The 144179-nt window shown below is 43.5% G+C and overlaps 1 protein-coding gene across 2 annotated transcripts; it reads left to right on the forward strand.

The window, feature by feature from the left end:
• Nucleotides 1-60683: 60683 nt before the first annotated feature.
• On the forward strand, nt 60684-108761 carry N4BP1 (NEDD4 binding protein 1). 2 transcript variants are annotated; one of them, XM_029201835.1, is made up of 7 exons: nt 60684-61127; nt 87312-89005; nt 96281-96411; nt 97983-98079; nt 100214-100321; nt 101996-102103; nt 103929-105238. In XM_029201835.1, the coding sequence occupies exons 1-7, from the start codon at nt 60930-60932 to the stop codon at nt 104284-104286; spliced, it is 2694 nt and encodes an 897-aa protein (XP_029057668.1). In that variant the 5' UTR covers nt 60684-60929; the 3' UTR covers nt 104287-105238. The 2 variants fall into 2 exon arrangements, with proteins under 2 accessions (XP_029057668.1, XP_029057661.1); XM_029201828.1 differs by having other exon boundaries at nt 60694-61127; nt 103902-108761.
• Nucleotides 108762-144179: the final 35418 nt, after the last annotated feature.

The raw sequence follows: 144179 nt of genomic DNA on the forward strand, positions 1-144179 counted from the left end.
AGGCACCTTGTACACTGAAGGACCCTATATTTCTTGATTATTATTAAAGTATCAAGTAGATTCACGCCCTAAGGAATATCAGTGAGTTTCTTCAGATTTCTGTCCAAGGAGGTAACGGGAAATGGGTTGACATTACAGTATGCAGTATTTGAGTTAGCTGTAAGACAAATATTTAACAAATTTGAACAGTCAGATTGTGTTATAGAAGATTGTGGAATCTTATATTCTGGAGTTTCATTAAAAACAGAGAAGCTGACTTTTTCTTCCCTCTCTGTTTCCTGGTGCGCGAGGAGAGGGGATTAAGAGCGCTGCTTAAAGGAGCTCCAGAGACGGGCACGAGCCGTGGGTAAAAGCGCGGACCCCAGAGACGGGCGTGAGACGCTAAGGCTGCTGCTGCTGCCACCAAGAAGCCTGTGTGCGAGCACAGGTCACTATCCACACCCCCCTTCCGGGGAGCCTGTGCAGCCCGCTACTGCCAGGGTCCCGGGATCCAGGGACAACTTCCCCGGGAGAACGCACGGTGAGCCTCAGGCTGGTGCAAAGTCACGCCGGCCTCTGCCGCCGCAGGCTCACCCCGCATCCATACCCGTCCCTCCCCCGGCCCGAGTGAGCCAGAGCCCCCGAATCAGCTTCTCCTTTAACCCCGTCCTGTCTGAGCAAAGAACAGACGCCCTCCGGCGACCTACACGCAGAGGCGGGGCCAAATCCAAACCTGAGCCCCGGGAGCTGTGAGAACAAAGAAGAGAAAGGGAAATCTCTCCCAGCAGCCTCAGGAGCAGCGGACTAAATCTCCACCATCAACTTGACGTACTCTGCATCTGTGGAATACAGGAATAGACAACGAATCATCCCAAATTGAGGAGGTGGACTTTGAGAGCAAGATTTATGATTTTTTCCCCTTTTCCTCTTTTTCTGCATGTATGTGTATGCTTCTGTGTGAGATTTTATCTGTATAGCTTTGCTTCCACCATTTGTCCTAGGGTTCTATCCGTCCTTTTTTTTTTTTTTTTATCTTTTAAAAAAATTTTTTTTTCTTAACAATTATTTTTTATTTTAATTATTTTACCTTATTTTATTTTATCTTCTTTCTTCTTTCTTTCTTTCTCTTTCTTTCCTTCCTTCCTCCCTCCCTCCCACCCTCCTATCTTTCTTTCTTTCATTCTTTCTTTCTTTCTTTCTTCCTTCCTTCTTCACTCAGATTTGATGGAGAAATTAAAACATTTACAGACAAGCAAAAGCTGAGACAGTTCAGTACCACCAAACCAGCTTTACAATAAATGCTAAAGGAACTTCTCTAGGCAAGAAACACAAGAGAAGGAAAAGACCTACAATAACGAACCCAAAACAATTAAGAAAATGGGAATAGGAACATACATATCGATAATTACCTTAAATGTAAATGGATTAAATGCTCCCACCAAAAGACACAGATTGGCTGAATGGATACAAAAACAAGACCCATATATATGCTGTCTACAAGAGACCCACTTCAGACCTACAGACACATACAGACTGAAAGTAAGGGGGTGGAAAAAGATATTCCATGCAAATGGAAACCAAAAGAAAGTTGGAGTAGCAATTCTCATATCAGACAAAATAGACTTTAAAATAAAGACTATAAGAAGAGACAAAGAAGGACACTACATAATGATCAAGGGATTGATCCAAGAAGAAGATATAACAACTGTAAATATTTACGCACCCAACATAGGAGCACCTCAATACATAAGGCAGATACTAACATCCATAAAAGGGGAAATCAACAATAACACATTCATAGTAGGGGACTTTAACACCCCATTTTCACCAATGGACAGATAATCCAAATAGAAAATAAATAAGGAAACACAAGCTTTAAATGATACATTAAACAAGATGGACTTAATTGATATTTATAGGACATTCCATCCAAAAACAACAGAATACACATTTTTCTCAAGTGCTCAAGGAACATTCTCCAGGATAGATCATATCTTGGGTCACAAATCAAGCCTTGGTAAATTTAAGAAAACTGAAATTGTATCAAGTATCTTTTCCGACCACAATGCTATGAGACTGGATATCAATTACAGGAAAAGATCTGTAAAAAATACAAACACATGGAGGCTAAACAATACACTACTTAATAACGAAGTGATCACTGAAGAAATCAAACAGGAGATTAAAAAATACCTAGAAACAAATGACAATGGAGACACGACGACTCAAAATCTATGGGATGCAGCAAAAGCAGTTCTAAGAGGGAAGCTTATAGCAATACAATCCTACCTTAAGAAATAGGAAACATCTCGAATAAACAACCTAACCTTGCACCTAAAGCAATTAGAGAAAGAAGAACAAAAAATCCCCAAAGTTAGCAGAAGGAAAGAAATCATAAAAATTAGATCAGAAATAAATGAGAAAGAAATGAAGGAAATGATAGCAAAGATCAATAAAACTAAAAGCTGGTTCTCTGAGAAGATAAACAAAATTGATAAACCATTAGCCAGACTCATCAAGAAAAAAAGGGAGAAGACTCAGATCAATAGAATTAGAAATGAAAAAGGAGAAGTAACAACTGACTCTGCAGAAATACAAAAGATCATGAGAAATTACTACAAGCAACTCTATGCCAATAAAATGGACAACCTGGAAGAAATGGACAAATTCCTAGAAATGCACAACCTGCCAAGACTGAACCAGGAAGAAATAGAAAATATGAACAGACCAATCACAAGCACTGAAATTGAAACAATGATTAAAAATCTTCCAACAAACAAAAGCCCAGGACCAGATGGCTTCACAGGCAAATTCTATCAAAATTTAGAGAAGAGCTAACACCTATCCTTCTCAAACTCTTCCAAAATATAGCAGAGGGAGGAACAGTCCCAAACTCATTCTACGAGGCCACCATCAACCTGATACTAAAACCAGACAAGGATGTCACCAAGAAAAAAACTACAGGCCAATATCACTGATGAACATAGATGCAAAAATCCTCAACAAAATACCGGCAAACAGAATCCAACAGCACATTAAAAGGATCATACACCATGATCAAGTGGGGTTTATTCCAGGAATTCAAGGATTCTTCAATATACACAAATCAATCAACATGATACACTATATTAACAAACTGAAGGAGAAAAACCATATGATCATCTCAATAGATGCAGAGAAAGCTTTCGACAAAATTCAACACCCATTTATGATAAAAACCCTGCAAAAAGTAGGCATAGAGGGAACTTTCCTCAACATAATAAAGGCCGTATATGACAAACCCACAGCCAACATCATTCTCAATGGTGAAAAACTGAAAGCATTTCCACTAAGATCAGGAATAAGACAAGGTTGCCCACTCTCACCACTCTTACTCAATATGGTTTTGGAAGTTTTAGCCACAGCAATCAGAGAAGAAAAGGAAATAAAAGGAATCCAAATCAGAAAAGAAGAAGTAAAGCTGTCACTGTTTGCAGATGACATGATACTATAAATAGAGAATGCTAAACATGCTACCAGAAAACTACTAGAGCTAATCAATGAATTTGGTAAAGTAGCAGGATACAAAATTAATGCACAGAAATCTCTGGCATTTCTATACACTAATGATGAAAAATTTGAAAGTGAAATCAAGAAAACACTCCCACTTACCATTGCAACAAAGAGAATAAAATATCTAGGAATAAACCTACCTAAGGAGACAAGAGACCTGTATGCAGAAAATTATAAGACACTGATGAAAGAAATTAAAGATGATACAAATAGATGGAGAGATATACCATGTTCTTGGATTGGAAGAATCAATATTGTGAAAATGACTATACTATCCAAAGCAATATACAGATTCAATGCAATCCCTAACAAACTACTACTGGCATTTTTCACAGAACTAGAACAAAAAATTTCACAATTTGTATGCAAACACAAAAGACCCCGAATACCCAAAGCAATTTTGAGAACAAAAAACGGAGCTGGAGGAATCAGGCTCCCTGACTTCAGACTATACGACAAAGCTACAGTAATCAAGACAGTATGGTACTGGCACAAAAACAGAAACATAGATCAATGGAACAAGATAGAAAGCCCAGAGATAAACCCACGCACATATGGTCACCTTATCTTTGATAAAGGAGGCAGGAATGTACAGTGGAGAAAGGACAGCCTCTTCAATAAGTGGTGCTGGGAAAACTGGACAGGTACATGTAAAAGTATGAGGTTAGATCACTCCCTAACACCATACACAAAAATAAGCTCAAAATGGATTAAAGACCTAAATGTAAGGCCAGAAGCTGTCAAACTCTTAGAGGAAAACATAGGAAGAACACCTATGACGTAAATCACAGCAAGATCCTTTTTGACTCACCTCTTAGAGAAATGTAAATAAAAACAAAAATAAACAAATGGGACCTAATGAAACTTCAAAGCTTTTGCACAGCAAAGGAAACCATAAACAAGGTAAAAAGACAACCCTCAGAATGGGAGAAAATATTTGCAAATGAAGCAACTTACAAAGGATTAATCTCCAAAATTTACAAGCAGCTCATGCAATTCAATAACAAAAAAACAAACAACCCAATCCAAAAATGGGCAGAAGACCTAAATAGACATTTCTCCAAAGAAGATATACAGACTTCCAACAAACACATGAAAGAATGCTCAACATCATTAATTTTAGGGAAATGCAAATCAAAACTACAATGAAATATCATCTCACACCAGTCAGAATGGCCATTATCAAAAAATCTAGAAACAATAAATGCTGGAGAGGGTGTGGAGAAAAGGGAACACTCCTGCACTGCTGGTGGGAATGTGAATTGGTAAAGCCACTATGGAGAACAGTATGGAGGTTCCTTAAAAAACTACAAATCGAACTACCATATGACCCAGCAATCCCACTACTGGGCATATACCCTGAGAAAACCAAAATTCTAAAAGAGTCATGTACCAAAATGTTCATTGCAGCTCTATTTACAATAGTCCGGAGATGGAAACAACCTAAGTGTCCATCATCGGATGAATGGATAAAGAAGATGTGGCACATATATACAATGGAATATTACTCAGCCATAAAAAGAAATGAAATTGAGCTAGTTGTAATGAGGTGGATGGACCTGGAGTCTGTCATACAGAGTGAAGTAAGTCAGAAAGAGAGAGACAGGTACCGTATGCTAACATACACATATGGAATTTAAGCAAAAATAAATGTCATGAAGAACCTAGGGGTAAGACAAGAATAAAGACACAGGCCTACTAGAGAATGGACTTGAGGATATGGGGAGGGGTAAGGGTAAGCTGTGATGAGGCGAGAGAGTGGCATGGACATATATACACTGCCAAGCGTAAGGTAGATAGCTAGTGGGAGGCAGCCGCATAGCACAGGGAGATCAGCTCGGTGCTTTGTGACCACAAAGGAGGGGTGGGATAGGGAGGGTGGGAGGGAGGGAGATGCAGGAGGGAGGAGATATGGGAACATATGTATACGTATAGCTGATTCACTTTGTTATAAAGCAGAAACTAACACACCATTGTAAAGCAATTATACTCCAATAAAGATGTAAAAAAAAAAAGAAAAAAAAAACAGAGAAGCTCCTGGGACATCAGCATGCAAAGGGCAAGAATTTAGAAAAAAATGGCATCTTGAGTCACTCCAAGGGCATAGTTGGATACAAAACCTAGATGTCTGGACCTAAAATTGGCATCAGAGGGAGGACAGGTGGGCTAGCTATTCTCTGGGATGGGAAAAGCATTGACCATGGAAGGATGTGAGTCCTCTGATCCACTCTCCCCACTAGACAGAAAAGCAGGAGGTAAAGGTGATGCATCTGCCTGGCCACAGGCCAGAGTCATCCTCAGACACCAGGGATGACCCTGCAGAAAGCCCTGTGTGGTCAGTAAATCTATAGAACCTCCCACTAACTGAGGACCCATCACTAGCCTGATGCAGGCTGGGCCATTCAGGGGATAAACTTCTGCACGTGGGGCTCTCTACTTACCTGATGGACCCAGATTCTTTTTCAATAACCAGTTTTACTGTTCAAAGATGAAGGAGAGTGCCCCGTGGACAGGAGAAACCAAATCCGTGCAGAATTCAAATGGCTGCTGCATCCTCTTCGTAGATTCAAAATATACCAGCGAACACTGTTTCCCTCTTATGAGGAGCAAGCTACTAACTAGACCGTTCAAGGGGTGTTCCCTAAGTCTCAGGCTAAACTAAAGCCCAGACACTCATTAGGGAATTGAAAAGTTCATAAGTCTAGAGCCTCAAACTGGAAAATAAGAAAAACGAACCAGAATTGTAAAAGGATGGAAAGGCAAGACACTCATGCAAGTATTCAGAGCCCAAAGTGGTATTGTGATAAGATCAGGGGCCTCGTGAGCCTGAGACCTGGGTTCAAATCCTGATTCTACCCCCTTATTAGTTTTGTCATCTTGTCTTTCCTTGCTTACCCTCTCTTTGCCTCGCCTTCTTTTTCTATCAGATCTAGTGATACCTACTCTCCAGGTATTTGAATCAAATCTAGTGACATCTACTCTTCTATTCTTCAACACTGTGAGCATTAAAGAACGGAGGATATCAGTAGCTAGTGTGCCTGACACATTGTGGGCTTTCAATAAACAGTCACAGTTAATGTTAATTCACCAGAAATGCTACTTTAGGCTTGCATTAAAACACACTGAATAATTGTTTTGCAATCCAGACATACAGCAATGAGATTATAATCGAAGGAACAACATAGTGTGCACTATGTAGAAGCTCTAATTCCGTGCTACCATTTGGTTTAGAATTTAACGTTTTCATTTTTATTTTATGCCCAGTGCAGAAATGCCTCAAGTTTATTTACCAACTAGACGCTAATGTGCATTCTAAGGGAAATTACCCTCACCAGGATCTGACTATGGTTGTAAAATTATAAATAACAAATCACTTAGTGAAAAAAAAAACATTCTTTTTTGCTTTTAAATAAAGGTGAGAGAGATATTGGAGCTCATAAAATAAGTCAGCTCTGTGCTTTGCTCTCTTCAACATGTCACTAAAATCCAGGGTCCCCCTGTCTCCATTTATCTTAAACTGAACCGAGGCTCCCAGCTCCTGAAAATGAGACGACAAATGATCAATTACATCTTAGTGCATGAAGGCAAAGGTTAAATGTATTATTGCTCACCACAGGTCGACCCTAACTTCAGGATTAATGCCATAAACAAAAAAGGAAAAATATAATTAGGCCTGTGAAGGTACCAGCTTTAGTCTCCAAAGAATTACAAAGGGAAATGGTGACCCCTACTGGTAGAAAGTAGAACAGCCAGCCCGCCTTGGGCACACGGAGGGAGGAAAGGACTTTTCAGATTCAGACTGAGGCCCACTGAGGATCTCTGTGAGAAGAAAAGGATTGGATCTTCTCGTGTAGGTTGGAGCTGTTTTTGTATTTGCAAAACAGAGACTGAATGAGAGGGAGTGTTTCGGCCCAGGGTGTGAAGCCCGAAGGCAGGCTCCTTATGGACGCAGATGGACTCTTCCGCCTCCGACTCTATCCTGTCTGCCAAGGCTGAGAGGAAGGCAGGCAATGCCGCCGCCCACCAGCCCCTTCCCATACAAGCCCTGATCTCAAAGCCCAGAGCTCACTTTCCAGCTTAGAGGTTCAAGGCCCCAGGTGCAGATCCCATTATAAGGAGTCTCTTCATGGGCAATTGAGAGGGACGCATCATCCCTTAAAGTGCCCTGGAGAAGGGAAAATCCATAATCCATTGAGCCAGTCTCTGAACAATTGTGGAAGAGGATATAGAACAGGCAGAGTGGCCAAAGATGACAGTAGCCGTCACCAGGACCACTCAAAGAAACCACACGTGGGAGTACACGGGGCTGCTCACCCACGAGTCCTGGCTCTCTACTGTCTGGGCACACACTGGAAGCATACTTTCTGGCCCACCTATGGCTGGATGGGACCTTGTAAATAGTTCCAGGCAGCTGTTTGAGCAGAAGTCAGAGCGTTTAATCATGGGTGCAAAACCTTCCAGAGTTCTTTTATCCACAGTGAGCAGAGTTCCCCCCGTGCCCAATCTGCAAGCACCATGTACTATAGTAGAAAAATAAAACTTGAGATTTGGGGGTTGTTTGTTATGCAGCATAACTTAGTCCATTATGACTGACTCATCGTCTAAGCTCACAGGTTGAGAACTTTCTACTCAGAAGAATGTTGACATTCAAAGAGGATTTGTGAGGCCATATCAGGCCAGCCAGGGCTTAGCTGCTTCTTGAATTGATTAGAACACAAGTCAGACTGGTGCTGTTTTTGGTTCGGAAGGGCACTTCCCTGCCTTTTGCACATCTTGGCACATGTAGAAAATGTTAATATGTGTATGGCACCCAGGGGTAAACTGAAGGAAAATTAGGAATATCTATATAGGATTTGGCGAAAACTTCATTTTCTTTTCTTAATGTTATATAATTATAATATGCAAAGATTTAGGGAACATGTTTATTATTAAATTTGACAAACCCTCCCTTTAAAATCTTTTTTAATATTTTAATGGAGAAACTTGGGCTTGTTTTGGTGAATATAACTTTTTTTGCATTACATTTTATGCTTGAAATGGCCATACACAATTCCTGATAATGAGTTGTTAATGATTATTTCTTCAAAGTCTTGGTATTCGCCATCCATGAGAAAATTTGTATATGCACAGGTAGTGAGGAAATTTTTAGATTATCTTTACAACAATTCCAAAATTGTTAAAGTTATTCTTCTAGAATTGAATGGCTCTTTTGAATGTTGAAATTTCCTGTGACAATGCAAATGGTTTCTTCATTCAATGGAGCTTTTTCACATCGTGTATTTCAAAAGTGATGAAACTCTAATTTGCAAAACACAACACACATATGAATTGTTAGAGCTGTCACCCTGTGTCTAGCTTGGACACCAGGGAGAGAGCTCATCAGCCACAAATGGACAGAAATATCCAAGATCCATGATGTTTCTATGTCAGGGTTTCCACCGTGAGCTGCGCCCTTCTTCAACTCCTCATTGCCACCCCATTCGTCTTATAAAGAAAGCCAATCTCCTCCCTGCCCAGCTGACAAAGCCCTCCGTTCTGGCCCTAGGACGTTCACACAAGCTATTTGTTATCTCTGCCTGGAACATTCTTGCCCTGCTTTCTCCCACCTAACCCCTATTTATACATCTAATTGCTCAGAATGCCTTCTCTGACCCCCAACCCCAATAAAGTCTCTCAGATGGAGCCTGAAGTGTCACAGGCCCATCAGACTAGGTTCATGTTTAGGTTTTAAATTAACTACAAGGAGAGTGTCCACTTCTACTGCATCAGGGGAACATCAGGCTGGAGATTTGGGGGGAGATCTTTGAAATCACAAGAAGAAATTTCCTCCATGCTAAGGGGGTGGGGCGAGTACCATATCCATCTTCTCATTTATCTAATTGAATGATCCATCCATTGATCTACCCATCCAATGATCCTAGCATTCCATCCTAATTGAACGATCCATCCATTGATCTACCCATCCAATGATCCAATGAGAACTTACTGTGTGCCAGACACCATATTATTGACTTATTTTATTGTATTTTAATAACTTTTACTTTTCCTTTGTGGCCCATATTACAATTATAAATAGATATTTATCTAGGTGTATTTGTTTCCCACTAGACTGTCAACTCCATAAGACCAGAGAGTGTGTCTTTTCTTGTCTACTACTGTATACCCAAGACCTGACACAGTCCCTGTATTAATATATATTTGTTAAATGAATAAATGAATTCATGCAAGAAGAATGCACTTGGCCATGGAAATTCTACACAGCAGAGAATCCACATAAAATAATGGAAGAGTGAATCTGAAAGAGCTTAAAATGCTAACATAAAATACATTTGGCCTACTCCCCTTGCTACCGACTCACACCCACTCTGCCCTCCTGCCTTCCCTTATTCACTATTATCCCTTTCTGCTCCTGAATCTGTTTCTCTGGCATTCTAAGTTTCTCTATTCTCTGTAGCATTCACATATGGCATCTGGTACACACTGGTACAGAGTAAGTGCTTATTAAATACGTACTGAATAAATGCTAGGATCGTTGGATGGATGGATGAATCAATCGATGGATGGATCATTGAATTAGATAAATGAGAGGATGGATATGGTACTCTCCCCCCCCCCCACCCCTTAGCATGGAGGAAATTTCTTCTTGTGATTTCAGAGATTCCCCCCCAAATCTTCACTCTGATGCTCCCCTGAACCAGTGGAAGTGGACACTTCCCTTGTAGTTAATTTAAAACCTAAACATGAATCTGGTCTGATGGGCCTGTGACATTCCAGACTCCACCCAGGCAGCCTCTCCGTTACTCCTAATGACCGGCCTTGAAATGGAATTACTTCATTCTTCAGAGGAGAGTGCAGGAAGTTTTTGCCTCTCTGAACAGCAAGCACATACTGCAAAGACATTCTGCTTCTATAAATATGCTTTCCTAAATGTTAAAGGGTTAGCGCAATTTCCAAAGGTCTCTGCCTCGAAGGAGCCCTTAGACGGTATTTAATTGAACTACTTTTTTCTTTGAGAAGTGAGGAAACTAAAATGAAAGGAGTGGAAAAGCTTCTTGGTTTTATGTCAGAATATAGGCTTCTAGATAAAATAATGGAAAGAGAATTTTCTGTTATTAAACTCGGGAAAATGAACATAAACGGCTCAACCAAGGAGAGAACAGTATGTATAGGATTTTTATAGGATAGTTGGAGGAAAAACAATCTCCTTTTAAACTCTGTTTTCAAACACTTGACAACTGTTGAAGGCACGTTTGCTGAGAAAAATCATTAGAAATCTCTCTCCCTCCGTTGGCATTCAAAAGTGAACATTAAATATAAACACGTCTACAGCAAGTTTAAATATTAACTTCTTTCATAATATCCCTAAGTGTTTCCAGAGCAAATTCCTTTGATCAGAGAAAACTGAATTTTGTAAAGGTCGAAAAGAGATCACCTAACGGAAGCAAGCTCTCTGAAAACAGACAAATGATCGATTTGTCATTTTGTATTTCTGAAAACATTTGAACGACAATTGGCATACTTTCAACCCAAGTCACATCAAGGAGCCAGCAATTAAATCCTCGCTCCTGTTCGATGTATTCAGAATGTTCGTGTAATTCTGAATTTGATGTGATGTTCTCTGGAGACAAAGAGAACTGGGGACTGCTGGGTCAGCATTCACAGGATGCTGAGAAGAGAAGGTGAATGCGTGCACTGGTTTTGATTACCGCACAGTACAAGCGGCTGTGCACAGAACCTGGCGGCACCTTTCATTTAGACCACAGTGCAAATGGCGCCCCCTGGATTCTGCAGTGAACAACCTGCACATCTGTACTTGGTGCAGTTTGTAAGTGGTACTGTTGTCTTTTGTTTGCCTACCTGGCACGGAAATATTCTTTCAAGTTGAGGGGAACCCAAACCACAGGACCCCAAACCCCATTATGGTAGCCAAAGGGGATACGTATTTCCCCTTCCCCAGAGCTTGGATCTGGGCCACGCTCAGTCAAAGTAAGCCAAAGTAAGCCAGTGCTTTTGCCCAGAACTCTAAATCTAAAAGCAGTGACACACACACAAAATGAAAGCATTAATTTGCAAAGATACATGCACCCCAATGTTCATAGCAGCGTTATTTACAATAGCCAAAATATGGAAGCAACCTAAGTGTCCATCAACAGATGAATGGATAAAGAAGATGTGGTATATATACAAAATGGAATATTACTCAGCCATAAAAAAGAATGAAATTTTACCAGTTGTAACAATATGGATGGACTTAGAGGGCATTATGCCTAGTGAAATAAGTCAGACAGAGAAAGACAAATACTGTATGATATCACTTATATGTGGAACCTAGTATAGAAAACAAACTAGTGAATATAAGGAAAAAGAAACAGACTCACAGATTTAGAGAACAAACTGAGGTTATCAGTGGGGAGAGGGAAAGGGGGAGGGGCCAGATAGGGGTAGGAGATTAAGAGGTACGAACTACTATGTATAAAATAAATAAACTTCAAGATATACTGTACAGCACAGGGACTATAGCCAATATTTTATAATAACTATAAATGGATACAAATTACTGTGTTGTACACCTGAAACTTACGTAATATTGTACATTAGCTATACACCAATTTAAATAAATAAATAAGTAGTGAAACAAAAAATGCAGGCAGGCTGAATGGAAATCATCAAAGACCGCAGAAGTGGAGTTGAGAGGCCAGCAGTGGTGGGTCCAGCGGGCTGCCACGGACCCCTGCTCTAGGGTGGCCCCTGCCTGGGTAAGGACATGTGGGGGGCTGAATCCAGGCCATGCTCTGCTCACCAAGCTGGTCCTCTAACACGTGGTTGCAAAGCAGGCTCCTTTTTCTAACCCACACAGATGAGGAGCCGAAGTCCTGAGCAGGAGTTCAGGTGGAGGCACCAGCAGTTTATTCCAGGGCATAACACTGGCTGTGTCCTCAGCCACCCAGCCTCCCCTGGTCTCTGGTCTCCAGCCTTCCTGTGGAACCTGCAAGCTGCCCGTTACCCTCCCAACACGTCACTTTTCTCCTTAAGGCTGCAAGAGTCAGTTTCTGTTGTGTGCACATCTGGCGTCTGTCCAGCGGGGACCCCTGACCACACACCCCTTCTTAACAACTTATCCCACCTTGCTTTGTCACGTAAGGGTCCCTGGCAAAGGCCAGAATTAATGGGGTGTGTGGAATTAGAAGGGAATGAGCATGTTGGACGAGACTACTGTTCCACTACCCAGATAATAGGAACTGGTCTCCACGTACTGAATTTTTTAAACAGACAGCGATGTTAGAGAATATCTATCAGATATTGGCAGATGAAACCCAGCAGAGGCAAGTGAGTTGTGGAAGGTCACCTAGCTAGTTAATAGCAGCTTCTACAAGCCTCTCTACCTTGGCTGCTCAATTGCATTATTTCCATGGACACCAGGATGTGGCTGGAGTTGAGTCAAAGAGGGGCATCACTTCCGCTCACCAAGCTGTGCCAAAATGCTCACAAGATGCTTTGCTGAAATCAGTTTGCCTTCAAATTTTAACCCTGGCCCAGAAGTGCAAACCTGAAACCTTAAGGGCAATGTTGTGAGATGTTTTCAACATTAAAAAATTAAGATCTACAGTATAGAGCTGCCTCCACTTGTGGTTCCTGGAATAAAATAACAAGGACCCTTGAGGTAGAATGGGAGGTGCATACATGAGAGAAGCGATGAACCGCTATTCGTACAGTCAGACATGTGCACCTTTTCTCCCAGAATAAAAAGAACCTTCGTCCCACACATGCTACAGAAAATGTGGGAGGGGAGCAGTAATGAAGGGCAGAGGGGCTAATCCAAGACAAGTTTGGTTTCAGTGCCTCGCTTGTCTTAGTCTTGGTTCACAGGATACAGGACATCAAGGAAAGAATGAAAGCATATGTTGCATTTTCTCAATTACTGAGTGTGTGTTTCTTAGTGAGAAAATACAAAAATTCATCAGACAGTGTTTCAACTGTTATACCTCACACAGCAGTCTAATAAGACACAAAGGGTAGGAAGGTTTAGCCCCATCACAGAGATCGGCAAACTGAGGCCTGGAAAGGAGACCACAGAAGTAGCGGTCTTTCTCCCCGAGCTTCATCCAATAGACCACAGAATCCCTACAGTTCAGAGATCAGGAAAGTTTTCAATAAAGAGCCAGATGGTAAATATTTTAGGCTGTGAAGACCATACAGTCACAACTACTCAACTCTGCCCATTTGGTAAAGGCAGCCATAAACGTAAACTAATGGGTGTGGGTGTGGTCCAGTAAAACTTTAAGAAACAGTGGCCCAAATCTGGCCCGTGGCCATGGTTTGTTATGGTTGATCAGAGTGTGCCCTCCGATACCCACCCGCTGTATCATCACAGACTCTCTAACTCAACCTCGAATGTTTTCGAGGTAACATCATCTCTCAGATCCAGAGGTGGTAATTACTGCCATAAGAGACAACATCCTTTGATTCTCATAAACAATAACAGGCAGAGAGCCGTGTCAGAGGATGGTAAACCTTTCGGACACACCCCTGTTGCTGAGACAATCTCCTCTTACCAGGAGGCCAAAAGCCCCTCTCACTCCCGCCATGGGTCTCTCCATATAGCATGTATAATTCGATGCACAGAATTAGTATGTGATATCTCCTCTCCCCTCGCAAGCATTTTTGCCTGAAAAACCAGACAGCAGTCTCAGCGTGACAGCACGAGAATAACTTGTCATCCTGGTAATGGTCTAACTGCATACAAGTGTCTGTCATAATGAAAATTGGTCTCTTCCATTTCAATTCATTTTGTCAACAATCCAAGTGGAACCCGAATATATCTTCCAACACCACTGCACACAGAGCAAATAGGAAGAGAACTTTAAAGTGGACCTCATCATCATACAACTAAATATTTACATTAAAAAAGATCCTCTCTTCTGGAAGACATCCCAGCTCCACCATGCTCCCCTGCCAGCACACCTGCAGCTTTTCGTAGCTAATTAAGAAACTCCAGAAAATGCATTCAGAAGGGCCTCAGCAAACAGATGCCCACTCCATTAATTAAACAAGCCGGAGCAATCACCCAGGCTGTAATTGGAAAATGTGCTTCCTTCCTCCACTGTAAGGCAATCACAGTTATTTGCAAATGTTTTCTGATAGCTTCTCAAAAGACAAAGTAGGCTCTGGCTTCCTCTAGCAAGGGGCAAGATGTTTAGGAAAGGTTAGAGGTAGGAGACAGTCACCCAAGTTCACTAATTAGCTCTTCTGCCCCTTCCTCTCCCTCCAGAAGACTGTGCTAATGAGAAAAGGAAGTTTAAGTGTTAAAAAAAGAAAGGAAGCTTGCTAATACTACTTAATGGCGTAAAAACGTTCCCATGCAGTGCACTCTTCAGAGCTCTAATTAGGATGCACTGTGGTCCAGTGTGTGTAGAAAGTAGCCACAGCCCAGTGGTCCTCCGTTTAGCTGAGTTCTCACCAGTGCTGGGAGCAGGAGGGAGGTGAAGAAGGCCACCTGCGGAAGGAGGAAGGAAACAAAATAGCGGGGAGTCTCTCCTATCATCTCGTCTTTGGGTTCCAGGCAATGTTTTAGGGGAGCCCTGGTCTTAAGTAAAATTCCCTTAGTCATGGATTATCCTTAAGCATCTCATTCAGGGCTTACAGATGCCATGGCCTCCAGGAGCCAGTACTCAGGTTATTAAGCTATTGCTCTGAGCAGTAAACCCACCCTTCTACACTCTCCTCTGTGGTGTGGGGCTAAGACTTTGCAAATCACTTCTCCTTTGCCAGCTGGCTTCCTGTTAAGTGCCACTGATGGAGGGCACTAAAGGGAGACTGAAAAGCTGGAGGAGTAAAAAAGGACCTGCTCTTTCCTGTTTTGCTGTTTCCTGTTGGCATCAACCAAGTGATGGCCCTTCCCCTCAGCAACAACAGTGGGTCCCATTTCCAAGCTCCTTCCGGCCCTCCCAGATATAAACTCATGGCATCCTCCCTACCCACTCAGATACACCAGCCCCAGCTGGTAGCACTTCCTTCTCAGAGTTCTGAGTCCCAGTTCCATAGGGCCCCTTCTCCAAGAACCTAGGTTCCAATAGCCCCATGTTCTTAACTTTGTTTCTCAAGCCTTAAGAATAATCCATGCTTTGTGCAGTTACTACCTTTTGATACCTCAGTATTCCCTTTTTGCCCTTCAAGTCCCTTTAAAAGAGAGAATTTAAAATAGAGAAAGCTAGTGAGGTTTTTTTCTACTGCCTTGACTCTGACTAATCCAATATTTGATACCGAAAGTGGTCTTAGGAAGCTGATCCTCAAAGATGGGATTCTGGGATTGGTTGGGTCATCTTGTCCTTGGTCTGTTGAAAACAGTGCTGTGGTCCTTGAGAAATGGGATATTAGTACTAGTAACCTCTAGTGAGCAGTGACACCATGATTAATCACATTATCACCTGTAATTATTTCCTTTCACAGTTTCTGCGAGTCAGAAGTTCAAGGAGCAGCTTAGCTGGGCAATTCTGGCTCAGGGTCTCTTATGAAGTTGCAATCAAGATGTCAGCTGTGGGCAAATCAAGGGACGGCTTGACTGCGGACTGGTGTGCTCTTATGGCTGGAACGTTGGTGCTGGCCGTCAGCAGGAGGCCTCAGTTCCTCTTCACATGGACCTCTCCACAGGGCTGCTTGAGTGCCCTCACAATATGGTGGCTGGATTTCCCAAAAGTGAGTGGTGCATGACAGAGTACAAAGAAGACACAGCCCCATTCCCTAGCCAGGGTTGGACACTGACCCAGGAGGTGTCCTGGAGGGAAAAGTTCTGCTTAAAAAGAGAGAGAGAGAGAGAGAGAGAGAGAGAGAGAGAGAGAGAAAATGGGAACCTGTCAGATCCTATCCCTCAGGAATTTGATCAGGAATATTTGGTGGTCAGAGCCTAATTCCTAAGGGTACACACTGGAGGGGTGCTCTGAAGCAGCAGGGTCTATAAGTGAACTCAATTTATGCAGAAGCAAAAGCCATCCAGAGGAGAAAAATATTTGGAGGGTAGAGGGTACACAGAGACTCAGAGGACAGGGAAGAAGGATGTCAGTAACAGCAGGAATAGTAAAAGCAAATATTGTGAGATGTTACATTACTTGAAGGTAGCATATCTACAAATTCCAGTGGAGGGGCCAAAAGAATCTTGCTGGTAGAAAGGCCTCGGACCCTTTCAGTCCCTGAACTATGCCTCACTCTGACTCTCTGACAACTCCCAGGACAAGCCCAAGTCTTGTCTCTTTTTTGCCATGTTTCTTCTTATTAAAACCTCATTGCTGCAGTCATCTTTGTAAGGTACTCTTCCTTATACCAAAGCAACCAGATAAGCCAGGGCTTTTAATCAAATAAAACATCTTAGGGTTTACACAACTCTCTTACAGCCCACTGGCATCAAATCCTCACAGCAGCTCAGAGAGGGAGGCAGAACAGTGATGGCTCCATCCCACAAATGAGGAGACTAAGGCTCACAGAGATTGAAGGAATCGACCAAGTTCATGCAACTAGTAAGGTAAGTCAGGGCAAAGCTCAAATCCAGTTCTACCTGCCAACCCAGTGCTCTTTCCCATGTGACCATATAACTACTAGATAAAGGAACGACCGAAGAGACGCTGAGCCACCGAGTACCCTCCACAAGACAAGCACAGTGCCAGGAGTTCAGAAATATTAGGGAACAACAGAGAAAAAGATTTCTGCCTTATGGAGCTTCTGTTCATGTGTGTAGCCATGGGAAGCAAACTACAGATGTAAGGTGAATTCTCAAAGCCCACCATGAAATCTGCCTCTTTATCCTGCCACTTCAGCATTTCAGGCCTTGTACATAATTATTAAATACACACATGCAGCCTTATTTATTTATACACATAATTGCTATAACTGTGAGCTAGGTGAGCCACTTCACCTCTCTGAACTCCGGTCATCCTACCTACAGAATGGAGTGCAGTGACATCCATGCCTTTTGGTTTGTTATGAGAATTCAGTGGTGTGTTGCACTTAGCACTGTGCCTGACACATAGTGAGCCCTGAATAAGCAATACCCAACTGCTGTCCTATCATCTTCATTGTTGTTACCTCTGAACTCCAGTGGGTGACAGCCAAGCAGATTTAATTTTGAAAATATGCAGATTTTATTAGGAAAATAAAAAGCGTGGCCTGTTATGTCATTAGTATTTCCTATTTGCCCCCAGTTCTGATATGGCAACTGTGAGGAATGTTTGACCCATGGGAGATGTTCAATGCAATTTTTAATTAAATTAATTAATATGTTGCCTTGAATTAATTAATTCATATTCAAGGTCCCTTTCCCCATGCCACCTTCTTCCTCACTTGCCCAGGAAGAAGGAATCTCCATGGACTGCTCAGATCTGTGAACACTATCGGGCTGAAGGGTAGAGACACCCTGTAGTAGGTGAGAGGGGTAAGGAGACTGGAGCTGAGATCCAGCCCCTCTCCTCACCTCCTGCCTCCTCTCCCACATGGCACCAGCCCTGGCACAGGACTAAGCCAGCCTGGTACCAGGCACTGTCTTTCTACACCAGCTCTTCTTGTAAGTCTTCTGGCTCTAGAGGGATGGAATGAATCAGCCTTCCTTCTCGACGATAAGAACTCAGCCTTCAGTCTTCACACTGAGGGACCACATAGGCAAAGCAGGACCCATACTCCACTCCATCTCCATAGTAGTCTGTGTAAAAGGGTTGGTCCACGTTGCCCAGGTCAGCTTGCCAGAGTGTTCTGCATTGGGAGACAAGGGCCAATTCCCATTTACCACTGCTCATTTCCCTCAGGGTTCTGGTGGGAAAAAACAGGCAGAATTTGTTTTTCCTCACTTCTTGGCCAAACTTCACCTTCACACTATCTCTCACTAGGATATCTCACAGAATGAACAAATAGATGAATATGCATTTATTTATCACAGTCCCTACCTCAGGGAACTTATGCTCTGATTACGGGAGCAGAGCTGGCTTCTAGAACACTCTCCAGTGCTCTCTTTTCCCTTAGAGACTGAGAGGACCATGGGGTCCAGGTGATGCCGCTACAAGAAGATGGTGACTCTGGTTCCCTGAGTGTCTATGTGGAGAAGAGCCCCTTGCCAGCCCACATGGCCCAGGGCTGTTTGTTAACACAGCATAACTTAGACCATCCTGACTCTGTGGTTTAGGTGTGAACTGCTTAATTTCAAAGACATGCTGCAGGTTAAGTATCAATAAAATCTCCTGAGAATCTGTCTAGTCTGTCTTAATTTCTTAAATTATATTATTCCAGGATCCTAGGGGCCATGGTGAAGAGACAGGTCCTAGTAATCAATACAAAGCAGCCAGGAGGGAAAAAAAAAAAAAGTCACCAAAACAGCAACATAATGAAAGTCACCAGAAAAGCAACATAATGAAAATTACATTCTTGGAAGACCCTCTTGTTCTGATACGAAGATATATCGGTGGAGGTAGGGACTAGAGGGGTATAGAACAAATTCAGCTAGGAATGATAAAGACACAGGAAAAAAGAGGCCATGAAATGATGCTGGAGGAACCATGAGACTCATGGAAGATGGTGGGAAGAGGGGCCTGGAGACTCCAGGCAGCCATGTGAACTTTGATCCTTCCTTTGCCCATATTCCTAGAGTCCCCAAATCATTTAGCTTCTCTGTATCTGCCCTTTCCTTGCCATCCCCACAAACATGACCAAGCCTAATCATTTTAGGCAAAGCACCATCTTCCTCAGCTGATGAAACAAACTTGCAACTCATCATAGCTGCTACTATCCACATGGTCTTGGATCATATCTCCTTTTCTTTATTGGAGATTCCGAGAGCTTTCAACTTTCTGTTTTGGCAGATTCTGCTAACAGAGGTGAACAATAGTGGCAAAGGAAAGCTTCCTTCTGAGGAGAAAATTTCCAACATAGAAAAATAACTGTCCATTCCCCCAAGCCATTTCTCCTTGTACCCGGGTGGGAATAATACATTGAGTCTGCATAATAGGTCTAGCTAACTTCAATAAAGAGAGGAGGACTTTTAGAATTGAAGCCATTTGTTAGGATGGTGGAGGAAAAGGGGGTAAGGAGTGGTTCCCTCATGACTTTGTGAAGCCTGCATGTTTACCTTCAGATTTAATTTACATAAGAAAGAAATTTCTACCTGTTCAAAATATTCTTATCTTGGGTTTTCAGTTATACATGGTTAAATCTAATTCTTACTGGTACCATGGGGCTTCCTACTTCCTCCATTCTTTATTGGAGAAGAAAGTAAAATATATGCACTGACCTTTCATATCACAGCTAGTAGGCAGCAAAAAAGCGCCAACCAAGATCTCTCTGACTCTGAAACCTAAGCTTTCCAGAGTTGCCACAGAGCTGCTCTGACTAGCATTTTGATAAGCAAAGAATGGCACACCTGATGTCAGCACAAAGTACCAAAAGCAGGGAAAGGTACCAAAAGTGAGTAGCTTTCCTAAAGCTACATTTTATTATATAAACAAAGGGAACTGTCTTAAACAGTATTCTTTCAGATGTAAAAGAATCTCCACTCAAACTAGATTAAACAAGGAAAATTTAATTAGTTCAAAGAACTGGGAAGTATGCAGATTTGCTACCTTCATGCACATATGAATCAAGGGACTTAATGTTGTTCTCTGTCATATATTCTCTATCTTTATCTCTGTCTCTTTGTCCTTCACCCAGTATGTTGATCTCATTCTCTTCTATAGCAGTAAATCTTTCTCTGTTAGGCAAAGGGAGATGGTCCTTGACAGTCCCAAATTTACATTCTCCCAGCCTAACACACTCAGCCAAAAGAGCATCCCTTTGCCTCAATGTCCCTATATCAGTCCCAGAGAAGACCATGATTGACACTGTCTACCCCTGGAACAATCACTATTGCTATGAAATGAGGTACCAAGATTGGCTAGGCAGGGTGGGGTGTATAGGATTGGGGCAAGGGATGGAGACTGACATTTCCATTAGAATGTAATGGGGGAAGGATGGCTCCCAAAGTAAAGGACAAAAGAGCAGGAAAAACATTGTATATTCACTCCAGGAGTCACTAAATATTTTTGAGCAAGGGAGTAACAAAATGAAACAAGAAAGAAACAAAATAAAAAGAAACATGGGGACTTCCCTGGTGGTGCAGTGGTTAAGAATCCGCCTGCCAGTGCAGGGGACACAGGGTCAAGCCCTGGTCTGGGAATATCCCACATGCCACGGAGCAACTAAGTCCGTGTACCACAACTACTGAGCCCACGTGCCACAACTACTGAAGCCTGCATACTCTAGGGTCCACGTCCCGCAACTACTGAGCCCATGTGTTGCACCTACTGAAGCCCACGTGCCTATAGCCCATGCTCTGCAACAAGAGAAGCCACCACAATGAGAAGCCACACACTGCAGCAAAGAGTAGCCCCTGCTTGTCACAACTAGAGAAAGTCCACGTGCAGCAGTGAAGACCCAACACAGCCAAAAATTTTAAAAATTAAAAAAAATATAAAAACATGAATGCCCTGGGCAGATGTGTTGGTGGGTAAAAGGAGGCAGCTTTTAGAATAATCAGGAAGGGAGTAATGAAGGGCTTAACCTGAGGAATGGTAATACACAACAAAAGAAAAGAAGGGTCAAAAATGCCAGCCCCATGTCTACTTCCAGCCATGAGGGAATAACAGTGTCTAGACTAACCCCTCTAGGGAATTGGGAAACTGTACAAAATATATTTCTGGATATTGGGCAACAGGCAACAAAAGACTGTGATCCCTGAGAGAAGAGAAATAAACAAAGTGAATTCCATGATCACCCCAAATTTCTGCCTGGAGTCAATTTCCAGATTGTGGCAAAGAGAAGGGGAACCTGAATAGAGCACAGTGGGTATTGTTGAATTGAGGAGTCAGAGATCAAGAGTTTTAGGGAGCTGAGTTAGCTAAAATTTGTGGGGCAGAATGTCAAGAAGGAGAGAGCTTTTATAAAATGAGTTCCAAATATGTGCACAGGGACCGCCTTGATTCTTTGTTCAAATAACAGGCTCTGTATGGTGAAACTACATAAAGCTGGGCAAAGGACAAACTCTGGGGAAAGAATAATTACTAAAGAGCTGTAGACTAGATAATTCCCAGAGTTCACCCTGGACCTGGAATCATTCAAGTTCCCACCAGCAATAATGGAGAGACCTTACTGAATCACACAGTCTTTAGTAAAAGGCAAAATAACCCCAGTGTCTTAGTAGTGAAGCTAAACTAATCCCAGGGGAAAATTACTCTAAAGTCACCCTTAAAGAGCTTAAAAACGAGTCTCAAAAGAAACAAGCTACCTTGAAGCGATCAATGCAACACTCAATGATGCAAAATATACAATGTCCAACTTCAATAAAAAATTACTAGACATCTGTAGAAGCATGAAAATGTGATCCATAAGAATTTTAAAAATCAATAGGAACAGAGGTAGAAATGACAAAAACTATGTAATTAACAAGGGTCCTAAAACATCTCTTACAAATACATTCAAAATGCTTAACTAGTAAAAGGAAAGCATTAACATAATAAGGACAGAAGTGGAGGTCATAAAAAAGAATCAAATGGAACTACCAAAGATGAAAAAATACAATATTTCAAGAAAAAACTTCACTGGATAGGAATAACTACATAGTAGACACTGCCAAAGAAAAAAACTATAAAATTGAAGACATAACAACAGAAACTATACAAAATAAGGCACAGAACAACAAAAGAAGATTGAAAAAATGAACAGAGCCTCAGTAACCTATGGAACAACATCAAACATTTTTTTTTTTTTTTTTTGCAGTACGCAGGCCTCTCACTGCCGTGGCCTCTCCCGTTGCGGAGCACAGGCTCCGGACACGCAGGCCCAGCGGCCATGGCTCACGGGCCCAGCTGCTCCGCGGCACATGTGATCCTCCCGGACCGGGGCACGAACCCGCGTCCCCTGCATCGGCAGGCGGACTCCCAACCACTGCATCACCAGGGAAGCCCCAAACATTTTAATGTATGTAAAATTAAAGTCCCAGGGAAGAGGAGAGATAAATGAGCAAAGAAAAAATGTCTGAGAAAATCACAACAACAACAACAAAAAAATATCTGATATGGGAACAACCCAAATGACCATCAACAAATGAAAGGATAAAAAAGATGTAGTATATATACACAGTGGAATATAACTCACCATGAGAAAGGAGGATATCCTGCCACTTGCAACAACATGGATGGACCTTCAGTACATTATACTAAGTGATATAAGCAGACAGAGGAAGACAAGTACTGTAAATCACATATATTTGGAATCTAAAACAACAACAATGTTTTAAAAAAACAAAATAGGGACTTCCCTATTGGTCCAGTGGCTAAGACTCCACGCTGCCAATGCAGGGGGCCTGGGTTCAATCCCTGGTCAGGAACTAGATCCCACATGCTGCAACTAAGAGTTCTCATGCCACAACTAAAGACCCTGCATACTTCAACTAAAGACCCTGCATGTCACAACTAAAGATCCCACATGCCACAACAAAGATCCCACATGCAGCAATGAAGATCCCACATGCTGCAACTAAGACCCAGCACAGCCAAATAAATAAATATTTTTTAAATAAATAATGTAAAAAATAAAAAAACAAAACAGAGTTAAACAGTGGTTACTAGGAGATGGGGGGTGGATTGATGGTGTTTAAGGGTACAAACTTGTAACAAGTTCTAAAATAGCAATAGATATTTAATGTACAGTTTATTGTACTACAGGTATGTAATGTGATCAATATCATTACAACTGCAACCATATTACAATATAGAAATGTATCAAAATAACATGACCTACACCTTAAATTTATACAGTGTTACATGTCAACTTTATCCAATAAATAAATAAATAAATTTTAAAATGATAAATTTGATGAAAATTGCAAACTGACAGATCCAAGAAGCTCAACAAGACTCAAACAGGATAAACATAAAGCAAAGTATACCAAGACACGTTTTAATCAGATTCCTGAGAACCAGAGGAAAAAGACACATTACATACTGAGGAACAAAGAGGAAAATAATTTCAGACCTCTCCTCAGAAACCCAGAAAACAATGCTAAAAGAAAATGCTAAATGAAAATGCTGAAAGAAAAAAATTATCAACTTAGAATTTTATACACAGTAAAACTATATCTCAAAAATGAAGGCAAATAAAGATATTTTCAGGAAAAAACTGAAATAATTTATCACTAGCATATCTGCACTGTAAGAAATGTTAAAGAAAGTACTTCAGGCAAAAGGAAAATTAGGCCAACTAGAAGCTTACATATAAACAAAAGACTGAAGAGACAGAAATGGTGAATATAAAAGTCTTTTTTCTAATTTTTAAATTTCTTTAAAGATAATGGTTTGAAGAAAAAATAACAATATATTTGGGGATTTATGACATATATAGAGGTAATATATATGTGCAAAGTATGGGAGGGGGATATGGAAGTATATTATTGTAAGATTCTTATATTGTACATGAAGTGGCATAATATTATTTGAAGGTAGTCTGCAATGTTAATTATGTATATTTTAAATCCTAGAGCAACCATTTAGAAAAATATTGAAAAGGTGTTTAACTAATTAGCCAATAGTGGAAATAAAATGGAATACCAGAAGACACTCAACCCAAAAGAAGGCAAGAAAGAAGGGGAGAGGGAATAAAGAGCAGATGAGACAAATAGAAAGTGAATATCAAGCTGATAGACTGAAATCCAACTTTTTAAATTATTATATTAAATTTAAATGGTCTAAACATTTCAATTAAAAGGCAGATTGCCAAACTGGATTTAAAAAACAAAACAAAAAAAAAATGATCCACCTATATGCTGAATTCAAGAAACTCAATTTAAATATTAAAATACAAACAAGTGTAAAAGTATAGAAAAAGATACATGATGTAAATAATAATAATAATAAAGTTGGAATGGCTATGTTAATATCAAACAGAGTAAACATCAGAACAAGGTCTATTGCCAGGGATTAAAAGGAATTTTTCATAATGATAAAGAGTCAATATATCAAGAATATGTAACAATACTAAATTTTAGTGCAAATGATAATAGAGCTTCAAAATATGTGTAGCAATAACTAACAGAATTGAAAAACAAAATAGAATAATCTACAATTACAGTTGGATATTTCAACACTCTTCTCTCAATAATTAATAGAACAGTAGACAGTACATCAATAGAGGTATAGGACACTTAACACTTTCAATCAACTTGACATAGTTGACATGTATAGACTACTCCACCCAATGACTGTGGAATACACATTCTTTTCAAGGGCATATGGAACTTTCAACAAGACAAACTATATACTAGACCACAAAACAAGTCCCAATAAATGTAAATGGATTGAAATTATACAAAATATGGTCTTTAACTACAATGGAATTAAATAAGAAATCAATAACAATATGTGGAAAATTCCCAAAATATTTAAAAATTAAAGAACACATTTCTAAATAACATATAAGTAAAAAAAGAAATCACAATAGTAATAAGAAAATTTTGGACCTAATGAAAAGGAAACCACAACATGTGAAAATGTGGGGAGTACAGCTAAAACAGTGCTGAGAAGGAAATTTATGGTTTCAAATGCTTTAAAATTAATGATCTAAGGTTCCACCTTAAGAATCTGGAACTCCACTTCTTATTTGCTACAGGACTTAAAAGACAAATGCACTAAAAAATTATAAATCTATGTGATTGGTACAAAATATATAAAGATATAATTTGTGACATCAATAATATAAAGTAGCAAGCACAAGTGAAAAGGAGTAGAGTCTTTGTATACAACTGGTATTAAATTGGTACCAATTTAAAATAGATTGTTATAAATTTAGGATGTTATATATAATATCCACAATAATCCAAAGAACATATCTATAGAATATACACAAAGGAAATGAGAAGAAAATCAAATGTTTCATTACCAAAAAAAAATAAAATAAACACAAAAGAAGCAGTAATGGAAGAAATGAGGGATTAAAAGTCACAAGACATACAGAAAGCATAACAAAATGGCAAAAGTAAGTCCTTTCCTATCAGCAATTACTTTAGATATAGATGAATTAAACTCTTTAGTCAAAAGGCATAGAGTGGACCAGAGGGCAGACAGCAGAAGCAAGAAGAAGTAAAATCCTGTAGCCTGTGGAACAAAAACCACATTCACAGAAAGACAGACAAGATGAAAAGGCAGAGGGCTATTAAGGAACAAGATAAAACCCCAGAAAAACAACTAAATGAAGTGGAGATAGGCAACCTTCAGAAAAAGAATTCAGAATAATGATAGTGAAGATAATCCAGGACCTCAGAGAAAGAATGGAGGCAAAGATTGAGAAGATGCAAGAAATCTTTAAAAAAGACCTAGAAGAATAAAAGAACAAACAAACAGAGTTGAACAATACAGTAACTGAAATGAAAACTACACAAGAAGGAATCAATAGCAGAATAACTGAGGCAGAAGAACGGATAAGTGACCTGGAAGACAGAATGGTGGAATTCATGGCTGTGGAACAGAATAAAGAAAAAAGAATGAAAAGAAAGGAAGACAGCCTAAGAGACCTCTGGGACAACATTAAATGCAACAAAATTCGCATTATAGGGGTCCCAGGAAGAGAAAAGAGAGAGAAAGGACCGGAGAAATATTTGAAGAGATTATAGTCGAAAACTTCCCTAACATGGGAAAGGAAATAGCCACCCAAGTCCAGGAAGCACAGACAGTCCCATACAGGGTAAACCCAAAGAGAAACACGCTGAGACACATAGTAATCAAATTGGCAAAAATTAAAGACAAAGAACAATTATTGAAAGCAGGAAGGGAAAAATGACAAATAATATAGAAGGGAACTCCCATAAGGTTAACAGCTGACTTCTCAGCAGAAACTCTATAAGCCAGAAGGGAGTGGCATAATATACTTAAAGTGATGAAAGGGAAGAAACTACAAACAAGATTACTCTACACAGCAAGGATCTCATTCAGATTTAATGGAGGAATCAAAACCTTTACAGACAAGCAAAAGCTAACAGAATTCAGCACAACCAAACGAGCTCTACAACAAATGCTAAAGGAACTTCTCTAAGTGGGAAACACAAGAGAAGAAAAGGACCTGCAAAAACAAACCCAAAACAATTAAGAAAATGGTCATAGGAACATACATATTGATAATTACCTTAAACGTGAATGGATTAAATGCTCCAACCAAAAGACACAGGCTTGCTGAATGGATACAAAAACAAGACCCATATATATGCTGTCTACAAGAGACCCACTTCAGACCTAGGGACACATACAGACTGAAAGTGAGGGGATGGAAAAAGATATTCCATGCAAATGGAAATCAAAAGAAAGCTGGAGTAGCAATACTCATCAGATAAAATAGGCTTTAAAATAAAAAATGTTACAAGAGACAAGGAAAGACACTACATAATGATCAAGGGATCAATCCAAGAAGAAGATATAACAATTATAAATATATATGCACCCAACAAGGGGGAGCACCTCAATATATAAGGCAACTGCTAACAGCTGTAAAAGAGGAAATCAACAGTAACACAATAACAGTGGGGGACTTTAACACCTCACTTACACCAATGGACAGATCATCCAAAATGAAAATAAATAAGGAAAGCGAAGCTTTAAATGACGGAATATACCAGAGAGATTTAATTGATATTTATAGGACATTCCATCCAAAAACAGCAGATTACACTTTCTTCTCAAGTGCACATGGAACATTCTCCAGGATAGATCACATCTTGGGTCACAAATCAAGCCTCAGTAAATCTAAGAAAATAGAAATCATATCAAGCATCTTTTCTGACCACAACGTTATGAGATTAGAAATGAATTACAGGGAAAAAAATGTAAAAAACACAAACACATGGAGGCTAAACAATACTCTCCTAAATAACCAAGATATCACTGAAGAAATCAAAAAATACCTAGAGACAAATGACAATGAAAACACAATGATCCAAAACCTATGGGATGCAGCAAAAGCTGTTCTAAGAGGGGTGTTTATAGCCATACAAGCCTACCTCAAGAAACAAGAAAAATCTCAAATAAACAATCTAACCTCACACCTAAAGGAACTAGAGAAAGAAGACAAAATATGCCCAAAGTTAGCAGAAGGAAAGAAATTATAAAGATCAGAGCAGAAATAAATGAAATAGAAACAAAGAAAACAATAGCAAAGATCAATAAAACTAAAAGCTGGTTCTTGGAGAAGATAAACAAAATTGATAAACCATTAGCAAGACTCATCAAAAAAAGAGGGAGAGGCTTCCCTGGTGGCGCAGTGGTTGGGAGTCTGCCTGCCGATGCAGGGGACACGGGTTCATGCCCCGGTCCAGGAAAATCCTGGGAAGAGGCTGGGCCCGTGAGCCATGGCTGCTGGGCCTGCGCGTCCGGAGCCTGTGCTCCGCGGCAGGAGAGGCCACAGCAGTGACAGGCCCATGTACCACCAAAAAAAGAGGGAGAGGACTCAAATCAATAAAATTAGAAATGAAAAAGGAGAAGTTACAACAGACACCACAGAAATACATGCACAAATTCTTAGAAAGGTATAACCTTCCAAGACTGAACCAGGAAGAAAAAGAAAATTCTATCAAACATTTAGAGAAGAGCTAACACCCATCCTTCTCAAACTCTCCCAAAAAATTTCAGAGGAAGGAACACTCCTAAACTCATTCTATGAGGCAACCATCACCCTGATACCAAAACCAGAGAAAGATACTACAAAAAAAGAAAATTACAGGCCAATATCACTGATGAATATAGATGCAAAAATCCTCAACAAATTACTAGCAAACAGAATCCAACAACACATTAAAAGGATCATACACCATGATCAAGTGGGATTTATCCCAGGGATGCAAGGATTCTTCAATATACGCAAATCAATCAATGTGATACACCATATTAACAAACCGAAGAATAAAAGCCAAATGATCATCTAAATAGAGGCAGAAAAAGCTTTTGACAAAATTCAACACCCATTTATGATAAAAACTCTCCAGAAAGTGGGCATAGAGGGAACCTACTTAAATATAATAAAGGCCATATATAATAAACCCACAGCCAACATCGTCCTCAATGGTGAAAAACTGAAACCATTTCCACTAAGATCAGGAAGAAGACAAGGTTGCCCACTCTCAACACTCTTATTCAACATAGTTTTGGAAGTAGTAGCCACAGCAATCAGAGAAGAAAAAGAAATAAAAGGAATACAAATTGGAAAAGAGGAATAAAGCTGTCATTGTTTGCAGATGACATGATACTATACATAGAGAATCCTAAATATGCCACCAGAAAACTACTACAGCTAATCAATGAATGTGGTAAAGTAGAAGGATATAAAATTAATGCACAGAAATCTCTGGCATTCTTATACACTAATGATGAAAAATCTGAAAGTGAAATTAAGGAAACACTCCCATTTACCACTGCAACAAAAAGAATAAAATATCTAGCAATAAACCTACCTAAGGAGACAAAAGACCTGTATGCAGAAAATTACAAGACACTGATGACAGAAATTAAAATGATACAAATAGATGGAGAGATATACCAAGTTCTTGAAAGCCTTTCCTCTAAGATCAGGAACAAGACAAGGAGGTCCACTCTCACCACTATTAGTCAACATAGTTTTGGAAGTACTAGCCATGGCAATCAGAGAAGAAAAAGAAATAAAAGAAATACAAATTGGAAAAGAAGTAAAACTGTCACTGTTTGCAGATGTCATGATACTATACATAGAGAATCCTAAAGATGCCACCAGAAAACTACTAGTACTAATCAATGAATTTGGTAAAGTTGCAGGATACAAAATTAATACACAGAAATCTCTTGCATTCCTATACTCTAATGATGAAAAACCTGAAAGAGAAATTAAGGAAACACTCCCACTTATCACTGCACAAAAAGAATAAAATACCTAGGAATAAACTTACCTAGGGAGACAATAGACCTGCATGCAGAAAACTATAAGACACTGATGAAAGAAATTATAGATGATACCAACAGATGGAGAAATATACCATGCTCTTGGATTGGAAGAATCAATATTCTGAAAATGACTATACTACCCAAAGCAATCTACAGATTCAATGCAATCCCTATCAAACTACCACTGGCATTTTTCACAGAACTAGAACTAAAAATTTCACAACTTGTATGCAAACACAAAAGACCCCGAATAGCCAAAGCAATCTTGAGAACAAAAAATGGAACTGGAGGAATCAGGCACCCTGACTTCAGACTATACTACAAAGCTACAGTAATCAAGAAGTGTGGTACTGGCACAAAAACAGAAACATAGATCAATGGAACAGGATAGAAAGCCCAGAGATAAACACACACACATATGGTCACCTTATCTTTGATAAAGGAGGCAAGAATATACAGTGGAGAAAAGACAGCCTCTTCAATAAGTGGTGCTGGGAAAACTGGACAGATATATGTAAAAGTATGAAATTAGAACACTCCCTAACACCATACACAAAAATAAACTCAAAATGGATTAAAGACATAAATGTAAGGCCAGACACTATCAAATTCTTAGAGGAAAACATAGGCAGAACACTCTATGACATAAATCACAGCAAGATCCTTTTTGACCCACCTCCTAGAGAAATGGAAATAAAAACAAAAATAAACAAATAGGACCTAATGAAACTTCAAAGCTTTTACACAGCAAAGGAAACCATAAACAAGACCAAAAGACAACCCTCAGAATGGGAGAAAATATTTGCAAGTGAAGCAACTGACAAAGGATTAATCTCCAAAATTTATAAGAAGCTCACGCAGCTCAATAACACAAAAACAAACAACCCAATCCAAAAATGGGCAGAAGTCCTAAACAGACATTTCTCCAAAGAAGATATACAGATTGCCAATAAACACATGAAAGAATGCTCAACATCATTAATCATTAGAGAAGTGCAAATCAAAACTACAATGAGATATCATCTCACCCCGGTCAGAATGGCCATCTTCAAAAAATCTAGAAACAATAAATGCTGGAGAGGGTGTGGAGAAAAGGGAACACTCTTGCACTGTTGGTGGGAATGTGAATTGATACAGCTACTATGGAGAACAGTATGGAGATTCCTTAAAAAACTACAAGTAGAACTACCATATGACCCAGCAATCCCACTACTGGGCATATACCCTGAGAAAACCATAATTCAAAAAGAGTCATGTACCAAAATGTTCATTGAAGCTCTATTTACAACAGCCAGGAGATGGAAGCAACCTAATTGCCCATCAACAGATGAATGGATAAAGAAGATGTGGCACATATATACAATGGAATATTACTCAGCCATAAAAAGAAAAGACATTGAGTTATTTGCAGTGAGGTGGATAGACCTCGAGTCTGTCTTACAGAGTAAAGTAAGTCAGAAAGAGAAAAACAAATACCGTATGCTAACAAATATATATGGAATCTAAGAAAAAAAAAAAAAGTCATGAAATACCTAGGGGTAAGATGGGAATAAAGACACAGACCTACTAGAGCATGGACTTGAGGATATGGGGAGGGTGAAGGGTAAGCTGTGACAAAGTGAGAGAGTGGCATGGACATATATACACTACCAAACGTGAAATAGATAGCTAGTGGGAAGCAGCCACATAGCACAGGGAGAGCAGCTCAGTGCATTGTTACCACCTAGATGGGTGGGATAGGGAGCGTGGGAGGGAGGGAAATGCAAGAGGGGAGAGATATGGGAACATATGTGTATGTATAACTAATTCACTTTATCATAAAGCAGAAACTAACACACCATTGTAAAGCAATTATACTCCAATAAAGATGTTAACGAAAAAAGAAAAAACACCATAAGAACCTGTTCATTTAATATCTTAACATATATTCAAATATATACAAAATACAATTTACTTTTATAAATATGTGATATTTAAAGCAATAGAAAATAGGAAAAATCCTCATTGTAACGTTAATTTTTTAAATTGTGTAGAATATATGATAAAAATATAAAGATTCTAATATCAAAAAAAAAGAACTAAGTAAAATCAGCCACTTTAAAAAAAAAACTGTGGGATGCAGCAAATGCAGTTCTAAGAGGGAACTTTATAGCCATACAAGCCTACCTAAAGAAACAAGAAAAATCTCAAATAAACAATTTAACCTTACACATAAAGGAACTAGAGAAGAAGAACAAACAAAACCCAAAGTTAGTACAATGAAAGAAATCATAAAGATCAGAGCAGAAATAAATGAAATAGAAACAAAGAAAACAACAGCAAAGATCAATAAAACTAAAAGCTGTTTCTTTGAGATGATAAACAAAATTGATAAACCATTAGCAAGACTCACCAAGAAAAGAGGGAGAGGACTCAAATCAATAAAATTAGAAATGAAAAAGAAGTTACAACAGACACCGCAGAAATACAAAGCATCCTAAGAGAGTACTACAAGCAACTCTATGCAGAAAAAATGGACAACCTGGAAGAAATGGACAAATTCTTAGAAAGGTATAACCTTCCAAGGCTGAACCAGGAAGAAATAGAAAGTCTGAACAGACCAATCACAAGGAATGAAATTGAAACTGTGATTAAAAATCTTCCAAGCAACAAAAGTCCAGGACCAGATGGCTTCAGAGGTGAATTCTATCAAACATTTATAGAAGAGCTAACACCCATCCTTTTCAAACTCTTCCAAAAAATTGCAGAGGAAGGAACACTCCTAAACTCATTCTATGGTATCACCCTGATACCAAAACCAGACAAAGATATTACAAAAAAAGAAAATTACAGACCAATATCACTGATGAATATAGATGCAAAAATCCTCAACAAATTACTAGCAAACAGAATCCAACAACACATTAAAAGGATCATACACCATGATCAAGTGGGATTTATCCCAGGGATGCAAGGATTCTTCAATATACGCAAATCAATGTGATACACCATATTAACAAATTGAAGAATAAAAACCATATGATCATCTCAATAGAGGCAGAAAAAGCTTTTGACAAAATTCAACACCCATTTATGATAAAAACTCTCCAGAAAGTGGGCATAGAGGGAACCTACCTCAACATAATAAAGGCCATGTATGACAAACCCACAGCTAACATCATTCTCAATGGTGAAAAACTGAAAGCATTTCCTCTAATATCAGGAACAAGACAAGGATATCCACTCTCACCGCTCTTATTCAACATAGTTTTGGAAGTAGTAGTCACAGCAATCAGAGAAGAAAAAGAAATAAAAGGAATACAAATTGGAAAAGAAGAAGTAAAACTGTCACTGTTTGCAGATAACGTGATACTATACATAGAGAATCCTAAATATGCCACCAGAAAACTACTACAGCTAATCAATTAATTTGGTAAAGTTGCAGGATACAAAATTAATGCACAGAAATCTCGTGCATTCCTATACACCAATGATGAAAAATCTGAAAGTGAAATTAAGGAAACACTCCCATTTACCATTGCAACAAAAAGAATAAAATACCTAGGAATAAACCTACCTAAGGAGACAAAAGACCTGTATGCAGAAAACTATAAGACACTGATGAAAAAAATTAAAGATGATACCAACAGATGGACATACCATGTTCTTGGATTGGAAGAATCAATATTATGAAAATGACTATACTACCCAAAGCAATCTACAGATTCAATGCAATCAATATCAAATTACCAATGGCATTTTTTACAGAACTGGAACAAAAAAATCTTAAAATTTGTATGGAGACAAAAAAGACCCCAAATAGTCAAAGCAGTCTTAAGGGGAAAAAAACGGAGTGGAAGGAATCAGACTCTCTGACTTCAGACTATACTACAAAGCTACAGTAATCAAGACAGTGTGGTACTGGCACAAAAACAGAAACATAGATCAATGGGACAAGATAGAAAGCCCAGAGATAAACCCACATACCTATGGTCAACTAATCTATCACAAAAGAGGCAAGGATATACAATGGAGAAAAGACAGTCTCTTCAATAAGTGGTGCTGGGAAAACTGGACAGCTACATGTGAAAGAATGAAATTAGAACACTCCCTAACACAATACACAAAAATAAACTCAAAATGGATTTGAGACCTAAATGTAAGACTGGACACTGTAAAACTCTTAGAGGAAAAGATAGGAAGAACACTCTTTGACATAAATCACAGCAAGATCTTTTTTGATCCACCTCCTAGAGTAATGGAAATAAAAACAAAAATAAACAAATCTGGCCTAATGAAACTTAAAAGCTTTTGCACAGTAAAGGAAACCATAAACAAGACAAAAAGACAACCCTCAGAATGGGAGAAAATATTTGCAAATGAGTCAACGGACAAAGCATTAATCTCCAAAATATATAAACAGCTCATGCAGCTCAATATTAAAGAAACAAACAACCCAATCCAAAAGTGGGCAGAAGATCTAAATAGACATTTCTCCAAAGAAGACATACAGATGGCCAAGAAGCACATGATAAGCTGCTCAACATCACTAATTATTAGAGAAATGCAAGTAAAAACGACAATGAGGTATCACCTCACACCAGTTAGAATGGGCATCATCCGAAAATCTGCAAACAACAAATGCTGGAGAGGGTGTGGAGAAAAGGGAACCCTCTTGTACTGTTGGTGGGAATGTAAATTGATACAGCCACTATGGAGAACAGTATGGAGGTTCCTTAAGAAACTAAAAATAGAATTACCATATGATCCAGCAATCCCACTACTGGTCATGTACTCAGAGAAAACCATAATTCAAAAAGACACATATACCCCAATGTTCATTGCAGCACTATTTACAATAGCCAGGTCATGGAAGCAACCTAAATGCCCATCGACAGACGAATTTATGAAGAAGATGTGGTATATATATACAATGGAATATTACTCAGCCATAAAAAGGAACAAAATTGGGTCATTTGTTGAGACGTGGATGGATCGAGAGACTATCATACAGAGCGAAGTAAGTCAGAAAGAGAAAAAGAAATATCGTATATTAACACGTGTATGTGGAACCTAGAAAAATGGTACAGATGAACTGGTTTGAAGGGCAGAAGTTGACACACAGATGTAGAGAACAAATGTATGGACACAAAGGGGGGAAAGCCGCAGGGGGTGGGGGTGGGGATGGTGGTTTGATGAATTGGGCAATTGGGATTGACATGTATACACTGATGTGTATAAAATTGATGACTAATAGGAACCTGTTGTATAAAAAAAATATATTTAAAAAAAATTTTTTAAAGGCATAGAGTGAATAATCGAAAAGAAAAAGTTCCAAATATATGACATCTACAAGAGGTTCATTTTAGACCTAAGAAATACGTAGACTGAAAGTAAAAAGATATAAAAAGATAATTCATATGACTAATAACTAAAAAAGAGCAGGGATGGCCACACTAATACCAGACAAAATAGACCTTAAGTTAAAAAGAAACGTTGCAAGAATCAAAGAAGAGCATTCTTTATTGATAAAGGGGTCAATTATTCAAGAAGATATAACAATTACCAAATATTAGAGCTCAAAAATATATGAAGCAAACATTAACAGAATTGAAGAGAGAAATATACAGTTTTACAATAATAGTAAGAGATTTCAATACCCCCACTCTCAATAACAGATATAACAGCTGACAGAAAATGAAGAAAGAGAGGACTTAAACAACATTATAAACCAATTGGACCTAACAGTCATATACAGGACACTCCACCCAGTAATAGAAGAATACATATTTTTCTCAAGTATACATGGAACATTCTCCAGAAGAGATCATGTATTATGCCAAAAATTTTTAATAAAATTTAAAAGATTGAAATGATACCAAGTATCTTTACCGATCACAATGGAATGAATCTAGAAATCAATAGCAGAAGGAAAACTGGAAAATTCACAAATATGCAGAAATTAAATGACACATTCTTAAATAACCAATTGTCTAAAAAGGAAATCAAAAGGCAAATTAGAAAATATCTTGACAGAAATGAACATGATAACACAACATACCAAAACATAGGATGCAATGAAAGCAGTACTAAGGGGAATATTTATAGCTGTACAAAAGAGAAAAGGACCCCACATCAACAATCTAAGTTTATACCTTGAGGAACAAATAAATAAATAAATAAATAAACTATAACCAAAACTAGCAGAAGAAAGGAAATAATAAAGATTAGAGCAGAGATAAATAAAATAGAGAATAGAAAAACAATAAAGAAAATCAATGATACCAAAAGTTGGTTCTTCTAAAATGACAACAAAATTGACAAACCTTTAGCTAGATTAAAAAGAAACAGAAAGGTCTCAAATTACTAAAATCATAAGTTTAAAATGGGAACATTATTATCAATTCTACAGAAATAAAAGGACCATAAAAGAGTAGTATGAAAAATTGTATACCAAAATAATTGGATAACCTAAATGTAATGGACAAATTCCTAGAAACACACACCCTACCAAAACTGAGTAATAGAGAAGTAGAAAATCTGAACAGATCTACACTTACTAAGGAAGTTTAATTCTGTAAGTTAAAACTTCTCAACAAAGAAAAGCCATGAACCAAATGGCTTTAATTCTATGAAACACTTAAAGAACTAACACCAATCCTTCTCAAATTCTTCCAAAAATTTGAAGAGAAGGGAACACTTCCTCAATCATTCTACAAGCTCAGCATTACCATGATACCAAAGCCACACAAAGATACTACCATATATTTGTGTGTGTGTGTGTATATATATATATATATATATATATATATATATATACACACACAGACCAGTATTGTTTATAAATATTGGTATAAAAATCCTCAACAAAATACTAGCAAACCAAATTCATCAGCATGTTAAAATGATCACAAAACATGACCAAGTGGGATTTATTCCTTGAACGCTAGGATGGTTCAACATATGAAAAACAATATGATACACTACATTAAGAGAATGAAGTGAGAAAAAAATCACATGATCCCCTCAATAGAGACAGATAAAGCAAATCCATACCCTTTCATGATAAAAAAAATGAATTCAATAAACTCAGAATAGAAGGAAACTACCTCAACATCAGAAAAATCATATATGAAAAAACTACAGCTAACATCATATTCAATGGTTAAAGTTGAAAAGCTTTTCTTCTAAGATAAGAAACAAAACAAGGATAACTTTCATAAGTTCTATTTAACATAGTGTTGGAAATTCTAGCCAGAGCAATCACATAAGGAAAAGAAATGCAAGGTATCCAAATTAGGAAGGAAGAAGTAAAATTATCTCTGTTCACAGATGATATAACCTTATACGTGGAAAACCCTAAAAATTCCACAAAAAAAACCTGTTCGAACTATACACAAATTCAGCAAAGTTGCAGGATACAAAATCAATACACAAAATTAGTTGCATTTTTATACACTAACAGTGGACAATATAAAAGGAAAATTAAGAAAACAATCCCATTTACAACAGCACCAAAAAGAATAAAATACTTAGAAATAAACTTAACCAAGAAGGTGAAGACTTGTACACTGAAAACTACAGAACACTGTGGAAAGAAATTAAAGAATATACAAAGAAATGAAAACACATATTCATAGACTGGAAAACTTAATACTTTTCAAATATCCATACTACCCAAAGAAATCTAGAGATTCAATGCAATCTCTATCAAAATCCTAACAACCTTTTTGCAAAAATAGAAAAGTCCATCCAAAGTTTCAAGGAACCCCAAGTAGTCAAAACAATCTTTGAAAAAAGAACAAACTTAGAAGTCTTATACTTCCTGATTTCAAAATATATTACAGCTACAGTAATCAAAACTGTATTACCAGCATAATGGCAGACCAATGGAATATAATAGAGAGCCCAGAAATAAACCCTCACTTATGTGGTCAAATGAGTCAAAAAGGGAGCCAGGACTACACAATGGGGAACGAAGAGTCTCTTCAACAAACAGTCCTGGGAAATATGAACATCCACATGCAAATGAACAAAAATTGACCCTTATTTTATACCACAGACAAAAGTGAACTCAAAGTGGATCAAACCTAAACATAAGAGCTAAAATCATAAAACCCTTCTTAGAAAACATAAGGGTAAAACTTCATGACATTTGGCAGTGATTTATGGATATGACACCAAAAGTACTGACAACAAAAGAAAAAATAGATAAGTTGGACTTCATCAAAATTAAAAATTTTGTGCATCAAAGGGCACTACCAACAGAGTGAAAAAGCAACTCATGGAATGAGAGAAAATATTTGCAAATCATATACCTTATAAGTGGTTAGTATCCAGAACATATAAAGAACTACAACCCCACAACAACAAAATATACCATTAAAAATTGGGGAAAGGAGATTTCCAGTGTCCAATTCCATAAGAAAGGAGCTGAATAGACTGAAAAATTAACAACTCTTTTTGGATCCATAAGAGAGGTAAGATCAAAGGGCAAATCAATGTTGAAATTGTTACCTCTAAAATCAAGAACAAGAGGGAGATGTCCACTCTCACCACTTTTATTCAACATAGTACTGGAAGTCCCAGCCAGAACAGTTAGGCTAGAAAAAGAAATAAAAGTCATTAAAATCAAAAAGGAAGAAATAAAACTCTCTATTTGCAGATGATATGACATAGAAAACCCTAACGACTCCACCAAAAAGTTTGTTAGAACTAATCAAAGAATTCAGTAAAGTTGCAGGATACAAAATCAATATACAAAAATCAGTTGTGGGCTTCCCTGGTGGCACGGTGGTTGAGAGTCCGCCTGCTGATGCAGGGGACACGGGTTCGTGCCCCGGTCCGGGAAGATCCCACATGCCGCAGAGCGGCTGGGCCCGTGAGCCATGGCCACTGAGCCTGAGCGTCCAGAGCCTGTGCTCTGCAATGGGAGAGGCCACAGCAGTGAGAGGCCCACGTATCACAAAAAAAAAAAAAAAAAGACTTGTACACTGAAAAGTATAGGACATTAATGAAAGAAACTGAAGACACAATAAATAGAAAAATATTCCATGCTCATGAACTGGAAGAATTAAAATTGTTAAAATGTCCATACTACCCAAAGCAATCTACAGATTCAATGCAATCCCTATCAAAATTCCAAGGGTATTTTTCACAGAAGAAAAAGTCCTAAAATTCAAATGAAACCACAGAAGACCCTGAATAGCCAAAGCCATCTAGAGAAAGAAGAACAAAGCTGGGGGTATCAAATTTCCTGCTTTCAAACTATATTACAAAGCTATACTAATCAAAAGAGTATGGTACTAGCATAAAAACAGACACATAAATCAGTGGAATAGAGAGTCCAGAAATAAACGCATGCATATATGGTCAACTAATTTATGACAAAGGAGCCAAAATTAACAATGGGGAAAAGATAGTCTATGCAATAAATGGTGTTAAGAAACTAGATATCCACATTCAAAAGAATGAAATTGGACCCTTATATTATACCATACATAAAAGTTAACTCAAAATAGTTTAAAGACTTAACTGTAAGACCTGAAACCATAAAACTCCCAGAAGAATACAGGGGAAAATCTCCTTGATACTGGTCTTGTCAATGATTTCTTGGGTATGGCACCAAAAGCACAGCCAACAAAAGCAAAAATAAACAAGTGAGACTACATCAAACTAAAAAGCCTCTGTAAGCAAAAGAATAAATCAGCAAAATGAAAAGGCAACCTCACGGCATTCACAAAGATTAACCTGAAATGAATCATAGGCCTAAATGTAATTGTTAGCTCTCAAAGAAATCATAGACTATTTTGAAGTAAGAGTAGGCAAAAATTTTTCCAATAGGATACAAAAAGCACAAATCATAAAAGAAAAACTATGATAAAATTAGATTTCATCAAAATTAAAAACTCCTCCAGGATTATGTAAAAACTCCTTAGATGTGCCTTCACTTCCCATACCTTAAGCTCTTTGGGGTTACTGGAGGTTAACCCACCCAGAAAGCCTAAGTCTCAGCCCTGGGCATTTGAGGTGAAATTTGAAGCTGACACATGCACTGTAATAGATGACAATAAATTTTAAGGAAGTTTATAATGCACGCAAGAACTGCTGTTTAATAGGTTGCTTTGAAAACAATAAAGATACTTTTGGAATTTGTATAGTTATCCATGTTTACGTTTATTGTGCTTACAGTTGAATTTGTCTTCTGGTGAGTCTTTGAGGTCTTCCTCACATCTTACAGCTGGAAAGAGGGAAGTGGGGAGGAGGAGGGGGCAGGAAAGGACCCCAGAAGAAAGATGGAAAGAAGAGAGGGGACAGAAGACAGGAGGAAGGAGCAAATAGTGTGATGAGACCCTTCATCACCTAACGGACCAGTAGGGGATCCACAGGGGGAAGAGGGTAAAGATGAAAACAAGTGTTTCCTAAGGTGAGGACCCCAGGCACATGGCTGAGAGGTGGGATTCTCCCAGCCTCCTGCCCATAGACCACAAGCACTTTTGCCCTTGTCTAGGGATGGAGAACCATGAGGGACACTTCTCAGCCACAAGTTAGAACTCCTTGTGGACCCTGAGAATGGGAACTGTCTGCCTTCTTCCCACAGTGCTGGGCAAGTAGGGCTCTGAAAGCCACTAATATTCTGCAAATTCTTAGACATTAAAACAGACAAAGTCCCTGTCCTCAGAGACAGTCAAGTGGGAAAGACAGATAAATGAACCCACCAAGATAAGATTACAAACCAACATAAGTGCTACAGAGAAAAAAAGAGGATATTTGTATTTAGATTCACAGTGTCAGATGTTGCAAAGGTAGGGCCCCAGCAAGGACAGAAGCCTACCCGGCTTACCTGGGATTTAGCTCTGGCCCCTCTGCTTGGCAGCCTCCAGCTGAGATGTCAGGGCCAAGGCACTTCCTAGCTGGCATTACTGACTGGGAGCAAGTCAGGGAGACAGATGGATTCCTCCCATGCAGTGTGCTTGGCCAGAGGAACACTGGGGACTAAGGCATGTTATGTGAACAAATAAATAGCCTTCCCACTTCTCAGCACCAAAATAAATTTTGAAAATTAAATCTTGAAAATCCACTTGGCAGAAGAAAAACTAAATTTAACTCCTGCTCTCCTAAAGATATCATTTTAAAAGATGAAAGAGCAAGCCACAGAGGGGGAGAAAATATAACACATATAGTTGAAAAAAGATTGGTGTCCAGATAAATTTTTTAAAAAACAACTCTTACAACTCAATAATAAGACAATGCCCAATAAAAAATGAGCAAAAAATGTGAGTAGACACTTAGCAAAAGAAGACTTACATAAATGGCCAATAAGTCCATGAAAAGATACTCAACATCATTAGTCATCAAGAAAGTCCAAATTAAAATCAAAATGAAGAGATGCCACTGCACACTCAATAAAATAGCTAATATTAAAAAGACCAACATTGGGACTTCCCTGGTGGTCCAGTGGTTAAGAATCCACCTTCCAATACAGGGGACACGGGTTCAAACCCTGGGTGGGGAATTAAGATCCCACAGGCCGTGGGGCAACTAAGTCCACACACCACAACTACTGAGCCCACGTGCCACAACTAGAGAGCCTGAGTGCTGCAACTACAGAGCCCATGCACTCTGGAGCCCATGTGCTACAACTACGGAGCCCACATGCCCTGGAGCCCACACACCACAACTAGAGAGAAGCCCGAAAACCGCAACAAAAGATCCTGCGTGCTGCAACTAAGACCTGATGCAGCCAAAAATATAAATAAATAAATAAATATTTTTTAAAAAGACAACAAAACCAAACCAAAACAACAACAAAAAACCCACAGTGCTAAAAATAAGAAAACAGTCAGGTTTAAAAAAAAAAATCAAAAGACCGATATTATCAAGCATTGGTATAGACGCGGAGCAACCCAACCCAAGACCCTTATACATTGCTAATGGGAATGTAAAATGGCAAAATCGCTTTGAAAAATAATTTGGCATTTTCCTTTTAAAGGCTACCCATTATAGTATGACTCAGCAATCCCACTCCTAGGTATCTACCTAAGAGAAATGGAAGTATACATCCACACAAAATCTTAAGGAATGTTCATGGCAGCTTCACTCATATTAGACAAAAACTGGAAACAACTCAAGTGTCCACCAAGAGATAAAAGAATGAAAAAATTAGAGTATATACATACAATGGAAACTAGTCAGAAAAAAAAATTAATACACATGACCTGGATGAGTCTCAAAACATGCTGAGAGAGCCGGACATGAAAGAATACTTACTGCATGTTTCTATTTACAGGAAGCTCTAGAAATGGCAAATCTAATCTTTCGTGGCAGAACAGAGGTCCGTGGGTACAAGGAAACGTGGAGTGACAACACTGTTCTATATTTGAATGTGGTGGCAGTGGACACCTGGGTGTAAACATTTATCAACACTCGTGGAACTGCACACAAAAAGGGGATGCATGTTATCGTACGTATATTATACCTCAGTAAAGTTGTTTTTTAAAAATCTCAGGCCTGGAGACTTTAAGCATGACACCACTGAGACAAGGAAGTCAGGAGAATTTTCTCGGTGAGATAACAGAGCTGAAACTTGCCTCTGGCCTTACCCTCTCCTACCAGCTCCACCCTCTGCTGACATCTTCTCCCACTGAGGCCCAGATTTATACTCTTAAGCTGCCCAGACAGAGTAGTGTCACATCCATACAACAGTCCTGCAAACAGGTAAAGAAAGGGAAATACTAGGTCGTAACAAGCCCTAGAGTGAGGAACAAAAAGCTCCTCAGCTTTGCCCCCCACCAGCTGGACAGCCTTAGTCAAGGAAGTGGCTTCACTTTGGTGGCCCTTGGCTCCTTGTCTGCAAAACTGGGGTGATCATCAAGAGCCCTGGTGACTTTGAGGGGTCTGCTTGCTGGAGTGATGAAGCAGGAGCCAGGCCAAGGGGACTGGGAAGGGAGGTGCAGGAGAACACAGTGCTTAAGAGTTCCCCATGTCCCACCCAGCTTGACTACAGAATATCATTGAATCCAGTCAAGAAAACAGGCCTGTAAGCCCTTTGCCAATTGCTAAGGGCTAAGCAATTGTAAGCGACTGGCATTTTGTCCCACTCCTGCTGCATTTTCTCTCTTCTCTCATTTCCTCAACGGATCTTGACAGGACAGTTTTCCCTTCTCTCGATGTGTGTCCCTGAACATGGAGCAGGCACCTTATTCCATAGGAATTCCCTTTTATTTATTTATTTGTTTGTTTATTTATATCTTTGGCTGCGTTGGGTCTTCGTTGCAGTGCATGGGCTTTCTCTATTTGCGGCGAGCCAGGACTACTCTTCCTTGCGGTGGCTTCTCCTGTTGTACAGCACGGGCTTTAGGCATATGGGCTTCAGTAGTTGAGGCTCATGGGCTATAGAACACAGGATCAGTAGTTGAGGCACACGGGCTTAGCTGCTCGGCAGCATGCAGGATCTTCCTGGGCTAGGGATCGAACCCGTGTCCCCTGCATTGGCAGGCGGATTCCTTTTTTCTTTTTAAGGCTTATTTTTATTTTTTTAAACATCTTTATTGGAGTATAATTGCTTTACAATGGTGTGTTAGTTTCTGCTGTATAACAAAGTGAATCAGCTATACATATACATATATCCCCATATCTCCTCCCTCTTGCGTCTCCCCCCCACCCTCCCTACCCCACCCCTCTAGGTGATCACAAAGCACATAGCTGATCTCCCTGTGCTATGCAGCTGCTTCCCACTAGCTGTCTATTTTACATTTGGTAGTGTATATATATCCATGCCACCCTCTCACTTCGTCCCAGCTTACACTTCCCCCTCCCCATGTCCTCAAGTCCATTCTCTACCTCTGCATCTTTATTCCTTTCCTGCCCCTAGGCTCTTCAGAACCTTTTTTTTTTTAGATTCTATATACATATGTTAGCATATGGTATTTGTTTTTCTCTTTCTGACTTATTTCACTCTGTATGAGTCTCTAGGTCCATCCACCTCACTACAAATAACTCAATTTTGTTTCTTTTTATGGCTGAGTAATATTCCATTGTATATATGTGCCACATCTTCTTTATCCATTCATCTGTCTATAGACACTTAGGTTGCTTCCATGTCCTGGCTACTGTAAATAGAGCTGCAAAGAACATTGTGGTACATGACTCTTTTTGAATTATGGTTTTCTCAGGGTATATGCCCAGTAGTGGGATTGCTGGGTCCTATAGTAGTTCTATTTTTAGTTTTTTAAGGAACCTCCATAGTGGCTATATCAATTCACATTCCCACCAACAGTGCAACAGGGTTCCCTTTTCTCCACACCCTCTCCAGCATTTACTGTTTGTAGATTTTTTGATGATGGCCATTCTGACTGGTGTGAGGTGATACCTCATTGTAGTTTTCATTTGCATTTCTTTAATGATTAGTGATATTGAGCATCCTTTCATGTGTTTGTTGGCAATCTGTATATCTTCTCTGGAGAAATGTCTATTTAGATCTTCGGCCCATTTTTGGATTGGGTTGTTTGTTCTTTTTTGATATTGAGCTGCATGAGCTCCCTGTATATTTTGGAGATTAATCCTTTGTCAGTTGCTCCATTTGCAAATATTTTCTCCCATTCTGAGGGTTGTCTTTTCCTCTTGTTTATGGTTTCCTTTGCTGTGCAAAAGCTTTTAAGTTTCACTAGGTCCCATTTGTTTATTTTTGTTTTTATTTCCATTTCTTACTTTTAGGTCTTTAATCCATTTTGAGTTTATTTTTGTGTATGGTGTTAGGGAGTGTTCTAATTTCATTCTTTTACATGTAGCTGTCCAGTTTTCCCAGCACCACTTATTAAAGAGGCTGTCTTTTCTCCACTGTATATTCTTGCCTCCTTTATCAAAGGTAAGGTGACCATATGTGCATAGGTTTATCTCTGGGCTTTCTATCCTGTTCCATTGATCTATATTTCTGTTTTGTGCCAGTATCATACTGTCTTGATTACTGTAGCTTTGTAGTATAGTCTGAAGTCTGGAAGCCTGATTCTTCCAGCTCCATTTTTCTTTCTAAAGATTGCTTTGGCTCGTCAGGGTCTTTTATGTTTCCATACAAATTGTGAAATTTTTTGTTATAGTTCTATGAAAAATGCCATTGGTAGTTTGATAGGGGTTGCATTGAATCTGTAGATTGCTTTGGGTAGTATAGTCATTTTCACAATGTTGATTCTTCCAATCCAGAAACATGGTATTTCACTCCATCTGTTTGTTATCGTCTTTACTTACTTTCATCAGTGTCTTATAATTTTCTGCATACGGGTCTTTTGTCTCCTTAGGTAGGTTTATTCCTAGGTATTTTATTCTTTTTGTTGCAATGGTAAATGGGAGCGTTTCCTTAATTTCTCTTTCAGGTTTTTCATTATTAGTGTATGCAAGAGATTTCTGTGCATTAACTTTATATCCTGCTACTTTACCAAATTCATTGATTCACTCTAGTAGTTTTCTGGTAGCATCTTTAGGATTCTCTATGTATAGTATCATGTCATCTGCAAATAGTGACAGTTTTACTTCTTCTTTTCTGATTTGGATTCCTTTTATTTCTTTTTCTTCTCTGATTGCTGTGGCTAAAACTTCCAAAACTATGTTGAATAAGAGTGGTGAGAGTGGGCAACCTTGTCTTGTTCCTGATCTTAGTGGAAATGGTTTCAGTTTTTCACCATTGAGAACAATGTTGGCTGTGGGTTTGTCATATATGGCCTTTATTATGTTGAGAAAAGTTCCCCTTATCCCTACTTTCTGGAGAGTTTTTATCATAAATGGGTGTTGAATTGTGTTGAAAGCTTTTTCTGCATCTATTGAGATGATCATATGGTTTTTCTCCTTCAATTTGTTAACATGGTTTTTCACATTGATTGATTTGCATATATTGAAGAATCCTTGCATTCCTGGAATAAACCCCACTTGATCATGGTGTATGATCCTTTTAATGTGCTGTTGGATTCTGTTTGCTAGTATTTTGTTGAGGAATTTTGCATCTATGTTCATCAATGATACTGGTCTGTAATTTTCTTTCTTTGTGACATCTTTGTCTGGTTTTGGTATCAGGGTGATGGTGGCCTTGTAGAATGAGTTTGGGAGTGTTCCTCCCTCTGCTATATTTTGGAAGAGTTTGAGAAGGATATGTGTTAGCTGGCAGGTGGATTCTTAACCACTGAACCACCAGGGAAGTCGGCATTCCCTTTCTTACAGTCCAAGTCCTTTTCCCCAGCTCCGTTCCCTCTTTTCTGTGTAATTCAATCTATGGTGGACTTAGCAGTTTGGAGCAGCTATGTTGTACTGAATCATTTTAAAATTCAAGATCATTCAGATCCATAAACAGAGGGGTAGCACTTTGTGGGGGAATGCACATGGCAGCAGCCTTTCTCAACACACAGCCATCTTCCCAGAAATACAGTCAGTCCTCAGCTCAGCATTTCCCCCAATGGCAGTCATGTGAATATACCTTCATTATTCTGCCAACATTGTTATATTCACTTATCACCCAACTAATCCAATTTTCTTTAAATCAACTTCAAATCAGTTTTTTTTTGTTTTTTTTGTTTTTGTGGTACACGGGCCTCTAACTGCTGTGGCCTCTCCCATTGCAAAGCACAGGCTCCGGACGCGCAGGCTCAGCGGCCATGGCTCACGGGCCTAGCCACCCTGCGGCAGGTGGGATCTTCCCGGACTGGGGCACGAACCCGTGTCCCCTGCATCGACAGGCGGACTCTCAACCACTGCGCCACCAGGGAAGCCCCAGTTTATTATTTTTTAACTTAGCTCACTCTAAACAATAATAACCATGAAGTCATGAGTATGATGTGTTAATATCTTCCTAATTTAAAAAATTATATATATAGAATTACATTCATCCATATAACCTTTAACATCATTTCATGTACCACCACGTTCCACATACCACACTCTGGGAAACACCACCTGAAGTCACCACTGTGACCCAAGACCAGGCCTCAACATGATAGTAGCACTAGTCAACCCAAACCCCTTTTTTATTTTTAATTTTTTTTTATTGAAGTATAGTTGATTTACAATGTTGTGTTAGTTTCAATTGTACAGCAAAATGATTCAGTTATACACACATATATATCATTTTTTTTCAGGTTCTTTTCCCTTATAGGTTATTACAAAATATTGAGTATACAGTTGGTCCTTGTTGGTTATCTATTTTACATATAGTAGTGTGTGTATGTTAATCCCAAACTCCTAATTTATCCCTTTCTGCCTTTTCCCCTTTGGTAACCATAAGTTTGTTTTCTACGTCTGTAAGTCTAGTTCTGTTTTGTAAGTAAGTTCATCTGTATCACTTTTTTTAGATTCCACATATAAGCTATATCATATGATAATTTATCTTTCTCTGTCTGGTTTACTTCATTTAGTATGATAATCTCTAGGTCCATCTATGTTCCTGCAAAATAACATTATTTCATTCTTTTTTACGGCTGAGTAATATTCCATTGCACATATATACTACATCTTCTTTAACCATTCATCTTGGACACTTGGGTTGCTTCCATGTCTTGGTTGTTGTAAATAGTGCTTCAATGAACATTGGGGTGCATGCATCTTTTAGTTTTCTCTGTATGTATGTCCAGGTGTGGGATTGCTAGATCATATGGTAGTTCTATTTTTAGATTTTTAAGGACCCTCCATACTGTTCTCCATAGTGAGGCCCCATTTTTTAAATAGAGCTTCCACTGTATATGCTCTGTCTGGATTGAGGTTATTGCTTTTGGGGGCTTCTATTAGCCTGCTAGGGCTGCCACAACAAATTACCACAGACTGGAAGGCTTAAACAACAAAAATGTATTTCCTCACAGTTCTGGAGTCTGTAAGTCTGAGATCAAGTTGCTGGCAGCATTGATTTCTCCAGAGGCCTCTCTCCTTGGCTTGTAGGTGCTGCCTTCTTGCAGAGCATGCAGAGATGCTATAATGTAAACAGCTCAAATAGTATTACCCCCTCTTCTACAAACTCCGAAAGATTAGGTGAATGACTTACCTGCAACTCCCTGGGTAGGAGAGAGGGGCGCTCATGCCAGAACCCAGGTCTCTGACTGCCTGGCTCCAATAATAAAATAGCACAGGTCTAAAAATAGTCTAAAATTTGGGGGTCCACACCAGAAAGGCCTCCTTCTCTTGCTGCAGAGGAAATATATCAAACTGTTATAATTGTCTGCTCTGGAGCCAGGCTGCCCTGAGTTCGCTCCCAGCTCCAGCCTTCACCTCTGAGGGAGCCTGATCAAATCACCTCATCCCTCTCCATCTCTGCTCCCCCATCCCTGCAACATGGGGGTAACAATAGTACCTGCTTCAAATAAACTAATCCATGAGGAAGACTTGGCACAGTGCCCGACGTATAAGAAAGGCTCAATAGGATGTAGCTATCAACATCCTGTTACCACAGACAGAAGTCACTCAGTTCTTATCCTCACCAGCGGCTTTCCGGATGGTAATGCCAGGCTCTTGCCACAGGGTGGCACTCTTGTCTCTGACCGCCTTTCTTGCGCGAGCCACTAAAGCTTCATTTCTCAAAATGCCAGGTTGGGCAAGGATGAAAGACGGACCCAGAAAAAGATTAAAAAGTTTGGGCACTACAGCCAAAAGAGTGTCTACCCTGTCACATCAGAAGTGCAGAAACTGCTTCATTCATTCATCTCTGCTGGCTCTTAGAGCTGGGTTGCCAAGCCTGGCTGGCCCCAACATTCAGAAGAGGCTGAAGGAGCTGATAAAACTGGATGGTCCAGCCTCACCTCCGCACGCCATGCAGGGGGGTCAGGGAGTCGGGCCTGGGAGTCTGAGGGAGAAGGGTGATTGAAAGTCACTGCCACAGAGCAGAGCTCTCTCATACTTTAATGCACCTGCAAATCACCTAGGGCCCTTGCTAAAATGCAGATTCTGATTCAGCTGGTCTGGGGAGGGGCCTGGGATTCTGCATTTCTAACAAGCTCTCAGGTGATGCCCATGCTGCCTTGAGTACCAAGAGCCTAAAGGACCTGGCCCATTGCCTAGCAGCATAAACTCTTTGAATGCTTACTATGTCTAAGCTCCTCATATGTCCTAATTCGCTGAACCCTCACAATAGCCACATGCACTCAGTACTATTGTCCCTGCTTTATGGATGAGAAACAAAAACATTAACTAACTGTCTCAAGGTCGAAACAGCTAATTAGTAGCAGAGACGAGGCTCACAATACGCTTTTGCTAAAGCAAATATTAAAGTAACCACAATCCAGCTTTCCTCCCTCACTTTCCAGGACAAAGAGGAAAGGTCACAGAGGCGGCAGAGCAGAGCAGAGCAGAAGAGGACAGATTCTGGAGCCAAACCTCCCAGACTCACAATCTCAACTCTGCCACTTAGGAGCTGTGTGACTTTGACAGGTGGCCTGACCTCTCTGTGCCTCATTTTCTTCATCTCAAAACTGAGAATAACAATAGCACCTACTTCAGGGAGTTGTTACCAGGATTAAGTGAGGCAATTGAATAAGGTGCTGAGCAGGCCCCTGGCACGTGGTCAGCACCCAGCGTTGCCTGTGCCCCAGTCATACTTTCAAGGCTGTGAGAATGGCAGGGACAACGAGGTCTCCCCTTTGGGTTTTCAGGAGCTCACAGTTTAATGAGGGACAGTGGGACAAAGTGCTAATGGAAGGGCCATCAGAGCACCCATGGAGAGTGACCACTACCATGCAGCACAGCAAGAGGTGGCACCCCAGCACCCTCGTGTGTAACTTACATTAATTCATTTGTATGCATCTTCCCACCTACCTCCCCCCCAAAAAGTTTAATATCTTGAGTGACTCCACCCACCACTCCACCCAACAAGCCCAGAGAGGGCATGAGATGGGGGCTGTGAATCTGCTGGGCCCTGTATGCCAAAAGCCTCTCACGGTGTGAGCTGACCACAACGTGGGTGACTGCAGTGTGTAAAGACACTTGATTTGGACCCCAAGGCCCCTAAATGCACACCTGCTACTCCATATGGCACGTTATCCATTCCAGCACTGGAGGAAAAACAGCCTGGGATTTACTGAGGCAAGGGGCCGAGTCTTGAACATGGGGCTGTCGGTTTTCAAGGGTGAGTCTAAGCAATACATTTTATTTTGAGGTCATGGTTTAAACTCTAGGTAAGTTGAGCGGGCTCCTTTGGGTGCTAGTTAACCAATATGTCTTCAAGAGACTGGAAAATATCTTAAGGCCCATCAGCAGGGGAGTGGTGAGCAGAAACTATGGTCTCTGTACAATGAGCTACCCTAGCAGCTAACAGAAGCAATGAGGTGTGGCATTATTTACAATAGCCAAGATGTGGAAACAACTTAAGTATCCATGGGTGAATGGATAAAGGAGGTGTGATGTATATGTATATACACAATGGAATACTATTCAATCATTAAAAAATAAAAAAAAGAAGGAAATCCTGCCATTTGCAACAACATGGGTGGACCTTGAGGGTATTATGCTAGGCGAAGCAAGTCAGAGAAAGACAAATACCATATGTTCTCACTTATATGTGAAATCTAAAAAACAAGCAAACAAAAACCACACCCATAGCTACAGAGGAGGGGGTGGGAGGACAGAGAATATGGGCAAAGTGGGTTAAAAGGTACAAACTTCCAGTTAGAAAACAGATGTCAGGGGGATGTGATGTACAGCATGGCGACTCTAGTTAACAATACTGTATTGAATATTTGAAAGTTGCTAATGGATATTAAAAGTCATCATCACAAGAAAACGTTTCTGTTAACTATGTAAGGCCAGGTGTTAACTAGACATTGTAGTTAAGGTATACAGATGTTGAATCATTAGGTTGTACACCTGAAACTAATATAATGTTATGTTGATTATAACTCAATTTAAAATTTTTAATTATTAATTAATTTTAAAAAGGAATGAGGGGCTCTTGAAGTTCTGATATAGAAAGATCTCCAAGATATAGTGTCCTATGACAATAACAAGAGGCAGATTGGTATGGATAGTTTGTTACTCTTTGTGCAAAAAAGGAAGGGGGGGATGTATTTGTATGTATTCGTGTGTACTTTAAAAAGGAAAGATCCATATAAAATTAATAGCGATGGTTACCCATGGTGAGGGGTCACCAGACAGACAGGGGACAAAGGCAAGAGAGAATCCTCCTACTGAACGCCTCTTTTTAAAAATTGTGGTTAAAAAAAAAAACACATAACATAAAAGTCACCATCTTTAAATTTTCTAGCGCAGTTGTCAGGAATGTTAAGTGTATTCACATTGCTTTGCAATGGTACTGAATATGTTTTAGTACTTTGAAAATTTTTTGAACCACATACCTGTATTGCCTATTTTAAAAATTAACTCTAAAATCGTTATACCCAAATAATGTGAAAAAAGAGAATTGTTGTATTGGGAAAAGTTAGGGAAAAAGTGCTTTGAAATCAGAATGAATTGAATTCCAATCCTGTCCCCGCCATTTACTGGACTGGGGCAAGTCAAGTAATCCTCTAAGCCTTAGTCTCCCCTTTCTTTAAAATGTACAGAAAGACGGTGCCCCCTCAAAGGGCAGTGGTGAGCATTAAATGAGAATTCTCATGAAGCCCAGGTGCAGTACCTCGCAGGAAGTAAGTTCCCCATCCACAATCAATTATTTTTTCACTGCGCCTGGAAGAAGCCTGGACAAAGGAGTGCCTTTCAGGCCAGTGCAGTGGTGTGCAACCTTTGAAGGACAAGAATCGCGGGGCGGGGGAGACGGCCTCCCAGGACTCTACTCCAAACCTACTGCCCCAGAATCTACTGGTGAGACCAGAGCACTCTGATTCTAACACCCCCCCTCCCCACCACCAACTCAGACCAAAGCGAGAGAACACCTAAGGTGGAGAGCCTGTGCTCCTGGTTGCACCCCGGCCTCCAGCTGCAAAACCTACCTGGACTTTGAGCTGTTTGCTCAAGCGTCCACCAGGCGGAGGAGGGCGGGCGCTGGCGGTGGGGGCGGGAGGTGGCAGGCCCAGGCGGACGGACATGGAGATGTCATTCTGGACGCAGAAGAGTTCCAGCCTCCTCGCTGAGACTGCTGAGAAAGAGAGCTTTGGGGAGCAATTTCCGTGTGTGTTGCAGGGCGGCGGGGGGAGGAGGTGCCTTTTCTGTACCTTGAATCTTGCATCTCCTTCCTCTCCACTTAAAGCAGCAAAAAAGAATGCACTGTCCCAATTAAATTCATTCATCATCCATTTATTGAGATTCTGATGCAGCTCCCCAGCTGCTCTCTCCACACCCGGGGATGCGGTGGGGAGCAGACCCAGTGCCCCTTGGTCGCCTGGAGGTGCCAGTGGTAAGCGTTTATCCCAGAGAAAAGCACGGCGAGACGCGGCGGCGGCGGCGGCTGCGCACTTTCCTTCGGTTCTCTCCGGGCCCTTCCATCCGTGGGAGGCTTTTCTTCCAGTTGCCCACATCCATTTACTTTGCATCCCCTTTCGGCCTTGCCAGCTGCTCGCAAAAGACCTGCGTCCCCGGATTTCCCGGGGATTCTCATCCTCTCCCTCCGGATGAAGGGGGCTCGAAATCGGAGGCTGCACTGGCGCCATGGGGACAGCAGGTGGCGCCCTGGGCTTTGGTGGCCGAGACAAGACGGCCTTAAGTAACGACTTTCCTAGAGAGAGCAGAGGTGCCCCGTGCACAGAGGGGCGCAAGGAGTATTTGATAAGGAAGCGAGTGTGCATGTGAAACATGAAATCGTTTCCCCTTACACTGTCTCCTGGTCTAAGCTCCAGAGCTGGCAGGAGGGTGAAAGGAGGAGAAGGCGCCGGCTGGAAGGGCAACAACCTCCTCAATTGCAGAAAGGGGGAACTCGGCCCAGAGGCAGGAGGCTCATGCAGGCCCCCAGGGGGAATGGCACAGCCAAGACTCCTGTCCTTCCAGCTCCTGGGCCGGCCTAGAGCCAGCCCTTAGACTCACCGACGGGGATCTTCCAAAAAATTTGCCGGTATCCGCACAGCCCTTCTTAAGAGATGGTGTACTGGGCTCTGAACTAAGATGAGTATTTCCCACGCTCGAGTCCTTTACGGATCCTTGTTCATGATTCTGGCCGTATCTCCACACCACCCGAGTTGTTAACCGACTAACATTTTTCTTAAAATCAACTCACGTTTTAAATTTAAATATAATTATGAAGGAAATATTTGATTGTTGTAATAACTGGAAGCCCGGTATTTCTTGCCAAAAACAGGACCGTAGAAAGAAATACATAACAATTACAATTCCTTAGAAGTCTGGCTGTTTCCCAGTGAAGATCGTTTGCCATACCAGCAGGCACGAGTTTTCCACACTTTAGGAAAAACTGGAATTCCAGTACAAGCTCTCCCAGTTATTCTGAATGAGAGGAGACAAGAGGTGGTGATGGGAGAGAAGGGAGCGGAGCTGGAGAGAGAGGCAGCTACATTTTTTACCGCAGTTGCAGAACAAAGGGAGCCTTGACTAATATTCCATGTCCTTCCTGCAGTATGCACGTACTTCCGGGAACAGCAAGTTATTTTTTACTCTGGGAAGCCGGAGGCGAAGGGTGGTGACCCAGCTTCCTGTGAGCCTGCCCCACCCTTTCTATGGAAAGAAAGACAGCATCTCAGGGTGAGGAGGCCCTTAGATGTTGACCAGCCAGAGAGTTGGAAGGGAACCGAGGTAGGCCTCTACCCTTTCTGCTTCTGCGGAGAAGCCTTCAATACTGAAGAACCGCTGTGCCAGTCCTGCCTCTATCACTTCCTGGTGGCGGGGACTTCAGACAAGTTCCTTAACCCCCCTAAGTCTCAGTTTCTTCATCTGTAAAATGGGCATGATGCCTACCTCATAGAGTTGTTTGTAGGCGCTAAATAGGATCATCTGTGTAGAGTCAGCCAATCAATAATTTGCAGAACACCTGCTGTTGTAAGTGCTGGGTGCATAGCCCAGTTCCTCACGTAGGGTTAAGCCTGCAAGGAGTATTCGGAAAAGCAGTGCATATAATATACTCCTAAGCTTGTATAGCATATCTTCCATGCCACAGCAACTTCAGCCAACCCCCTTCTCGTATGTAGTCTCTGCATCTTCTGAGGGCCCTCAGCGCTCCCTGTGGTGGTGACAGCATTCTCCCTTCCATTATGGAGACATCGCCTTCCGCCTCCTTCTCCAGGAAGACAAGCAGAGCCCGCTGTAGTCATCGCTGCCCCTCCGTCCCACCCAGTGTCTGTAGAATGCCCTGAACATTACATAGGCACTCACGTGAAGTTTGTTGTCTGAAATTCCACTGCCCATGTGGCTCAGACCAGAGGTCCTGCAAAGCAAACACCTTTTGTTTGGCCATTTTGTTCTGAAAGTGTCTGTAACCAGCCAGGTGTTGGACCTGATCGCAGTGCACGTGACTGAGCACCTGAAGTCTCCACCCCTCCAGCTTGGTGGCCTCACCAACACACAGGAGCCCTGCAGCCCCTTCTTCCTGGCTCAGCCACACCTCCAACAAACAGGAAACCTAACTACCAGGACACTGAAGCCCTTGCCTTTGTGACTTGGAGACCCCACTTATCAAGGAACATTGATCATCTTCTGGTGACTTCCCATCACATGTAAAATAAAGTCTGACATCCTTCCCAGGTGCACTTGGCCCCCATGCTCTGGCCTCTGCCCACCTCTAAACTTCAATCCCTTCTCCTCTTCTCATGCCCCGCCCCCAGCTTCAGGCACACCGGCCTCCTTGCTGCTCTGCAAACACACTAACCACTGTCTCTGCCTAGAAGCTCTTCTCCAGATGTCCCCACGGCCCCCCATCCAGATCACTGCTCAAATGTCAACCCCTCAAAGAGGCCTTCCCTGTCCAGCCTGTGTTGAGTAGCACAAACACAGCTTCTCCTTGGCAGAGCCCTTGTCACTGCTGGGACACTCTTTTTCTCAAATTCGTCATATTTCCATGTGGAGGAAGACCAGCCAGACCATCTCTGTTGGCCTGTCTCCCTACCCATCACTCCCTGTTCTCTGTGGGAGGACTGAGTTGTCTGATGGATGAGTCTGGGGGAAGACACTGAGCATGCTCAGCTTGGCCGCCTTCTTCGGGGAGCCAGCCTTTCTGCAGAGAGCAAGTTCTCGTCTGCTCTCTGTCTCACAGAAGGGGCCTCCCCACCTGCCCAGGAGGGAGGGGGAAGAAGAGAAGGCCTGAGGGTATCCAGTTGTGCCAGTCACTGGACTCTGTCTAGTTCGTGAGTAAAGCATTAACTAGCCATATCCTCCAGTCAGCGTTACCAATTATAAGTTTAAATGTCTGTTGGGCTCTTATGCTGGCCTGTCATTGGTTATGCATTTAGATGTGTCTCTTTTATCTATCACTGCATAACAAATCATCCCAAACGCGGTAGCTTAAGTTAACAATTTACTATTTCTCAAGAGTCTGTGGGTTGACCAGATAGTTCTTTTGCTTCCCAGGTTGTCACCTGGAATGCTGGACCGGCTGGAAGGTCCAAAATGGCCTCACTCACATGGCTGGTGTTTGGTGCTGGCCACTAGCTGGGAGCTCATCTGGGGCTGTCTGCTGGGGGGGTGGGGGGTGGTGGGTGGGGCTTGGCTCTCCTCCACATAGCTGCTTGGGCTTGGGCTTCCTCCTGGCATGGCAACTAGGTTCCAAGTGGGACTGTTCCAAAAGCAAGTGTTCCAAGAGGAAGGAAGTAGGAGCCAACAGTCTTCTTAAGTCTTCTTCTTGGTCGTAGAAGCCCTGGAATATCACTCCTACTGAATCCTATTGGTCGATGCAGTCACAGAGCCATCCCAGCATCTTGATATAAAGAGCAGTCTGCACATACAGGGAGGGAAGGGCCTTCTTTGGAAACTACCTACCACACATGGGGGATAGACTATCGATCTGTCCAAACCCCTACAGTTACGCCCCCACACTACATCATTCATTCATTCATTCATTCATTGTCTCTTCCCTTCTAGTAAGTTCATGAGAGTAGACACTTTGCTTTGTTGATTGCTGTATTCCCAGGACTCAGAACAATGCCCGACACATAGTAGGGGCTCAGTAAATATTTGCTGAATGAATGAATTAAACAGTCATTCAACTGCCCCTACCAGCCACAGGAAGTTGAACAGGCCAACAAGGATTCATGGAAGAAGTGAGACTTAAGCTTGGCTTTAAAGACAGCTAGTCCTGGCAAGAGCATGTTCTACAGATAGGCTGAGGAGAAGCAGTGATGGGTAAGTAGTGATGGGAGTTGAGTTGTTCAGTCACTTGCCTGGTGGACACACGACTGACCAGGACTCTCTTAAGCCATGTTGTTCCACATTCAATACAGACAGGACAGCAAGTCAAAGGGAACTCAGAGAGCTTTCATTATACTAGATGTGTATGTGTGTGTGTTTGTGTGTGTGTGTGTGTGTGTGTGTGTGTGTGTGTGTGTGTGTGTGTCCCCCACAGGGAGTATGCAGAAGGGAGGAGGAGATGGAATCTGAATTCCCATTAGCTCAGCCCCAGGGATAGGGCTTTCCCTGAACTTGTGGAGACCAGTGGTTCTCACTGGGGGTAATGGTGGGGGTTAGTCTCTCCCCACTTCCCCAGGGGATATTAGACAATACCTGGAGACATTTTTGTTGTGGGCACAATTGGGGTGGGAGGGCACTAATGGCATCCAGTGAGTGAGGCCAGGGATGCTGCCAAACATCGTATAATTCACAGGACAGGCGCCCACAACAAAGAATTATCTGCCCCAAATGTTGACTGTGCCATTGTTGAGAAACCCTGCTGTAAAGGGTGATGGGAAAATACTGAGAATTAGGAGCATCAGGGAGCTGGCAGGCAGGCAATCTTTGTAGTAGAATTTGGTCCAGAAATTGCGTCCCACTTAAGATGACTGAATTTTATAAATAACTCCCCTCAATGCTGTAGTAGTAGTAGCAGGTTGAATTAATGTTAGGGGAGTTTCAACAGCATGGATAATAAAAATGCAAAGGAATTATAAAGGGAGAAAAATACATGATGAGAAGCAGCAGAAGCAGCAAGGTTTTTCTGCAGCGAAGGAAAAACAAGTCCCTTGCACTTTAATGTCAAGATTCTACCACCAAAATCCCTCTCAAATTCCCCCTCTCTGTCTCCACTCCAAAGTCCCTAGTCCAAGCCACCATCATCGCCCTCCCAGACCAATATCCCCTAAGTGCTCTTCCCAGGTTCACCCCGCCCCCCTCCCCCCCGCCCCAGGCTTCCTCCCCCGGGGAAAGGAGAAAGATCTTGGAACATAAAATAAATGGTGCACTTGCTGTTTAAAAACATGGGAAAGGACTTCCCTGGTGGTGCAGTGGTTAAGAATCTGCCTGCCAATGCAGGGGACACAGGTTCGAGCCCTGGTCCAGGAAGATCCCACATGCTGTGGAGCAACTAAGCCCATACGCCACAACTACTGAGCCTGTGCTCTAGAGCCCGTGAGCCACAACTACTGAGCCCGCATACTGCAACGTCTGAAGCCCACGTGCCTAGAGCCCGTGCTCCGCAACAAGAGAAGCCACCGCAATGAGAAGCCTGCACACCGCAAGGAAGAGTAGCCTTCGCTCGCCGCAACTAGAGAAAGCCCACAAGCAGCAACAAAGACCCAACGCAGCCAAAAGTAGTTGGCCCACCAGGTTCTGGAGGATCCAACCCTATTTTACCTGCGGGTGCCCCCCTGCCTCAGCACATTCCAGCCAAGAAGGGCTGCTCTCCATTCCTGGAATACTTCTAGCTCAATCCAGGCTCAGATCACTGGCCCCCTGGAGCTGAAGTTCTGATGACATCTGGAGATGGACATGCACCAGTCATATCACACAAATGCCTGTAAAACTGGCCCTAGTGCTGTGAGTGAGAGGGCCACAGTGCCCCATGAGCCTGGGACCAGGGGACTTGACTCATCAGAGAGACCAGTGAATGAATTCTTGAACAAGTCACTCCCAGAACTGAGATCTGATGGCTGAGCAGGCGTTAAGTCAGTGAAAAGAAAGCTAGAGGAAGCAACAGCTTGTGCAAATACCCTTGGGCAGTATAACCTGGGCCAGGTGGAGGGAGGAGAAGAAAGCAGGGGATGGGTCTTGCAAGTGCTGCAAGCCAAGTTAGAGTTTGAATTTTATTCTGAGCATAATGCGAAGCTCTTGTAAGGTCTTAAGCAAGAGATTAACTGATGAAATTTGTAACTTGAGAAGATTACTCTGGCCACAGAGTAATTTCTCCCAACCTTCCAGCAGTTGTAGCTCCTGAAATTTAGAGAGAGGCCAGGAAGAATGTGGGAGAGACCCCACAGCTGTCAAAGGGAGAGATGACGGTAACTTGGACTAGTGACAAGGGAGATAAGAGACACTGAACAGTTTGCCAATGTATTAAAATTTCTGTGAGGCTGAAGCACAGTTGTATTCCTGTTCCTTACTCTAAGCCCTAGGTGTTATTACACCAAAAACAAAGAACCCGGGAAAACACTCCATCTTGAGTCTGTTTATTGGACTGGTTGGTGAGCCAAGCAATATGACAGGTTCGAGTCTGCCTGCTTTTGAGAGCATCCCAAGGCAAGGAGGGTCCAAACATTAAGGGGTTAGTCATGAGAACATGTTATTTCCTCTTGCTTTTGTACAAGGGCAGAAAAGGGAGCCGGTTGCGTATATAACACCCAGTACAGAGTCAAACTGCCAGGATTCAAATGCCTATTCCTAGCACTTCACTTACCAGCTCTGTGGAACGTTCCAGAACCTCTCTATGCTTCTCTTTCCTCATCTTTAAAATAGGAATGATAAAAATATCAACCACTGCTGGAGTCTTAGGAAGCCAGTAAACACTCTTCCTGACCCTCCTGCATTCAGGACTGAGAAATAAAAGCAGGTGTCAGACAGTTAGAGATCAAAGTGTCATCTTTATTACTGACAAAGCTGGACTGGAGGATGTGGTTGAGTGAAAATACTTCACACAGTCACTGACACGGTGGGCAACCGCAGACAGCAGATAATAACACACCCTCTCTGGGGGCAGGGCGGCCCAACCCAGCACTGATCCTTCTCAGAAAGTCAGCCGTCAGTGGGGTCAGAGAAGTTCTTCTCCTGCCCTGGGGGAGACCTGGCAAGGGGCACTGCATGTGTTCTTCCACAGTCAGCCCTGCTGGAGAAAAGGGTAGGAATCCACCGCCTGCCCTCACAATGAAAATATGAGAAGGGGAAATAAGTGATTCCCTCAACACCCTCTCATGGGTTGATATGGAGATTAGAGAAAACAAACAGCTACAGTATCTGGAATATAGACTCCGTGAAGGTCTTATCCCTGGTGCTAACTGTCCAGGTAGGCAAGACTGGCCAAGTGACGGAAGTTGTGGTTCAGAAACTACAGGAAGCAAGGGAGTTTCCTAAAAGGGGATTTCTCTCTCTCCCTCTCTCTCCTTGTTCCCTACACTCAGGAAACCTTGAGAGTTCCCTAAAGGGAAATGCTGACCAGATATGAACTGGCAAGTGTTCTAAACAGAGGGAAAAAATCCCAAAGCTGTGTCTCTGGCGATACACCAACCCAGTGACTTCTGAACACAGTCTAAAGGCCCAATTTTCTTCTGTGGTTGTGTGTATGAACTACTAGTGTTGTTTTAGGGCAGGTTTCTTGGGGGGAAGGGGAAGGACCTGTAGTGTGTTTTTCAAAGCAGCCTCTTCTCGGCCCTAATAATTAAGCAAGTAAGACTCACCAGCAGGGAAGTTGCTGGGAGCAAACAGGAACCGCCCTGGGGAAAGCCCTGTCCAATCACTGAACAACAGCAATTCCATGTAAGGTGAGTGCACCAGGAAGACAGGAAATAACACGTTGTGTTGACTCCTGCTCTGGGTGCAGTCTATCTGCAAGGCCACACTCTCCACCTGACCTGCCTCAGCCAATCTCAGGTCATCTACCTGATGGAGGAAGGCTGCTGGCTGTGTGGACACCCAGGGAAAAGCCCAGGGGAGCAGGAAGTTGTCAGTCTGTGAGCCTAGTGGCTCTCTTCCCTGTGCTGAGTCATCCTTTGGTGGGGCACCAGAGGACCACACCTGTCTGAATTTCTGAGGCATATGGAAAACCCCAGGAGCCCGGATCCTTGAGAGGTTTTACCTTGGGTAATCCCTCTTACCAAGACCATTCCCACTTGGCCTTTCCAACTGCAACATCTTTAGTTCCCCTTTTTTCTCCTCAAGGGGGAATCTATACAGCTGGAGGGGGCTCCCAGGCCCATTAAGTTCAGTATGGTTGCATAATCCACACAAAGCTTTTCTGTGAAAATGGAGCCTTAAATATATTGCTAATTTAACGATAATAATAGCTAGTATTTCATGATCATTTACTGTGTCCAGGTACTATCTTAATTTTCACAGTAGGAAGTACTATTGTTACCCACATTTCCAGATGAGAAATTACGACTTAGACAAGTTAAATAATACGCCCATGGTCCCTAACTATCTACTATACCCACAATATTTAGCCCAGAGAAAGGAAACCACTATCTTCCACAATCTGCTTTCATGGACACAGAGAACATAATATCTGGAAAAGAATTCGGAGATAACTAGAGCAACCCTTGAATTTACAGATGGGAAAACAGACCTGGAGAGGGCTTAGGGTGTACTTGCCCAAGTACCCCACTAAAATCACGGAGAAGCCCCTAGTCCCACACTTCTTGTACCTCTTCTATAACACATTCTCCTCCTCCCTTCCCAGAAGAAAACACTCTCTTGACCTTTCCTTAATCATTTCTTTGCTTTTCAATTCTCCATACACATTATTCCCATTTTCTTCTCTTCCTGTTACCATTTTTACTGAAAAAACAACAGAAAGCAAAGGAAAGGGAGAGAGAGAAAGAGAGACAGAGACAGAGCGAGAGACAGAGAGAGGTGGGGGAGGGATCGAGGGAGGAAGAGAAAAAAACATCTATCGATAAATGAGAAGCTGGATAACTCAGTTTGCTAGAGTGCTATAGTGGGCTTCAAGCTGTCTGAAAGCAAGCCAAATCCCTTGTGTGACACTGGGTCAGTCCCGACTACTGGCTCGGAGCCTCAATTTCCCCATATGTAAAACCATAAGTTCATCATCCACCAGGCCACGCAAAAGCGTCGTGGCCTGACCAAAGACCACCCAGACCCCCCTCTACAGCCATCGTTGGGCCCTCAACAAACATGGCGACTGTGCGTGACGTACACTTTCGTCGCCTCCGCGCCCCCCCGAGGGGGTGGCGACACTCAATGACGGCAGCGAGCGGGGCGCATGCGCGGCGGCGGGGCCCGGCCCGCGGCGGCGGCGGGGGTGGCGGCGGCGGCGAAGGGGCTTTTTATCCGCAGTTGCCCAGCTGCGGCTGCCGCGGCGGGATGGTGTAGCTGGGCATCCGGCCAGGCGGCAGGGCGCGGGCCGGGCCAAGGCGGCCTGGAGGGCCGACGCCGCCTGACGAGCTCGGGTACAGGGGCAGCACGCTGAGGGGGCGTCGCCGCCGCCGGCCCCCGGCGCCGCCGCGGGAGGCCGCGCCCGCCATGGCGGCCCGGGCCGTACTGGACGAGTTCACGGCGCCCGCCGAGAAGGCGGCGCTGCTGGAACGGAGCCGCGGCCGCATCGAGGGCCTGTTCGGCGTGAGCCTGGCCGTGCTTGGCGCGCTCGGGGCTGAGGAACCGCTCCCTGCGCGCATCTGGCTGCAGCTCCGCGGGGCGCAAGAAGCGGTGCACAGCGCCAAGGTGAGTCCGGCCGCCGTCCCCGCGCGATCGCCTTCCCCAGCCCGGCCCCCGCGGCCTTCTGTCGATCGGGGTCCCTGGGCGTCCCCACCCCCTTTTTCCCTGCCCTTCCTGCGCTGACCGAGCCAGGCGCGGTGGTGAGAGCGCGGTCTCCCGAGCCTCCGCTCTAGAGCCATGTGACCTTGGGCTAGCGGTTTCATCCCGGGCGCCTCAGTTTCCCCATTTGTAAAGTGGCGCTGACGAAAGCAGCTGACTCGGAAGGCTGTCGCGAGGATTGGAGTAGGTGATGTGCGTAGAGCGCAGAGCGCAGTGGCTGGCAGGCACGGAGTGAACGCGTTGAGAGTGTTGTCTGTTGTTATCTTTCCCCCCAGCCCGCGGACTGGTGCGCAGGGCCTGATGGCTGGGCCCGCAGCCTCCTGGCCTACCACCTCAGCCACTTCTCTCTTCCCAGGTCTCCGCTACAGGGATTCTGAACCTCTTGGGGATGTCAGACCCCTCTGAGAATCTGACAGAACGATCACAGTAGTACAATACTCGGAGAATATCAAAAAGAGATAGGGATGATTAATAATAGTATTAAAAATAGCATTATTCCTTGTATTGATTTTGTGTACCACTAGCATTTATCGAACGGTTGTAGCACATCAGAAGTTATGTTCAATACTTCGGAAGGATTATCGAATTCAGTCCTTAAAAAATCCAGGGAGGTAGATTTTATTATCTTCCTGTTTTTAACAGCTGGGGAAACTGAAACTTTCGAAGAGGTGACTCACCTTCTCTCTAAGTCAGCATTTCACACTTAGACTTACTTCGGGCACCTTCAGCTACTCCCTTCCCTCCCCAAGCCCAAATAGTGCAAGAGTACATCCTCCCCCTCCCGGGGAGCCAGGTTTCTCCAGGTTTTCCCATCGAGTACGTGGGAGAGCCAGGATTCAGACCGAGGGAGTTTGTTTCCAGAGACCTTGCTCTTGATAGCTACCTCCCAGATGCTGAGCACTGGGGGTGGGGATCCATTTTTGGCGTCGTACTTCGGAAATTTCACAGTGCCCTTGAAGAATCTGATTAGCTGTGACTCTTGACTTTCTTAGATTAAAACAGAAGCCTGTATGCTTGCTCTTAGCGCGCTTAGAGGAGGTAGGACACTTAACTGCACGATCCTTCTCCACAGCTTAACTTAAAGCACTGCAGGTGTTGAATCGAGCTTGCTTTCCTGTTCTTGATTGTTTTGAACCAGTTGTCTGGTCTAACTCCTTCCCTGTCCCCTCCTTGTTTTCTCCCCAGCTACCCAATTTCTTCCCACTCCCCAGGGCTAAAAAGTTTGACATGACTAAGTCCTATTATGGCTTCTGAAAGTCTCTTACATGCATTCATTCCTTCCTTTTCCATTATTTTTGCAGCAGTTAAGACCTTCTTTCTTGGTATGTGCCCTCTCCCTTATTTCATTGCCTTCCCTCCCTCCCCAGTACAACTTGCCTTAGACTAATCCTCCCACAAAAAGGCATTCTCCTGCCCTGGGATCTAGTAGAGCCTCCTGTTGCCTATCTCATTCACTCTAAACTTTTCTGATTTACAAAACACTTATTTATTCAACCCCACTTTGTTTTCCTAATTCTCTGCCTTAGCAGCTCTCAGTTTAAATCTCCGCTGTAGTCTGACTAGTCTCACTGCTTTTACTGTGTACTCTGCCTGATCCCAGTTCAGCTTTGCTCAAGGCTCACTGCAAGCATGGAAAGTGCTTCTTTTGCTCTACAGAAAAACCCTGCTGGACCCTCCCAACTCCAGTTGCCTTGCTTGTCCCTGCCATGCAGTTCAGCATAAGCTAATTGGAAAAGGTGTGTCTTACAGTATATTGGTAGCATGTGTCACCTGCCCATTTATCTTTTTGATGTGTGCTACTCATAATCCAACTCTCCCACTTATAAGAAATCCTTTTTTTCCCTTTGAGATTTATGGGGGAAAGTTGAATGCCATACTCAAGGGCTTCTTGTTCTCGTTAATTCATTTTGGAGTGTGTTTTACATTCCTTTAAGGAAGAGAAAACCATTAACTTGATTTTTAAAAATTAAGAACAGAGGGAAGGGGCTTCCCTGGTGGCGCAGTGGTTAAGAATCCGCCTGCCAATGCAGGGGACACGGGTTCGAGCCATGGTCCGGGAAGATCCCACATGCCTCGCAGCAACTAAGCCCATGCGCCACAACTACTGAGCCTGCGCTCTAGAGCCCACAAGCCACAACTACCGAAGCCCGTGCGCCTAGAGCCCGTTCTCTGCAACAAGAGAAGCCACTGCAATGAGAAGCCCGCACACCGCACCAAAGAGTAGCCCCCGCTCGCCACAACTAGAGAAAGCCCACACGCAGCAACGAAGACCCAACAGAGACCAAAAAAATAAATTAAATAAATAAATTAAAAAAAAAAAAAACGGAAGGGAATTCCCTGGCGGTCCAGCGGTTAGGACTCTGTGCTTCCACTGCAGGGGGCACGGCTTCGATCCCTCGTCGGGGAACTAAGATCCCGCATGTCCCATAGTGTGGCTAAAAAAAAAAAAAAATTGAGAACAGGAGAACAATCTTCGGCGTATACAATCTTTTAAGTTAAGCTGGAGGAGGAGAGGGTTTGGGGGAAGGAGGACTTAGAGTAAGGACTTTTCTAAACTAGCTGGTAGAGTCTCCAAGCAGCTTTGTGGGTCCCATCAAGTGGTTCATGTTGTTTTCCTCCTTTAAAAATGTTAGTTCACTACCCTTTAGAAAATGCTTGAGTAGAGGAGAATGTGGAGCTTTAGTTAGTTAGGGCTCCATTCACTGGAGAGAGGTGAGATGGGGCTACTGGTAGAAAGTGATAATGTCCTGGGAAGTTTTTGTTTTTTTAAAAAAGGCACATGCTCTTGAGTGACCACTTTTGTCAGAGGGGAAATTTGTTGGAGGAAGCAGTACTTGAGCTGGGCTTTGAAGATCTGGGAAGATTCCCAGGTAGAGGTGGCTGCAAGCAAGGGCCTTGAAGCCAGAACAACATGGAGTGTCTGGGTAGGAAGAGTCATGCTGCCCTGTGAGAGATGAAGCCTCCAGGGACCCAAATGCTGTGCTAAGGCCACTGGGCCTTATCAGTAGGGAGTCAGTGAGGATTTGGGAGAGGAAGGATTTGCTTGAAACTCTGTATTTGAAGACAGGCAGACCCAACTGTGGAAGGAACTTTGTTCCAGTTTAGAACTGGACATGGGTGGGGTGACACGGTTTTCACTGGGACTTGGCAACTGAGTGGATGCAGGGATTGAGGGAGAGGTTTGAAGCCCTGGTGTCAGGAAGGGTGGTGGATACGTTGTTTGACCTGTAGGTTGGTTGGGACCGGGTAGCCGATACTTAAAGAAAACTTCTGTGCCAGGAAATACACTAGCTGTTGCCTCTGGACCTCAAGGAACCCACAGCCTAGTAGGGGAGAAAGTTGGAAACATTTAAGAGTTGAAGTATGTGCAAGTAATATAGGAGAGGAAGGGTTGTTCTGCCCAGTGGGATGCTGGAGGATGAATGAGAGTTTTCCAGAAGGAAGAGCATGTGCAAAATCACAGGGATATGAAGTAGTCCCGTTTTTCAATGGATTCCTCCAGTGAAGGACAGGAATGGGGGAAGGTGCCAGCTCACAAAGCACGTGCGACCTGCTAAAGAACGTGGGTTTTACCAAGCAGGGAGGCAGCGGAGAGTAATGGAAGGTTGTAAGAACACCAGTGATGCTGTCATTTCAATGCCTCCACCATCAGGTCCATTGTTGGCTACTGATGATATAAGTATAGAAATTGGGGATAAGTGTTTAGAACTTTTATAGCAATGTGACATTACTACAAGGGCTAGAGAAGCAATGTCTGAAAGTGAGAGGGAAACCAAAAGCGGGCATTGTCCATAGGGGCCCAGTGGGAGGGGACTGAAGTCCAAGGTGGTAGACGTCATGGAAACAAAGGAAGTTGAGGATTGAATGTCAGAGAAGAAGTGGAGGCACTGACCACAAAGAAATCGAAGATTCAAAGCAGGGGTGGGATCTTGGAGTCTGGCCTGGGTGAGGAGAGATGAGGCTGAAGAGATCTCAGTCCTGGGGAGTGCAAAGAGTTAGGTCCTTCCCTTAGATCAAAGAGCCCCTGGGACTAGGTGGGGGACTGCGTAGGGAAGTGGCTGGCTGGTTGGAAGGAACGGGTGAACCGAGGTCCTCATGCCCTGTGGGAGAGGGCAGACACTCATGCTCAGTATCAGCTGGTTACACATATGGGCCTAGTGATGTCTGATCTTCTCGCCCAAGGGAAGCCAGTAGTCTGCATTTTGTAATGGGAAATCTGTTTTGTTTTGGTTTTTTGTTTTGTTTTAAGAGGCAGCTAATTTGTTTTGAAAACCATGTATGCTGTGAATTACATCTCAGTAAAAGTTTTGCACTAATACATTCTTTTTAAAGTACACATTCTAAAAAAAGAAAAATAGAAAGCAACCACATATGCTAAACAAAACATGGCAGTGGACCAGATTCAGCTTTTGGACTGCCTTTTTAGGACCTCTGCTTTAGGTAGTAGGAGACAAGATAAGTGAGGATACACATTTTTTTTCCCATTTGGTGAAGTGGGTAATTGAAGGCCTTAATGGCCTATAGTACTGTCTTAGTAAAGTGGGATGCCAGTTTATGCCCAGAGAGGGAGGGTGAGAACTTGAAGACAGTGCAATATGTCAACACAGATACAGTGGAACTGTTGGAGTTGCATTAGAAAAAAACAAAAAAGGACTGTGGACTTGAAGTGAGGGCCAGGGAAGGTTAGGTGGTTTGAATTTATAGTATCACTTGATCCAGAAATTCTCAAGTAGGTGATGATTTCCCCCACTCAGGATGTTGGTGAAGCCAGCACATAAAGACTAAAGGAATCTGAGGTGCAATTGAGCAAGGCAAAACGGGGCCCAGGAACTGTTTCTGAATGGTCAGCCTTATTTGAGCTAGGACAGTCCAAAAATATGCAAGACTTACCTTCTACTGTTAGTGAACTAATAGCTTGAGAGGTTCAGACTGGAGAGGAGTCAGGTGAAGGCAGAAGGGCATAATGAACTGTAAGAATAAAGGGAGGGACAGGACCTTAGACCGTGTCCCCTCCTAGACTCAGGGAATCATGCAGGCAGAGGACAGTTTCAGTAAGTGTTGGAGAATTCTAGAGGTGGTAGTTAAAGAAGCATTTCATAGATCAGAATCTTGGATCTGGAGGAATTCTGAGAACCAAGGGGCGGTACCTCAGTGGTCATGGGTGAAGTGGAAGCGTTCCTTTTAACTTAGAGAAGTGAGAGGCTAAAGGATGGACATGTGAGCCATCTAGAGATAATGCAGTGCTGAGATCATGGAGGTCCATAGCAGGGAATTGGGTGCTAAAGTTAGTTGGTGAGCTAGGAGCCTGTCCTGGAGGTTGACAAACAAAAGAGGAGTAATTGGAAGTAAACAGCATGGCTACTTGTTGTATGGTTTCCCCCTGAACCTTTAGGGTACTGAATTTGCTACCTACAGCTGCCCATCAGGTGGTGTTATTTCAGGCATTACTTCATGGCCGTGAATAGCCACCGTGAAGCATAGCCAGTGACCTACCAAGAACACCGATCTGGAGGACTTATAAGGAGAGTAATTTGGAGGACTCACCAGTCTTAAACATTGAAATTACAATGCACCTGAGAAACTGTGGTAAGGTAGGCTAACATCCAGTCTGCTTTTAATTTGAGAGGAAAAGAAGAGAGGGTCTTATGAAGAGTTGATGATTGTCCTCTACCTGAGTTTTTGCTTGCATATTTGTGGAGTAAGAGAGGAGAAAGATAAGGGTAAAGAAAACGCAATTCCAGTAGAAGTGGCCTGTTACTTCATTGACTTCTGAGGGTTAAGATGGACCCTATATTGTTTTATTTCCTTTTCTGTTAGAAGAACCTGGTACCTGGTTTCATGAATGAATTCTTGAACAGTAGATTTGTTCATGGAGGAAATAATTTATAGATGTAATACTGGGTAGTGACAAGAGTTTTTTGTTTTGATTTTACCAGAAAGGAGGTTGGAGGCCTTTTTGCTTTTTCTAGAATGATAGTTTTTAACTCACCATGGTTGTGAAAATCATCTTCTCAAGAAACAGAGGTTTGTTCAGTCTCTTTTGTGGTTAATATTTTGGGGTTATACCAGAATGTTGAAATAAGGGATACTCACGCTCGTTGTACTAGGGTCAAAGTGATTGCTCATGACTGTAGTTTCCTCTTCCCTATTTGTTTACCAGCTAGTATTACAGGGTTTTAATTAAATCAGGGACAACATTTTGTTCTATGTTGACTTTTTACTAAATTAATATAATTGTATGAAGTTAGAAGGCTTGCATTTCAGAAACAGAATTATAGGGGGGAAATCCTTACAGTAATTAATTAAAGAACTGTTTTTTATGAAAATAAGTTATGTCATATGGAAACAACATAGGAAAATCCTTTTGTTTAAAGAAACTGAATTATTTCTTTTAATTGTTAATTTAAGAGGTTCCTTTGAACTTAGAGAAAGTTTTGTTCAGTCTTAGTGCTTACAGAATTACTTTAATTGATGAATAAGAACTGTGTGGATTCACATCTGAATTTTCTATGTAAAAGTCGGTTGTGATTATGACACCTTTTCATCGAAAATCCCTATCTACCAGTCATCTGGGATCTTTATCCATTCTTGAACCTACGTGTTTAGTTCACTGTATGTTTCATTATTAACCCTGGTATTTTTTAAATTAAGATAATAAAGTCATTACTTTGTTATAATAGGTTAATGCGGATGATATATCTCTAACAGTTAGACTGACAGATAGATAAGGATTTGGCCGCAGTGATAGAAATTATACAAAATGGTTTAGTTTTCTTTCACTCAATAAAAAGTCTTAAGATAAACAACAGTCCAAGGCTGAGCAGTGGTTAGGAGCTGTCAGGGTGAAGGTCTCTGCAGTTGTTTTGGCCTTTCCCTCATGGTCACAGAATACCTACTGCAGCTCCAGCCATCAAGTCTCTATTTCAAGAAGGAAGGAAGAAGCCACAACACCTTTCTACAACACCCCAGCAGACTTTTCCTTATCTCTTTCTGGCCAGAACTATGTCATATAGCCAATACTTGCAGGAAAGAGAGCTAGGAAGTGTTCAGTTTTAACTAGACACATTGCTGCCCTGAAGAAAATCTGGGTTCTGTTTGTTAAAGAAGCAGAACGTGGATATTGGTAGACAACAGGAATGACTGCCACATCATATTATCTACTTCTCAAAATATGCCTTGAATCCTCACCATTTTTTTAGTTTTGTTTTTGTAAATAGGAATTTTTTAAATGAGTACTTTATTTTTTGTTTTTAATTAAAATGTAATCCCTAAAGATACAAGGTGAGCACATGTCAAGCATTTATTTATAACTCATTTTTGAGGGAACTAGCTGGATAGGAAAACTGGTTCAAGGAACAGTACAGGAAATGAATATAGGTACTGAAAAAGAATGTTGAAATAAGACTGCTAGATTGGATACAAAACTTTTCACGTCCTACAGGATAATGAAACAGTAATTTGGGGGTTGTCACAGAAATCATATGTGTCTTTACTGGACAAAAATATGCAAGTTAAATGTGTAATTTCACAGATTCTGGGCCTTTTTCAATATAAATAGTATGTCAAACAAAAAACACATTCCGCTAGAGCATACAAACATGGGCGAGCTTTTTCTGTAAAGGGCCAGGCGATAAATAGTTTCAGACTTTATGAACCATACAGGGTCTCTGTCTCATATTCTTTGTTTTTGCTTTTTACAACCCTTTAAAAGGTAAAAACAATTCTTAGGGCCCGTACAAAAATAGTTTGAAGGCTGGATTTACACTGTCCAGTGTATTGCCACTACCACATGTGGCTGTTTAATTAAAATTCAGTGAAATTAAATATTCATTTCCTCAGTTGTATTTCACGTGCTCAGTGGCCATGATGTAGCTATTGGATACCAATTTGTACAGTGCAGATACAGAACATATGTCATTACAGAAAGTTCTATTGGACAGTGCTGCCCTAGCTATGAAATAATCCTTGGTCGGGCCTGCTAGACAGTTCTCGAGTATGACACTGAGAGAGCATGCAGCTATTCTTTTACCTTACTTCCAGAGTTTCTGTAATTTGTGTTAATTGTGCCCTTGTAGTTATAAATAGCCTCAAAGATTACTCTTGATCACACACACACACACACACACACACACACATATATATGCATGTAGACTAGCCTGATTGTATATAGAGTATGGCAAGAGGTATTAGCAATTACTAACACTAGAGAATTATCCTCTCTGGAAATTTCATAAGGAACCTTAGGTTACCTTTTCAGTAGCTGGGTGGTTTTCATTTGTTTTTGGTTTTAGTTGCCTCTTTTGTCTCTTCTATTTTAAAGCTAGGAAGCAAATCTCCAAAAAAAATCAAGAAAATCATCTCTACATACTTCACCTGTAGCATTTATACATTTGGATGAATGCTTCTCTCCTCAAGATTCCCAAAATATGCTAAAATTTCTTGCCTGCCAGGCAGGGACTTTCTTTATACTGCATGCCACAGAGTAGGTACCACCAGAGCAGTATCCTGAGTTGGTTCCATAGATGAACTACAATCCTTGTTTTTTAATAGTAACCTTGCCATACCTGATTAAGTGAGGTTTATTCTTAAATATGACATTCTAATTATGGTCTGTGTTGCACAATGAATTTGTCTAATTTTGTCCTAGTAAAAGGGAGGACAGATTCTTAATGATCCTGAGCAAGTAACTACATTGCCATGGAAAGTAAAGAGACTCAGTAGAAGTAGACCAAGCTTCCCTTTTGATTTGACACAGTTAATAAGTGTTTGTGATTTAAGAAATTCAGAGTAACCCAATGAAATTAATAGTTTTAGCATCCTTATAAGGTGAAAGTCAAATCTTTGTGATCGATTGCCTGGGGACCTTTGCGAAACATCAAAGATAGTTTAGGTGTAAAAGACATTCAGAGTGGTATACTACATAGCAATAGAAAAGAGCAAATTACTGAGACATGCAGTAATGTGGATGGATCTCAAAAATAGTATGCCAAGTGAAAAAAGCCATACACAAAAGAGTGCATACTAATTCTATATGTGACATACTAAGCAAGACAAGAATTGTGTAATTATGGTGGGGAAAAAAATCAGAATAATTAGAACAGAGCAACTGGAAAAACACATTAAATACAGACTAGGTATTAGATGATACTAAGGAATTATTGTTCATTTTCTTGGGTGCAGTAATGACATTGTGGTTATACTAAAAAGAAAACATGTGTAATGTGTGTGTTTATGCTTGGCGTCTCTCACTTGGAAATTAGCCATGTATCCAAAGAGTGTCCATTAGTTAACCATTTACTGTTGGTCCAACCAGGGTCTTAAAGTTAACTAAGGATGTTGGAAATTATGCTTAAGCTGACAAATACTGAGCAGCATAACTTCTGATATCAAAAAATGTAGCAGTGTTATAATTCAATTTAGTTTAATGTATAAATTTTTATTTTTCATAATCAGTCTCTTCATGAAAGAAAACTTTTAAGTTAAAAAAATCTTATGATGCATTGTACTCTGCACTGATAAAATCAGAGAAAGGCCATCTATTTTTAGATTAGCATTAAAATTATCAAGTCAGATTGATTTGTCCAAGGATTTTTTTTTTTTTTTTTTTTTTTTTTTTGGCCATGTCTTGCGGCCTGCAGGATCTTAGTTCCCCAACCAGGGGACCAGGGATTGAACCTGGGCCACAGCAGTGAATGCGCTGCTTCCTAACCACTGGACCGCCAGGGAATTCCCTAAGGATTATTTTTATTACATGAATTTGGATTCTAAATACAGATGCCTTTGAAGTTTCAGCTTCTGTGCATTTTGCATTTTTTCTCTTTTGTCCTTAAAAAGCTAACACATTATAAGTTTGGATGTTTAGTTTCTTTATTTTCTAGGAGTTCTAGATATATAGATTTATGTAAAAGCTTGTTCTCTATAAACCAATTCGAACAGAAATTCTTTTTTTTTTTGCGGTACGCGGGCCTCTCACTGTTGTGGCCTCTCCCGTTGTGGAGCACAGGCTCCAGACGCGCAGGCTCAGCGGCCATGGCTCACGGGCCCAGCCGCTCCGCGGCACGTGGGATCGTCCCGGACCGGGGCACAAACCCGTGTCCCCTGCATCTGCAGGCAGACTCTCAACCACTGCGCCACCAGGGAAGCCCCGAACAGAAATTCTTTAAGAAACTTTATTATCTACTTTATTAATAACCCCTGGAGATAAGAACATATTTCACATTCACACCATGAAGAAGTAAAGGCTTTTTCTCATTTATAGAGACAGACACACAGAGAGCTTTCAGCTTTGGTTCCCTAATTGTAGCCACAGGTCGAAAGTAATCCAAAAACACAAAACTGGCCCAGATTTCATAAGGGCTGTTCTTCTGTCAGTAGTCCTGAGACATGTTCTTGCACAAACAGAAGAACAGAAAAGGCTAAAACCAGATTTTCCTGTAGTCTCTCATGCCACAGAAAGTGGATCCCTGTTATCTGGTGACAGATCGCCCCATGGTCAGACTGTAAAACTCAGATTCCTGCAAACTAGATTCATGTGTGAGACTGACCTGGTAGTCTGTAGCCACTTGGTCCCTGAGGCAGTGTGGAAACGGACATGTGGCGAAGAACCATAAAGTGAAAACACAAAATCAGAAGAGAAAAGAACAAGGTAACAGCATTAGTAAAATTCACTTCCTGCTTGGGATTCACTCTAGGAGCCCAAATTAGGTAAACCTGGGCTCCCAGAGCCAATGAGGTACCCTTCTTGGGCCACTCAGTTTAATAGCTCCAAGCAGGTGAGCTCACTTGGACATCTCCATTGGTCCTACAAGACTGCCAAAGTGAAAATTTATTTTAAAAGTTATAAACATGACTTTCAGACAGTCAGGTATCTCATAAATGAGGGAACCGAAAGGAATGGAAAGGTGTTTCAAAGAGCTTTTGAGGATCTGATTATTTGAGGCTCTGAGTATCTGCACCAAAATAAAAGAAATGATGGAATAGAATTGCTTGTAGATATAAACTGGCTAATATCTTACAAAGCAGTGAAGTTATAACCATTTCTACCAGATGGAGATAATTGGCATCTCTGCTGGACAGAAATCTACATTTTGACATGTAGCATCACAGTCCGGGCCCTAATCAATAATAAATGGTGTGTAAGACAAAGGTACATTTCCCAGAGAAGTAAATCATCTTTGGGTGGGCGAAAGAGAGTGCTCCGTTGTGATTGAGAGGCCGTCCTTTTGCCATATTTAGAAGTGTTTGATAATTTTTCTTAATGTTATGCAATCTATTAAAATGAACACCCTCCCCAACTTTTTTGTCATTTGGCCACACTCTCTCTTAAACAATGTTACGCACATCATTGATACTACTAGGCTGGATGTCAGCCTGTGTTCCCAAACTTCCTAATTCCTGTTTTGACATGTATTTGTTAGACATTTATTGATTGATTTCAGGTCTTCTCAACAGTGGCACTATTGACATTTTGGTCAGCTAATACTTTGGTTGTAGGGGGTTGTAATGTACGCTGCAGGATGTTTAGCAGCATCTCTGGCCTCTACCCCCAAGGTGCCAGGAGCACCTCTTCAGTTGTGACAACCAGAATTGTGTCCTGACATTGCTAGTTCCCCCAGGAAGAGCAGAAACACCTCTGGTTAAAACCAAGGCCAGTACCCACACTGTCTGGGAGAGTTATGATAAATGCTCTTGTTTAAATAATAAGATACTGTTGTGTGTAGAAAACAGATTAACATCCTCCCACCCCATTTTTGCCAGTTCTTGAAGGAAGGGTTAAATTAGGCTCCAAAAATAAGAAAACATGCTGAAGTCCAAACCAACAAAGACTTTGAGTATAATTCTGAGGATCTTGAACATTAATCCTTCGCAGTGAGGAGCTTTAGAAAGTATTTGAGTAAGGAGGTGAAGGGTGTGCTTTCAGGCATAGCTTTTATACTGTTACAAGGCAGTGGAGTGGGACAAGACTGGCAACAGAAAGAAGAGGTTAGTGTTGGTTGTAGTGTTCACATGCAACTAGGTTTGTGAAGGAAGAGGAAAGAAAGCTTTGAATCTAGGCATCTACGTTTCATAGAAAGGAACTTGGACCAAAGATGGAGTGGAGGAGAGCTGAGAGCTCTGATTCAGACCTGTAAAGTTTGAGGCACTTGTGGGATAGGTAGAAATGCCCAGGGGATAGTCTGCAGCCTAACAGTATTAAAGGCTAGAGGTGGACATTTGGAGTTACCATCAGAGAAATAAAATTTACGGTTGGAACTTGAAAAGCCTATTAGAGTATAATTGAGGGAGAGGACCAAGACAGAACCTCACGGAATATCTGCATTTAATGTACAGTAGGAAAAGGCAGCAAAGGATTTGGGAGGATAGTCAGAAAGATAGGAAGTAAGGACAGCTAGTGGTATCTCAGAAGTGTGGAAGGGAAAGAACTTGTCAAGAGTTGGTCAACGGTAGATATCGTGCCACCTACCAAGTAAGTAGAGAGCCCACGTAGGAGAGTACAGAGAAAAGGGCCTTTGGGTTTGGCATTAGTTGTCATTCAGGAAAGTGGTTTCAGCTTGAGTGGGGGCAGAATCCAGATTTCAAGGGGTTGACAGGGAAAGGGCTTTAGGCTACTTTTTCAAAAAGTGTGAAGATGAAAAGACTGAGTGGTTGCATGCATAGGCAGTCGGGCTGAGGGAAGTGTTCTGGGGGATCAGGAAGGCTCACGCATGTTTGTAGACAGAGGGACGGGGTAGGTGGCTAAAGGGGGAGGGATGAATCAAGGTCTGGGAGAATGGCATGGCTTTGAAGCAGAAGCAAGGAGAAGAATTTGTGAAAGGTAGAATTTTTAGATGAAAACAGAGAGGCAGTCAAAGGAATTCATATCTGTTGGCCTCCAGGCTCTGGTAAAATAACATCTTTTACGAAGAGTGAGAAAATTGACAGAAATGAGGTTGGGGACCTGAAGACATTATTTGGGTAAGAGCGAAGATAAGTTGCTCAGGAGAGCTGAAAGTTTTGGAAGCTGTAGAATTTCAGAGATTTACAGATGTAATGGGGATGAGGTCTAGGGCAGAGTGTGGCCCCTGGTCTGTCTCCAGAAGTAGACTCAGAGCGAGCATACAGGGAAGTCCCTGTGGGGCAGTTAAGTTGCTCCTCCTGGGGAAGAGCTCGGTCGGCATTTTGGAAATAAGATTGAGGAGAAAGATGGATCAGAAAGCAAATGTTGGAAATGCATTGGAAAAATGACTAAAATGGTTATTTTTATTTTATAGTGATATTATTAATGTAGGTGACCAGATAGAGACATGTTATCTTAACAGGTTAAAATGGACCTGTTACAGATATGTAGGTAATGATATTAAAAGTTTGTTTTATCTAAGGCACTATGGTGCTTCTAATTTATGTACGCTCTGTAGGACTCATATGTCAAAGTCTAAAAATCATATTAATCCTCCTTTCTTTTCTCTTAGAGATAACATATATCACCATTTATGCGAGAGTATCTTAAGTTATAAGAAATCTTTAGAATCCTGAAGTGTGCAGCCAAAGCAGAGAACTACTGGTCCGAACAGTTTTAGAAATCTATCTGTAATGTATTAGGAGCCTCCTTGCCTTTGTAGTTTCTCCCTTCTCCTTGATTTGTGGTGGACTTGAGTATCTTCGGTTATATTTGTGCCAGGGTGCAGTTATGCTCCTGGCAGCTGCCAGAGCGTGTCAGTTCTACACTCATGATAGATGATCTCAAGTTGCTATGTTTTTTAACCATTATGTCTTCCTTATTTTTGCACTTGTGCTGTCAATTATCATTTGCTGTTGCGTGCTCTGCAGGTAGCAGCACCCTATGCTGTTTCTTTTATATTTTCATTCAGCTGCTTCAAACCCTGTGCAATCTGGGAGACAATCTGATAAAGTCCCTGAAGTGTGTGCCCATAAATAAGAGGTGGTAGATAGTGAAGAGTGGTGCCAAGAACCCTTTCCCCAGGTCAAACCTGCAGACTCTTGAATAGCCACTTTGATCCTTTCTGGTTTTAGCTATGTTCTGAATGGCAGGGGTTGCCAGGAGCTTCTCTCTGATTCGTGAATTGTTATATAGTTGAGAAGAGCTGAATTTGTAGAAAGTAGAATAACAGAAATTCATTTTGCCATACGAAAGGGAAGTTACTGTTGTGTATATTATATGCCCCCCCTTTTTTCTTAAAATCCTGAGTAAAGTAAAACAATATATGAATGCTGCAGGATGGAGGGGAAACAATTTTGACTAACATTCAAATGTTCAGGTACCAAATCCAGCCAAATGCAAATGATGACTACATAGATCCACAGAATCTTTCTTACCAATACAACTGATGGCCAGACATTTTTGTAACACTCTATGCCTGTATACTTTATTGCTCACTCCTGAACTGGAGTATAGAAATCAATTGTTGCTATTAGTAATTTCCCAAGAGTAAATTGTTAATGAAAAAATTGAATCTGAATCTCAAGGGATAATTACTCATTCCTCTTAGGGGACACACAAAAAGGAGTTTTGGGTATGTGAAGCTATAACAAGCTCCTAGCACAGCTCTTCCTCAAATCTATGCAGTTAATCTTGCATTAATAGTTTTGGTTACTTGGGGGATAATGTCAGACAGCTGTGCTTGTATTGGGCACTTCTCTGCCAGTCTTCCTAGTGCTTACACAATAGGAGCTCTCCTGAGGCCCTCTGTAATCTTGTCATACAGCATCACAGCATGTTATGCATCCACTTTTAAACTTTTTTATTAAAATTAGGAAGTAGGGAATGTAATAAAATAATATATGCACATGGTTAAAACAAATCAAGTACTAGAGTTTTTATTAAGAATAGCAGTCCCTTTGCTTCTACCCCACCCTAGCTTCCTGAAGGTAACTACTTCGCATTGTTTTTAGCTGTTTGTTCTGATGTTTACCTAAATAATTATAAATACTATACTGCTATTTCTTATCAATATTAGGCATTATGCACTTTCTTTACGATAAATGATGAGGCAAAAACTAGGCCCATTTTCTCAATTGCTATGGTCTGGATATTTGTGTCTCCTCAAAATTAATGAATGTTGAAATCCTCATGCCCGATGTGGTGGTATTAGGAGAATAGGGCCTTTGGGGGGTGATTAGGTCATGAGGACAGAACCCCCATGGATGAGATTAATACCCTTAGAAAAGAGGCTTGAGAGAGCTCCATTGCCCCTTCCACCATGTGAGGACACAACAAGAAGTCCACAGTCTGGAAGAGGGCCCTCACCCGACCGTGCTGTCACTCTGATTTTGGACTTCGAGCCTCCAGAGCTGAAAGAAATATCTGTTGTTTATAAGCCACTCAGTATGGCATTTTGTTACAGTAGCCCAAACAGACTAAGACACCAACATAGTTTTTTGTTTGTTTGGTTTTTGGTTTTTTTAGTTAAAGCAAGAAACAGGTTTATATAATTATGACATATAAATACTACTTGTTGCAAGGCCAAGTACTTTATTATATTACATTATGTTCTCTTTCTGGTATAGCTTTTAATTTTTCCTGGGATTTTTATCTGCCCTTTTCTTACCTACTTATGAAATTTGCTTTAAACATCCCTAATATTTTACAAATATTCCTTTACATCTTAAGATATAAATATTTCTTTATATCTTAACTATTCTTTAAGCCTCTTTTTCTGGGAGAACACCCCTGGAGTCCTCTTCCCTCCTCCAGTCAGCTGGTTGCTCAGCTTATCTGCCGCATGGCTAAAATCTGTGGACTCCTATTTGCCACTCTTGGATGGAATTTACTAATTACTTTATCTCTCATACTTTTGGTGGCCTTCATCTTAAAATAGTTTCTCAAGAAAAGAATCCATGGGAGTAATTTTCTCAGCCTTTGGCATGCTAGAAATGTCTTTATTCTGCTTTATATTTGGTATGTAATGTGGATGTTATAGAATTATAGATTGAAGATCATTTTCCCTTAGCATTTTGAATGCATTGCTACCCTGTTTTCCCTGACTATCCAGACTTGCTACTGAGAATTTGACATTCTGATTATCATTCCTTTATGTGTGCCCTATTCCCACCCCGCCCACAGGATTTTTCTCTAGTGGGCCTTTAAAAAGTAATCATGCTTGGATATTCTGTGGACCCTTTCAAGGTGGGATCTGGGTGCACTGGCTCCCAAACAAGATTTAATGTAACTTTTTTCACTAATGCATGGGGTCTTATGCATTTTAGTTCCAGGAAATGATTTGTGTTATTTCTTTATTAAGTGCCATTCTGTCTTTTTGGAATGCCAGTTATTTGGACTTAGGATATCCTAGATGGACGTTTAAAGTTTCTTTTCTCTCATTTCTTTCTTTTTCTGATACTTTTGGAGGCATTTTGTCCACTTTGTCTTTTGGTTCTTCTATTGACTCTGTTTTGGCCATCATGTTCGTAATTTGCTAGTGCTCTTATTCTAATTATTTTTTTCTTAGCATTTTGATATCTGTTTTATGAATTCATTATCATCTTATATCTGTTTGAAAGCAGTAATTAAAATTCTGTTTAAGTTTTCTACCCTGCATTACCTACTTTCCTCCAGTTTTTCTCTATTTTGCGTTCTGCTTTATTGGTTTCTGTCTTCATATTTGCCAGACTTTCTTCTGACATGGGTTTTTTTTTTTTAATGTTTCGTACTAAATCTGAAAAGCCAGTTGGAAGCCTTGTGTCTGGGCAGGATCTGTTGATAAGTGGCCTTTACCTTGGATCAATTAGAGAATTAGCCGTTGTTTGAGAGGATATTTTTTTTTTGGAAGTCTGTTATCTGGAGAAGAAAGCTCTTCTTTCCAGGCTGGCTCACTGTTGCTGGCATTCCACTGAGTGGATGTAATCCACTTTTTCTTATCCAGTGGCTGCATAGTAGTCAGCAGTATTTGACTCCTGTGAATTCAACCATACACTTACTTAAGCTAAACAGGCAGCATCATTTACATATTAGCAGGCAGCAGGGAGCAGCTCCAGTTCTGAGTAAGATAGACTCTACCCTGCCAGTCCTGTGAATATAGTGATAAAACCTGGACAGAATGCATGGAACAGGTATTTAAGGACTCTGAAAAGTAAACAGTAGCAGGCAGATTGGGAAAGAAAACCAGAATTCACAGTACCACCAAACCAGTAGTGAGTTTACCATTTTTTCCATTGTTATCTCTCAGCCTGAACTCAATACAGCCTAATGTGGAAGTGGAAATGGGCACCAGGGCACAAAAGGAGCACCTGGAGAAGCCCTCTAGTTTAACTCAAGGGGCAGAAAATGGAGCATGTAATACTGTGCAAAAATCCGTTTTTGTTTTTCTTCATTCCATTGCACACCAGTTTCCAAACAGTCCTATGATGGTGGCAGTGGGAGCTTGCAGGACTCAAAATTCTGAAGGAGGAGAACCTTCCTCTCTGATAGGTGGGGTTGTGGTTCCAGGAGGATGGGGCCAGTGTCATTGCTTTCTCTTCCTCTCTGTCCTTTGGATGGACCAGGCACAGTTGCAGAAGTGTAAGGCAAAGTGGGGTAACCAAAGCCCCATCTTTCTGACTGGAGGACTGAAAAGAAGAGCGCAGGGAAGCAGAAAACACTAGAAAGATGGCAGAGAGGGAGGAGCTCAGGAAAATGACTCCATAAAAGTTGTGTGTGATCTCCTAGGTTCATCCCCAAGCTACACGTGTGCATGGATCTACTCCTTATCAGCAAAACAAAGACTTTTGAGAACAATAGAAAAACCACCATCCAGGTCCCAGATTGGCCACTGGGTATCGCATATGTGGGACAGATACAAATAGCACTGCAGAGGCTTTAAAAACTGAACTGATATTGGGACCACAGCTCACAGAAGACTGGGTACAGCTTGCAACCTGAATCTAACTAGGTCAATTACCTGCTAGAACAGAAATGTTGACATTCATCATGGGTTTAAACAAGACACAGAACTCATAATATTCAAAATGGATACAATACAAAATTACTTGGCATATGAAGAATGAGGAAAATACCAATCTCATGAGAAAAAACAGTGGACACCAGTGCCAGGATGACACAGGTGTTGGAATTATTTAACAAAGAATTTAAGACATGTATTATAAAAATGCTCCAACAAGCAATCACAAGTACTCTTAAAGCTAATAGTAAAAGAGAAAGTTTCAGCAAAGAAATAGAAGACATAAAGAAGAACCAAATGGAAAGGTTAGAACTGAAAACTACAATAACCTAAATAACACCTCTCTGGATGAACTCAGTTTTTATTTTTTTAAAGATTAATTAATTAATTTTTGGCTGCGTCAGGTCTTAGTTGCAGCACACAGGATCTTTCATTGCAGCGTGAGGGCTCTTCGTTGTGGCACACGGGCTTCTCTCTAGTTGTGGAGTGCAGGTTTTCTCTTCTGTAGTTGTGGTGTGCAGGCTCTAGAGTGTGTGGGCTCTGTATTTGTGGTGCGTGGGCTCTGTAGTTTGCAACATGCAGGCTCTCTAGTTAAGGCGTGCGAGCTTAGTAGTTGTGGCGCGAGGGCTTATTTGCCCTGTGGCATGTGGGATCTTAGTTCCCTGACGAGGGCTCGAACCCGAATCCGCTGCACTGGAAGGCGGATTGTTTACCACTGGAACACCAGGGAAGTCCCTGAACTCAGTTTTTAAATGGAGATGACGGAGTAGTCAATGAACTTGAAAGATAGAACAATGGAAGTTATCTAATCTGAACAAGGTGAGTAGAGGAGAAAGTGTGGTGCTAAAAAAAATATTTGGAGAAATAATAGCTGAAGACTTCCCAAGTTTGGCAGAAGATGTAAACATAATGATTCAAGAAACTGTGAACTCAAGCATAATAAACTCAAAGAATTCCACACCAAACATGTCATAACCACACTGCTGAAAACTGAAGACACATTAAAAATCATGAAAGTATCAAGACAAAAACACAGTTCAGGGAACAGCAACTACAGTGAGTACAGATTTCTCATCAGAAACCATGGAGACCAGAGAAGTGACACAATATCATTTAAGTGGTGAAAGAAAAGGACTTTTAACCAAGAATTTTCTGTCAAGTGAGATGAAAGTGAAATAAAGCATGATAAAGCATTCTCGGTTGAAGAAAACACTAAAATCATTGCCAGTAGCCTGCTGGAAAAGAATTGCTGAAGGAAGTTCTTCAGACAGAAATGATATACTATATCTGGGTAAATACAATAGATTACTTTCTCCTGTTGAGTTCTTTAAAGTGAGTTAAGGGTTGAAAGTAAAATTTATGACATCATCTGATAGGATTTCAAATGTATGTACGTGGAATTGATGAGATAGCTGTAACATACAAGAGAGAGCAGGGAGGGTAGAGACTGAGGGTAAAGGAACCCATATGATGGTGGTGTTCTAAAATTTATACCCACAGGAGTTTAAATTATGGAGGTGACTGAGTGATGGCACGGAGAAGTCAATGCCATTGAAAGAAGAGTTTGATTACTTAACATTTCCCAAGACAAGAGGGCATGCCTCACCTTGCAGGGCCATCAGGTTTTTGGCAGGAGGCAGAAGCAGGAGGAAGGGGAAAGGCATAGCAGGGTAAACAGTTTAGGATTGGCTAATCCTAACTGGCATAATCCCTGCCAGCTTTGGGGCATAGGGGATGCCCTTGGTTGTTTGGTACCTGGTCCTGGCTTGATACAGGACTTGATTTGTGAATTAGATAAGGAGAAGGGGTGGGGGCACAGCACTGTACTCGAAAGGCATGCTGTAAGCAGGCTGGCCACAACTCCTAGGAATTAGCTAGCTGGGCGGGTGAGTCTCTCCCCAGGTCTGAAAGGCCTCCCAAGATGTCAAAGCATCATAAGATATAGAAAATAAAAAACACGAATATTATGGGTGGTAAGGTTTATACATTCCTATTGAAATGATAGACTACTGATTTTAAGTGGACTGTGAAAATTAAATATGTAATTGATCGCATGACTACTTTAAAAACTACATAAAAAGATACAGTAAAAAATACAATAAATTACATTGTAATACTAAAAAATGTTTGCATAATGCACAAGAAGGCCAGATAGGGAAAAAAGGAATTAAAAATAGGGAACAGGCAGAAAACAAACGAATGGTAGACTTAAATCCAGACTTACTGATACTTTCATTGAAATTAAACAGTCTAAACACACCAATTTAAAAGAGATTATCAGAATGGATTTAAAAAACAAACTGTGTGTTGTCTTCAAGAGACTTATTTCAAATATAATGATACAGGTAAGTTAAAATTAAAAGGAGGGGAAAATATACTGTGTAAACATTAACCAAAAGGAAGCTTGGAGTGGCAATATTACTGTCAGACAAAATAGCCTTCAGAGCAAAGAGAGGGTCAATTTACTGAAAAGACATAACATTGCTAAATGTGTATATTCCTAATAATAGAGCTGCAAAATAGTTAAAACAAAAACTGGTAGAACTGAAAGGAGAAATTGACATACCTACAGTAATAGTTGGAGGCTTCAACATGTTTCTCTCAACAGTTGATAGAACCATGAGACAGAAAATCCGCAAGGATATGAGAGAACTCAACACCGCCAACCAACCAGGTTCTAATTGATGTTTATAGAACACTCTGCCCAGCAACAGCAGAATACACATTCTTTTCAATGCCCACGGAATGTATATCATGATAGATTATAACCTGGGCATAAAACGAATCTCAACAAATTCAAAAGAACTGAAATCATATAGAGTGTGTTCTCTGACCACAAAGGAATCAAACTAGAAATCAGTAACAGAAAGATAACAAGAAAATATCCAAATACTTGGAAACTCAACAACAGACCTCTGAATATTAGATAATTTGAAGAGAAATTTTAAAATACATTGAGCTGAAGGAAAATGAAAATAATATATATTAAAATTTGTGAGATGTAGCTAAAGCAGTGATGAAAGAGAAATATTTTTTAATTTAAAAAATATATTTATTTATTTTTGGCTGCATTGGGTCTTCGTTGCTGCGCATGGGCTTTTCTCTAGTTGCGGTGAGCAGGGGCTACTTTTCGTTTTGGTGTGTGGGCTTCTTATTGCGGTGGCTTCTCTTTGTTGCAGACCACGGGCTCTAGGCACATGGGCTTCAGTAGTTGTGGCACACGGGCTCAGTGGTTGTGGCTTGCGGGCTCTAAAGCGCAGGCTCAGTAGTTGTGGCGAACGGGCTAAGTTGCTCCGTGGCATGTGGGATCTTCCCGGACCAGGGATTGAACCCCTGTCCCCTGCATTGGCAGGCGGATTCCTAACCACTGCGCCACCAGGGAAGTCCCCTGAAAGAGAAATTTATAACACATATTACATTAAAAAAGAAGAAAAGTCTCAAATCAATAATCTAAGCTTTCACCTCTAGGAACTAGAAAAAGATGAGTAAAATAAACTCAAAGTAAGCAAGGGGAAGGAAATAAAGAGCAGAGGTCACTGAAGTTGAAAATACAGAAATAATAAACTCGATGAAACAACAAGCTTGTTCTTTAGGAAAAAAAGTCAGTGAAATTGACAGACTTCAGCAACACTGAAGAAGACATAAATTACTAATAATCAGGATATCAACTACAGACCCTGCAGACATCAAAAAGATAAGGAAATCCTACGACTTTACACACGTAAATTTGACAACTTAGATGAAATTAGCCAATTCCTCAAAAAGTGGAGACTACCTTACCCAATATGAAATAGATAATTTGAATAAGACCTACAGCTGTTAGGGAAATTGAATTAATAATTTTAAAATTCTCAAATCACAGCAAGGTCCTTTTTGACTCACCTCCTAGAGAAATTGAAATAAAAACAAAAATAAACAAATGGGACCTAATGAAACTTAAAAGCTTTTGCACAGCAAAGGAAACCATAAACAAGACAGAAAGGCAACCCTCAGAGTGGGAGAAAATGTTTGCAAACGAAGGAACTGACAAAGGATTAATCTCCAAAATATACAAGCAGCTCATGCACCTCAATATCAAAAAAACAAACAACTCAATCCAAAAATGGGAGGAAGACCTAAATAGACATTTCTTCAAAGAAGACATACAGATGGCCAATAAACACATGAAAGGATGTTCAGCATCACTAATCATTAGAGAAAGGCAAATCAAAACTACAATGAGGTATCACCTCACACCAGTCAGAATGGCCGTCATCAAAAAATCTACAAACAATGCTGGAGAGGGTCGTGTAGATTGATACAGCCACTTTGGAGAACAGTATGGAGGTTCCTTAAAAAAGTAAAAATAGAACTACCATATGACCCAGCAGTGCCACTACTGGGCATATACCCTAAGAAAACTGTAATTCAGAAAGAGTCATGTACCACAATGATCATTGCAGCACTATTTAGAATAGCCAGGACATGGAAGCAACCTAAGTGTCCATTGACAGATGAATAGATAAAGAAGATGTGGCACATATATACAATGGAATATTACTCAGCCATAAAAAGAAATGAAATTGAGTTATTTGTAGTGAGGTGGATGGACCGAGCGACTGTCATACAGAGTGAAGTAAGTCAGAAAGAGAACAACAAATACTGTATGCTAACACATATATATGGAATCTTTTTTAAAAAATGGTTCTGAAGAACCTAGGGGCAGGACAGGAATAAAGACGCAGACGCAGGGAATGGACTTGAGGACACGGGGAGGGGGAAGGGTAAGCTGGGACAAAGTGAGAGAGTAGCTTTGAGATATATACACTACCAAATGTAAAATAGATGGCTAGTGGGAAGCAGCCTCATAGCACAGGGAGGTTTTGTGACCACCTAGATGGCGGTGGGGGATAGGGAGGGTGGGAGGGAGACACAAGAGGGAGGGGATATGGGGATATATGTATACATATAGCTGGTTCACTTTGTTATACAGCAGAAACTAACACAACATTGTAAAGCAGTTATACTCCAATAAAGATGTTAAAAAATAATAAAATAAAATTCTCATAAAAGGGACTTCCCTGGTCGTCCAGTGGTTAAGACTTTGCGCTCCCAATGCAGGGCGCCCGGGTTCGATCCCTGGTCGGGGAAACTAGATTCCACATGCCGCAATGAAGCTCCTGCGTGCAACAATAAAGACCCTATGTGCTGCAACTGAGACTCGGCACAGCCAAATAAATAAATATTAAAAAAAAATTCTCATGAAAGAAATTGCTGAGCCAAGCTGTTTCACTGGAGAAGTCTACAAAGTGTTTAAAAGAGTTAACACCAATTCTGCACAATCTCTTCTAGAAAATACAAGGGCAGAGAACACTCCTATATTCATTCGTAATCAGTATTTTCCCGATGCTAAAACCAGACAAGGCAGTACAAAATATAGCAAATAGAATCCATCAATGTATAAAAAAATTATACATCATGACCAAGTGGTGATTATTCCAGCGATAGAAGGCTGGTTAAATATTGAAAAATCAGTTAGTGTAATCTATCATACTGACAGGCTGAAGAAGTGAAATCATAACGTGATTACATCAGTTGATTTAGTAAGGCATTTAGCAAGTTTCAACACTCATGTTTCATGTTCATGCTCCTAGAAAAGTAGGAATATAGGGTAACTTCCTTAATTTGATGAAGAATATCTACAAAAAGTTTAACTTAATGGTGAAAGATTGAATGTTTTCTCCAAAGACTGAACGAAAGCAAGCATGTCAGCTCTTACCACTGTTTTTCAGCACAGTGCTGGAAGTTCTACCAGTACAATAAGGCAAGAAAGTAAAAGGCATATAGATCAGAAAAAAAAAAACAAAAGGAAATGACATAATTGTCTGCATAGAAAATCCCAGGGTATCTAGAAGAAAAAAATCCTAGAATTAGAAATATGATCAGCAGGGTCACAGGATATATGACCAATACACAAAAATCAATTGTATTTCTATTTATCAGCAATGAACACATAGGAACCAAAATTAAAATGCAGTGCCATGTTCAGTTGCTCAAAAAAATGAAATACTTGGGCGTAAACCTCATAAAACGTGTATAGGACTCAAAACTATAAAACAGTGATGAAAGAAAGCAAAGATCTGGAGAACTGGAGAGACATACCATGTTCATGCATCAGAAGAGTCAGCAGATGTCATTTGTCCTCAAATCAGTGTGCAAGTTTAACATAATTGCTAAATAAGATTATGCTAAAATTTGACTTGGAAAGGCAAAGAAACTAGAATAGCTAAAAATAATTTTTAAAAGAAGAATAAAGTGGGAGCAATCATTGTCCAATTTTAAGACATTAGATAATTATAATAGTCAAGACTGGTATTGGTGAAGGGGTAAATTCATAAGTTGATGGGACAGAATAGGAAACCCAGATATAGACCCACACAAGTTTGGCCAACTGATTTTTGACAAACAGGCAAAAGCAATTCAATAGAGAAAAGATAGTCTTTTCAGGAAATGATGCTAGAGCAACTAGATATCCATAAGCAAAAAATGAACCTCGAACAAAGCCTCACATTTGATAACAAAAATGAGCTCAAAATGGATTATAGATTTAAATGTAAAACTTTTAGATGCTAACACACGAGAAATCTTTGGGACCTAAGTCTTGATGAAGAAAAAACCAATAAATGGGCTTCCTTAAAATCAAAAACTTTTTCTGTCACAAAAGAGGATGAAAAGACAAACTATAGATTAGAGGAAAATATTTGCAAGCCACTTACTTGACAAAGGATTCATTCATACCACCAAGCCCATAGATATTCCGCGTTTATCCAAAAGAACATGAGAGAGGAAAGAATTCATGACTGAGCATTATTATAGTGCGTGGGGTGAGCTTTTCCCCTTGATGTTTTCCTTGTATTTCTGGTGTTCCATCTCCTTGTAGGAATCTTGTAGTTCGTGTGTAAACAAGGAATATGTACACATTTGTATATAAATTCTAGTGGAGGACATGTGGCCATTATAACAGCAAGTGTACATAGTAGGTGCAAGTTTGTAAATCCTCATTGTAACTGGTTGCACAGGTTGAACTTTTTTAAATAGCACCATTTTGGATAACGCCATTCTGATTTTAGTGTAAAGTATAGATCAGATATCGCCAGGCTCATTTCTTACAGATGCCTGTCCAGAAAGCTCTCACTGATAATTTGAAGTAACAGTGTTTATTATTTAGTAAGCACGTGTGAGACACTATTGTCAGAACTTTACATTTATTATTTCTTTGAATTTCCTCAAAACACCTGAGATTGCACTGGCCTCCCTCTCTTTCACTGTTGCAGAAACTGGGCTCAGAAGGGTTAGGTAACTTGAGCAAGGTCACCAGTTGCATGGCTGGAATTTGAGCCTAGGAACTGGCTCCAGTGCCCAGGTTATTAACAAGTATGCTCCATTGTTTGTGTGAGTGCTTTTTGCATGTTTACTTGATTCACACTTCAGCCTCCAGTGGCAACCTAATTGCTTAAGAACCCAGTTCCCTTTTTTACCTCGTTCAGGCCTCTTTCAATACCAAATTTCACTGGAAACCTGAAGCTTTATATCTGAGAAAGGCAGTACTATTCAGCATTCTGTGGTTCTTTATATTTAGATCTACATTTAAATAGTCTGGTCTTTCTTGGAAAACAGATGTAAAAGTATATAGGGTATATACATTGTTCCAGCCAGCTAGAAGAATTTTTTTGTTAAACTGATCTTGTTATTAAATGCCTTCAAAAAAATCAGTCTGTTTCATCTGGAAACAATAGTAGCAAAACAAAAGTCAAGGTTTGTTCTGGAGTAAATCATTTGATTTGATTATCTTCTCTCTTAATTATGTCATAGTAGTAATAAATGACTAGTAGCAAGCAAAGATGTTTATTCTTTATAGACATAAATAAATCCAGTCTTGTCATTATCCACTGTGCAGCTGGGCAAACTCCTAAGATAACATTGCAAGATACACTATTGAAAATGTTATACATACCTACCTTTTAGACTTAGATGCAAAGTTTTCAGTTCCTCTGAAAACAATTAAGTGACTTATATCTGTTATTTTAAATATTTCAGTTAAAACGTGGTATTTTTTCCAAGGATGTTAGCATGCTTTTGACTTTTGTGCAGCTTGATATTGGTAATTTCATGTGTAACATAGTAATGTGCTGTAAGGAGCTTTTGTAAATTGATCTGATTTCTTATTTTCTCTTTACAGGAATATATTAAAGGAATCTGTGAACCCGAACTAGAAGAAAGAGAATGTTACCCCAAGGCCATGCACTGCATTTTTGTTGGGGCACAGAGCCTGTTTCTGAAGAGCTTGATTCAGGACACCTGTGCCGATCTCTGCATTCTCGACATCGGTCTTCTTGGCATCAGAGGAAGTGCCGAAGCTGTGGTCATGGCTAGGAGTCACATTCAGCAGTTTGTAAAGCTCTTCGAGAATAATGAGAACCTACCCAACAGCCAAAAAGAATCAGAGGTAAAAAGGGAATTTAAACAATTTGTTGAAGCTCATGCAGACAGTTACACAATGGACTTGTTGATTTTACCCACTTCCTTGAAAAAAGAACTTTTGGCACTCACCCAAGGTGAGGAGAATCTATTTGAAACAGGAGATGATGATGTAATTGAAATTAGAGATTCTAAACAAACAGAGTTTACACAGAATGCTGCCACGGGGCTGAATATTTCCAGAGATGAAATTGTTTTGCAGGAAGAGGCAAGAAATAAAGCTGGGACTCCTGTTTCTGAGCTTACAAAACAAATGGACACAGTCTTTTCTAGTTCACAAGATGTACTTTTTGTTCCAATAAATGGTGTAACGCCAGATGAAGAGGCGCTTTCCAAAGACAGAGTTTGTCACAAAAGGAGGTTTTCTGATTCTGAAGAAAGGCATACCAAGAAACAGTTTTCTTTGGAAAATGTTCAAGAGGGAGAGGTTTTACATGATGGTAAGACATTAGCTGGAAGTGTAATCATTGACCTATCTGATTCTTCTACTGATGCCGAAAATTTAAGTCCAGACGTAAAAGATACTACTGAGGAAATGGAATACAACATCCTTGTAAACTTTTTTAAAACCATGGGCTATTCCCAAGAAATTGTAGAAAAGGTCATTAGGGAGTATGGGCCATCTACTGAACCATTATTACTCTTGGAGGAAATTGAAAAGGAAAATAAAAGATTCCAAGAAGACAGAGAATTTCCACCTGGTACTGTGTATCCAGAGACCAAGAGAACCAAAAATAAAGGTGTTTGTAGCAGCATGAATGAGCTTACAGCAGATTCCACTCCAAAGAAAACACAGACTCACACACAGCAAAATATGGTAGAAAATTTTTCTCAGTTACCATTCAAAGTAGAATCGAAACCATGTACCTCAAATTGCAAAATTAATACTTTCAGAACAGTGCCAATAGAACAGAAACAAGAAATCTGGAGTTCAAATCAGAACTACATTTGTAATATAGACCTTGAAACTGATGGCCTTTTACCCTCTCTAGCCCCTTCAAGTCCCAAAGAAATTGTCAGTTTTGTTTCAAGAGGAGCTTCAAGTCACCAGCCCAGAATTCCAGTTTTTCCTGAAAATGGTGTGCAGCAGCAAGCAGAACCCTTGCTTCCAAATAATATGAAGTCTGCCTGTGAAAACCGCTCGAGGTGTTGTACCTCTCCTCAGTCTAAGCCAAATTGTCCACCCCTTTCTCCACCAATGCCGCTGCCCCAACTGTTACCTTCAGTTACTGATGCAAGGTTGGCAGGACCTTCTGAGCATATCGATTCCTCAGTTACTGGGGTTCAAAGATTTCGAGATACTCTGAAAGTGCCCTACAAGCTGGAATTAAAAAATGAACCAGGGAGGACGGATTTGAAGCACATTGTTATAGATGGGAGCAATGTTGCAATTACGTAAGTCCACTCTCTTCAAACTATCGTTTTCAGTAGGCCTCTTAGCCATGTCTCAGAATTGCATGTGTTTGTAGAACTATCCTGTGCGTCTGTGTAGTTGACCTATAGCCTTACCTGACAAAAAGAAAGAAGAAAACAGCTGATTGGGAAAGTTTTGTTATTCCACCCTCTGGCATCGTATAAACTCTTCCTTCACTCTGCTGAACCTGTGTTTCTGAGAGCAAGGAATGATAGAAAACTTGCCTTTTCACATTGCGTTTCCCAGTGATAAGCAGTAAAGAGACTTTTAAATCCTTAGGTTCTTAATGCCATGAACACCATTAGGTTTTGAATACGAGGATGAAGCTTAAGACAAAAAAGAGATTTTTTCTTTTTATGTACAGCATGCCAGGTCTTTAGCCATGTATGTGCAGGGATAATAGGTGTGATGTACTTCTGTTATACTTTTGTTGATAGAGTGATAGCAATTTCCTTTCTAAGGAAGTTCTTCAGTTTGGGCTTCTTTATGGGCCTCTGCTCCTACTAAAAGTTTGTATATTTGTTTTTAGTAAAAGGAGTTAAATGATCGTTTCCATTTAGCCTGTCTTGGAACCCTCTTAGGATTCTGATTTTATACTTCCAGTGTGGGATTGGATTTGTTCTCTAAGGGGCGGTTTGATATAGTGACTAAGGAGAGTTTGGGGGTCAGAGAGTCTCCACCTCACTGTGGACCAGCTGTTTGACATCAGGCAGGTTTCGGCCTCCTGAGTTTCACTTGCTACAGCCTTTTGCCCCATCCTAAAGGACATCTTTATCACGCCATTTCAACAACTGCTAGGTAGTCTCCCTCCGGTTTTCAAAACCAGTTACTCCACTGATTTTGAAGAAGTCTTCAAGGTGTAGCATTTAAGTAGCTGCAGTTCAAGAAATGGGGCATGGAAGGTTGGCAGGACCTTCTGACATGGAATGAAGTCGTTGAAATACAATTGGCCCTTTAACGATGGACATTGGACATGGAATGAAGTCATTGAAATACAACTGGCCCTTTAACGATGTGAGGTTAGGGGGCACCGACCCTCTGCCCAGGCAAAATAACTTTACCATTCGGCCCTCCATAAAGCTGTTCTGCGTCCTCAAATCATACAGTACTGTAGTATTTACTACTGGAAAAAATAATCCACGTTTAAGTGGACCTTGAAGTTCAAACCTTGTGTTGTTCAAGGGTCAGCTGTACTTTTCTGAATTGCTGAATGTTTATGTGACCTCTTTCCTAGGAGTTCTAAAAGATCAGTTAATCCCCTGATTTTTCAGGAATACTTGATAAAATTGAAAAATAAAGTGAATTTTATTATTAAAATACGCATTTATTATGTATTCGTTATTTTTTGTTTTGTTGATTTTTTTGTTGTTGTTAGAATTTTCAAAGAAATTCACAAGAAGATAATAGGATGAATTCCGTGTTGGTTTCATTTGGGATTCGCATGTGCCCATCACATACATGGCCCGTCTTGTTTCATCATTTCAAACATTGTTTCACCTACACCCCCACCTGCTGCCTTTCACCCATTTTGAAGGAATTCTCAGATATTTCATTTCCATCTATAAATATTTTAGTATCTGTTTTTTAAAATGCAGGGATTCTTTTGATTTTTATTTTTTTGAATGGTGCTGTACTTTGCTGTCAAAAAAGAAGAAAATGGCCAGCATTCCGTATGTTAAAGTTTGAATATAGGCAGTAAAAATGTGTAATATACTTGTCTCCATTTCCAAATAATACTGTTTATTGTCATTTCACTTTGCTTTTGGGCAGTTCTTTTGGGGGAAACCCAGCAAATGGCCCACAGCTGCATAGCATTATCTAAGTAAAAATGTAAAGTGCAATTTCAGTCAGTCACGGTCCAAGCCCCACAGTAGTTCCTCCTTGTTACAATTTTTTGAGCCAAATGATGATATAAAATTTAGGTCACGATTATGAGTAATATTAATCCTTTCTCATTTTTCTGTGTATAGAGAGATTTCCCAAATTGGTGTTCAAAGACTAAGAAATGCAAATTAAGGTAGAATGAGCAGTGATAATGACACTTTTCAAAAACCTTTATGTGGTAACTAGTATATTTCTCAAAGGGGTCACTATTGGAATTTAGAGTGGCACTGGCTATCCAGGACAGGGTGTTTTGCATATCTAGTCCCTCCTACTTTGCCCGTACTGCCCCCCGGCCATTGTGACACCCCAAAACAGTGTCACATATTTCCTAACACCCTTCAGTACAGTACCGTTTCTTTTGAAAACCGCTGAATTAGTGCACTAAGGGAAACCATAAGCTGATTATTTGAGAGAGGATTTCGATTTTCTTTGAATTCACAGGTGTCTCAAAAGCAACTCTTTTACAAAGGATGTATTATCCTAAGAAGACAGACTTACACTTAATTTGATGTAGATTGATCTGAAAACATCAGTAATTAAAATTACCTCTTACTCTGGGAAGAAACTCTTTAATGGGTACAGGGTTTTATTTTGGAGTGATGGAAATGTTTTGGGATAAGATATAAATGGTGGTTGCACAACACTGTGAATGTACCAAATGCCACTGAATTGTTCACTTAAAAATGATCATTTTATGTTATGTGAATTTCACCTTAATTTTTTTAAGTCAGAAAAAATTATTATTCTAAATCAACTGCTTCGATATTATATGTGAATTATAGACTATAAATTCCCTAAAAGAAGCGATGCGTGTCTGTTCTGTTCCCTGAACTACCCCCAAGGTCCATGGTGCCTGGCACATAGTAGCCACTTAGTGACGATGGCTTGAATGAATCAATGAATTAAAGACTAAGAAAGATTAGGATTGTTTAAATGATTTTTCACCACCCATTTATATTGCTATTCCAACTGCTATTCTACTAATCAATTTGGGTTACATTTGAACAAATATTTGGAGTCTTTTTTTTTTTAATAAATTTATTTATTTTATTTTTATTTATTTTTGGCTGCATTGGGTCTTTGTTGCTGCGCTCAGGCTTTCTCTACTTGCGGCGAGCCGGGGCTACTCTTAGTTGCATTGCGGTGGCTTCTCTTGTTACGGAGCATGGGTTCCAGGCGCACAGGCTTCAGTAGTTGCAGCATGCGGGCTCAGTAGTTGTGGCTTGCAGGCTCTAGAGTGCAGGCTCAGTAGTTGTGGCGCATGGGCTTAGTTGCTCCGCGGCATGTGGGATCTTCCTGAATCAGGGCTCGAACCCGTGTCCCCTGCATTGGCAGGTGGATTCTTATCCACTGCGCCACCAGGGAAGCCCCCAAATATTTGGAATCTTAAACACTTGTTATGTGTCAGGTGCTCAACTTTATCTTTTAAAATATCGTCTTCACACCAGTTTTGTGAAGTAAAAATTAATCTGTAATGTATATAATATGATATGGCCTAAAAATCTTGTCCAAGATTATGCAGATAGGAGATTTGGGCCCATGATATTACTCTCCAGAGCCATCACACACCCTGCCTCTTCCCACAGAAGCTGAGGTTGAATTTTTAGGCCTTGGCAACATTGGATACCTAAGTCTTGAGTTGCTCAGGCACTGCTGAGTAAACCTCGCTAATTTGACCCAGCTAGTTGAGGAAGTAGTTAAAAAGGAAATTTGAGTTCTTAAGCAATAGGTTTGAACCCCACCTTAGAGCCATTCAGGCCCACCCATCCCTGGGTTTCTGCAAAGCCTTGTTTATTTGTCTGTCCAGTGTGGTGTCTGCAGTTTCTAACACACCGTGAGAAATTCCAAAATACCCTACTTAATGCTGCTGATTGTGCGTATCTCTACTTGGTTTTTCCCATTTGTCACCACGAGTGAGTCAAACGATGAGTAAATGGAAATTGTTTGTGGTGTGTGGCTAGGCATCACCATGGAGGCCAGATAACACTCGGTCTCTGTCAGTTTGAAACTTCAGCATACGAGCACCTGACTTATCTGTGTAGATAATTTTCCATGTAGATGAGGTTTGTCCCTTCACTTGCCTCTACATTTTAACCATTTTTCATGCTAGTCTTTCTATATCAGGGTTCCATGGCTATTTTTATTAAGTGGAAGCTATAGAAAGGGATTCTTCTTTCCTGGGTAACTCAAAAGGCTTCTCACTCTTTTCCCACACTGCCCTGTCTTGGTTCTGTGATGGCCATGAGTGTTTATCAGGTATTTATTTATCACCCACCTCCTCTCTGCTTTGGGCCCTCTTTCTAGTTGACTGTCTGTTACAATATGGAAAGCAACCAGATATTATAAGTTGTTCCCAAGTTTATGGAAACAGGAGTTTAAATCTCCCTTGAGAGCCTGCACATCTGGCTTCTCAGGCTTAATATCTGTTAATTCTATGTTTGGATCTGCGAACCCCAGAGCTTTGGCCTTCACAGACGTAGAGAGGTGTTATTGTATGTATACCCTTTGTCTCTGAGTCCGAAAAGACCACTGGTCTGAGTTTACCTGTCAGCAAGTTGCTCTGGTTTGATTGCAGGGAGGCTAGGAGACAGCACATTTTTTGCCTGGTCAGGGTGTGAGAGTAAAAGTAGGCAAGGTCAAGGACACTTCGTATTATTTTAAGGTCAGTAATTTGGCTCCACTTGGTTTTGTTTCTGTTGTTTTATGGATGAGTCTTGTTCTCTACCAGAATTTTGAACTGCTATTTATTCCTAAAACAGCCCTAGAGATTTTTCAGGGTATTAAAAATGATTTGATCTTATCACTGAGGATAACTAACCCTTTGGAAATTTGTTTTAGTGCTAATGATTCTAGAAACTCCACTTTCCCCCTCTAAGCTTGTGAGGGGTCCAGGGCAGCAGAATTTTATCTACTGTCATTTCCCTCCTTTTCCTTAGTGACCCAAGGTAATGGACTGGGGACTTTATTTCCACCCAGTTTCTACTGTTTCCATCAACAGAAGCATTTAAGGAAAGGAGGAGAAAAAGAGTTCATACACATTTGTGTCTGATGAATAAACTAAGAAGGCACTTTATAAGCTTTTTTAGTGCATTTATCTCAAGGGTAAGACCCCCCTGTACAAAAACTACCCCCCCTGCCCCAGTAATAAATGTCATATTGCTACATTCTTGCCATATTTAAATGCTTTTTTATAAATAAGCCACTGCTAAGTTATTTCATCAAGAATGGGTTTGTTTACTTGCATACGTTTTCTGGGGTATAGCTGATGCCTGTGCAGTCTCTTATTTATGGTTCACTGAGAAGAGAGTGGGCTTTAGCCTCTAAAAGGAGGCATTTCTGAGCCACTCTTCTGGACTTCAGATGTTTCTTACAGGTCCAGCCCATTCCTGCTCCATGAGAATGTAGATTTAGTTGGGGACAGTACCGGTGGGGGGTAGTTGAAAGGGCACTGGCCCAGGAGTGAGGAAATGTCAGTCTAATCCCAGCTTATCCAGCCTCTGACAGTGCAAGCTGGGCAAGTGGCTCTGTCTCTCAAGAGGTGTTTCATTCTTTTTATCTCTAATGTGACTTTAAATGCATTCCTAAGTTCTGTGGTTCTGGTGCACAGTACAAGATAGCAAGTCAGAGAAAAGAAGAGGGATGGTTGAGGGCCTGTGTCTAGAGACAGCTTCATAGAAGAAGAGTGACTGGCCTTGGGTCCTGAGGGCATTCGGGGAGGAGGTTTAAGAGATAAGAAAAAGCTCAGAATCCAGGAAGAGTCAAATGGCAAGACCACCTGGGCCAAAATCCAGAGTGTGATGACGGATGGTGGTGGAAGCAGAAGGTATGCTTTGGCCAGATCCCCTCTGACTAGTCAGGTGTGGAGGCGCCCTCGAAGCCAGGCGCTGGATTTGTGTAGGAGAATGATGCTGTAGAAGGCCCTGAGCAGAATCAGAGACTGCATGGCTGCATTTCAGGGTCAGTCTGACTGGAGTCAGTGCAGGTGGGTTAGAATTAGCAGAGCCTGGGGGTGACTTGGGACACTCTGTGCCTGAGGAGGCAGAGCTCCAAATGAAGGAAGTACCTGCCAAGTGGTTTTGAGATGTGAGAAGACAGGACTGAAGATGCAGAATTTACTGTCATTGCATCACAGGCGGTCATTGAGGCAGTGAGGACAGATCATGCTAATCTCAACTGTAACATCACAGGGATTTCTCCCTTTTTCTAATACTCATGAGTAGACAAATGGATTACTACCTGCAAAATTTCAAACTTTTAAAAACACTTTTTAAATAAAACCTTTACTTTTACTTAACTGCTGGAGAATAAATTTTAAATATTTTTCTTCTTTTCTTTTGAAATTTGATACCAGGTTTTGGGGTGGGGAACAGTTTTTAATCCTCTATACCAGGGGTTACAAGTTAGGGGCCAAATCTGGCCACCACCTGTTTTTATAAACATGGAATTTAGCTACACCCCTTTACTTACGGTTGACAGTTCAACCGTGGCACAGCAGACAGTGCCTGGCCTTTTGCAGAAAAAGTGTACTCAGTCATGTTCAGTAGTGTCCCGTGTTTATTTTCTGCCTGCTTTCTGCTTCGTTCAGCAAAATCACAGCCATGGCCCCCAGGTAGTTTCATTTGAGCCTTGCCCTCAACTTGTTTCCTGGAAGCTGTAAACTGAGTCACTTTCACAGTTCTCCAGAAAAGGGGATGCAGCCCTCCCGGAGCCACAGGCATTCGCGAAGCCTTTCGAAGTTGTGGTGGTGAGGACCGTGTCATGGAATAGTTCTGATCGCAGCTGCTTCTGCTTCAGCAACAAATTCCTTCATAAAATTCATAGAACATTCTTAGAGGCCCGTGGACTAGGTCTCTTTATCTGAAAACAAAAATAAAAGGTGTCATAAGGGCTTCCCTGGTGGCGCAGTGGTTGAGAGTCCGCCTGCCGATGCAGGGGACACGGGTTCATGCCACGCTCCGGGAAGATCCCATGTGCCGCGGAGCGGCTGGGCCCGTGAGCCATGGCCACTGAGCCTGTGCATCCGGAGCCTGTGCTCCGCAACGGGAGAGGCCACAACAGTGAGAGGTCCTCGTACTGCAGGAAAAAAAAAAAAAAAAAAAAAGGTGTAATAAACAAGTATTGCCCTGAAGCTAAAACTGCCTTCTACCACAAAAGCACACTCATTTAAATCAGCTGAATAAAATACAACAGAAATCACAGAGCTATTAAGAATCCTACCTCCTATCATGGGTCCTCTCTTGGCTTTGCAGAGCAGCAGACTATTAAAGGAAATTATTAAATTAAATAATTATTAAATTAAAGTTATCATGGTGAAACTTAACATACTTTAAACACGCTTTAAACTGAAATAAATTTTACTTTTTCTCATATAGCCATGGTCTGAAAAAGTTCTTTTCTTGTCGTGGAATTGCGATTGCGGTTGAATATTTTTGGAAGCTTGGCAACAGAAACATCACTGTATTTGTCCCGCAGTGGAGAACAAGGCGTGATCCTAATGTCACAGGTGAGGCAAACTGCTTTTTCCAGATTACTAATTAGGTATTTAATGAGTTGGCTTGTAATTGCAACACACACTACTTAGAATAGAGTCATGTGTAGCAACTTTAAAAACAAAACTGTAAATTCTTTGCACCCAGTAAAAAAAAATCAGTTGAAGCGTGTTACAGCATAAGAAATACTTGGGGGAAGGATGGAAAGTTAAATAGCTGTTTATATAGAAAGTTATATTAGACTTCATTATATATCACAAAAATTTTCTTTGACTTTCTAAAAAGTTGATTAAATATGTCTTTCTAGTAGCCTGGGTTTCTTACTCTTTAAACAGTATTTTTGAAAATGGCCATTTGATAAATTTGGAACCCTCAAAGAGAATGTCTTTTTAACAGCCTGTTTAATAGCTTAATATGAGTCATTTATGTTAATTGAATGGTACTGCGTGGCTGACCTGCAGGCCACACACAAAAGATTTGAACTTACTATAAATCCTTAAATATTCCAGAGAAGCTTGAAGCTTTTCGTTTCTTGGGTCGTAATAGGAAAACCAGTGAAAGGGCTATGCCAGGCAGCTTAACACATCAGATTACCTGGAAATACAAGGTAGATTGGGAGGAGGAAGCGTGAGAACAGGACTCACCCAACACATTTACAACAGGAAGTAAAACTTAGTCACTGTTGAGGTGGAAATGGTAAAACCACATTTCCCAAGTATCCCAGTTTGCCTCACTCAGGGGAATGTATTGGTCCTAGCAGAAGGTACTTGAGAAATGAGGCAGATCCACTCATTTCAGTTATTTTTGCAGTAAGATCCCTGTAAGAGTCTTGTAAGCCTTATGTGCTGTGCATTTCTAGAATCATAAAGACACCATGTTTGGGCACTTCAGCTTAAGTCAGTGGTGAGTACCATTGTAGGGAATGTAGGTGTGGGGATCTTAGATTCTGAGCTTTTAGCTTCATTTTTGCCCATTACTCGTTTGTGGCTTTGGCCCTCCTTTATCTTCTGTCACAACCCACTCCCATGAAAATCAGTAAATATTTGTACAGATAACAGAGAGAGGTTAGATAGGATGCCAACCAGAGGGAGATTTGACAAACTCTTGGAATAGAGCCCAAGCCTGCCTTTCTGGGGATCGGGACAGAGCAGTTTGTCTGCTTCTACTGCCATCACTCTTCCTGTTCCCACCCCTGCCCTCCCTCCCAGGGACTCTTGCCCTTACTCTCTTTGTCCTCTACTGCTTGTAATGTGGCTGTGAAAAAGTTCTTAATGGTAAGATCCATTAAATATAGGTTTATGGTTTACTCTTCTTAATTTAAGAAGCAAATGAGTTGAACAGTTTTAAGTTTAAAAAATAGCTAAAGTCAGTTTTTATGTTATATTTGTCTTAGTATATGTCTTGCTTGATTTTTTTTTTTTCCCTTCCATCCCAGTAAGTTAGTAACATTGAGTCTTCTTGAGTCAATAGAAAAAGGGTTTCCCACAACTCTCCAGGTGAAACATTTGGGAGTGCTTTCATTTATTTAAATATCTGGGAAGATAGCCTTTTTCTGAATGTGTATTCAAACTTATTCCATGAACAGAACAGCACTTCTTAACCCAGCTCCAGGAGCTCGGAATATTATCTTTAACTCCTGCACGGATGGTCTTTGGAGAAAGAATTGCTTCTCATGATGACAGGTATGAAAGGCTGGTTTCCTTTCTAAAGTGGGTGTGGGGTGGTGAGGGGCCAACCACCTGCTCCACCGGACGGTGGACACACTTGGCTCGGGTTTGAGAATTTTAACATTTATGGTCATTAAGGTTATACATTCAGTGGGCTTTGCTGTGCGGTTTAGGAGATTACCAAAGAAGCTGCTGAGTTAGAGTTTTTAATAAAACATGACTGAGAATCTCTAAGTAAAAGCAGGTGTTGAGTTTGTAGTCTCTTTGATACTTCCTAAAAGTAGTGTTTGTCTTGTCCTAGTGTGGCCGCCTCAAGAGTGGTTTTCAAACATTCCTCTGTCTCCTGCTGGTTATACTTGGCCAGTGACTTAGTCTGTCATTGTGATGCCTGAGCCCTCAGTATTTCTTCCACATCATAGAACATGGTCTCAGCTGCCCCTCATGTTATAGGAATAAGCTGCATTTCTTAAGCTGTTACATTGCTCAGAGAACAGGTGCTGAGAGGACAAGTGTCTGGGAACCTAAACAGTGGCTGCCTGTTCTTTCCTCTCCTGCCCTCACCCTCTTTCTTTCTCTCTGGCCTCTAGCACTTAAGCCCCCTAGTGGTTTAGCCTCAGCGTTCTACCACAGTGCTCCCCCACATTGAAGACAGTGCTTAGCTTGTAACCCAAGGTAGTGAGTGATGGTCAGATGGGTGAGAGCCGAAAAGAGGGGCTTAGCAGGGGAAGGGGACTTGGGGTGACAGCGGACATTCAGCAGAACGTCCAAAGGGCCTTCTCACTGACAGCCCCTTACCCTTCACCAGGCTGGTATGAGAGACCAGATCACGGGAGAGTCAGGGGTGGCATGAAGAAGAGTGTGGGAGGGGGCACCTTTGGGCCGGGGCGTAGGTGAGAAGGTACTGGGAGAGTGGGATGGAGGGCCCACCCTTGCTCCAGCTCTAAGATACTGGGTAGGGACCATGGAGTGCTCAGGTGAAAAGGCAGGTCGGACCGCCAGGCTCGTGAAGAACCTTCAGATGCTCTAACGCTGCAGCTTCATTCTCACACCAGCAGAAATTGAATGCATACGCAAGTGTGTAGGCTAGGCTTTTGCTTAATTTATATGGCTCTCTGGGTTTTTAGCAGATGTGAATATGAGTCCTGATTCACAGTACATGCACGGAAGCCCTTACTACCTATTTTTGTTAATACGTCTGGGCAGATATTACCACTTACAGTTCATGCCAGTTAGAAATAATTTAAGATACTTATTAATAAATCCAAAATGCTAAATCATATTTACTTACCAAGTTTCCTAAGATTTCTGAAACTAATGAGGCTTGTTTTTTAATCTTCTTTTAAGTACTCACTACTATTAATAAAAGCAGTTGTTTGCACCTTTAATTCTAGTAGTGATTCTCTTACTTTATTGTTTCATTATCTTTGTCTACATTGCCTCAGGCAAATGCGGTTATCCTGATTAGGAGATAAAACTCATATTATCCTCACAAATCTCTCATTAAGAGGGCTTGAACATGAATAATCTCCAACAATGAAATAGAATTCTCCTTAATATTTAATTCTTAAACTCTTTGATTACCATGTATCTTTTCATAATTTGCATTTGAGTGGATCTATAACTTGGACTAAACTGAATGGCAGTTCTGGACATCTCTTCTTAAGTCAGAGCAGAAAATGTGAATTTAGGCATTAAAAAAAACATTGCGAGGCCGACTGTGTCAAGCAGCTACTCTTAGAACCAAAGTACCGTAGCTTATCAACTAAAACCCTAACAGTGATTTCACAGGCTTGTCAACTCTTATTCATCCTCTGCTCTAGTCCTCATGCATTATCTTATTACCACCCTTTATTGATAATACAACTTCTCTAGAAAGATGTATAAATTATGGTTGAGATTATTTTGAAAAAGAGTTAGATTGTATGAAAACCAGATCTTCATTTATAATTATTCTAGTAATTTCAGATGTTCAGTATTTCAGATTGATCTTCAGTTGACAAGGGCTTAACTTTCTGCTTCCCAGCCTTGGTTAAATTCTTTGGTGATTTTCCTGTGAAGAGGAAATCCTTTTGTTTTCTTATAACACAGCTTCTGTGAGCCAGGGATGCCTGCCTGCTTGCCCGTTTTAACCACTTTTATATTACCATAGGTTTCTACTACACTTAGCGGACAAAACTGGTGGCATAATTGTAACAAATGATAACTTCAGAGAATTTGTGACTGAGTCAGCCTCTTGGAGAGAAATAATTACAAAAAGGTAATATTTTGTCTTTGGTCAGAGATGTCTTTTGTTGTTTATTATTTATTTTGCGTCCACCTTGGAAGCAGTGTCGGGGGCCTAAAGTATCATAAGACGATGCTCCCACTCCACAGGACGGCTGGCCCTTCTCAGTAAGTGAGAGGACTCAACACAAAGCAGTAGCTCCAGCGGGTGATGTGTGAGCATGCTCTGGTGCCTACAGGTGTCTTCTGTAGATCAGTTTTCCCTGGCAGGAGGCAAGAGGCACATCTTTGTGGCACAGTTAACTCTCTGTTAACTGTGATGGAGCAGAAATGGCCACCTGACTTCACCTTGCCCTGATGCCGAGGGATACTTGAGCAAGTCATTGGGCCTCCTGACTTTACTCAGTTATGAAATATGAAGGTTGGGGTTCAATGACAACTATGAGTTCATCAGGAGGGTAGGACCAAAATCAATATGCTGATTGGGCTTTCACTTTTGGGAGAGGAGAGAGTGTTTCTACTTTTTACTATCTGATGCTTTTCTTGAGCATTTTACCATCATTTTACCAAGTTTAGTCATCTGTATTGAAAACATGTTGAATATCATCCAAAGTAACAAAGTCAGGAGTTTGCAGTCACTACTGTAAGTTTTTTGTTTGTAGTGACACTCTGAATGTGTTCAGCTGCATTAAGATCAGTGAACACAAGCTTCCAGGACTTTCCATTAGCAAGCATCGTCTGACAAGTTACTTAACAAAAAGCAATATTCTTATGGTAGTGCCAGGGATGAGTCATAAATGCCACAAATCTAAAAAACATACCTCAAGGCTGTGTATATCTAGTATAACTATTCTATAACTAGTGTAACTACCTACTTACCTCTTTAGGGGTTTCACAGTTGCCACTTGTCTGATATTTATATTTTGTTGAATCATTGGAGGATTTTAGAAAATGATTCTTTGGTTCATCATTCTAGAAAATGATGCCCAGGTGAAAGTTAATTACTATATGCATTTTGACTGAAAAAACTGTTGTTGATAGCTGAACTCAGAATTGGTCTTTGACCTGGGTACAGTTAAACAAGGCATTAATTTTCTAGTATGTGCTTCTGTTGGATCTGTGCCCTGGGCTCATTGTCAGTATTGGACACTCATCTGTGTATGCATGGAAGGTTTAAATGAGTCAAGACTCAGTCACACACCAACCCATTGCCTTCAGAATTCATAAAACAAGGCAGAAACCAAAGTCCAAGCAGCAAACCAGTCATTTGGACTTTTTTCTTTTTTAAACATTTTTGTAGACTTGATAAATCATGCTCAACTGACCTTCAATATTCTTTCTTCATACACCGTTTCCCTTTTTTAAAAGAACATCAGTGGGTTTGCTTATGGACTCATTTATTCAAAAATTAAACCTTGGTTGAGCACCTGTTGTATCCTAAGACAGCCTTTCAGTCTTATTTTTCAAAGTTACATTGAAAGTCAGGAGAAGGAACTGCTTCCCAGGCCCAGATAAAAATCTGAAAGTCTTGCTAAGAAATGTGAGAGCCAGTAGGGTAAAAGTTTCTTACTCTATTGTATTGACCAATATTTGTATCCAAAAGAGAAATTAAAATGGTTTAACTGGGGTGTATTTGTTTTTTGCTTTAGGCAGTTAAGCAGCCTTTAACTTTTTTCCTCCAGCACTGTAATTGTTCTCCATGTTGTAGATTGCTCCAGTATACCTTTGTGGGGGACATATTTATGGTCCCTGATGATCCTCTGGGAAGAAGTGGACCTCGATTAGAAGAATTTCTTCGGAAGGAGGTCTTCCTTAGGTATTTCCTTTTCCAGATTGTCTTGCTTTTACAAGTTTGTTTCAGTTCTTTGTGCTTCAGGGCGAGTGCTCTCTCTCTAAAGATTAAAAATGGTGTTTTATTTTTTAAAATAGCCTTAGATTTAGTGCTGGTGAAATATATGTGGAATGTCTCCCAAAGACCAGATCTTCATTTGTGGTCCTTTTGGTTTTAATCCCAGGAGAGGATGGGGAGCCAGATTTTCTGTAGGTCTAAGAAGACAAAGCAGATTTTGCTAGTGGTCACTTATTAGTGAATGCTGCTTGGGTTCATGGTGTGTGTCTGAATAGCTTTTTTAAGTTCATTTTCCCAAGTCATTTGCTTTGAATATTTTATGCTTATATTAATTTATTTACTCTTCAGGAATCACTGCCTGGGGAAGTGTTACTTTCTACCTCACTTAATAGAGAAGCCAGTATTCTTTACTTATCCGAAATTGATTTGATAGCTTAGGTTTTCTTTGTTGTGGATTTGGGTTTTTTGTTTGTTTGTGTTTAAAGACATGTTGCTTGCTACTGGTTGTTTCTGTTTTCAGAATTCTCAAGTAATGGACACTGTTAACTAAAGCGTCCCGTGTGCCTGAGTGGCAGATCATATTCCCCAGTGATAGACCTTTTCCCTTTTTTAAAGTAAGACAGGCTACATTTCTGTGTATTTCTCAGCAGATGTTTGCACAGGGATGCTATGGAGGTCTAAACCGAAAGGAATCAGACGCACAGCTCCCCCAGCTTTTTAAGGCAGTGAGACTATAGCTGATCCTTTCCATTTATAACAGGATCCTTTGGGGGGACGGGTGGTTCACACAGAGCTGTCTTCTGCACACAAGACCAGCATGATTTCAGCTCCCAGGTCTTGTGAATCATTTCTCTTTTGAGCCTTTGGGTTTCATTGCACAGATGAGGACTTAGTTCCCAAAGGTCCTGCTTCTCTACCGACACCAAGAGAACGGCAGCCATTTTTAACACCTGTTGGATGTCCATATGTCTCATTTTTCTTTCAGAAGTCTGAACTTGGAAATCCTCTGCTAGGCTTTAAGACCTGAGGCCTGTGTGCAAGCATCAAGGCCCATGGGTCAAACAATGGAAGGAGAGTTCCGGCTCCTTCTACAGCCTCAGCAGCCTGGCAGCAGGGTCAGTCCTGCCTGCTCACCTAATGGCTCTTCACAAAAGTGTTAACTAATTGAATAAGAAGTTAGTAATAGCTCCCCCCACAGAGGGACTGAGCTTTTGAAGTTGGGAAAAGTGTTCAGGCAGCCCCATTTCTCAGCTGCAAGGCAGAGTCAAGTCGGAGGCTTTTTAACAGTACGGACGCTGTATACACACTCACGTGCATTCAAGTTGTGGGCACCAATGTCTCACTCAGACTTGGGGGGCTGGGGAGGCAGCCTCTCTGCCCAAAGTGGTTTCCTTTTTCTCAGCCCTGTCAACCAGGCTCCACAGAGAACCAGAATCTGCAGGAGAGTAGGGCCCTGTTTCCAGTTCTTTTGAAAGCTTCCAGGTGATTCTGGTACACCCTGGTTTAGAGCCAAGCAGCTGGATAGGGTCAGTCCTCACAGCGGCAGGCCAGGGAGGTGGAGTCGCTCATGAAGAGCTAGCATTCCCTGTCATGACTGATCGGGAATTGGTGTCACTGGCATCCTCACGGGCCCCACTGCGGACAGCTGCCACCCGTGCCTTGGCTGCAGTCTTCTGTTGCCTTCAGAGGCCAGCGAGCAAGCAGCTCCTTGAGCCCTGGTGTCGGCAGATGTTTAGACAGATTTCTTTTTTATCTCATAACCCAGCTCACCAGGACTTGCTTCCGTTCACAGAGATGTGCAGCCCCTACTCAATGCCCTGCCAAATGTGGGCATGTTCGACCCCAACTTCAGAGTCCCTGGCACCCAGGCAGTCAGCACCGGCCACCAGCCTCCAGCCCGGATTCAGGGCACCCCACCCAGCCACTGGCTTCCTCAGCAACCCCGCTTCCCACTTTTGCCAAACCTTCCCAACATCCAGCAGAATCTGCCCATGCCAGCACAGAGATCTTCTGCGGAAACCAACGAGCTAAGGGAAGCCCTTCTGAAGATCTTCCCTGACTCAGAGCAAAGACTGAAAATCGACCAGATCTTGGCAGCTCATCCGTACATGAAAGACCTGAACGCGCTTTCCGCCATGGTGTTGGACTGAAGGCCGTCGGGAACTGGGGCTCCGGGCTGGAGATGCACTCAGTCTAGTATCTGCACGTGGCGGCAGGAAGTGACAAAATGTGAAGAACCCAATTTCCCAGTGGAAATGCTGTTGTAGTGTATAGAAAAAAAACAGATGTTTTGTGTATAAAAAAATCTGGGTTTTCAAAACCAGCTTTTTTCTATATATAAATTATGCTGCTATTACAGATTTAACATTTTCTGTAAAAGGAAAGTCTACATTTTCTGCCTGTTCAGAACTGTTTAATAGCAGTTACTCTTGAGTGTACTTACATTTTTATGTTTTTTAAACTATTTTCCTTAATGCTGAAAATATTGACAAATGGATATGATTAGCCTTTCTAAATAAAAAAAGAGTTGCTTTCTTAGGGAAGGCAAGACCTCTTATATTTTCTTGAGATGACTATGTCACATCCGCTAACATGAAGTGTGCTCACCCCTCCCAGCCTCCTCTGCCCTCACCCCTGGAATTAGAGTCCCTAGGAGTTAATTTTGCTCCTCTGGGGTCTTTCATTGGAGCCATTTGTGAGAGTGAACAAGTGGTGCCACTAGATGGCACCTTGTGCCTATAGCCGTTGTTAACAACCAGGGCAAGGTTAGACGCACAGACCATCCAGGCCGGAAGAAACTTGAGAGCTCACTTAGTCTAGCCCTTCCTCCCCTCCCACCCTGCAGAAGAGGGAACTGAGGCTCACAGTGCCCTCCGTCTGGACGCGCCCAAGGCCACAGCCGCGGAGGGGATTCCTCGTCCTGGGCTCAGACACACTCACCAGCCAGTCCCTGACTGACTCTAGAAGTCACATATTAGCTTCTGAAGATACTAGTGGGATGTGAGAAAGTTTAGTGAAGAGCCCCATCATTAGAGTAATTTTGTGTCCACAGCCTTGGGAGACCACCCCCCATGTGAAGTTTGTGCAGCTTTGCCAAAAAAATGGTTTTCTATTCTCAAGAATGACCCAAGCCAGTAAATAGCATTAGTAGCTTCTGTGGGGACCCAGAGCCCCATATTTGTCTTTCCTGTGTTTGTCTCTCTAGTGTCCTTCTAAGCTGCCCTTCCTGTCTGTGAGTCTTTCTCAGAACTGATGTCTTAGTATTGTGTTTTCAGTGTTGCCTAAATTCTGTGTCAGTGAAATACTTTTTCTGGCTAATTAATTCCTAACATCTTTATTGTTCTCTGGACCTTCAAAGGGCTTCGTATTTTATACCTGTTCTCTCCCTAGGCTGCTCATGGTCAGTTTCACGGCTGCCTTGTAGATCACATCTCTCCCGGTCCCCAGAAACAGCTGCCGAGCACTCGGTGCTGATTTGTTCTTCATGGTGAAGGGACTTAGTTGGCCACGAGCAGACCTAGGTGTCTCCCCCCAGTGCTCCCTCCAGGCGTGTCTGACCCCCGCATCCCTCGAGGGGTGAGTCCAGAGTCCTCCAGGTGGCCAAAGTCGTACTTCAATCATGTTTTCTCTTGGATGCCTTTAAGATGCATCCTGCTGTGGAGCCGCTTGTCGGCAAGGGGGCAGGTTGCCCGAGTCACCCAGCTATGCACGTGGCGGTGGAAGACTCGAGGCAGGCCGGAAGGCGACATTAGTCCCAGCCCCTGTGCCTCAGCTTCACAACTGGTGGTTTTTAAAAACAACAGCAGAGGTGTGAGGGCTGGGTCTTGCAGTGACTCTGACCTTTGGGGTCAGGGTTTTGTCCAGCAGCCTTGCCAATCCAGCACTTCTCCTGTTTCAGAGAAGGACCTAGAGGGCATACCTTGATTGCCAGGACTTAGCCACAGGTCTTCCTGGAAGGGGGCTGAGCCTCCACTGATGCCAGGTAGAGCTGGCTAGGCCTAGAGGTCAGGAGTTTTCTGGGCTCTAGAAGTGACTTGACCTTTGACCTATGAATTGTGTAAGCCTCTGTGGTCTTAGTATTGTTTCTGAGAGCTCTACCTGCCCCTTTCCACTTTCTCGGCTGCAGGAGGGAAGAACATAGAAGACCAAGTGGGAGGAGTGTCAGAAAAGCATTACTTACTTACCTTGGTAAATGAAACAATTCATGGTTCGTTCTTAAATCTATCAAGTTTAGTTAAATTTAATATTTTACAATTCAATTTTCAAACGATTATTAAAAAAAGTCCATTACTTGTTCTCAGGCTCCTCTTAATACCAGGCTCAGTGTTGATGCTATAAAATATTTCTTGATGGTCTGCCTCCCATGGAAGAGTTCTAAACCACCTTGGGAGAGTCAGCAGCAGTGCTTCCTGTAACTCCTTGGGGCTGTAGGGGGCTGTCGTGTGCGGCGGCTCTGCATCCCGTATTCCATGGCATTCCATGGAATGAATGAAGTAGGTGGCAGGGCAGGGGATGCCACCCTCATTCAGTAGACTGATGTCTGCTGCTCAGAGAGGTTGTCCAGGGTTAAAGAATAAGTAGGTGGTGATGCGGAGTGATTCCTGGGCCTGCATTCTTCCCCAGGCCCCAGGCTGCCGCCTCTGGGAGAAGAAAGACTGGTTTGACCTTTCTGTCAAGTAGCCGGTGTTTGAGACCCTGTAGGCTGCCAGCTGGAAAAACAGTAAGAAGGCCTCTCAGCCATCCTGGATGAAGGGTCAGCATTGTTCTGGCAGGCGTAGCGGGCCGTGGCTGTGTCTCCAGGGACTCTGGGGGCCTGTTGCAGCTTTTGGTGTCCGTGAGAGGAGGGATGGTTTTGCTTTATTGCCCGGGCTTATTGTGGCACGTGGGGAATATGATCCACGCATAGAAGCCCCTGAGGCTCTGAGCACACCCCGCCACCGCCAGGTCCATGCCACTCACCCCAGGCCCTGGGCCCGGGCACCACCCCCTCTCAGGCCCAGCCTGCCTCCCACATACCTCTGAGACACCGCGTTCTTTGGAGGTCCCTCCCCAGTTCCGCCTCCCCACCAGCCCTTCCACGTCCCCACCTGTCCTTCCTTCCGTCCATCCGTCCATCCATCCCTGGGCCCATCTCCTCTCATCTCCCAATGGTAGTTTGTTTGGTTAGTTACTCAGACTCCATTTCTGCATTATCTACCTCTCCATTATTCCCCATGTCCTCCAGATCCTTGAGATTAAAATAACCTGAAAGGAACTCTGTTTGTCGCTACTTCCCGCCCCCACCCTTGCCACTCTTCACTCCCCTGTCTGCAAACTTGGCCTCCACCCCACCACGTGGGAATAGTCTAGGAAAGTCATCGGAGACCGCCCAGTTGCCAAATTCAGAGGCCTTTTCCCAATCCTTAATCTCCGTGTCCACATTCAGTGACTGTAGCGTGACATCGTTGACCTTATTTCCCTATTTTCTGAGATTTCCCTCACTCCTGAACAGTCTTCATTCCTCTTCCTTCTTTTACCTAAAGGCCAGTTCAACTGGTGGTTCTCAAACCTTGGACCAGCTATGGGACTCACAGCGGGGAGGGCAGCTGTTAGTAAAAATGCAGATTGCTGGGCACTACCCCCAGAGATGTTTATGCAGTAGCTCTGGAGTTAAGCCTGGCAATCTGCGACTGCAGCAAGCTCCCTGGATGGTTCCCATGCGGGTGGCCCAGGGACCACATTTTGAGAAGCCCTCACCCTTAGGGGCCAGCACACTTCCCTGACTCCCACCGCCCCTCTTTGCAATGGCTTCCAGTCCCAGCTCCAGCCCTGCCCTTCACGAGTTCATTTCTAGCTCTACCTAGAAGCCCTGGGACATCTTCAGACCCACTGTCCCCCAGACACTGGGCCTGCGTCTGTTCCTTGCTCTCCTTTCCCCCCCCCCCCCCCCCGCCACAAGATCTCCTTGCCCACCCTTGTCCCTTTTTGGCCACTGCCCCCCAGTCACGCTCTCATGGCCTCCCTGTGGGCGTCAGCCTCTGACCAGTCAGCCCGCCTCTCAGCTTTCCCCCTCTCCCTCCCAGACTCCACAACCGCTAGATTTATCTTCTAAGAACACGTTTCTGCACACCCCTCTTCTTGTTCAGTGATCAGTGGCTCTCTTGACCAGAGCGTAAAGTTCAGACCTCCCTGAGCTTAGTATCCTTGGCTGTCCACCTCCCAGTTGTACCTGACTGCCCGCTTTGTATAGCCCACCTGCCCACTCACTGCAGCCACCCAATTTCCTCTGTTACCTGTGAGCTCCCACCTCTGAGTGCATCTCTTCTCTGCTAGAAATGCCCTTTCTCCCAAATGGCTTCCCCGCTCAAAGGCCCAGCCCTGCGTCCTCTGTACCCTCGCCTAAAGCTTCTGACAGAAGCAGCCTCATGGTGTTCTGTGACCCCATAGCATTTGTGTCTTGCTTTCGGCACTTGCCACTCTGGCTGGTGTCACCGCAGCTGACTGTGTACCGTGTCTTACCTCCTTTTCTAGACTGTGAGCTCCTCGTGGGCAGGGCTGTCTGTGTTCACTCTCTGTATTTCCCACAGCACCTAGCACAGTGCCTTGCACTTAATAGGTGCTGAATAAAGTCTGCTCAGTTGAACTGGAGGATGGTGCCTTCTTGACAGCGGCATCGAGCAGCCAGCAAGGCCTTCGGAAATCAGATTCTCAGCAGTCACTCCTGGAACCCACTGCTCTCCATTTTCCCTTCACGTCAAGGCTCTAACACCACCTGGGCCAGGGATGGGCACCTGCCCCAGGCTGAGCCAAGCAGTGTGCTCTGACGTCCTGCCCACAGGTGGCCGGGACAGACACCTGGCCAAGCTAAGGCCAGTCAGGACCACTCCTTGGAATTGTCCCCTCTGGTGGTGGTGGGGGAGGCTACAGAGTGTCACACCCAGGTCTGCTGGAGGCTGCTTCCTGCCCTGGGTCGGGGGAGGAGCTGGTCTAGAGCGGGAGAGAAGCAGAAGCATGACAGCATGATTCCTGGTGGCATGAGTTCCAGGTTCCTGTTGTCATGGAAACCTGAGGGCTCTCACGTCTTTCCTCAGATGTCGAGGTGCCTGTTATCCTGACACACTTCACTTTTTCCTTAAGTTGGGTTTACATCCCTTGAAATCAAGAGTCTTGAGTGAAATACATATCACTGTCCTTACACTTGGCAGATCAAATGAGGGAAGCTCATTGTATCGTTAGGAAGATCCCAAAGACCAGAACATCAGCACTGCAGGAGTGTCCCCCCAGTCAGTTTCCAAGTAACCTCAGGAGGCTCCACCCACACCCTCACGCAGGGTGGTTCCTCCCTGGAATCCTCCGTCCTCTTGAGGTTGTGCCATAACAAATGCCCTGATGTGAATTTCCTTGCTCCGTTGCCTAGCTGGGCAGAGACCAGGCCTGCTTCGTCAGAGTTAGACCTTCCATACCCTTCCGCGTGCTCACCGGTAAGAGATCGGTGATGGGATCCTCTTTCCTAGCCCAGGGCTGTCGTGAGGAAGAAATGGGCCAGGAACTGCCTGACACAGAGCCCGCTCAGTGACTGTGGTGACTGGCTCCGCCCAGCAGCGCTGTGGGCACTTATGGAACTGTTCACACCCTTACAGATCATCCCAAAGGTAGAGATCTTGTGTCTCCAAAAGCTCAGCAATCTCGTCTTCTGGATTCTGAATGTTCTTCTCTGTCCCTGCTGGCTCACCCAGAGTGTGGTCCAGACCCTCCTCAGAGCCTCGGCAGGGCTGCAGAGAGGTCCTGCTGTGACCTGGAGAGGACATCGCTCCCCTTAACAGGCTTGGCCCCCTGGAGAGCCCGTTGGTGTCGCAGCAGAGAGGGAACCAGAGGGACACCAGCGGAGCCGCTGCTTGGCCACAAGATGCGCGGGAAAGCTGATCCCTGGCTGACACAGCACCCGCCAGGCCGGGTCTTGCCTCATCTGCTCCTTACGCCGCTGCTTTGAGGTCTCCATATTGCAGGAGAAGAGACAAGGCCCGGCGATGCTGAGACTCGCACTTCTCAAAGCCCGTGTGTCCAGGATGCAGGATTTGAATTCCCGCAGGCCATTCCACCTCCCCGAGAGGCAGGCTCTGCCAGGGCGACTTAGCAGCCAGAATGGCGCCCGAGATGGACCCCCTCCCCCACCCAGGGAACAGAATGGAGGGCTCGTGACCCGGGTCAAGGTTGTCAGCCTGCTGGGCAGAGGGAGGCTGTGGAAGGAAGCTGCCTCCCACCTCCCACCTTCCTGAGTAGTGGGGCCCGTGTCCAGCCCTGTTCCTGTGGGAGGACGCCAGGAACACGTTATTTTTTTTAAGTTGACCAGCACTGCAGAAGCACCGTCCAGAGTATGCCTGTGTGCACGTCATACCCGCCTTCCTCTTCATTTAGGGGGACGCACAGCAGTAAAGTGACCTTTGATGGGTTTTAAAAACGGAAAGCAGCCTTTTTTACAGCTCAGGTTCCAGTCTTGTGACATCTGTAGTTCCAGGGCTGGTGATAGTCATCGGGGAAACTGAGGCTGGGCACGCAGGGATTTGCCCAGAAACTGGGCATCAGTGCCCACAGCCAGTGCTGGAGCTGCAGCCCAGGAGCCCCGGGGCTCCTGGAATCAGCCCCCTGCCACCTCCTCCCACACGACTCCCAGCCGCAGACTAGGGCCTTTGGGCCTTTCCCTCCCACCGCTCGCCCCACAAGTCCCCAGGGAGCCCTACTCGCCCCACAGTCTGAAACCCAGTCTGGGGTCAGGCCTGGGCAGCCCTGCCCTCCCCGCTCCCGGCTTCCAGAGAGAGGAGGAGGGGGCCTCCCCTGAAAAGAATGCGCTTGTCTGCCCGCCTGTCTGGCTCCGGGATCAGTCTAGGGTTTCAGCCACCAAAAAAGGCTGCAGGAAGGAGAGGGCCTCCCGCAGCTGGCCTCGAGGAGCTGCAGAAGCTGCTTTGCTTGCATGACCTCCCCAGACTAGAGGGTCTCTCAATGACAGCGGGTCCCTCTCCCCTTGCCAGCCCCTCCTGAGGGTACAACACGTGCCCCCTCCCCACCAAGGTGGGCAGGGCACTGGCGCTTCTTCCCATTTTAAGGCTAAGGAACCTGAGGCCCAGTGGTGAGTGGCGGGGGTAGAGCTGGAGCCCCAGCACCCGCATGCTCTGTGTGCTCTCTTGCCAGCCCCTCTGTGATGCCTCCCTCTCCCCTGTCCCTAAGCCGCTGCTGTGTGCCTGGGACAGTGCTGGGGGAGGGGAGAAACAGCCCTGAGGGGCCTTTCCAAAGCACCCATGCTCCTCCCGCCCTGGCGATGAGGGCATGGGCCCTTCTCTGGCACTTCCTGCTGTGTGACCTTGAGGAAGTTACGCAACCTCTCAGATGAGGCTGGTCCCCTCATCTGTGAATGAAGTGAGGATGTTGCCCTCACAGCTGGCGGCTTTCAATCCTGAGGCACATCAGAGTCATCTGGAGGAAGGGCTGTAAACATGCTCGTGCCCAGGCCGCACCCCAGACTAGGGAGATCAGCGTCTGGAACCCCCGGGGATCCCGGGGTGCCCTCAACACACCGACACCCTATGAAGAGTTGTTGCCACCGGGATAAAATCCTAAGACAAGGGCCTGGCACCTGCGAGTGCCTCCCTTTCCTGACACCCCCCTTCAGTCCCACAGGTGGCTCCAGGAAGGGCTCGTCCTCCAGGCTTCATCTGACCTTCAGTGTTTTCCAAATCCCAAGCCCCACAGAGGCGGAGGAGTGCAGAGCTGGGCAGCCAGGGCGCCCCTCCCTCCTGGGACAAGCGGCTGGGACTGGCTTGGTCTCCCCACCCCCAGCCCAGCTGTGCGTCCTCACTGCTGGGCAGAAGCTGGCTCTAATTACCTGGGACTCTTCTGAACAAGGACAGAGGGAAGGGAGCGCCCGCCGCCCACCAAGCACACAGGCCTCTTTCCACCAAACCAGGGTCTTCCCGCAGCCCGTCGCTTGCCCCACAGACCCCAGTCACTGCCCTGCATGGCACTGGTGGGCCCTGGGAGCCCAGCAGGATCGGCGCACGCCGTTGAGGACTGGAAGAGTCCGCCACGCGGAGACCTCCTGTTTCACAGGGCAGAGGCCGGCAGGCTTGGGCTCTGGCGACCATCAGCCGTTAGGTGAGGCAAGCCTTGCGTCCAGATCTCATACACTGCCTCCCCGGGAGATGCGGGGTCTCCTCTCAGAGTGTTTCCAGCCATCTGACACCTCCAGCTTTCTCGCCCCAGACCAGGAACGTGGGCATTGAGGACCAGCCTGAGCATCGCGCGCAGATGGAGGTCGTGCTGAGTGGGGACACTGGAGGGTGACTGCTGGCACAGCTGGTGGGAGGAGGCCCTCGTCTGCCACAGAGCTGGCGGCCGCAGAGGGGCTGCCTACCTCAGACGTCCCAACCCCCCCACCCCCTGCCACCAGCTTGGAGCCATCTGCTGCTGCCATCTGAGGATTAGCGGAGTGATCGTCCCAGCCTAAACCACCCCTGGGGCTCTGCATCCCCCGTCAGGGTCGTGGTGAGCCCCAGGAAAGTCTGCGGCCTGGCCCTGAGAACCCTCGCAACAGGAAGTGACTTGACAACACGAGCCTCGACCCCCCCCTTCTCCACAGCACCCTCCAGACTGAACCCAGACCTCATCTGTTTGGTCTTTCCAGGCGTCCGTCACAGTCCCAGCCACAGCGCCCCACCATCTTCCTCCTTGGATGAGTCTCTGCAGCTGCCCAGTGGGACAGGCAAGAATGATTCCCCCACTCTACAGATGTGGAACCTGAGGCAGGCCTGTCCTGTGACCTGCAGAGCCATGACTTGAACCCAGGTGTCCACACTCCGTCCCTCCACTGAATGACTCAGGAAGCCACAGCTGGGTGTCCATGCGTGCATTCATTGATGTCAACCTCTAGTCCCTTCTGAGTACTGCATTTCTGCTGGGATGGGCAATGGTGGGGGACCGACAGCCTATTTGGGCGAGGAGACCAGAGACAGAAGTGCGAATGGGGTAAATGGGATCAGCCACGGAGAGAGGGTGGGGCTGTGAATGGAAGAGCGTTCCTGGCAGAGGAACAGCACGTGGAGAGGAAGGCCCCAGCGGGGGCTGGAGGGGTCAGCGAAGAGGGTTTGCTGCATCCTAATGGGTGTGCTCTGCCTTCTTCCCTGAACGGGCCGCGGGGGCCAGCCGGGGTGCACGCTCTGCTCTTTGGAAAAGCCCTTCCCAAGCCTGTTCCTGCACCTTGCAGACAACCCTCGCTCCAGCCCTCCCTGGCTCTTGGAACAGGAACGTGGCCTAAGTTTCTGGCTAACCCAGCTCCATTCCTGCAGTGGGTAAAGGGAGTGGTGGAGGGAGGGCACTGCCTGAGGAATCCCTGCTGGGCTCCCCAGGGTGTCTCCTGGGAGGCCCACCAGTCAGCAGCATGTGGTGGTCTGTCACCAAATGGTCACGACTAGATCTTCCCCAAGACTGAGCTGGGTCTCCTCTGCAGCAACACCTCTGGCCCTCCATTTGTCTCCTCCCTGAAGAGCCAGGACCAAGGAGTGATGCCGTCCTGCCGCCTGTGACCGCAGAGTTCCAGGGCTTTCCCTGGTATCAGGGAGACCCACTGGCTCCTCTTTGGGAAAGGGGCGAGGTGGCTTTTCTAGGGGCAGAGATTCGTTCCTAATCATGACAGTGTATGAACTCCTTAACTCCTCTGCGCCTCAGTTTCCCCTATCATACACTCGGTCACCCCCGTTTGGCAAGATAACGCCTGCTGTCTGCCCCTTATTAATTAAGCGGGCTTAGTTCCTTTGTCCTTTTTTCAACTTTTTGGGAAGAGCACACACATCATAAATAGACGGCTCACTGAGTGTTCCCAGACCCATCACACCATGTCACCAGCATCCAGACAAAGGAACGGAGCACGTGAGCTTCCGGGAGCCCACTGTGCCCCCCCCACCCCACCAAGGTAACCACGACCTTGACTTCCCATGGGCTTTAAGAAGGCTTCACCCTCCTCCTGTACAGAGCAGACCAGGACCCTTCAAAAAAGGGGGTGGGGGATGGGCTTCCCTGGTGGTGCAGTGGTTGAGAGTCCGCCTGCCGATGCAGGGGACACGGGTTCATGCCCCAGTCCGGGAAGATCCCACATGCCGCGGAGCGGCTGGGCCCGTGAGCCATGGCCGCTGAGCCTGCGCGTCCGGAGCCTGTGCTCTGCAACGGGAGAGGCCACAACAGTGAGAGGCCCGCGCACCGCAAAAAAAAATAAAGGGGGTGGGGGAGAGAAAGAGAGATCAGAAGGGCCGGCTTCCAGGACTCCTGTGCACACCTGAGCCCTGGAGCTGGGTGGGACCCTGTGTGCCCCGGGGCTTTACCAGCCAGCCCTGCCCAGGGGAACCCAGGAGACACCTCCAGAGAGCAAATCTACAGAGGAGCACTTGTCCATCACTTTCCAAGAAAAAGAACACTTTTTTCTTCTCTTTAAAAATTGTATGAGGTCTTCAGAATCACATGCCCAACTGGTGGACCACAGAAAAGTAGCGAAGTTTCATTTTTTTAAAGCTGGAACATTCAAGGAAGAGCCGTCCAGCTGGCCTGCATTCCAGGGCCTTTTTTCAGTGCCCTGCCTTCCCTAGCCCCTCTCTGGAGGCAGCGCCCCCCTTGCCCGCCTGTCCTCCTGCACTTGGTAATTGCAACCAGCTGTCCGGAGCGGAAACTCATGCTTCCAGGCCCATGCAGGCTGCTATCTGCGTGGCTGTAAGGGCAGAAGTCCCCATCTCTCCCGCCCCCAAGCCCATCTCCTCTCAGGTCAAGGACTGCCCCCCGCCAGTTCTGGTCCCAGCTCTGCTGTGAACCCCCTCAGGCCCGTTCCTTCCCCTGTCGGGGTGTCATTGTCCCAGTATGTAAAACCAGTGAGTGCCCACACTGCTACTGGACTGGCCCCCTGTGAGACAGACCCATGGACGTAAGAGCACTGAGACATTTGGGAGGGATAGTTCTCCAGGCATCAGCTCCAAGGCCACTCCTCCAGGAAGTCTCCCAGCAAGGCCCCCTCAGCACATCAGCCTCTGGCAGCTTGTACCGTCTATTCATTTAGCAGCTTCTACTTGCGGCACAGGGAGCACACAGCTGTGAACAAGGTGGCGTAGCCTCTGCCCTCAGGGAGCCGTGGCCTGGGTCCCTTACCCAGCTGGCATCTCCCATTCCTTCTGGGGTGAGTGTATGTGGGTAGTACACAGGGGCTGAGATTGCACTTCTCTTATATGTTTCTGTCAAGAAACTTGGTTGCAAGAACAGACACCCTCTCAACCTGGCTGAAGCCAGGAGCAAATTTATCGGGAGCCACCAGTCCCAGTTCTGGCTCTTCCAGGTCTCACAGGAGTTCCTTGAACAAACTTCACCCCTCCCCAGGCCTGGATCCCCGTCTCAGGATGAGGGGTCGGGGGCTGACCTCTGAAAACTTGTACAGCTCCAATCTTTGCTGATTCTTGGAATCTCTTTTTCTCATCCAGAGAAAAGGAGGTCAAGACCAGGAAGAACAAACTGAGGCTTCCTTAGAAAACAAGCAGAAATTTCTTATAAAGTTAGATGAGTATCTACCCTATGGCCTAGCAGTTCTCTTCCTAGGTATTTACTGAAGAAAATGAAAACATATGTCCACACAAAGACTTGTACAAGAACATCTATAGCAGCCTTATTCTAATCGCCGAAACAGGAAGCAACCCAAGTGTCCAAACTAATTGTGGAACATCCATATGGTGGAATATTACTCAGCAGATACTCAGACAATACTATTCCGGCTGTACAGATGATACGCGCCACAGTACGGATGAGTCCCACAGTCGTTACATGGAGTGAGAAAAGCCAGACGAAAAGTACATGCTGCACGAATCGTGTATGGGAGGTTCTAGCACAGACAAAGCTACCCTATGGGAACAGCAATCAGAAAGTGGTGGCGAGGGGAGGCCCAGAGGGAACTATGTGGGATGACAGAACTTGTCTTATATCTTGTTTTTTGTTGTTTTTTTTTAAAGAAGATGTTGGGGGTAGGAGTTTATTAATTAATTAATTAATTTTTGCTGGGTTGGGTCTTCGTTTCTGTGCGAGGGCTTTCTCTAGTCGTGGCAAGCGGGGGCCACTCTTCATCGCGGTGCGTGGGCCTCTCACTATCGCGGCCTCTCTTGTTGCGGAGCACAGGCTCCCGACGCGTAGGCTCAGTAGGTGTGGCTCACGGGCCCAGCCGCTCCGCGGCATGTGGGATCTTCCCGGACCGGGGCACGAACCCGTGTCCCCTGCATCGGCAGGCGGACTCTCAACCACTGCGCCACCAGGGAAGCCCTCAAACCTTCAAATTTTTAAATCACTTGTATAGATTCAGAGCAGTTCCAATCAAAATTCCAGCAGGATTTTTTGGTAAAAATTTGCAAACTGAGTCTACAACCTATGTTGAAAAGCTAAAGAACCTAGAATATCCAAAAACAATCTTGAAAAAGAGCAACAAAGTTGGAGGAATCGTACTACCAGATTTCCAGATTTAGTAGAAAGCTACAGAATCAGGACATTATGTTTCTGGCAAAGGATAGACACATAGATCAATGGAACAGAAGAGTGTCCAAAAATAGAATCACACAAATATAGTCAATTGATTTTTCACAAAAGTGCAAAGCCAAGTCGATGAAGAAATGATGTTCTTTTCATTAACTGGTATGTCCGTGTGACAGAAGGACTCTTAGGTGGCCCCGCATGACCCTTGCCTCCTGGTGTTCACACCTTTGTGTAAACCCATCCTCTTGAGTGTGGGTGGGACTTGTGACTTGCTTCTAACCAATGGAATATGGCAAAGTGACAAGGGATGTCGTTCCCCTGATTACATTATGTTGCATGAGACTCCATCCTGTGGTAACTTGCTCCACAGCCTCTCCCTGCTGGCTTGATGGAGCAAGTAGCTGTGTTTAGAAAGCCCACATGACAAGAAACTGCAGGAGACCTCTAGGAACTGGGTGGCCTCTAGGAGCTGAAAGTCACCAGCAAGAAGCCAAGGCCCTCAGTCCTCCAGCTGCAAAGAAATGAATTCCACCAACAATTTGGATGAGCGTGGAAGCAGATTCTTTCCAGTCAAGCCTCCAGATGAGAAGATAGCCCAGCCAGCACCCTGATTGAAGCCCAGTGAGACCCTAAGATGACCCAGCTAAGCTGTGCTCAGACTCCTGACCCACAGAAACTGTGAGATAATAAATGTGTTTCATTTTAAGCCACTAAGTTTGTGATAATTTATGATGCAACGTAGAAAATCCATTAGCCAAAAAATAAAACCTCTACCTATATCTCACATCATATACAAAAGAAGTTAACCCAAAGTGGATCATAGGTCTCAGTGTGAAACCATAAAACTTAGAGAAAAAAACAAAAACACTGAACACAGGTGTATTTGGTCAGACAGTGGCCAAGGTAGGAGCCATGGGGCAGGGCGGAGGCAGTGTTGGAGGGAAGCACAGTTGTGACCCATTAGGACTCGAGGTCCAGAGCTGCCCAAGGTGGCATGGGAACAGCAGCAGCTTCGACCCTGGGATCTTCCTGGCGGCGTCTCTGGTCTCCTCTGGCTCTCAACTGCCCAGCCCTTCGGTATTCTCTAATCTGGTCCAAATCTGGTTGGTTTGGCTAACGCCACCCCAACAGGTCAGAGTTCTTTGCCCCAGGCTCCTTCATCGTTGGCTGACCAACCTATGGATGCACAGTCCTGGCTCAGTGCCCACCCTAGTTCAGTTTCCACCCCTGAGCACGGCCAGCCACTGCCACCTCCCAGTGGGGCCACAGGAGGGACACTGGATCGTACAGATGCCGTGACTGGCACATCAGAAAGGCATATCTCCGTGCCTCGACGCCTCTGCTGCCCACCAAGGCGCTAAGTCCCTTTTGTGCCCACGTTCTGAGGTTCCCTGGAGAGGGACACACCGCAGGCCAGGGATCCCGTGGCCCTCTGGCGCCTCCCATGCCCACGCTGCTGCTGGGCTGCAAGCTCAGGCAAGCTGCAGCTGCCCGGAAGGCCCATCTGAGAAGGCTGGGAAGCCATTCCACCAAGACAGGTGTTAGAAGTTGCCAGGGCGGGGTTGGTGCAGAAAGCTACCTGGGAAGTGCCAGCCCATCCCTTTCTAAGAAGACTGTCCTCCAGGGAAATGGGCAGCGCGGCCCTGAGTCACCACTAACAACGGGCACCAAGGGGCCTCCAGGAAGAGTAAATTCACCAGCACTTCTGTGTGCCAGAGACCAGGAGATGGGGAGACTCTCAAGTAGCTGAACAGAGTGGCTTGTGAGCCAAGCAAGCGTCAGCATTTGCGGAGGGAGGAACAAAGGGGTCCTACAAAAGCAGAGTTAGGTGGAGGGTGCTGGGCCCCAGACGAAAGAGGGGCTGAGTTCTACGCTGCCTTGACTAACCCCCAATCAGTCCCTGATGCAGTGCCCCCAACAACGCCCTGCCGTGTCGTTTCATTCGTGCCCAGAGCCCCCAGCGTTCTCAGAGCACTCCGCCGTCCTCCCTCCCAGGCTGGTCTGTAGAGTTCAGTCATGTCTGCATAAGCACCGTCTTGGCAGGACACAGTACAAGGATTAGCTGGCCTCCCAACAGGCAGTGGCTGGCGGCAGGGTGGGGTGGGGACCATGACTCCTAGAGTGTCCCAAGGACACGAAAGCTGTTTCAAGAATCACAAAATACAAATCGTAGTTTGTTTCTTCCTGTGGGCTCGTAAAGCCGCCAACATCTTCATCAAGATAGAAAAGTAGAAGAAAGAAAACAGGGACTATGCAGGAGAAGGAGTCACCCAGCGGGCTCTCCCTGACCCCAAACAAGGTGCCAAGCAGGCATCCAACCAGTTCACGATGTGGGGAGAAGACATCAGAGGTAAGAGACAGGGCGAAAACCTCCAAGGATGGGTGGAGGCGAAGGCCTGTGACTCCCGTGCCTCCTGCGATGTCTCTGTTGCTTGTCATGAGATGCAGGTCGCCATGGTGATGGGTAGAGGAAAGGTCCGACAGAGGAGATTGGGAAAAGGTCTCAAGCGAAGATGCTGGGGGCGTTTGCTTGTTTTGTTGTGTACCCCGTGAGCCTTTGTCAACTTATATTCATTTGAGGTGGTCTGAGGACTTTACATAGCCTCCCCCTAGCGCTGACCAAGGGCCACCGGGTAACGGAGCCTTCCTGTGTCAGGTGACAAGGGTGATCCAAAATATAAAGGGCTCCATCCTGGGAGGCTTCCTGGAGGAGACACATGTGGGAATGGGTCTGACAGGCTCTAATCGCCCTGGACCTTGGGAGCATGCAGCAGGACAGAGCACTCCGGGTGGTGGGGGCTACCAAGGCCCCTGCAGGAATTAGCAAGTTGTGTCCAATGGCCTGGGAAGAGACCAAAGGATCCTCAGCCGGGGGAGGAGCTGCCAAGTGGACCAGGGTCTGAAGTTCATCAGCTCCTGTGGCCGTCAGGATCTGCTGCCACCCACAAGGTCCCCAGCCATCCCGGTGCACCTCCTCACTCCCTGTCACCAGCTGGTGCCCAAGGGATTCCTGGAAGCATTGGAATTCTGCCCTGAGGTTGCTAGAGGTTGCTGGCCCCTGCCTCTCACCAGCTTCGTTTGAGCCTCGTGCTTTGAACACAGAACTGGGCACACTGCTCACTGCCGGGACAAAACAGACACAGCAAGACAGGGTTCTGGCCCTCATGGAGCTTACACCCAGTGGGGAAATGAAACAGTACTCACATAAACTTGCAAATAGACATAATGACAGTGGAGATAGATGCAAAGAAGAAACGTATAGGGTGCTGTGCGCATAAGGCAAGAGGGAGGACGGGAGCAGGGGATTGGTCAAGGGATCCGTTGCTACATAACAAACTACCCCCAAATGCAGTGGCTTAAACAACAATAATCTTTCCCTATCTCTCACGGTTTCTGTGGATCAGAACTGTAGAAAGAAATGACCCAGTGCGGATGGCCCGTCTCTATGATGCCTGGGGACTCAGCTGGAGGACTTGAAGTCTGGGCGCTGGAACCATCTGAAAGCTCACACACTCCCATGTGAGCCTGTCTTGGCGGTTAGGACACTCATGTGGCCTCCATCTGAGGCCCGGGCTTCCTCACAACACGGTACCTACGTTCTAAGAGTAAGCAGCCCAAGAGAGAAAGAGCCGGAAGGAAGCCACGTTGCTTTGTAAGGGCTTCAGAAGTCATACGGTGTCACTTCTACATTTTCTATTGGTCGAGGCAGTTATAAGGATGGAGCCAGGTCCAAGTGTAGGAAACAGAGACTCTCCCTCTTGGCAGAGAAAGAGACGGAAGGAAGCCACGTTGCTTTGTAAGGGCTTCAGAAGTCATACGGTGTCACTTCTACATTTTCTATTGGTCGAGGCAGTTATAAGGATGGAGCCAGGTCCAAGTGTAGGAAACAGAGACTCTCCCTCTTGGCAGAGGAGCATCAATGCCATCTTGTAAGAGCCTGAGAGATGGGAGATATATATATACACACATACATAATATATATAGGTGCGGCCATCTTTGGAAAATAGTGAATACGGTCCCAGAAGCAAGCCTTGCACAATGCTCTGGAGTTAGCCAGGTTCCAGGAGCATTCCAGGCAGAGGGCAAATCATAGGGACTCCTCTGCGGTGGGAAGGAGTCGGGTGTGTGTGAGCACCGAATAGAAGCCCTGTGTTCCTAGAATGAGGGTTTGCGGGAACAGAAAGTGAGGCTGGAAAGGTGGTGGGGGACCAGAGAGCACCGGGCTCTGGGGCCATGGGTGGGTTTAGGTTTTGAGCCTGAGGGCACTGTGAAGCTGGAAGTGACCTGATCAAACAGATGTTTTTTTTTTGTTTTTTGTTTTTTTTAATATTTATTTATTTGGTTGAGCCAGGTCTTAGTTGCGGCAGGCAGTCTCCTCTTAATTGTGGCATGCGAAGTCTTAGTTGCTGCACGCGTGTGGGATCTAGTTCCCTGGCCAGGGATCGAACCCAGGCCCCCTGCACTGGGAGCGCGGAGGTTTAACCACTGAGCCACCAGGGAAGTCCCGAACAGATGTTCTAAATGCTTCGTCATCTGCTGCGTGGAGATGGGCTGGGTGGGGTAAGAGCGGATGAATGGAGACAGAAGCGCCAGTGTCCCCTGGGTCTGAGAACCACCTGCCTGGGGGCAGAGGAGCGAAGACTCATCCCATTCAGGGGCATGAAAAAGGCCCCAGAGAAGGCGGGTGGGACTGCCAGGGAGGTGCCAGGCAAAGAGGGAGAGGTGTCCCGGAGGGAGACTCGAGGCAATGTGAGCTAAGAGCTGCCCCGAGAAACCCCTTGACCTGCTGACGAACCTTGTAAAATCTCGATGACAGGTACAAATCCGCCCGAGGCACCCCAGGTAAAAGGAATGCTGTACTTCTAGGCGCTTCTCAGTGACATTTCTTGGTCTTTCTAAATAAAGTGAAATCCTTTTGGAGCCCCCATTTGCCAGGGTTGCAGAGACCCGATACCCACCACGCCTTGGGGCTTCTTCCCCTGCCTGGAGTTGTGCGAACACTCCAGAACGTTGCCATCTGGATCCACGGGGGCGAGGTCTGACTGCTCAGCTGAGGTGTCCCGTGCTGGGGCCCCTGGCTTAGGGTGGTGAGGCCCAGCTGAAGACAGATGTCTCTAAACCCAGGTCTGCCTCAGGGTGTGGTTGAGACCGCCAGAGACAGGACGGCCCAACACCACAGCCACCCGAGGGCCAGCTGCTTCCCAGAGCTGTGTCTCCACCATGGGGAAAATGCCATCTTCTGGGAGTCCAGCTTCCAGTGTTGGGCCCCTCCCTCTTCCTCCTTCAAAGCCCACAGCCCATCCCCTCCCCACCTCGGCCGTCCAGCGCAGCCCTGCCGACGAGCCCCCTGTTCATCCACAAAGCCTCTCTGAGGCTTGGAAACCTGACGGGCCACTCATTTCCTCCCCTGGGCCTCAGGTGAGTCACACGCCTGACCTCCGCCTTCTGGGGATGCTTGGACATCCTGCAGTGTTGACAGCAGTGGAGGGTAGACCCCAGGTTACATGTTTAAGTACCTCATCCTGCTGCATTGCCCTTAGGTGACATGTGGTGAGGCCTCGTTTTCCCCAACGGTGGAGGGAAGGGTTGGCCCAACTGATTTTTGAGGGCCCCTCCAGCCCTGCTGTTCTGAGATTTTGGGTGAAGAGAGCCAATTGCATCAGCAATGGCATCAGAGGGCGCCCCTCCCCCAGGCCTGCTGGGCAGGGCCCGACAGACAGCCTCTCCAGAGGCTCCCAAAACGGCAGATAGCCACCGCCCAGGGAGAGCTCGCCTCCCAAACAAAGGCTGCCTTTTCTTGTCTTCCCGCATGCGATCCAAACCAAAACCCAACATGCTCTTCCCAGCCGCCTGGCTGCCCCTGCTAATCACCTGCACGGATGCCAGATGAAGCTGCCTTCCCTGGAGTCCTTAGGGATCCCAGCAGACCTGAATCCAGCCAGGAGCCAAGGACGGCTCTGGAGCGGGGAGCTGGGGAGGGATGCTCCATGTCGCTGTCAGGGCTCCGAGCTGGTGGGAGTCTGGCCAGCACATGACATCACTAAGGTTGGGTGAAATTCGGCAGCAGGGCCCGCCCCATTTCCCTGCCCAAGATGGGGGCAGCTCAGTCTAGAGGCAGGAGCCGGGGCTTCCCTCCCAGGGCAGGGTCTGTCTTCAGCACGGCAGGCCCTGAGCTAGAGCTCTGCTCTGGGCTCCTAGCCAAGCCTCAAGTGCCTGGACTGATTCCCGGGGCCCTGAGCATGCTCCGAGGTTGGGAACAGCCTCAACATTTAGAGCCCTAGCATCCTCTCTCCTCTTGACCTTTCATTCGTCCTTGTCACCTCCTCCTTAGCGGACTGCTTGCCCCTCTATGTGACTCCCACTCTGCCCTCAACCAAAAGTCACCCCCCACCCACTGCTGCTGCCTGGGGCCCCTGGGGTCTTTCCACTGGGGGACCTTGTAAGTCCTCTTGGTTTTCAGGGCAATGCCAGCATACCCAGACTCTCTCCTGGGACCAAATAACAGCTCCCCTCTTATCAGGTACCTACCATGTGTCTCATGATCAACAAAGTGATGACCACATATGTCTTATGAATCCCCGTTTCACCAAGGAGGAAACCCGGGCTCAGGGGATTAAGTGTTTTACCCAGGAACACACGGTCGGGATTTAACTCAGACCTGTCTGACCCCAGAGGCCATGCAGTCTCTCTACTGCACACCCTTTCCTAACTTCACTCCCACCCCTGAGCCTCAACTGAGTCATAGCCCTCTGCGCCCCAGCTGGGCTACTGTGGTGGCCAGGTGCCTCCTCTGGAGAAAGCAGCACCCCCTATAGGTCAGGACAGGCCTCCGGGAAGAGCTGTCAGTCAGACAATCCACAACCACCAGGTCCAGCTGGCTTTCCGGTGACTTATCCACCGTGTGCTCTGGTTCCCTCTGATGCTGCGCCCTGCCCTCCTGCCCCTTGGGAGAGCTGGCAGTGGGGAAACGGGACCCACTTTATTCCCTGCACATCATGAAGCTCTGTTCCTGACTTCCATTCCTCAGATCTGGAAACTGGTCTCCTGTCCAGGCCCCTGTTACTTCTTTTTCTATTTTTTTAAATTTAATTTTTTTATTTTGTATTGGAATATAGTTGATTTACCATGTTGTGTTAGTTTCAGGTGTACAGCAAAACGATTCAGTTATACATATACATGTATCCATTCTTTTTCAGATTCTTTTCCTATATAGGTTATTACAGAACATTGAGTAGAGTTCCCTGTGCTATACAGTAGGTCCTTGTTGATTATCTATTTTATACATAGTCGTGTGTATATGTTAATCCCAAACACCTAATTTATCCCTCCCCACCACATTTCCCCTTTGGTAACCATAAGTTTGTTTTCCAAGTCTGTGATCCTGTCTCTGTTCTATAAATAAGTTCATTTGTATCATTACACCTGAGGAACTTTAAATACTGATGCTCGGGTCCCACCCCCAGAGATTCTGACCCAATTGTTCGGGAGGGTGGGTGTCGGCAGCTTGAAAGCTCTTCATGCGACTAGAGTGTACAGCTAGGACTGAGAGCCGCTGCACCACACTGGAGCTGATCCATACTTATCTCTGTCCCCGGGTGGGCACTTCGGTCTCATTCAGGGTTGGCTGGATGAATGAGGTGACCCCAGATAGTCCAGGGAGCTGGGGTGGCTGCTGCTACTGCCCTGAGATGGGAGGAATACTGCCTGTTCTCTTCTCCTGTTCCCTCTCCCTCTCCCTGCTCCCTCCTTCTTCTTTTCCTCCTTCTTCTTTTAATTAATAAGCTTTCTTAGAGCAGCTTAGGTTCACAGCAAAATTGAGCAGGAAGTACAGAGATTTCCCACATACTCCCTTTTCCTACACACATGCAATCTCCCTACTACCCACACCCCCACCAGAGAGGCACTTCTGTTACAATCAGTGAACCTACAGCATCACCCAAAGTCCACAGTTTACATTGGGGTTCTTTCTTGGTGTTGGACATTCTGTGGGTTTGGATAAATGTATAATGACATGTATCACACAGAATAGTTTCACTGCCCTAAAAATCCTCTGTGCTCTGTCTACTCATCCCTCTCTCTCCTCAACCACAGATCCTTTTACTGTCTCCATTTTTCCAGAATGTCAATATAGTTGGAATCATTTTCAGATTGGCTTCTTTGACATAGCAGTGGGCCTTTAAGTCCCCTCCATGTCTTTGCATTGCTTGATAGCTCATTTCTTTAAGAGCTGAATAATATTCCATTGTCTGGATGCACCACAGTTTATGTATCCGCTCACCTACTGAAGGACATCCTAGTTGATTACAAGTTTTGACAACTAAGAATAAAGCTGCTACAGACATCCATGGGCAGGTTTTTGTGTGGACATAAGTTTTCAGTTCATTTGGTTAAATACCAAGGAGTGTGATGCCTGTGTCTTATGGTAAGAGCATGTTTCATTTTGTAGGAAGACAAACTGTCTTCCAAAGTGACTGTACCATTTTGCATTCCCACCAGCAATGAATGCGAATTCTTGTTTCTCCAAGCATTTGGTGTTGTCAGTGTTTTGGATTTTGGCCATTCTAATAGGTGTGTAGTGTTATCTCATTGCTTGTCTCATTGTTTGAATTTGCTGTTCCCTAATGACTATGATGTCCAGTACCTTTTCATATGCTTATTTGCCATCTGTATATCTTTTTTGATGAGGTGTCTGTTATGAACTTTTGCCCATTTTTTGATTGGATTGTTCACTTTTATTGTTGAATTTAAGAGTTCTTTCTATACTTTGGCTAACCATCCTTTATCAATCAGGTATGTCTTTTGCAAATATTTTCTCCCAGTCTGTTGCTAGTCTTCTCATTCTCTTGGCAGTGTCTTTTGCATAGCAGAAATTTTAATTTCAATGAAGTCTAGATCATGAATTATTTCTTTCATGGATTGTGCCTTTGGTGTTGTATCTAAAAACTCATCACCATACCAAAGGTCATCTAGGTTTTCTCATAGGTTATCTTCTAGGAGTTGATCCATTTTGAGTTAATTTTTGTGCAAGATATAAAGTCTGTGTCTAGATTACTAATTTTTTTTTTCATGGAGATGTCCAGTTGTTTTAGCACCATTTGTTGCAAAGACAATATTTGCTCCATGGTATGGCCTTTGCTCCTTTATCAAAGATCAGTTGACTATATTTATATGGGTCCATTTCTGGGACATTGATTCTGTTTCACTGAACTATTTATCTTTTCTTTCACCATACCACACTGTCTTGATTACTGTAGCTTAATAGTAAGTTGGGTAGTGTCAATCATCCCACTTTCTTCTTCCCCTTCAACATGGTGTTGCTGTTCTCAGTTTTTGTCTCTCCAAAATTGTCATCTTGACAATATTGAGCCTTTCTTTCCATGACTATGGAGTATTTCTCCATGTACTTAGTTCTTCCTTGATTCCATTATTCAGAGTTTTGTAGTGCTCCTCATATAGATCTTGTACATATAATATTTTGCCAGATTTATATCTAAGTATTTTACTTTGGAGGGTGCTAATATAAATGGCAATTTGTTTTTAAATTTCACTTGTTCATTGCTGGCGTATAGGAAAACAATTTACTTTTGTGCATTAACCTTGTATCCTGCAGCTTGTTATAATCACTTATTAATTTCAGGAATTGTTTTTGGCAATTCTTTCAGATTTTTCTATATAGTTCTTGACGTCATCTGTGAGCAAAGAGTTTTATATTTCCCTTCCCAATCTGTATACCTTTCATATCTTTTTTTCTTGTCTTATTGCATTAGCTAGACCTTCCAGTGAAAGAAAATGAATGGTGTGGGGGACATCTTTGCCTTATTCTTGATCTTAGCAAAAAAGCTTTGAGTTTTTCATTATTAAGCATCATGTTAACTGTAGGTTTTTGTAGATTTTTTTTAATCAGGTAGAAGAAATTCCCCTTTACTCCTAATTTGCTGAGAGTTTTTATCATGAATGAATGCTGGATGTTTTCAAATGTTTTTCTGTATCAATTGATATGATCATTTGATTTTTCTTCTTTTAGACCATTGATGTAATAGATTACATTAATTGATATTCTAATGTTGAACCATTCTTGCACATGTGGAATAAATCTCACTTGGTCATGGTGTATACTTTTTATTATACATTGTTGGATTTGGTTTGCTATATTTTGTTGAAGATTTTTGCATCTATGTTATGAGAGACACTGTTTAGTGGGTTTTGTGTGTGTGTGTGATGTTTTTTCTGACTTTGACATCAGGGTAGTGCCTCATCACTACCTCATCAGGGTAGTGCCTCATAGAATGACTTGTAAAGTATTCCCTCTGCTTCTATATTCTGGAAGAAATTGTAGAGAATTGATATAATTTCTTCATTAAGTACTTGATAGAATTTACCAGTGAACACATCCGGGCCTGGTGTTTTCTGTCTTGAAAGGTTGTTAATTATTGATTCAATTTCTTTTAATAGATATTGGCCTATTCGATTGTCTATTTCTTCTTGTGTGAGTTTTGGCAGATTGTCTCTTTAAAAGAATTGGTCCATTCCAACTAGGTTACCAAATTTGTGGTCATAGAGTTGTTCATAATAACATCCCTTTGTTATTGTTTTAATATCCAGGGGATCTGTAATGATGTTCCCGCTTTCATTTCTGATATTAGTAATTGTGACTCCTATTTTTCTTAGAAGAAATCAATGGCTAGAGGCTTACTGATTTTATTGATCTTTTCAAAGAAACAGCTTTTGGTTTCATTGACTTTTCTCTATTGATTTCATTCCTGTCTTCAATTTCATTGATTTCTGCTCTAATTTTTATTATTTATTTTCTTCTGCTTATTTTGGATTGAATTTGCTCTTCTTTCTCTAATTTCCTAAGGAGGAAACTTATCTTATTGATTTTAAATCTTTTGTCTTGTCTAATACCTGGATTCAATGCTATAAATTTTCCTTTAAGTACCACTTTTGCTGCATCCCCAAAATTTTGATAAGTTGTGTTTTCATTTTCATTTAGTCCAAAATATTTTGAAATTTCTCTTGAGATTTCTTTTTTCACCCATGTGTTATTTAGAAATGTGTTGTTTAATCTCCAAATACTTTGGGAGTTTCCAACTATCTTTCGGTTATTGATTTCTAGTTTAATTCTATTATGGTCTGAGAGCAGACATTGTGTGATTTATATTCTTTTAAATTTGTTAAGTTGTGTTTTATGGCCCAGAATGTGGTCTATCTTGATGAATGTCCCATGTGACCTTGAAAAGAATGTAAAATCTGCTGTTGTTGGATGAAGTGGTCTATACATGTCAATTATATCCAGTTGACTGATGGTGCTGTTGAGTTCAACTATGTCCTTACTGATTTTCTTCCTACTGGATCTGCACATTTCCATTAGAGGGTGGTAATGTCTCCAACTATAAGAGTGGATAATCCATTGCTCCTTGTAATTCTATCAGTTTTTGCCTCACATATTTCAATGCCCTGTTGTTGGGTGCATATACAAAAAGATTGTTGTGTCTTCTTGGAGAACTGACCTCTTTATCATTATGTGATGCCCCTGTTTATCCATGATAACTTTCTCTGCTCTGAAGTCTGCTCTGTCTGAAATTAATAGAATTACTCTTTCTTTCTTTTGATTAGTGTTAGAAGGGTATAACTTTCTCCATTCCTTTACTTATAATTTGCATGTATTTTTATATTTAATGTGGGTTTCTTGTAGACAACATATATTTGGGTCTTGCTGTTTTGTTTTTTTTTTTTTTTTACTCCACTCTGATAATCTCTGTCTCTTAATTGATGTATTTAAACCACTGATATTTAAGGTGATTATTGATATAATTGGATTAACATCTATAGTATTTGTTACTGATTTCTATTTGTTCCCCTTGTTTTTTTGTTCCTATTTTTGTCTTCTACACTTTTTCTATCTTTTTCTGGTTTTAAGTGAGCATTTTATATAATTCCTTTTTCTCTCCTTTCTTAGAATATCACACTTTTTTATAAATGGTTGCCCTAGAGTTTATAATATATATTTACAATTAATCCAAGTCAACTTTCAAATAACACTATACCACTTCACTATAGTGCAAGCACCTTATAAATATTCTAAATTTCTCTCTCCCATCCCTCATATCATTGCTGTCATATATATATATTCAAATTCATTGTTGCTATTATTATTTGGAGCAAATTGCTATCTCTTAGATCAATTATAAAAATAAAAGTTTTTATTTCACATTTATTTATTCATTCTCTAATGCTTTTGCTTTATGTGAGTCAGAGCTTCTGACCCATGTCACTTTCCTTCTTTCTGAAGAACTTCTTTTAACATTTCTTTCAAGACAGTTCTACTGATAACAAGTTCCCTCAATTTTTAGTTGTCTGAGAAAGTCTTAATCTCTTTTTCACTTTTGAAGGATAACTTTGCAGGGCACAGAATTCTAGGTTGGTGATTTTTTTTTCTCTCAACACTTTAAATATTTAACTCCACTCTCTTCTTGCTTGCATGGAGAGAAGTTAGATGTAATTCTTATCATTGCTCCTCTATAAGTAAGATTTTTTTCCTCTGGTATCTTTCAAGATTTTTTTCTCTATCTTTGATTTTCTGAAAATTAAATGTGATATGCCTAGGTGTAGTTTTTTTGTATTGTTTTGGCATTTATCCTGCTTGCTGTTTCTGAGCTTCCTGGATCTGTGGTTCAGTGTCTAACATTAATTTTGGAAAGTTCTCCGTCACTATTGTTTCAAATTGTTGCTTCTGTTCCTTTCTCTCTTTCTTCTCCCGCTATTCCCATTACACTTTTTAAGTTGTTCCACAATTCTTGGATATTTTGTTCTGTGAGGGGTTTTTTGAGCCTTTTTTCTCTTTGCTTTTTAACTTGGAAGTTTCCATTGCCATACTTTCAAGCTCAGAGATTCTTTCCTCAGCTAATGAACCCATCAAAGGCACTCCTCATTTCTGTTATGGGTTTTTTTTCTTTTTTTTTTTTAAAGCTCTACCATTTCTTTTAGGTTTTTTCTTGGAAACTACATGTTTCTGCTTACTTTATCCACCTGTTCTTGCATGTTGTCTACTTTTTACATATTAATCATGTTTTTTAAAAAAATTCCTGGTCTGGTAATTCTAACATTCGTACCATATCTGACTCTGGTTCTAATGCTTGTTCAGTTTCTTCAAACTGTGGTTCTTTCCTGTTAGTGCGCCTTGTAATTTCTTTGTTGAAAGGCAGGCATGATATATTGGGTAAAAGGAACTGTGGTAAATTGGCCTTTAGTAATGTAGTGGTGAGGTGTAGGAGGAGGGGAAGCATTCTATAGTCCTGTGATTAAGTCTCAGTGTTTCAGTGACCCTGTGCCCCTGAACTGCAAATTTCATCAGTGCTTCTCATTTGTGCCCCGCTCCCCACCTTAGGTGGGACAGGATGGCTGGAAGGGACTGGAGTTGTGTGTTTCCCTTCCCCCACATGGAAGGCTAGAGTGGGCTGGAATTAGGTATTTCCCTTTCCCCAGGTTGGTTAGGCTCTGTTAAAATCCCAATAGTTCAAGGTCTGGCAAAATAGATTCTCCTGGCCTGTTGAGAAGAACAGAGAGCTGTGGCGTATTTCAAAATGATCCCTTTTCCCTTTTCCCTTCCCCCTGCCAGAAGCACAAGGGGATTTTTTTCTTCAGTATTCACTTTGAGAACCTGGTAGAGCTCCTGGAGGTAAAACTCACAAAAGCATGGGAGACCGCCATGACAGGGTCCCCCTGGAGTTTTTAACTCTCAGAGTTGTTCACATTGAGCCTCCAGCAATTCACTGTTTACAGTTCTTGTTTCCCTACTCTGGCACTGGTTCTCAATGAGGTTTCTGCTCCAGTAAGTTGTGATTCTCTGTATCCAACCTATCTGTGTCTCCAATTTTGCAACCTCACTTCTCTGATGGATTTAAGAAGAGTTGTTGATTTTTCAGTTTTTAAACTTGTTGTTAGGACATAGTGGCAAATTCCAAGCTCCCTACATGCCAGGCTGGAAACTGGAAGTCCCTTCCTCTGCCGTCTAATGCCTGCCCACCAACAGCTCCTCCCCAATTATGGACAGGCCCATGCAGGTGACTCTCTGGGGCCCCAAGTGCAAAAGGGAAGAGCATATGCTGGGGAAGTTACATTTGACCAGTGGAACTGAACCAGCAGGTGGTACAGGGAACCAGCACCACCCCCAGCTCCACTCCACTCTCCATCCTTGGGCCCCACTACCTTCCTCTGGGAGGCACCTAAGTTCTAGGACCTGTACATCCTCAGTCTAAAGCACTCTCCCCACCCACCCACCCCAGGCTCCCTCCTAACTTTCCTAATTAACTCTGACTCTGCCTCCAGAATAACTCAGGCAACCTGGCCCCAATCTAGTTTGGGATTTTCTGATATGCTGTCATGGAACAGAGCCTGACTTGTAGAAGGCCTTCAATAAATCTCTGTGACAGAAATGAGTGCATAGCACTGTGTTTCTTTCTGTTAGTGTGTGTGGTTCCTGCTGTAATCAAACATTCATTGAGATGATTATATATACTGTACATCTTTCCCTTTAGGCCATGAGGATTTAGTTTTTCATAACTGAATTCCCTACTTTTAGCACAATGTGGCATATAGTAGGTAATCAACAAATATCTCGTGAATGGATGGATGTATGGATGATGAGAGGTGAGTTGAGTCCCTCATTGAACAGAGAGGTTTAAATGTGTTTGGGAGCTCATGTCGCATACATGGCGGCAAAGGTGGGAAAGCACTGTTCTGGGATGAACTCACTGGTGTTCTGGGGAGACTGTCAGCAAGACAAGCTTGCACCTGGAGGCCAAATACCTTGTGGAATTTGCAAAAGCATTTTTCGGTGGATGTGTTGGGGTGGCAGGGAAAGGAAGTGTTTCGCCCTAGTCAGCAGCTCATGTCAAAGGCAGGCAGGGAGAGAGCAGGCAGGCCCGTCTGGGAGGAGAGTTTGTTGGGACCAGACACCCAGAAACCAGTCAGTGTTCCCAGCAGATACTGACTGATGGGCAGCCTCTAGGTGGTAGACAGAAATGGGCCCTCCAAATCCAGGGTCTGTGGCTCTGCATTGGCAGGGAGGTTGGGATCCTAACTGGTGGGCTGTAGGAAACTAACAGGATGATGAAAGCTCATGAGGGCCTTAGGGAAGGCGAAGGTAAGGGGACTGGTGAGGGAGGCTGATGTCAGAAGCAGGTCTTCCCTGGGTGGCAAGAGCCCTCAGTGGGAGGAATGGAGGTCAGGCTCTCATGTAGCTAATCTTAGACTTCCACCAGCCCACGGATAAGAGCCTCATGCTGTGAACTGCAAGGTTCTGGCTCTTCCCATGTGTGAGACCTCAGATTTGTTGTGGCAATGCAGAAGGTCAGAGACCCACAGGCTTACTACACAGGTGGAGAAACAGGCCCAGAGTGGGTAAGATAATATCCAGGGTGCCACAGGAAGGTAACAGGTGATCTGAACCTGGGGCTGATGTCCCAGGGCTCCAGGGCCACCCAATTACTATCTTCGGAAGGTTGCTGTAACCTCTCTGAGCCTTAGTGCACTCATCTATAAAATGGGGATGATAATACCTACCTTAGAGGATTGTTGTATTAAGTGAGATCATTCCTCTATTCAATGAATATTTATTGAGGGCTATGGCAGACACCGCTAGTTATCTTCTCTTCTTGGAAACAGAGCCCCCACTGTTAGCTGGGAACACAGCCACCTGGAATAGATTACACTGCCCCCATTTCCCTTGCATGTGTGGTGATGAGACTTGGGAAGATCAGTGGAAGTGGTATATGAAATTTTGAGAAGCCTGACAACAAGGAAGCATGATTTGTATTCCCTCCTCTTTGCTGGCTAGAATTTGGCAGTGATGGCTACAGCAGCCATCATGGACCATGGCGCTGAAATCAAGGTAGAAGGTGCGTGAGTTCCTGATCATCATGGGGTCCCCATTTCATAATTGTGGGGTAAGAAATGGGACTCCTTACCACTGGCCTTTGTTCACAAGAGACAAAGATGAATGTGTATTTCTTTAAGTCACCATTATTCCTGGTTTTCTGTCACTCACTGCTACACCCAACCCTAGTTGACACAAGAGCCATTCATGTGCCAGGCCCTGTACTCTACACGGGGGAGAGAACAGAACCACATGCAGCCCCTTCCCTCCCGAAGCTTCCAGTCTGGTGGAGGCGAGAGACAATCAGAAAAGCACATACAGAAGTGAAAAGTACAAATGTGTTGTCGTGAGGGTGGACAATACAGGGCCTTGACCTCCTCAACACGGAAGCAGCAATCTGAAGGTTGAGAGGATTTTCCAGGAGGTGGAGAAGTGAAGACGGTTGCAGGGTTTAGGAGACACCTTGTGGCAGGAGGGACAGTGGCACAAAGTGACAATAGAAGAGGGCCAGGGAGGCCATGGGCAGAACTGGGACTGCATGGCAGCCACGGCAAGTGCAGTCTAGCTCCTCAAAGCAATATTGACAACAACACCTGTAAAGCGCCTAGCAGGGTGCCTGCTCGTCGGGACTCAGGAGGGCCCCCAGGCCAGCAGAGTGAGGGGAAGACATCGGAGCAGGAAAAAGACTGACGTGGAGCTGGGGCAGGAGAGGAGCAGGGAGAGGACCAGTAAGGCCCTTGATCACTTTAAGGGCTTGGTGTGCATCTCACGTGTGACCCTTTCCCTTGGTGCCTTGGACAAGCTCTCACTCCTGAAACCTGGGTAAGAACGACTTTTTATCTTTTTATTTTTATTTTTATTTTTTGCTGTACGCGGCCTCTCACTGTTGTGGCCTCTCCCATTGAGGAGCACAGGCTCCAGATGCACAGGCTCAGCCACCATGGCTCACGGGCCCAGCCACTCTGCGGCATGTGGGATCTTCCTGGACCAGGGCACAAACCCGTGTCCCCTGCATCGGCAGGCAGACTCTCAACCGCTGCGCCACCAGGGAAGCCCTTTTTATCCTTTTGAATAGAAACTGACAAAGGACTTCTCTGGGGTTGACGAAGGGCTTCTCCGGGGTCCCCAAAGTGCAGAACAGAGACAGCAGACACAGAAGACAGAGCCAAGGCCAAAACCAAGCATGAGAAAGTGAGGCCTCTGGCAATCTGCCCAAAACTCAGGAAGAACTTCGGACTCCCCAGAGCAGGGTGGGTTTGAGCCTAGCTTATCTGGACCTCGGAGGCCAGACGCCCCCTCCGCTACACAGTCGGTGACACAGCTCTGAGCTGCCTGTCTAGGGCAGCGGTGGGTGGGGGGAGTCAGTGGCCAGGAGAGGGCTTTAGGGAAACTTGAAAAGCCCCGGGGCCAGGACAATGGAATATTTTGTTCCTTCAGCACTCCTGAGTCATCCACCTCTGCTGGCCAGGTCCCAGCCCCCCATGCATGGGGGCTGCAGCTTTCCCGGGGAAGGTGAAGGAGATGCCCAAGATGCTGCTGTAGTTGCTATAGAGACGCTGGAGCTCAAGGCCTCATCAGGCCCCTGAGCTAACCTGCACTGGGGTGTGAGAAGAGCCCAAGCCTCCGGGGATAGCTAAGGCACTCTGCACATCTGAGGACTCATTTGGCAGGAAGGGACCCAGGCCTCCCTGTACCTCACCCGAGACAGCTGATGGCTGAGCTGGCTGGTGTTTGCTTGCCCCATTTGCTTTAGATTTCATTCTTCCCTTCTTTCTTCCCTTCCTTCCTTCCTTCCTCCCTCCTTCCCTTCCTTCCTTCCTTCCTTCCTTCCTTCCTTCCTTCCTTCCTTCCTCCCTCCTTCCCTCCCTTCCTCTCTCTCTCTTTTTCTCTCCTTCTCTGCCTCCCTCCCTCCCTCCCTTTCTTTCTTTAAATTTTAAAATTTTATTATAACAAATACCAAAAAATACCCAAAATAATAAGGAAGAAAATAAAAATATCTGAACTCCCACACTCCCTGAGATAACTACCATTCTGGTGACAATCTTCTTATTCTTTTAAAAAACAGCATTTTTGGACTTCCCTGGTGGCGCAGCGGTTAAGAATCCACCTGCCAATGCAGGGGACACAGGTTCGAGCCCTGGTCTGGGAAGATCCCACATGCCGCAGAGCAGCTAAGCCCATGCACCACAACTACTGAAGCCCGCATGCTCTAGGGCCTATGTGCTGCGACTACTGAGCCCGTGTGCCACAACTACTAAAGCCTGCGTGTCTAGAGCTCATGCTCTGCAACAAGAGAAGCCACCACAGTGAGAGGCCCGAGCACCACAACGAAGAGTAGCCTCCGCTCACCACAACAAGTGAAAGCCCATGCACAGCAACAAAGACCCAATGCAGCCAAAAATAAATTTAAAAAAATAATAATAAAAATAAATTTTTAAAAACTGGCATTTTTAAAAGTAAATGATTTAAAAATGGATTTAGATATTCAGAAAGTTTACAAGGGTAGTTCAGAGAGTCCCCGTACACTGCCCCTGTCTTAGTCAGTTTGGGCTGCTATAACAAAAATACCGTAGACTGGTGGCTTGGACAATAAACATTTATTTCTCACAGTTCTAGAAGCTGGAAAGTCCAAGATCAAGGTGCTGGCAGATCCAGTGTCTCGGCGAGGGCCCTCTTCCTGGTTGCAGACAATTAGTTGTCTTCCCCTTGTATCCACACCTGGAGGAGAGCAGGGACCATAAACAAGCTGTGTCTTCTTATAAGGCACTAATCCCATTCAGGAAGGCTCAACCCTCATGACCTGATGCCCCCCAAAGGCCCCACCTTCTAATATCATCCCATTTGAGGAGGACACAAATATTCCGTCCATACACACCCACAAGCAATTTCTCCTGTTCCTGTTAGCATCTTAAATACGTACGGCACATTTGTTACAACTAATGAACGGACACATATACCTAAAGCCTACACTGTACTCAGATTTCCTTAGTCTCTCCTAATGTCCTTTTTCATTCCAGGATCCCATCCAGGATTTACTTGCCAAGTTTCCTTAGGCTCCTCTTGGCTGTGACAGTTTCTCAGACTTCCCTTGTTTTTAACGACCTTGAGAGTTCTGAAAACTGGTCACGTATATTATACGATGTCCATCAATTGGGATTTGCCTCTAGTTTTTCTCATGATTAAACTGAGGTTATGGGATGGGGGTTGGGCTCCTCTAGAAGAGGCAGCAGCTATAGTAGGTGGGGAGAAAGCAAGAACTGGGCCTTCCCTTAAGGGAAGGAGCTTGTCTGGTTCCTACAGACCCTCCTGGTACTGGCTGATTTCCCAGACCAGCAGAGAAGGATGCAGCCAGACTGCGGTCCCCCAGGGCAATGTCCACCCCCAGGCTTCCTTCCTAAATGACTCAAGTTCATGGCCTTAAGTTGATTATTAACAACAATGACTGGCATGTGTGCAGCCCTTCAGAGCTTACAAAGGATTCTTATTAATAACAAAATGAATCACTAGAAAAGCTGCCCCAGTGCCGGGCATTGAGGTAAAGCACAGTTTTTGGTAACCCTGGAGGAGGCTGATATCATGCCCATTTCACAGATGAGAAACAGGCTTACTGAGGCTAAGTGACTTGTTCAGTCATTAGGCTGAGAAGTGAGAAAATGGAGATTCAAACCCAGAGCGGACCTGACTCAGTTCCAGCCTTCCTCTATCACACTGCTGACCACCCGCATTAACCTACAACCACTGTTCTCATTTATACAAATGAAGAAACCGAGTCTCACAGAGGAGAGGTGCCCGGCCCACAGTGGCCCAGCCCAGAATTACTGATGGACCTGGACAGAGCCCAGGTGTCCTGATCTACCCAGGGTCAGGGGTATGGCCTGAGGGGCACTTTGCACGCAGCCCAGCCAGGTGGCATTCATAGGGAAGGCATGTGTGAGCGGAGCCTTGCTGGGGCCCTGCTGGATTGGTGGTTCTCACTTGGTGGAACACTCACTTCCCACTCTCAGGTCCTGTCCCTCTACTCCCTGCAAGGCTGCCCAGGTGTGGCCGGTGTTCCCAGCCACTCCTGAGCAGGAAAGGGACCAGAAAGGACCTCCATGATCACTCCTCCCCGGACCCCAGACAGCCTGGGAGCTTCAGTCCACAGCTGCTTCCTCAACACAGCCAAGCCTGGCACAGAGGAACACTCACACGATACTGAGGCCTGAATAAGTCCAGTGCCCACGGGCTGGAATGCCATCCTCACTGGCCCTGGTGTGCCACCAATGATCTTGCTTTCTTCCCAGAGATGGAACACTCACTTCCCACTCTCAGGGCACCTGCCTCTGTTTTTGGACGGTCCTATCTCTTAATTTACAGGTTTCCCTTTAACTGAACCAAAACATCCTCCCTTGGCTTTAGTTCAACCTTCTGCGGACATACACAACAAGAAAGCCTTTTTCTCTTCTTTTAACGCTCAGCTGGGTGCCCCAACTTCACCCCCAGCAGCCCCAGCTTCACCTCCAGCCCCGCCTTCCCCAGGGCCCCACCTTCCCTCGTCCTCCCTGCCTAATGCACTCCCACCTCCCTCCTTTCCCTCCTTTTCCCCGTTCCAGGTTGAATTGCATCCCCCCACAATTGATATGGTGACTTCCTAACCGCCGGTACCTCAGAGTGTGATCTTATTTGGGAACAGGGTCATCACCAGATACAATTACTTAAGATGAAATCATTAGGGTGGGTTCTAATCCAATATGGCTGGTGCTGTTATAAAAAGAGGAAATTTGGACACAGAGGTGAACACACATAAAGGGAAGGTAATGTGAAGGTTCACAAGGAGAGGACACCAATCTGTGAGCCAAGGAGAGAGGCCCGGAGCAGGTGCTTCCTCACAGCCCTTAGAAGGAACCAACCCTGCTGACACCTTGGTCTCAGACTTCCAGTCTCCAGAACTGGAATATATTTCTGTTGTTTAGGTACCCAGTCTGTGGTCCTTCGTTTTGGCAGCCCCAGAAAACAAGCACAACCCCTGTCATTCATCCATTCAAAAATACTGAGCCCCTGACAGCTGCTAGGGATAAAGCAGTGAAGATTAACAGAAGGGACAGAGGATAGGTAACAGGAAGGGGTTGCCTTCAAGAGGCTTACACTTCATGGGGCTTCCACAGGCAGGTAATAAATACCTTCAGATGAAATCATTCCACACTGATAAGAGCTCTGAAGGAAACAAAACGCGGGCTGTTCTGGCTCTTCGTCAACTCTCTCCCCATCAGCCTTTTCATCTCTTCTGAGCAAAGAGCTCAGGCCTCTCTCGACCTACGAAGGCCTTTGCCCAGCGCTACCGTGCTCCCCCAGCCTGCCCAGCCATTCTCCAGCCCACCTCTGGAGAAACCCTTGAGAGCGTACTCCCCACTCCTGGCACCTCCAGCTCTCCTGCGCTCCCGAATCTCCAAGACTGCAGCGTCCTCCCACAGCCCACAGACTGCTCTTCAGCCGTCCCCACGTCCTTGCCACGCCCACCTTCCCGCAGCCTCTGCTGCCCTCCTGGACTCACGTCCTCTCTCTCGGCTGCCAGGAGCCTGCCCCGTCCCCCTGCTCTTCTCCTTTGCTGCCTCCTCTCCCTGCTCCCACTTCTTTTCTTTAACTTTTCCATTTGGAAGACTTTCAAGCCTACAGAAAAGTTGCAAGAACAGTACAGTGAATACCCTTATATCTTTCATCTATTGGTTTTCACCAATTGTTAACATTTTGCCACTTTGCTTTATCTCTACGTGTGTATACTTACTATTATTATTTGCTGAACCATTGGACAGAAAGTTAGAGCCATCATGACTCATCACCCTGAAATACTTCAGCTGTATCTCCTAAGAGCAGGACGATCTCTTATGTAGTTACAATTTAAATATTAATTAAGGGAATTTTATATTGACACTTTATTGTCAAATGTACAGTCGAACTTAAATTTCATCAATTGCTTTAATTCACGTCCTTTGAAGCATTTTTTTTTTCCTGAACCAACAGCCAACCTAGAATCTCACATTGCACTGAGTTGTCATGTCCTTCTCTCCTTCAGAGAGCTACCAACTCCGAGGGCTGCCCGCTCTCAGCGAGAACTCTCCGACTTCAGTCATCACCTCTGTGTGCATGCCTCTGGGTTTGCACCTGCTCCATGATTTCCCGCCCTGCTCTGCCCCCCTTTTCTATCTCGTGGCTGTTCACTGCCCCCTGCACTGCCAGCTCCCTGGGGCAGGGATCCAAGCTCATCGCGTTTTCCCTGGCGCCAGGCCCAAAGCTTGAGGAGCACATCAGGGAAGAATGGGGGAAACACCCACCCAGAGGCAGCCAGACCTGGCTTTAAACTGGTGCCCCACCAGCCTCTGCTGTCGTGCCCTTCGTCAGGTTATTTAACAGTTGCTCTGAGCAGATAATACAGCCTACCCTGCAGGGCTACTATGAGTATTTGCTTAGGTACTGGCTCATAGTAGCTTGGAAGGAAGGCAGGAAGAAAAAACAGGGAGGGAGGATGGGAGGGGGTGGGGAAGAGGAAGGATGTCCAGTAGAGCTCAAAACCTGGAAGGGCAATGGAGTGCCTACCTAGACTCCCGGACTCACCCTACCCCCCACCCCCAGGGCTCTAAGCAGCCTGACCCTCCCAAGCTTGCTGGACAGAGAGCCTCACATGAAGGAAAGCACATTTAGTGACATAACAAATCAAGCGGGGGGCTTCCCTGGTGGCGCAGTGGTTGAGAGTCCTCCTGCCAATGCAGGGGACACGGGTTCGTGCCCCGGTCCGGGAGGATCCCACGTGCCGCGGAGCGGCTGGGCCCGTGAGCCATGGCCGCTGAGCCTGCGCGTCCGGAGCCTGTGCTCCACAACGGGAGAGGCCACAACGGTGAGAGGCCCGCGTACAGCAAAAAAAAAAAAAAAATCAAGCTGGTCTGGAGCTGGCTCCCAAGATGAAGTGAGATTCAAGCACCTTTGAATTCTTGACCGGACACTTGACGAACGTGATAACCTGGCCATAAATCAGCACAGCTAGGGAACACTGCCTACCTGCACGCGGAAGAAACTAGCGACCTGGGATCCCATGGGCCCAGGACCCTCCAAAACCTCCAAACCCGGGCTGCAGGCTCAGGGGCCAAGGCTTCCGGCGGTAGGAAGGACCAGCTGTCACAGGAACGCGTTTGTTAATATCAGATTCCTGGGCAACAGCTGGACTGAATTTAGCTGCGGAACATTGACAACGAGGCCTGGCCACCAGCCAGCACCCCGCAGGAGACCTGAGCCTGCCATTCCCTTTTCCACGGAGATAGAGTTGCTGAGGACTTGCCCTGGCCCACCCAGCCCCCTTGTGCCTTCCAAGCGGCCCAGGGAAGGAGAGGGAGCTACCAGCACTTGCTGGGAGCCCAACCTTGGTCTCCTGCAGACTGGTCTCCTTGCCTGCCTCCCAGGTTTTCCCAAACACTGAAGTGATTACCACAGCTCTCTGCATGGATTTTGGGGTTTCCGGGGGTAACACCTCCACCCAGTGCAAAGGGACACACATATACTCATGCTCCCCAAACGCACACACACACACAGACAGGTGCACGTATGCACACCATGTCGCTCTCTGGCATTGGACTTCCATCATGCCCTGCACCTGGATGTCCCATTTTCTCAGAACAGGCAGATCATCTAGCCCAACCTTCGTTGTCCAGAGAGGGGAAGGAACTTGGCAAAGGTCAACCAGCAAAGCAGGTCCCTATGCCAGTGTACTCCACTGTAAATAAATAATATTTATTAACGATAATAGTAACATTATGTTTACTGGGTGCCTAAATCAACCAAATCTCCTGATGGGTATTTGAAATATAGTCATTCTTTTAAATTAATCCTCAAAATAACTGGAGGCTTGGTGAGGTTAAATATTTCTCCCAAAGCCGCATACTTTTAAAAAGTGACAAAGCTGGGAATCAAATTCAGGGCTGCCTGACATCAAATGATAGGATTCCCTCCACTGCAGTTCTGATGTCTGGAATTCCACCAGTTAGCCTTCCCAGGCCCTGTGAATAAATGTAAATGGCCCTGGAAAGGTCCTGCCTTAAGCCATCTCCTGCCAGGAGGGGGCGCATGAGGGAAGGACACCAGAAGAGGGTGTGGCACCTCCCACAAGGAGGTGAAAGGGTGTAAGAGACACTTTCTAGCCTTCCCAGCTTGTCGGCCTCAGAGATGTAAGGTGGAGGTGGAACCTCCTCAGAATGCCTTCCTGGGAAGAGATCTCTTCTGTGGGAGGAGAGTTTTCCAGCTGTGCTGTTCTGGGGCGGTGGGGAAGGGAAGTGGGGCTCTAGGCACTGTGAGTGGAGTACATAGATGAAATCTTCCTGAGGCAGTTTGGTCATTTAGATCAAAAGTAAGTGTGCTTACTTTATGACCCAGCCTTACAGTCCCGACCTCCTTGCTAAGCTTAGAGCACTGGGTACACTGAATGCTCAATAAATAAGTCAAAAAGGTATGTAGAGATTGCTTCCAAAAATGTATCTGTCTAGGGGTTATGAGTGACTTTCCTGTTCCCAGTATTTGTCCTCATCTTTTCTTCTTGTGGTTTTTTGTTCTTTAAGTAAACATAGATAAAGCCATTGTTCTAGTCTCTCTGACATGCATTCCCCCTTTTTTTGATAGCTACAACCCTGGTTTCCCTTCTACTCAATCAGTCCATGTATTCTAGGCAGGGTGGGCACGTGACCTAGGCATGGCCAATCAGAATCCTCTCACTTGGCCACAGTGATTGGTACAGGGATGAGCAAATGACTCAAACCAGGCCAATGGGATTCAGTTCTGAGACTTTCGTTGGAACTATTGGGAAAGAGACACTCCTTTTCACGGTTGTTATGCAGCTAGCTGGAGGTGAGCCTGGTGCTGTCGGCAGCCATCCTGCTGCTCATTCTGGTGGGGGGGTGCCCTCCTCATTATGAGGGATGGTGTATGAAGTGGGAGCCGAATTCTTCCTGACTCTCAACTGTAGCATTGGAAGATCTACCATCATTGTTCCTTTGGCTCATATAGGCCTTCTAGACTCAAAATGGCAATGCCCTTGGGAAACATTATATGGGTTGGTAACTAAAATAGACCAGAATCCTCCCATTTGGGCCTGCTTGCTGTGGGGCATGATGAAAATAACACCAAGGCAGTCAGTGAGGTCAGCAAGGTGAGGGACCGATGGACAGCATCCAATTTCTTCTGTCCATCCCCTGTAACTCCTTGAGCATACGAAAAAATTCCCCTGGGTGGGAGGGGGTGGGAAGGTCACATGAGGCTCAGAATGCTTAAAGAAAGTAGAGAGAAAATGTGAGACTGTGGTACAAAAAGTGGGTTGAATGAGAAAAAAATCTTGCTGGGCCTGAAGAACTAAAAAGACACCGACTGACTTCAAGAGAGTCTTCATCCATGTTAGGAGCCAGAGGTTTTGCTCCTTACTGTAAGTGGGAAGTAGTTGTGCTTCTGGGTTGGGCAACCACCAGAAGTAAACAGGAGAAGCTAAATGCACTTCTGAATCCATTTGCTTTAGGTTCTACTTATGGATGTGGCAAAAGTCACAGGGAGACAGAAACGGGGGTGGGGTTGGGGGGAAACACACCAGTTTCCATCCCCCTCCATGGTCACTCTCAGCCATCAAACCATCAACCAGGGGCTTCGCTGGTGGCACAGTGGTTAAGAATCCGCCTGCCAATGCAGGGGACACGGGTTCGATCCCTGGTCCGGGAAGATACCACATGCCGCGGAGCAACTAAGCCCCTGCGCCACGACTACTGAGCCTGCGCTCTAGAGCCTGCATGCCACAACTACTGAAGCCCGCGCACCTAGAGCCCGTGCTCCGCAACAAGAGAAGCCACCGCAATGAGAAGCCCGTGCACCACAACGAAGAGTAGCCCCCGCTCCCCGCAACTAGAGAAAGCCCAGTGAAGACCCAACACAGCCAAATATAAATAAAGAAAAAAACAAATTAATCTAAAAAAATGTAAAATAAAAAACAAAAAAAACAGTCAACCCACTGCTGAAACCACAGGGCATCTAATGAAAGTGTGTCTGTTTTTTGTTTTGTTTTTTTTCTTCTGAATTGGAGTTGCAGCTTGTAAGAAGTTGGGACTGTGGATTCATTAAAAATCAATCTGTTAAAAGCCTTGCATTATAGGCCTTTCATAGTCCTTTGCAGAGGGAAAGTGCCTTCTTCAGGAAAATAGATTGCCCAGGAGCCTACCTTTCTGCTTTGATATCTGCAAAGCTCTGTCTTTAATGACCACGTACATCAGTCCCACTGGTTTGGAACTGAGATCTGAATTTATGAGACAGGTCTTTGCTGTTCAACATGCTCTTTTTTTATTCATGTGAAAAGCTTTTAAAGGGATGTAGAGTTTATTTTTGAGTTAGAATACTCCTCACTTTTTCTCCATTATGAAAAACATTCTGCTAGTCATGGGCCTGAATAATTATAAATGTGTCACTTTAGTTAAGAATGTGCTTTTTATTTTTCTTAGAAGCTTTCTTACTTCGAAGCTAGTTCTCAGTGTCTGACACCACGTTGGCAGAGATCAGCAGGAAAGGAAGGCCATTTAAATTGGCAACCTGCCTGGAAATGAGAGAGAGAAAAAGTTCTTCCTTACTAGAGTCGCTAGCTTAGCCAAGGCTACAAAGAAAGAAATATTCTTATGCCACTTTTTTCCCTTTTCTCTTACCAAAGTAACACGAACATATTAAAAAAAAAATCAAGTGATACAGAAAGGCTAATAATGAAAAGCAATTGTTTCTTTGTTTTGCTCCTAAGAAGGAATCACTTTCAAGTCTTTCAGCAGATCCTTCCATATCTCCAATACTTCACTTACATAGCTGTCTCTTGTTATTGTTTTTGTTTTGTTTTTTATTGACGTACAATTCACATGGAACAAAATTCATCGTTTTAAAGAGTGCAGTGCAGTGATTTTTTTTGTATATTTGCAACGTTGTGTGGCCATCACCACTATCTGATTCTAGAACATTTTTAGCCCCCCACCCCCCCAAAAAAACCCCATATTCATTAGCAGTCATTCCCCCTTGCTCCTCCCCCCAACTCCTGACAATTACTTATCTATCTTATGTTTCTCCGGATTTGACTCATCTGGACATTTCATATAAAGAGAATCACACAATATGTGACCTTTTGTTATCTGACTTCTTTCACTTAGCAAAATGTTTTCAGGGTTCACCCATATTGTAATATGTATAAGTATTTCATTCTTTTTATGGCTGAATAATATTCCATTGCATGGACATACCATTCTTTGTTTATCAGTTAATCAGTCAATGATGAACATTTGGTTTGTTTCCTCTTTGGGGCTATTATGAATAATGTTGCTATGAACATTCAAGTACAAGGGTTTGTGTGGACATATGTTTTCAATTCTTTTGGGTATATATAACTATTTCTGATTTATCCCTTTAGACTTCCTGTTATGAGAGATGAGTATTTAGCTTGTTTATACCACTCCCTCTCCTCCCCTACCCCATCCTACCAGTATAGTATTATACATTTTTACTTTCTCTCTTCATTACATTTGTAACTCCAGCAGTTGTGATTGCTTTTCACTCAAATAATAGAAACCTGACTACAGTGGCTTAAACACACAGGGAGATATTTTTCTCACTTAATCAATCCAGTTTATT

Source organism: Monodon monoceros, unplaced genomic scaffold (assembly GCF_005190385.1).
Source record: "Monodon monoceros isolate NGI ecotype Baffin Bay Population unplaced genomic scaffold, NGI_Narwhal_1 Super_Scaffold_10, whole genome shotgun sequence".
Taxonomy (NCBI): domain Eukaryota; kingdom Metazoa; phylum Chordata; class Mammalia; order Artiodactyla; family Monodontidae; genus Monodon; species Monodon monoceros.

Coding starts and splice junctions, on each gene's coding strand:
- N4BP1 (XM_029201828.1), top strand. CDS start 60,930: ATGGCGGCCCGGGCCGTACTGGACGAGTTCACGGCGCCCGCCGAGAAG. Junction 89,006..96,280: donor GGGAGCAATGTTGCAATTAC/GTAAGTCCACTC, acceptor TTTCTCATATAG/CCATGGTCTGAAAAAGTTCT. Junction 96,412..97,982: donor GCGTGATCCTAATGTCACAG/GTGAGGCAAACT, acceptor TTCCATGAACAG/AACAGCACTTCTTAACCCAG.